This window comes from Coloeus monedula, assembly GCF_965178545.1.
Source record: "Coloeus monedula genome assembly, chromosome: 1".
NCBI classification, from domain to species: domain Eukaryota; kingdom Metazoa; phylum Chordata; class Aves; order Passeriformes; family Corvidae; genus Coloeus; species Coloeus monedula.
The window spans coordinates 62,665,830-62,781,885 of record NC_138781.1 but is presented as its reverse complement, the minus strand read 5'-3'; the positions used below and the strand labels follow the sequence as shown (position 1 = coordinate 62,781,885).

The following is a 116,056-nucleotide window of genomic DNA, read 5'->3' as shown; positions in this document are numbered from 1 at the left end:
CAGCAGTTTGCTAAAGTAATAAAAATCTGTAGGTTGGCCATTATTTAAAGGATTCATGTTTGAAAAATCAAATAAAGAGTAAAACTGTGAAAAGCATTCGGTGCTGTTATTAAAAAAATGTAGGAAAGAGGGGGAGAGGAGAGAGGAGAGGAGAGGAGAGGAGAGGAGAGGAGAGGAGAGGAGAGGAGAGGAGAGGAGAGGAGAGGAGAGGAGAGGAGAGGAGAGGAGAGGAGAGGAGAGGAGAGGAGAGGAGAGGAGAGGAGAGGAGAGGAGAGGAGAGGAGAGGAGAGGAGAGGAGAGGAGAGGAGAGGAGAGGAGAGGAGAGGAGAGGAGAGGAGAGGAGAGAGGAGAGAGGGGAGAAAAAAAGTAAGTATTTTGGTAAAGTAACAGTGAGCAGTCACCCTTTTCTGCCATGCTGTGCAAAGGCAGAACTGAAATTATTTTATTGGAATTTGCATTTTGACACTTGCAAGTGAAATGGTAATTCCTCAAATTTGCTTGAGATCATGAGGATAATTATATTTCCTCAGACATGTTTGGACCTTTACTTTTAGGGTGTGTGCCTTTTGCTGCATATTGTACAGTTAGCCAACCTGAGTGGGCACCACAGAGTGTAGAGAAAGCGGGTTCCAGGTTTCTAGGCCACCTGTTTGTCAGTTTGGTTAATCCAGGTAAATGGCCCCAAAGTTAAATATCCACACCCTCAATTGGGAATACAAAGAGTTGCATTTTTAAATCTCTGGACAACAAACACTGCACTCTGTTTATCAGGCACAAACAAGCTCTACCTTTTGAAAGTAGTGGCAGATCTTCCAAATAATACTTTTCCATACCTTTATATACTAAATGAAGCTCTAACAAAGGTTCTTTCGTGCTTTGAGAACAATCAATCTGAAGACTGTAATATTTTTGAAGGGTTTTGGGTAGTTGTTCTTTTCCATTATCTTGTTCTTTTACTGCAGCCTCAGAGCCAGAGTTCTGAGGGTTTTGTTCTCTTATCTTCTGGTCATTAAACTACAGTGTGAAACCTGTCCCGTTGAGCTCACACAATACGGGTTAAAGTGCTTCTGATATAAGACACATAGAAAACTTGTAACACTGTTCTTGATGAATGAAATTACTGAATAATGTTTGGAGGACTAACATTTCACTTCTGCTTTTAAAACAAAGTCAAAATCCTCTGCATGATGACAATGAATGAATGAACAGTGTATGTGTGCACAGGCTTTCTTAAGCAGTAATACGGACCTTCTGTTTCAAATTATTTGCATCTCTAGGCCCTCTGTTTTAAGGCGCTTCCTTTGTCTTAGGGCTTGGCCAATGTTAATAAAATATAAATATTTATACTGGCCTTTGAATTGTTAACTGACTCAAGCAATAGCTTAGCAACTGAGATAATGGAGGTTATCTCTAGCATTCTGTTCTTACCATGCTACTTTGCTGCCAGAAATGCTATGAAAGGCTCCAGAAAAAATCATCTCCTGGCCAATGGTGCATGGGGACTAGTGTTTTGTAGGCTATTAGCTGTGAATCCCCCTTAAACATTAAACACCACCTGCACTAACTTAAAATAGTTTTGCACTGTTACACAATCAAGCAATATCTAGTGCACTAAAAAATCTGTAGAAAACTGTACCAGTTGCAAAAAAAATACATGGTTATGGTTAACCAGAGATTTATTTCATTTGCAATAACCAGTTCTGAAAGATAATTTGTGACTTCTTGTGATTTCTTTCTGAATAGTATGATGGGTTGTAGTTTGCTGCTAAAGATTTCATAGGATAATTCTGACAGGGAGCCAGCACAGCAATGTGCTTGCAGTCTAGTAAGATTATAAGTAAGGTAGAGTTTTGATTAATACTACTCTTAGAGGAAATCTTTTTTCTTTATTCCTCTCAAGCAGTGGGTTGGCACTTCTGTAGTCAGACTGTAGCACTGATTAAGTTGACTGCTCTATCCATTTATAAAGTGGAGGAAAGGATGGGAATGGTAACAACACAAGCCTCCTAGTGTTGGACATTTTTACACCTAGTAGTATTTAATTTCCAGAGGCTCAACTACTTTGGGCTTTGCAAATTGCCAAGCAGCCTCATGTTACTGCCCTTGGCTGGTACTGCTGGTACTCTGAATAACAAGGCTAGTGCAGGTTCTGAACGAAATTTCAGTTTATGCTTTGCAGCTCCAATTTAGGAACTCTATCAGTGTCCTGGTAAATATAACAATTTTTTTTCTCTTGTTGCCATGTCTAATGTTTTCTGGCCCTACACATTATATCAGTTAGTGTCTCTTAAGAGTATGACCTCTACAATGCAGGTCATCGTGGTTGCAGTAAAGCAAACAGACAAATGTTCAGTCTTCTACCTGCAGACCAGAGCCCCTAAAATGATAATTAAAAAATCAAGAAAGGCTTTTGTGTCCTTCAAAGGTATTTACTCACTCTTGGGCTGCGATGTCATAAATGAATTGCCTGTGCAAATAATGTATTTATTACTCTCCTGGGACCACTCCTCGCTCAAAAAATAATCCTACAGTGCTTTCTATGTAAAAATATTTTCCACCTAGAAATGCAATCTTGTAGCCTTAAGCAGAAAGCTAAGGGAAACCAATGTGCCTTTAGGGGTGTTGTATGAAATCAGGCTGAAATGTCATGTTTCTTGAAAATTTCTAATGTTCAAACATCAAGACAGTTCCAAATAAAAGATCAAGTGTCACCTGTACCAAAACTTAACAAATGTCATTGGTTGCTTAACCAGTTTCTCTCCAAGTCCTCAGGTAATTCACTCAGGTAATATTTATGTGCAGAATTGGTGCATTTTATTAAAAATTACTTACTAGATGAAACAAAAGTCCTTCAGCTCTGAGCTTTATTAAGCTAAGAACAAGCCTGCACTACAAGTAAGTTTCTGGCTTTCAATTAAAATTGCTAATTTTCTACTATAATTCAGGACACCTCTGCTCACCTTCTCTTTCAAATAGTATCACATGATATCCTGGTAGATGAACTGATGAGGTCTGGACAAAGGAAGTGGACAGCAAGATCCTGAAGGGCTGGGCCCACACAGAGGGTTGTGGTCAGTGCCACAAAGTCCAGCTGGAGGCATGTTGCTAGTGGTGCAGCCCAGGGATCAGTACTGGGTCCAGTCCTGTTTAGTATCCCCATTAAAGATAAGGATGGTGGGGCAGAGTGAGAAGCTCAGCAATGTTGCAGATGAAACAAACTCTGAGGAGTGGGTTATGTACCAGATGGACGTGCTGCAATTCAGAGGGAAACTAGTAGGCAGGAGAACTGGGCAGAGAAACGTCGTGAGGTTCAGCAAGGGGAAATGCGAAGTCCTGGAACCTGGGGAGGAAGGACCCCATGCACATGCTGGAAGCCCACCGGCTGGAAAGCAGCTCTGCAGAGATGGACTCTGGCATCCTGGGTGGCCTACAAGTTGCCCACAAGCCAGCAATATGCCTAAGGCAGCCATCCATGTTCTGGGCTGCATAAAACATACTAGTCTGTACTGGTGAGACACATCTGGAATGCTGTGTCCAGTTCTGGTCTCCCCTAGTTCAAGTGAGATACAGACTTCCGGGAGCAATTCTAACACAGGCTGACAAGGATGATGAGGGGATTGGAGCACCTCTCATACAAGAAGAGGTTGGGAGAGATGGGACTCTTTGGTCTGGAGAAGTTTAATCAATGTGCGCAAATATCTGTCAGGAGGGAGTTAAGAAGAGGGAGCCCGATCCTTCTCACCCTACTGACAGGACAAGAGAAAATGGGCATAAATTTAAACATGTTTTATCAGTTGCTCAGGTTTCATACTCCCTGTTGGGCTGAACCATGTACCCACTTCCCTGATGCTGGTCTGGCTGCCACAGGAAGGCTTTTCTCTCCACTAGTCACCTCAAGGCATATAACCCAATGACCCACTTTTACACTCCTATGTCCACACAAAGAATATCCTTCAGCACCCTTTGTGTAAAGATAAGATTTTGGTTTATTACAATAATTGGTGATCATTATTTATATACTCCCTGACATAATTATTCTCTCGGTCATCTCCTCTGATCCTTCTTCTGTTGCCACAGGGTTTGGGTCATTTTCAGTGGTTGAAGATCGGAGTAACTAAATAGCAAGGAAGAATAGTCGGAGACTGAGTAAAATGTCAGGGCTCGAAGACAGATTAGATAATTTTCATTCAGATTCAAGTGAAGTAATATGCTTCAACCTGCAGATATGTATCTTGAAAGCTGCAGCTGCAGAATGTCATATATTGGTTACCTTTCCTGCATCATTTTGTTGCTTTACTACCAGATTTCTATTACTACCAGATTTCATATTCTGAGCAATTTACTCTCCTCAGTAGTTTATTTCATTTTTTTATCCTAATTTATTAACTTCTAAGATGTCTTAATGAGCTCTGAATTCTAATGATCTTGTATATTCCAAATTGGGAAAAGTATTCTATTTGAAAATATGCAACAAATGTATTTTAGACAGGATATGGGGATGTTTGAAACTAACTAAGCATCGCTACTATTTTCCCCAAATGGACAGTTTCACTGGCTGACTATTAGACTATGTAAGTAGATACCAATTTCCATTTTATAGCTGACAGAATCAAATCATTTAAATTTGTTAAATTCCTGATTTATGAACATGAAGAAAGAAGTTTCAGTTTAGACAATGCTTATTTTTTTAAGGAAGTGGGGTGTTAGTGGGTGTGGGTGAGAGAGTAAGAGGAAGATATAAAATAAGTCATTTAACATGAAATTTATATATGTCCCACAGACTTGTATGAAAACTCAGAAGAAAGTAAGATTTTTTTTTTACATTTCTAACCCAGATCAGAACTAAAAAAGAACTTTTTGTAGTAAAATGTTCAGTTGAGAACATGAAGAAAACAAACCATGAAACTGTAAAGACATGACCTTTTTAACTGTAAGAATTTGTTTTCCAAGCTTAACATATTAATATTAAATGATCTTTTTTAACCTAGTTGTTACGACTTTCTCTGTGTTGTAAGGATTTCAAGTCATCAGTTCAAGATTTTTCTTGTCATTAAATAGTAATTTTAAAAATCCCATTATCTTGCGTTTCCTTCTAGGAATCAGAGTTTTAGAGCTCTTGAGTGCCGATGGAGATCATCAGCACATTCTAATTTTTGTTGATTTTGAAGTACAGGAGCACTGGAGACTCTCTAAGGCCTTCTTGCTGAACTGCTAGCTATATCTGGGGCTGGTAAAGACAAATTCTCAGGAGAATCCTCAGCTGCAGTATGGCAAAACACTAAAACTCAACACTCAAACTTGGCAGGAAAAGTCAAGATGTAAGCTAAGAATTCCATATAAATGTGTGGCTAAAATAGCATATAAATATGTGTTTTAAAATGGAATTTTTTAATAAAAAGAGATATAGCTGGCAATATATTAACACAGGATTCTTTTTAAATTTATTAGTGTTTCATTAATGTTCATTAATTAGAAGAAGGAGATATTTTGAAATTTCAAGCTGAAAAGGAATGGAGTTTAGGGAGTTTTTATTTTATTTTGTTAATTTTTATTTTTTATGGAAAGTAGAAAAAACAAGATCTTAGATTAGCCATAAACTGACCTTGCTATGTTATTTGAGGTAAACAAAAAGTATTTACTTCTAATTTAGATTACATTAAAGTCTGATGTTGATATTTAAATAGAAATGTAAATTTAGAGCGAAATTCAAATTCTATTAATTGATCTGGTATTCTCTTTTCCATTAAACAGAATGAATGAAATTTCACTCTTAAAAGTAAATATACTCCCTTACATCCCTTTCAATTTTCAGTTTTCCAAAGGTTTAACTTTGATAGAACCTGAAGGCAGAGATGGGGAAAATACTGCTTTTCCTGACAGGGATGGTAGGATTTTTTTGGAAGTTGTGATTTTCATAATTTCCAGAGTCTAACACTCTGTTTTTGTAAATAAGGTTTATGGTAGGCTTGAGGAAGAAAACGACTATTTTCAACACTTGACAAGATTCATGAAGCTTAGCTTTTTTTTTTTTTTTCAACCATGTGCTGCATGAAAAGCTTGCATAGCATAGAAAAATAACCAATCTGTATTTCCTTTCCTTAAACTGATGCAGCATTTTGAAATGAAACTAGTAGGAAACATGTGCATGATTTCATTATAACTTCGTGATCATTGCACAAAACAATAATGCAATGAATATTTTTAATAAGACCAGAAACCTTAATTGCTTTAAGATTTTTTTTCCGTTGCTATAGTGATCCTGAGAAAACTCTAATGCAACAACTGAAGCAACTTCCTGCCATGGAAGCAATCCAAAAATCAGAACAAAAGCCTCCTACAGACTGGACATGACGTCCTGGATTGTTATCATTCAGCATACATGTCTTAGTAAATTAGCAAACTCTCTTAGTCCTAGTCCTAGAATGCTGCAGCTTCTTGTCTAGGGGGGAGAGATCAGGTAAGTGTATTGTGGGGGAAAAGTGTCCAGATCTTCCATCGAAACTTCCAGTTTTACAATAGATTTAGTGGGCAACTGGTTTTGACATGAGGCATGAGACAATTACACTCTTCTTCAACAGTTTAATCTTTAAGAAAAATGCAGTGTACCTCTCTGAATATCTTCTTGTAATGAACATTACTGACCTTATTTTCATTCCTTCTCTTTTCTGGTCTTTGGGGATGCGTCCTTTTGCCTGCTGATGAGAGAACAGCTGAGGTGAGTGGCACAGGAATACAACATGGCAAGGAAAGGGTAAGGGAAAAGCAAGTTGTTGCCACATGTCCTAGTCTCCTTGACTCCCAAACAGCATGAGGAAAACTAAGCCAAGCCTTCCAGGTCTTAGCCACATATTTGTCTCATATTTGGCCATCTCCTTTTGCTGTTTGCAGGAGCAATTTAGACCCATTGTGCTCATCCTTAGAACAGCTGCATTCAATCTTGCCTGTGCCATTGAGAAATCTCAAGCTAGTTTGAAGGCAATTTAATGAGGATGCAGTTAGAATTGACATCATGGATAGGCAGTTTTTATGTTACTGGTTCTCTGATAAACTGAGAATTTTTTTTTTTTTTTTATGAGAGACATACCCATACTTTGGTTAAAAGAACAGATTGCTTTTGAAAGGGTTAGATGTTGTCTGGGAAATAATTCTTAGAAGTCTACAGCTACAAAGGAAGCCTGCAGACATAATGTCTAGTCATTTTCTGTGTTAAAAAATCAGGTTTGAAACTGTCAAACTATACTCGTACCTTTAATTAAATACCCTCTGTAAAGGGTAAGAGAAACACGGAAATTAATCTGGGTATTAACAGAAGCGTTAGAAAGGTGATAAATTCATCTTCAGAGAGCTCGAAGCTAAACATATTGGTCACAAAATTAAGTGACACAAGGCTGCTAGGGCTTTTTCGCCCCTTTACCTACAGTACCAAAATGGTTTGAAACAGGCATAAATATTCTTTTCTTGGCTGCCTTGATGCAGAACACTGGCCTTGTGGGCAGCAATGCTTAGAAAGATGCTTGTGTCAATAACTGCAGTGCAGGAGGATGAGGACAAAACCTGAAAGCATTCTTGCACTCTGGCAAAAGAGAGTGGGCACAAAATTCAGTAAGTGTGTTCAAAATTTAAATTAAGTTTTATGTTATTCTTACTAGAAAAAAACAGTAGCAGCACTGCAGGGAAAATAACAGGTGTATTTTGTGGTTTTACAGAAAAGATTCAGAAAATCCTTGAGTTCAGCACAGCCTGGAAATATTTTTTTAGCCTATGCAAGAGATTTCAGTGGGCCTTTAGCCTAAAGAAATCCCTTTATACCACAGAATATGAAAAATGTTGATGAACTATAGCAAGAAATTTAATTACAGTGGTATTTTCCAAACACTGTTCTTAGATCTGTAATGACTGTTTCATGACAAAGGTATTCCAACAAAACAAAATCTTTCTTATCTCAGAAGACCTATTTTTGTTTGTTAGTTCTTTATTCTGCTTCTGGTTATTGGCAAGTGTTTGAAATTTCCTTTGTTAAATTGAAGGAATGTTTCACAATTTTTTTTTCAGAAAGAGAAATGGTAAGTTCTACATAAATTTTTTCCTACCTTGCCTAGTCCAAGGCCTAGAGAGTTGAATAATTGCTTTAAAATGAGAAGTAAACAACCACAAAGACAGTTTCCATATAAAGAGTGTCAAAACATTGGCATATGAGAACCTGAGCTCTATACTTTCATGTTAGTATTTAAAAATACATATTTTACATCCATGGAACTATAACAGAGTCTGCATATTCTTCCTACAAAGCAACAAGTAGACTTTCTTCTTTCCAGATCTTTGATTCAAGATTACAATCTTAATGTGGGAAATAGTCTTCATTCTGGAAACCCCACACATAAGGTTTCGTAAATGCCCTTTCAATCTAGACCATGTTCTTTTAACTTTGAAGTTGCATCAAGTGCTTGCATAGGTATTTTCTGTAGTGCAAACAGAATTCTGAGAGGAAAAGGCTGTAGCCTGCAATCTGATTCAGCATTGCTTTGTTCACCTATAAATTCCATGTGGCTTGTGGGGAGTGGGGCATTGTTCCCCCAGGAGATGAGAGATTACAAATGTCTGTGTAAAGAAGTGGCCAAACTTGTTTCTTGTAACCTGGGTTGCTGTAAAAGATAACAAATGTCTTGGCTGTCTCCAGTTTTGGCTGGAGGGTGTTGAGATACACTGTGGGTGTGTTTGTGCACACTCATCTAAACTGAATGTATTTTAGCCCACACTGAAATGAAAGTGCACTTCGATGATTGATATTTCTAATAAGTAAGAGCTTTGAGCAGGTACAAATGCACTTTTAAATTCATGTGCTTCATTAGTCAACAATTTGAATAGTAGGAAGGCTGGCCAGGGAGCAACTGGTCCACTTCCCTGAGTCCTGATTCTGGCTGCTACATCCTGTTCTGCTGACGAACAAGAACCATATGATTTGTTGATTTTTAGATCACAGTCTTGAGTAGAAATTAAGAGTTAACCGGAGTAAGCGTAAACTACTTTAGAAGACTGTAAAAGTACTGAAAACTTGCAATTAGAAAATTCTTACAGAGGCATCAGGCACCTTTGAGAGTATCCTGTAGTTTGGTCTGCCTTTTTTTCCTGCTACTTTTTATACTCGTATTTATGGTGATGGAATCAAGGAAATCAATTTTCTACGGTATGAACATACATATTGGGTTTCTCTGCTTGACTTTAAGTACCAGAAGAGCTATTTCAACCTCACCTGAGTCTCATTAAAACTTCATGTAAAAAACAGAGAGGCTGACCATGCAGCCACGTAAGCTTTGTTGCCTTAATAAGAAGTGAGGTGCTCTTTCCATGATGAAAAATTGGTGGGATCAGAGACAGATATTTTTGTTTGCTTGTTTTTAACAGGGACCCATGTGTGATCTGTTCCAGTATCCTAAGTTTGGGAAGTAACTGCTGTGGGAATGAAAGAATGGATTTGTACCTCTGTCTCCCACATTAAAGGCTGTTGTCTGCAGCCAGACCACCATCAAATGAATGGCAGAGTTTGCTGCGTTAAATATGCCTAAAATATCCAGAGTTGTTCGTGGTCATTGTGTTGAGGAGTACATTTAGTGCTCATGTATGGAGCACAGCTCCGTGTGCAGCTGCAGCTGGAGCTGCAGGTTGGGCTCCGGGTGTGGGAGCCCAAGCCCCAGGCAAAGACCATGACCTGCCCAGGGACCTGTGGCCCAGCCAGGTGACTGGACACTCAAAGAAACTTCAGGAGCCAATGACTCCAGACTTGCCCACACTTAGACTGTGAGGGTATAAAAGCCCAGTGGTTCCTTTGTTCAGGGTCCCTCCTTGGAGGCACTAAGCTGGAGCTGTTACTTTGATATTGCACCATGATTAAATTATTTTAAGGATCTGGATACCAGAGACTCTGCTAAGAGAAACCTGGGGTTAAGCCCATAAGGAAATCTGGTGTGACTGTGAGTATGGGGGGTATAGCTGCAAAGGGGCCTCAGTCCCGGCTTAGGTGATGTCAGAGTGGCATGGATGTCCTGGATGGTCAGACAGGGAAGTACCCTTAATAATTGTCCTCCTTTGACCACTCAACTGTTGACTGAAATTATCTTGTAGCATTAAAACTTTTAGTGGGTTCTGCAACATTTTACTTGTCATCAGTCACTTTTGCCATGTACACAGGCAAGAACTGCTGGCTGAGTGGAATGGGGTGGAGCAAGTGGATATTAACAATGAGAAGGATCTGGAGGTACTGAACTAAGAACAAGGTAGTAACAGGTTACATTGCAGGGTCTTTTCTTCACATTTCATTCTTTGATGTTCAACTGCTTTTCCAAAGCTGATAAGATTTGCAAGGGGCTGAAAGTCCTGATTAACCCCAGTTAAATGCTATTTTGAGGAAAAAAAGTGCATACATAGTGCATAAGACTACTTTGAGTATTCTCAGTTCAAGCCACTTTCATTGGATAAGGGTCTGGAGTTTAATTATTTGTTTAATTGTATTTGTTGTAAGTGCCAGTGATGACTGGTGAACTGTACCACTTCATGCAGGATCTGCTGAGATTAAGGACAGAGTTTACACTGAAAAGAAGTTTTTTAAAAAAAATTAACAACAACAACAAAAGAACAAACCAGATTAATTTCCTTTGTTTTCTGTGGGGTATGCCCAGCCTCTGCCCTGGAGGGAGGTCTGCTGAGATAAGGAGAGTGCCTAAACCTCCCAGCAGAACTCCCCTGGAAAGGGAGCTACTCTTCAGTTACGGTGAGAAGAAGACACAACCAGAATCCTCTGGGAGACCCTATGCAGATCCTTTGTAACCCACTGGCCCTTACCTTCTGATACCCACCCCCTGTATCCCTGCCCCTGCGAGAGGGAGAGATGTTCGTCCCTGGCTCCCCTTCCCTGGACTAATAAAGCTACCTCATGCGGAACAGCTCCATGGGACTCTCGTGTCTCTCTCTCTTTCTGGTCTGGCCTGGAGGCTGCCCTGCAGAGCTGAGCTGAAATCACGAGCTGACAATCACTGAAGAGCTGACAGCCTCTGCACGGACCCTCCTAGCCAGCAGCTGAGGGAAGACACCAGGCTTCAGGAAGACGATCTCTTTTGGGACCATCTCTCTGGACCGGTCACAGCTTCCTCGGTCAGAGCTACTGACCCCTCACCAGCTGTCATAGTTTTCTACTGCTTTTTCCCTTTAATTACTCTTATAGAAATTACTAATATCTTTGTTTTCAACATCTAGAATGAAATTTTATTTGATAATTTTTTTCATGCGTTCGTATTTTTTGTTTCTTTTTTTTTTCCCCCACGTACTCTGTGAGTCAGATGTGTTAGTGCAAGGTGTGGATTTCTGGCAGTATCTCAAGTAAATACATCATGGAATCATCTGTTTGTTGTTCAACTGATAGCACTTATGTTTTCTACGACCCAAGAAATAAATGAGCACCTTTAAAGAATTTAGATGAAAAATCCTGAGATGGAGTAGATATTGGTTTTAAAGGCTGTTTTTTGGTTTTAGCTGGTTCTCAGGATTCTTGTTATAGTATACTTACTTATGCTTCAGAAATATTGCCTGAAAACTAGATAAAAGCAGAACGGCTTGTAAAAAAACACGGAGGCACCGAAGTGTACATTTATCATTCCAGAAGGAGTTTAAACTACAGCCACCCAACAAACAGCTGAATTAAGGTGTGTTCAGCAGTTTGAGGTTCTGTATCATAGGGATGTCAAAATATCTTTGTGTGGCAGCTGTTAGAGGTTGTTTTTTCTTTATAGGGAAAGACACCTGGCAAGTGCAGTACTGTACAGTCAAATTGACAAAGCCCTTAAAAACGACAGAGTTAAATCTGAAAATGAAGATGTCTTATTTTCACTTGTGACATTTGCTGATACTTGTAGAAATAGAGACTTGTCCGGCTGTTTGCTATGAACAGTTTGCATAGCCTTCAGATGCAATCCGTAATGCAGAGCAGTAACGAGGAGCCCTGACATTTTTCTTAGTGTTGTTCTTAAAAGCAGCCTTTGCCCTGTACCCTCTGGGAACATACATAGTTTCAATGTGCATAGAAGAAAGAATGACTTACCAAGAGCATGAAGTAAAATTTGCAAGCCAACAAATTTTTTCACAAATTTTTCAAGGCAGATCTGAAAACAAACAATTGCTTGCAAATTTTGTTGGATTTTTTAATGAACTGTTTATTGGTGCATTGTATTGTGACTTATTTAGGTCGTGGTATGTTTCTACATAGCTGCCCTTCTTTACTGGTTCAGTAGAAATGCTAATTTTCTCTTGTGTATGCACACACTATCTCTCACAAAATGCTGCTGGGGATATTATACTTCCAAGAGACCAGTTTGACAGTCTTTTTGACTGAAGGGTTGGGGTTTTCTACTGAGCAGTGTTTGGAAGGAGGTTGCTGTGGAATGTATGAAAAGATAATGAAAAATTCTCTATAATAATTAATAAAAAGAGTCCAGCTGTCTGTCTTTGCTTTGTGTGTTCCTGATACAAATAAATGAGAATTTTTTTTAAAGGCTGTGTAAAAGCACTAGCCTCTCTTCTGCACCAGCCCCTGATGGTTTACCCTTCACTTACTCAATTGTTTGGGTTATGTTTACTAGTCATTATTGACCTCTTTGTTAACATAGCTACTGTTGACATCACTCCCTATCCAAGAGAGATAAGGCCTTGTGTTCTGTTGCATCGTTACAGGGCAGCTCTCCAAGTGCAAAATGTTCATCTATATTTGAAATATTTGTCTTTAGAGCTTTGTAATGAGACTTGTTTACATGGGGGATGGGAGAAGAAAAATACCTCCAAATGAACGCAGTAGTCTCAGTATAAAACCCCACAATAATTTAGTGAAATAGCAAGGAGAATGTGTTTTCCAGCTGCTGTTTGTAGATCCCTGTTGCTAGGGTGCTTGATATCACAGAGTATAACCCTGTCCCATGGTTACCGTCTGCCTATCTTTGCTTTTCTTGACAACAAGGTTAAAGACTATGCCCTCATTACTTATCTGATTAGAACCAGCTCAGAAAACTAGAGCTAAGAAAAAAAAATCTTATAAAGCTCATGTAATCATCAGGATATTGGATTTCATTAATGAACTGCTAAACCCGTGAATGACTCACTGGAGAGGTGGACATGAAAACCTGTCCTGCTTGCATTCATTTTATTCACTTTAATTAGGGGAAACGTCCTTCAGTGTGATAACTTGCTGCTGTAAGAACAATGTCTTTGCAGAAAAGGGAAGCTTTTGCTCTTTAGAACAAGGCTGGCTGTTTGCTTCTTGCATTAAAAGCATGAGCCATTTAATCATGTGGTCACTGGACAACTGGATCATACATCTCATTGCCTTTATCTGTACTAGTAGGCTGTAGAAGACTGCTCCTTCTCGGTTCACTCAAACACCTTTTTGGTACTAATTAGCCAGTGTCAAAATGTGCTGTAGAACTGCAGAAAGCAAGCAAGCAAGAGCTTTTTTCTGGAAAAATCCTGATGTTCTGTGCTTGAAACAAATAAAACAACAAAAAGGAAGAAAATAACACATTAACACCTGTTTCTGGAGGAAAAGAAAGCAGAGGTCAGAGAAAATGTCACAAGTTTATTCACAAGTTACCAAAATACTCCTTCTGTTTTTCCCTACTTGGTAATTATGTCCCATTGTCTTCAATGGTAAACCTTGTTTACCATTCATGAGCTGAATCAATCCTCCCCTGACCTCATTAGTCCAGCTGTTGGCTGTATTCTAAGCTATGTGGCTGCTTAGTTGCATCTGACATGCTGTTTTCTTTTTCTACCAGCAGTCAGGACCAGAACAGCTCACAGGACTTTAAACTCCCAAAGAAATCCAACTGCTGTTATTCTGGGCTGTAAATCCCCTGGCTTGTTATAATCCCTCAGTGTAGTGACATGCACAGTACTTGAAACTTTGAAGTGCCAAGACTGGGGCTGTTATAAAGCTGAGAAATACACATGCAATCAGCCTTATTTTGATTAAAAATGCCTCAGTGAGTTTCTCAATTTTTTGTTGCATTTTGATGCCTTGACATAAAGAATTTTCATCAATAAATTAGTCTTCTTTGAAATATGCTGTCTTAAAAGAATATTCTGAACAACATCTTCCAGTTACTTTGCCATGGCTCCTCTGTTCTGGGAGCTTATAGGCCCCAAATTCATGGTTTGTGATAAAACAATCTCAAGGTTATTCTTGTGTTTTCATTTGAGTGGAATGTGTTCTAGAAATGGCTAAGAATTATTTGTTTGTTATGCCTCTTTGGCTGTGCTTTCTCTTTTTTCTGTTTATGTCCAAGCATGGGGGCAGGAATGAAAAACTAAGATGCAGCTAGTCATCCGCTGGTCACCTTCCAAGAAATTACTTTCTTCACTTGAGTTAAGGTAGTTAATTGGCTCCATATGACAGATAATATCAGACTCTTAACAGAATTTGTAGCTCAGCTGCCATACTGAGCACATTTTGGTTACAGGGCATCATTGATCCTTTTGATTTTCCATTTGTTTGGGCAACTAAAACCTATTTGAAGGGATGAATAACAGGCTACAATCATAATGTGACCTACATACAAATGACCAAACGGCATGGTCCCAATTGCAGTGGTGATTTGAAAGAAGAACTCTTTAATGGATAAATACAGGGTCCAACTTCCACCACTATCTGTAGCTTATCAATCTCCTGTTGTAGAGAAATATGAAATGCTGTAAATGAGCTTCAAACGTTCTCTTAGCTGTATGTGAATTATAACCATGTTGCAATATGAAGATAAATTTAAATGACTGGTTTTGAGAAGGCAGAATATTAGTCCAGGAGGATCATTCTCTGGTTTGACAGGAATTACTTCAAGAGTGTCAAGAACACCAAACTGAGTATTCCACCGGAAGGATACTCTAACCACTCTTAGTACTCCAGTATTCAGGGGCTTTTTAAAAATACTCCTCTGAAAAAGCCGAGTTTAAAGAACCACTGCCGTGGTGCCACTGCCAGCTAGCACGCTGCCTCAAGCACCAGGCAATCCTCTGCCTGCCCTGAAGGGGAGGATGGGGGCCGATCACAGCGCGGGAGGGCAGGCGAAGCTCCTCGTTGGGTTCGCCTTGCCCACCCATGGCGAGGGTACGCGAAGGAGGCAGGAAAGAAGCGGAGGAACTTCTTCATGGGGAAGACCGTTCATTAAAGAACACAGGAAAACCACAGAGGAGCCGAGAAAAGGGGACTGATATGGAGTTTTATACCCCTGATGCCATGAAGACAAGAAAAGGCATCACCCCTATGGAGTGGGCATGGAAAACACACGGTAACCAATAACACTTCAGTTAGGGGGTGTTACAAAGGCAGGGAAAAGGAATTGTAGCAAATGGGAGAAGGAGTAGGCGGGGGGGAGTAGCAAGGGCCAATCAACTACCGAGGAACATAGAACTCTCTGGAAAGACAACCAAATATGAGAAATAAGGGGCGGGGAGGGCACCGGCCAATGGTAAGGCACAGATCTACATATTTTTCCCAGCCTTTTGCGTGCTGTCTGTGACTTCAAGGCTTTTGGGCTGTGGAGGTGTCAAACCAATGGACCTTTTGGTCCACTTGATTTGGCTGACCCTGGTATCGGCCATGGTTCACCACAACAGACCACCATTGAAAACTAAGCAGTTCTCCAAGAAGTCTACTGAAGTTTTGAATTCCTATAATTTCCATAAAATCCTTATCTTTAAAATGGTTCAGTTGCTTACAACCAGTCCTGTGTCAAATCATATGGTAACAGAGGGGTTGAATTACCAAATTCAATTCCAAAAGAGTTTCTGTCTGTACAGGTGTGTCTAGAAATAGCCGACATTACCAGTTCTTAGTCTTACCTGGAATTGTTTGTCAACCCTAGATGTGAGAGAATTCATAGGTGTTCCTGTATGCCTGTGGTGCAACATGATAATTCTGTGAAATTCCCTGGTTTATCAGTTGAATTTTCTCTTCCCATGCTTGTACCATAATTTTCTTCCTTGTTTAACTGCTGCTTGTAATGTTCTGTTTTCAAAAGGTCATAAATATACTGGATCTCTAGATGATCCAGTATATTTACCATGTTGGTCAGCTGCAGCTTTGCCTAGCTGAGTCTTGAAAACTTTCAGGGCTGGAGAGATCAAATATCTCTGGCAATCTGGCTACACAACCCATCCTATGGCAAGCTTGTTCTGATATTTTTCCTGACTTCCAGCATGAAAATGATAAAGCAGGAGCTCTGTACTTCATCTTGGAACAAGTTCACAGCTCTAAAAAAGCAAGACATCTTTCCTCAAATGATGTCTAAAACTTTAGCTATCCATATTTTAAAGGGGAAGAAGTGGGTCTTATTTCACACCAATATTTATCCAACTAAACAAGGTAAGAACTTGGACCAGGTTGAAAAGTGAGCACATCACATTATTCTCTCTAATTTCTTGTGGTGAAAATCCAGCAATCCTGAAAGTAGTAATTTACTTTCTTTTCTCCTACTCTCCACACCCACTGCCTTTTCCCCCCAAGGTTTTCCAGACACATTCATGGGCATTCCTCTAGGACTGGTTGAAAAGATTATGCAGACTTCCATAAGAACATTATTATAATAATGTCCACTGATAAAGGGTTGTTCTATAAAGAACTGTGTAAATCATGTACAAGAGTCTGAAGCCCTTAAGTGGGTTCAACTGAAGAGATATTGTTGTGGTAAAGCACACTCTATTTTTTTCCATGTGAGATGCTTCTTCACTTCCCAGCTCCACTTTTTACTTAAAATTCTTGTTCACACTACCTTTGACAAAAGTATCATGATTTGTGCCACGCTGCATGTTCTTTGTTCTTAGAAATGACAGAAAAACTTTATTGAGTTCTGTCAACCCCCTTCAAGTCAATGTGTGAGAGAGAAATGTTGCCTTCTATTTGCAGTCAGTGTTGTCTTTGTGGGTTTAGTGGGTGTTTTTTCATGAGGTCGGTGGGGAAGTAATAGACATGGGTTTGTATGTTTATTTTATTACTGAACATTAGTATGCTGAGAGCATGATGAAGCAGATGATATTCTTTGCTTTGTTGCCCTTGGGAAGGACTCAGACTGTCACAGACTGGCAGCCAAACAATTTGTTGGAACAGCAGCTTTGGAGTATGACATAATGTGCTTTTGAATCGCTTCTGAGTTGGGTCAAAGGAAAAAAAAAACCTGAAGGATTGACCACAAAGAGAGGATTTGCCTGCTGTCAGGTTGCTGAGGGGCTCTGACCTAGATATAAGTGGGACTGTGGCTATTTCTTTCCAGTAGTACAAAACCATTTAAAGATAATTCCACTTCCAATTTAAAGTGCACTTTGGCAATGGTTCTAGAACAGGCTCCATAACCCTGTCTGTTCTCACCTAAAACTTAATTCTACTTTATTTGTAAGCTTAGTCTTGTGAATAATTTTAGTGTAGGAGCGCAACTGAGAAACTCTACTAGATATTACTTAATTCCTTTGCAAATAATGCAGCAACTATTAACACAATATCTGAAAATGGATTCTTGTGACTTTAAAAGTGAAAAAGTTGTGGAAATCAAGCTCCTTTGAGAAATGCCGAGGTGGTGCTTTGCATTTTGCAGATTCCTCTAGAAAACAGCTTTTGACTTTATTGCTAAGCTTTGACTGTAAATCACAACTTTTATTAGCATAATTATGCTAAATTAGTTTAATTAGCTAAATATACCAGGAGCTGGACTCCCTGATCTTTGTGTGTCCCTTTCAACTCAGCATGCTTGCTGATATAGTCTCCTAGGAGAAAGTAGCACAGATTTTTCCAGTGGCAGATAATATGGCACTGGGAGGCAGTGTTTTCAAGAACAGAGCTTTTTGCCATTCTGTATTCTCACATGAAGCTAAAAAGCTCTTGTAAAAGTGCTATTTCCATGGCATTTTTCATTCTCATTTCAGGTCAGGATTTCTGGTACTCTATTGCCTTGGTGTACTGTTTGGAGCTTTGCTTTCCCTCTGAAGTTCAATTCAGAGGTCTGATACTCCTTTGTACCCTAATGTATTCCCATTTGATCCTAAGGAGGGAACTGCTGGGAGATGATGGGGAAGCTGACCAGTGTACTAGGAACGAAATTCAGTAGTAAATTAAATGAGAGAATGAATTTGGTCATACATACCAGGCAGACTGTAGCCTCTTGTAAATGCAGCTTTCCAATGTTGATATCAAGGGATATTTAAAAGAGAAGTGAATTTGAAATAGCTTGAGATATTTATATTTCGTGTTCAAGCAGATCTGGGAAGGCACTGTGGGTGGTGTCATGCAATAATTTTTGCATGGAATTTCCAATCTATTCCTGTTCACTTGAATCACCAGACATATTCCTGGCCAGCAGAGAATGGTGTAGCCATTATTGCTGTATGTGAGTCCATGACTTGAAACTGGTTTGGTTTTTTTTTTAACTGTGATGCTCCCTCATGTATAGCACAGTTAGATCTGTTCTCCTTTCCTATCTCCATGGCTGGAGATATTTGCTTCTTTTTTATTTTATCCTGTTGTGTCTAAATTGGCAAATTTCAGTGGAGGACCAATTAATGAGGCATATAATGTAAGAAATCTCTGCGTGAGACCATGCAGAAAGGGATGGTGATTTTTATTTTAAAGCTCATCTCACTTAGCTCACTCACTTATATTTCACTCATTCTGTCAGAAGAAGCAAGGTGTGTACATTCAAGTGATGTGGCCAGGAGTACTTCTGGCAACATATCCTGGTTTCCACTGGGAGAGAGTTAATTCTTTTCCTAGTAGCTGGTACAGTGCTGTGTTATGGATTCAATATGAGACTGATGTTCGTAACACACTGATGGCTCAGTTGGTGCTCAGCAGTGCTTACGCTGAGCCAGGGGCTTTTCAGGTTCCTGTGCTCTGCCAGTGAGGAGCTCCACAAGGACCTGGGAGGGAGCATGGCCAGGACAGCTGACTCAAACTGGCCAAACATGTCCAGGAAACTGGGATGAGTTGGCTGGGAGGGGCCGATCACTGCTGGGAGATGGGCTGGGCATCAGTCAGTGGGTGGAGAGGAATGGTATTGTGCATCACTTGTTTCTCTTGGATTTTCTTTTCTCTCTTTTTGTTATCTCACTTTGCATTGTTATTATTAATTACTATTACACTTAAATTTATTTTGATTATTAAACTGTTCTTATCTCAGCCCATGGGTTTTACCATTTTTTGATTTTCTTCCCCATTGTGGTGTGGGGGTAAGGGGAGGGGGAGTGAGTGAATGGCTACTTGGTGCTTAATTGGCAGCTGGGGTTACACCACAACATAGCAGAACAATGGGCACTGCTTACTAAGTCCTTGGCATGTCCTGGATTATTCAAGATCAGTAACTACAATCTGGTTCTCCTGGACATACTTTTTGTACCTTTATAAGTTCACAATGATTGTTATCTTTTGTTTTTTCATCATGTCCTACCTGAGTGTTATTTGACAGCATCACTATCTTATGAATTATCCTTTTGCCTCCTTTTCTGAAAATAGTCTGTCCTTTGTTTGCCTAATTAGAAATCTCGATAAGGCGCATGTTTATGTGCTGAGACTGTGACGACCTGCTGTTCTGCACCAAGGTCTGGAGTGTGGGTGAGGTGAGACAGAAGGTGCAGGGCACTTTCTGCAGCTCAGAAGGAAACACCTGATAATAAATGGCTTAATAAAATAGCTGGTTTAAGAAGACACAATAAATAAGACAGAATTAAAAGAGGAATAGAGGTCAGGAGAAAACCTTTTATCCCTTCAGATGCTGAGAAGCACACTTGCATGCAGCATCAGGTGGGCCCTGGGCAGACTTTGGCACAGTATGCTATGCAGAAACCATCTGAGGAGACAAGTTCCTCCTCTTTGGTCCTTCAAGATACTAAATAATGTTCTTAAAAGTAAGCAACTCTACTCCTGAAGGTTGTTGAGGTGAGAGTTTCTGGCTGTGTTGTTGGACATGGGCAAGGATGTGCAGGTGGAGCAGGAGCTGCTTGTGGGCTCCTCTGCTGCAGCCAACTGCTGAGGTGACCCTGCAGACACAGGACATGCACAGCACAGCTCAGTGTGAGGGCCATGCTGGGTGTGCAGCACAGCACAGCACAGCACAGTGTGAGGGCCATGCTGGGTGTGCAGCACAGCACAGCACAGCACAGCACAGCACAGCACAGTGTGAGGGCCATGCTGGGTGTACAGCACAGCACAGCACAGCACAGCACAGCTCAGTGTGAGAGCCATGCTGGGTGTGCAGCACAGCACAGCACAGCACAGCACAGCACAGCTCAGTGTGAGGGCCATGCTGGGTGTACAGCACAGCACAGCACAGCACAGCACAGCACAGCACAGCACAGCACAGCTCAGTGTGAGAGCCATGCTGGGTGTACAGCACAGCACAGCACAGCACAGCACAGCACAGCACAGCTCAGTGTGAGGGCCACGCTGGGTGTGCAGCACAGCACAGCACAGCACAGCACAGCACAGCTCAGTGTGAGGGCCATGCTGGGTGTGCAGCACAGCACAGCACAGCACAGCACAGCACAGCACAGTGTGAGGGCCACGCTGGGTGTACAGCACAGCACAGCACAGCACAGCACAGTGTGAGGGCCATGCTGGGTGTACAGCACAGCACAGCACAGCACAGCACAGCACAGCTCAGTGTGAGAGCCATGCTGGGTGTACAGCACAGCACAGCACAGCACAGCTCAGTGTGAGAGCCATGCTGGGTGTACAGCACAGCACAGCACAGCACAGCACAGCACAGCACAGCTCAGTGTGAGGGCCACGCTGGGTGTGCAGCACAGCACAGCACAGCACAGCACAGCACAGCACAGCTCAGTGTGAGGGCCATGCTGGGTGTACAGCACAGCACAGCACAGCACAGCTCAGTGTGAGGGCCACGCTGGGTGTGCAGCACAGCACAGTGCAGCTCTGTGGCTGTTCACGCAAGCTGTGATGTGGATCACCAGCTCATCTAGCTAAGCGAAGTGTTTTCCCAGCAGAATAAACACTCCCACTGATCTAGCGTTACCAGCACTTGTTGTTTGTTTTTTCCCCCTCTGCGTTCACTCATGTATTTGCATTCATACTTGATTCATACCAGTGCCAATATTTCTATTTCTCTGCAATGCTACTTTTGTATGCTGCTCCAGGAAGTATAGTGGAGAATTCTGTCTCTTTCACTCAGTGCTGTTTTCCTTTGACTCAAAAAAGGTAAGAGATCATGAGTTTAGCCTCTGAAGTGTTTTACTTGAAAAAATACCTGTTTGTGAAACTAGTTCTACTTTAAAACACACTAGAATCAAAAGTACAGAGCTGCATCAGTCAGCGTGTTCATCTTTCCTTCTTGCTATCAGAGGAAGCACAAGACTGGGTTATCAGACTGGTGGCCATGAAACACAGTGCTCTGATTTATTTTAAAAATACTATTTTGGACATGAACTGACAGTCTGTTCTGAGACAGTCATTATGTAACCTGAGATTTTTTTAGTTGCTTCTTGGTGTAGTTCAATATATGAAGAGTGGCAGGGCAAAATTTAGTGGCTTTACTGCTGACTTATTTTGTTGGGAAAAAAGGTAGACCATGTTACATACTGTAAAACTTTGCCAAATAATTTCCACAGAGATTTCTCTCTATCATGCATGATGCTTTTTTTTTAACACTTATATTTCATTTTGGGTTTTTGCTTAGCACTTTTCTGTTTTACCCAACTGGTAGACTAATAGTACTTCTAAAAAATATTTTCCATTTGTACTTAATAAACCAAATCAATATTATTTTTAAGCCAATTATTTAGGAATCATTATCTTACCGGGGAATGTAACAATTCCCAGAACCAGAGCTTTGGAAACTGAGCTATAGAGCTCAGTTGAGATGGTAGCTGCTAAATCACAGCTTTGAGTACATTGTAGTCAACTGCCTTAGGGACTTTGATGTCCTTAGAAACCTGAAGAAGTTGCTCCTTTGATTCCAGTTATTTTCACATCTCTCTGCCTTATGAGACAAATTAATTCTTCTGGTTTATATTAGAAGCTCTTCTGCTGTAACTAAAGAGTGTAGGAACATATTAAACAAATTTCCAATGTTGAAAGGCTTTTTGTTTGATAATTTAGTACTAATGGGTAGGTTTCTGTTGATGGTTGTGGGGTTTTTTTTCCCTTGTGGCATATCAAGTATTTTCCTTCTGCATCTCTGTGATGCAATCAGAGAACTAGTTATTGTTCTTCTCCTAAATAGGATATACATCCAATATAAAAGTACAAAGCTGACAAAATATGTCATCTTTGCTCTGAGTAGCTCAACTGACATAATTTTAGTGATCATTCAACTATGAGCACTTAAATGTGATCTGAGACAACTCTGATCCCCAGAGTAGTTTTGTTTTTTGTCTGACGTGACTTGTATGGCTGCTCCACGTGCACACACACACAAAACACAAACAAAACCATAGCAGCCTGCCTCCCCCCTCTCCCCCCCGCAAAAAGCAAAGACATACTATACCTCAAGATTTGAGGCTTTGAATGTCCTCTAGCAATTCATGCCTGATTTAACCCCATTTTAATGCCTGAGTTCTTTTTCTCCTTATACTTACTTGCTCTTGTTCACCACAAGAGTTTTACATTCCTATAGCAGAAGTACCAGAGCACATTTTCCTCTCTCAGGTATTCCCATCCATAGCCTGACACAAAATAATCTACCTGTAGCAGTACTTTGACACATCAAAATATAAAATTTCCTGTTTGACATGTGGACAAATACTCTATTCAGACATTCTGTTACAGAGGTGATAAAAGTGGAAGAAGTCTAATTTAAACACCTGAATACAAGAATAACATGATAGCTTCAGCAAAATTTGACAGAGCATGTGCCTGTGCCTTTTAGTGTGGAAAGAACAGTCTCCAACTCCATTGATTAAAAGAAAATGTTGTATTAATTGCAATTATTGACCAGAAAATATTCTGATTTGACTCTAGTTGACTGTTTACTTCATATTTTGTAGTTGCTTGGCTTTTATTTGCAATAGATGAAGACCTGAATTAAGAGTGGGACTCATCTATTCAAACACATCTAAGGAATAAACACTAAGTGGCCAAATTCAACATTAGACCTAAATCAAAAGCAGCACAGAATTTGAAAACCTTTTCTGTATTTGACCCTTTGCTTCATGTTGAACCACGTGCTTCCTAAGCAGTACTGAACAGATTATGTTTTGATGTGGTTTGGTTTGGTTTCATTTATTTGGCTTTTAATCTGAGTTTTCTATTTTTTCTATTTTATTTAGTAACAGTAACTGAGAAAGTAAGGGATTTGCAAATGAAATGCTACCTCCTTTAATGTTAATGATAAAGGTCTTAAATTTAGTGGGGCTAGAACTTCAAGTGTTGATTTTAGGTTGAACTACAATAAATCCATGTATGGTGCCAGTACACATTCACACTGATCAGATGAGCTCTGACAAAGAGCTGTTTGTCTTAACATCATTAGAAAAAATGAAGTAGAACAACTAAGTCTGCTGGATAGGCTCATGTTATTGTCTCTAGACAAGAAATAAGATGACATGGTAGCTGCTCAGATAACAGTCACTTAGTTTTACCACAGATCTACATCTCTTATCAATTCATTTCCTAATCAATGAACACTTGTTAATAGTTGTCTGTTAAAAAATGTCCCAGTAAAAGAACTCTTACTTTTGCACAAAGAAAATAGTTGTGAAATTTAGTGCCAGGGGCAGTCAGCAACATATGAGATGAACAAAGGTGACTTTGAGCAATGCTTCATATATTTTCTTATTTGCTGACATAAAGTTAAACTGAACAAAAAAATACCCAGTGCCTCAGATTCCAGCAGCCAATTGCTGCGAGTACCTCTTCAGGAAGCTTCTATTCTGTGGTCAGTCTTGCTAAAGTTTTCCTCTTTCATTTTGACTTTCCCAGCTCTCCCTGAAGCATTTGAGAATCTAGGTCACCTAAGGGAAAGCAGTGCTGAAAAAGCCTTGTGCTAAGGAAACAGCAAGGCATGGCCATTTACATATAAATTCCATCAAGATTTTTTACTGTCGTAACTGCAGTGCTGAATCTTAGGTATTGAACTTCACCGCTGCTCATCCTCTCTGCAGTTCTGAGGTCCATCTCCTGGCCATTTCCCCTCCTGTCAAAAAGAGAAGAGTGATTTACATCTCCTCCTAAGAGTATTTTAGGGCTCTGAAAAAATGCTGAGCTAACAAAGATAGAGTGAAATTGGGACTATACATGATAAATTGAATAAACTACCCAAAAAGGGACAACGAAATGTTTTTCAATGAATAGCTGAGAAAGAAAGAAATCAGAGAATTAATAAGGCTGCAGCAACTACTTTAGTCTTTGTCCATTATATGAAATTATATTGAATACAGATATTTAGAAATGGCTCAGTGGTACAGGCTTTTGAATGTGTTGTCTTAACTACAAAGTCAGTAGCTTTAACTACAGAGTCACTTCACATAGAGTTAAGATATTCAGTGGATGAAGGACCTGTCTCTTGTCATAACCTTCACATCCCTGAATGCTTTCCTAATAAGACATTTTTTCCTTTTAAGGAATGACTTTGTGCTACAGTATTTCTATGTTGCTCAGATTCCTTACCGCAAAATGGACTATCCCCAATTTATGTGCATGAAACAGGTGCAGAGGGAAACTGAGAACGTTGATAGCTTCTCCATGGAAAGCCTGTACAACATACACTCCTGGAATGCATGTGTCTGAAATCTTGATCCAAAGCACTGGATGTCCTGCAAAGTTTATCCTTTTGTACAGCTGTTCTCCATTGTCCTACTTTTTGTTAGTTTTCACTTTTTGGAAGGGCATTGGGGAAGAGAATGTAATAGAAATTGGAACAGCATTCCATCTGAAAGAAAGATCATGTGATGAGTTCTCCCAAAACGGGTTTGTGTGCAACAGAGAAGACTGAGTGAGAAAGGGTGTTTTAAACTTTACAGCTTCTGAAGCTCTGATTGAAGCTTAACTTTTCATTACAATTTTTGATGGAAGGTTTGGCAATGAAAATTTTATCATGGTCAGTCATTTGCAGGACTATACTCTGTACTGATAGAGTGACCAAGTTATTTCATTAATACATCTGCACATCTTCTGCAGTCTGGCTTCCATATTGGCATGATTTTGTCAATAATTTATATTTCAGTAAAATTGATGAGCAGACCTAATTCCTTAACTATAATCAGATTAGCTTCTATACAAAGTTACAGGACTGCATATTGCAAAATACAGAATGTCCTAAGTCAAACTTTCTGTGCATGAGAATGGCCCTTTATGCTTGGCTACTGATTTGAACTTCTGCCACACTGTTCATGCAATTAAATATTCCTTGCAATTTTGTATATTTAGAAATACATTTGTACTGCCAGTGGGTATCTGGCAGGTAGCTAGTTTTGCCCTCCTGTAAGTGACTACGACTATACACGTAGCTGTACATAAATTGACTGTGTGTAACATAGTATGACATATTGACAATATGTATGTTGCACTTAGATATACAAATGAAAATATTTATGACTGTTGGTATAACTTGGAAAGCTGTACTTAATTTTCACAAGATGGAGTAGGCTTAATTGATTTTTAGTTTTTGTAATTATTCCAAGAAGTGGTTAAAACAAGGAAAAAACCGAACAACCCCTATTTTCCTAAATGAAGTGACTACTAGGCATTTAAGAATTATTCCATAGTTTTGATGGAAGTTTCAACCAAATTAATGCTCTTTGATTCACACAAATTTCTGATTCAGACTTACCATATCTGAAATTTACAAGTGAACTAAAGTGACCTTTCATAATAATTATGTGATCTTGGTGATACATTTCCCTGCCCAGGCCTGATGGCTCAAGAAATCCTTTTATTTGCTCTTCTCTAGTTCTGGCTGAAGACAGGATGTGTCTTCTGATTCACTGAGTAACATAAGATTTATGTAATCTACCATTTTGTCAGCATTACATCTCATGCCTCTCAATCTGGGACCAAATGTTGGCCACAAAGTTTCCCAACTCTGGTGGAACTGGCTTAATGTTAGCAAAGGAGATGTCTAAGCAGGAAAGAATTCTCTGTCTTATGGAGAACCAGGGAAGGAAGGACGAAATAGCAAAAAAAAAAAAATTTAAAATAAAAAACCCTTTGAACAGAATTCATATGAGGATAGATATAGAAATAACAGAAATGGCACTAAGTATAGAAGCTTGAAAAGAAGCTGTGTCAAATGCAGGAAAGAGATCTGCATTCCTCCCACAAAACTTTGTCTTGAAGCAGAAGAAGTGGCATGTTAGTTGATGGAGAGAATGAAGTGGGAAATATGTACAGTTTTATTTTGAATAGATTTGTGTGTTTCTTGTAGTCTTAATTAAAATCAGTAATATTCTTGAATTCAACATGAAGTCTGGTTGTGCTTTTCTTACTGTGTAACTCTGGAAAGGGAAAATGTAGAGCAAGTTTTCTACTCTCTGTAGAAAGACATCTGTTGCCATCAGACCAGAGGCAAGAAAGTTCATCCTTTAACTGCAGCTTGTAGGAATTTTGCATTCTGAAAGTCCCAGTGAGACCCAGGGTATAGGCAGTGCCTGCACTCTGCTCCATTCCTGGGTCCTAAGGATATGTACTCCTGCTGCAGTAGCTTGGGAGTGTTTAACAAGAGTGTGTCTGAGACAATGACATTTGATCAATCATTTAGTCTGTTTAGAAGAGCAAAAGAGAATTTAAAATGCTAGGTCACACTAAAAAATCATCAGGTCAGGTCTCATGGGAACCCACACAATCAGCCTGTGCCTAGAAGAAAAGATGGTATCCTTCATCCACAGCAACAGCCTACAAACACAGCTGTACTAACCTCCTGGGGAAATGCAGCTAATCTTAGGATAAGATAGTGAGATCTCCAGGTTGTGGTCAAGGGTCTTTTCTCTTGTGAGAGAATAGACTTCCTGAGGAGACCAAGATAATCAAGGGTTGGACTACTCTTGGGATTTTCTGCAAGGCCTTGTTCTGTGGCAGAGCGCTACTGTCTCATCAGTGTACAACTGAATAGATTCTTTTCTGGACTGAGAAAAATCACTCTTTGTGCAAGGATGAGAGAGGGCTTCTGGGAACTCTCAGGAATTAATCATAACAGTGTAATTGTATTATGTAACACAAGTGTACTGTAGAAATCCACAACATACATGTTGGCATTCACATTATTTCATTTTTTGAAAAAATGTCCAAGGCACACATAGCACCCAATGACAGTATTATTGAGCTAAAAATGAAAATAAATGCAAAGAACTGCCAAATTTGCTTTAAAATACAGAAGACGTTAATTTCCACACAGGATTACAATGAACCCGAAGTTACATTACTTTTATTAAGATAATGTGATAATATGTTGGGTTGACCTTGGCTAGCCTGCAAAGGTGCCCACCAATCCCACTATCACTTCCCTGCCTCAACAGGAGATGTGTCAAAAGGCTCATGGTCAAGACACGGGCAAGGATATGACACAGTAATAACCGTCATGGGCAAAAGAGACTCAGTGTGGGGAAATCAGTTTAATTAATTGCCAACCAGAAGTACAATAATATGAAATAAAAACAAATCTTAAAACACATTCCTCCCACTGGTCCTTCCTTCTGAGGCTCAGCTTCACTCTTGACTTCTTTATCTCCTCCTCCTGAACAGTGCAGGGGGATGGGGAACAGGGGTTCAGGTCAGTTCATAATGCTTTGTCTCTGACACTCCTTCCTCCTCAAACTCTTCCCCCAGCATGGGGCACCTCCCATGGGAGACAGTCTTTCACAAAATTATACAACACATGTCCTTCCCATGGGCTGCAGTTCTTCATACACTGCTCCAGTGTGGGTCTTTTCTACAGGGTGCAGTCCTTCAGGAATAGACTGCTCCAGTATGTGTCCCCAGATGACCCCCAGATGGGGTCACAGGTCCTGCCAGAAAACATGCTCTATCATGGACTCCTCTCCATGGGGTCACACAGGCCAGATCCAGCATGGACTTTTTCTTCTTCAGTTCACAGGTTCCTTCAGGGAGTATCCACCTGCTTGAACATAGGGTCCTCCACAGGCTGCGGGGTGGATGTCTGCTCCATGGGCTGCAGGGGCACAGCTGCCTCACCATGGGCTGCACCACAGGCTGCAGGGAAATCTCTCCTCTGGTGCCTGGAGCACCTCCTCCTGCTCCTTCTTCCCCTCCAGACCTTGGGGTCTGAATAGTTGTCTGTACCATTCTCTTGCCCATCTGCTGCTGTTGTGCAGCATTTTTTCCCCCTAGTTAAATACGCTATTACTGCGTGCTGCCACCAGGCTCAGCTTTGGCCAGCAGCGGGTCCGTCAGCCAGCTGGAGCTGACTCTTTCTAACACGGGGGCAGCTTCTGGTGTCTTCTCACGGCAAACACCCCTGTAGCCTGCTTGCTACCAAAACCTTGTCATGTAACCGAAATACAGATAATCCAAAAATGGGCTTTTGTGATTTTATACTAGAATTTTCTAAAAATTACTTTGGGAGGTGTAAAAGAAAAGCATCTTGAACAACAAACAACAGTTGAAAGAATAGGAACCTTTACTGAAATAAAGGAACCAACATTTTATCTCATCTCTATCATGGCCACTGGAGAGGAAGGTACCTGGTAGACTGTGAACTGAAGAGTGGAAATGAGGCTGATGTGGATTAGGTTGGCAGCCCATATATGCCCTGAGGTATCACTGATTTATTTTTGTGACTCATTTGTCTTTGCCAAACCTTCATGATGCCACATTTTCATTAGTATGACTTTGGGACTAGGAACTAAATTACTAAATTCAGTTAAATTAAATTGCTAAATTTAACCTCTAATACTCTCTCCATCTGAGAACATAGGGTCTTCAAAGTGTGACCAGAAATAATGTGTTGTTAGGTTCTTTGATAAAAAGCTTGTCTCCACACTCTAAGTTTGCCACAGGACAACACTATCAGGCAGGGGAACCTTCATCCTTATGGGGAACTCAGAAAAAAAGATTCCCTGCCCCAGTCTCAGGATTGTCACAAAAGAGAACTGACAGTCATCATCCAGGTCTGAAACACACCACATGAGTCTGGAAAGGCTCTCCAGACAAACTTAAGGGTTGAAGTCAGGGCTACTGTCCAGAGGGTGTAACACACACTGTGGGATGCAGGGGAATAGAATAGAATAGAATAGAATAGAATAGAATAGAATAGAATAGAATGTTCATCAAGTCCAACTGCCTGATTGCTACAGGGCTGATCCAAAGTTAAACCTTGTTTTTAAGGACATTGTCCAAATGCCTCACACACTGACAGGCATGGGGCATCAGCAACCTCTACAGAAGACCTGTTCCAGGGTATGACCATCCTCTTGGTAAAGAAATGTTTCCAGGTATCAAGTCTGAACCTCCACTGACATTCAGGGAATCTTAGGATTGCACACAACATCTTTTGACTGGTGTAGGGGACAAAACCAAAGGCAGAGGAAGGGAGGGCTCATCATGGCTTGGAGAAAGTGGGTCATAGAAGGCTAAGGGGACAAAAGCAGTTGCCCATGTGTAAACAGGTTGCTGGGCAGAATGTTTGTCTGGCCATGACCCACACCCGATCATCACCTGCTGTCCTGCCTTCTTCCTAAATTACATTTCTAACTATTTTTGTGAATGAGTGGACTGTGTTCTGCGTGGATGTGATTGTATGGATGTCTGTCAGAAACTGAAATCAGACAAGGGATTATAGGGCTTACAAATCAGCAAAGTCATCAACTGAAGAGACTGGAGTGAGTAAAAACAAGTACCAACAACTGCGCTGTGGATCAAGGGTTGTATGTGTCTGTGGTGCAAGCAGTTGGACCAAGTGAGAGTGCAAATACCAAATCAAACTATGTGGAGAAGAGATTAAGAGGCTTGGGAAGGAAGTATGTCTCTGGGAGTAAGGCAGTTGGAGAAGGTGACTTCCAAAGGGACCAAGAAGTTTCTGCCAGCTGATGGAAAGGATGTAAAATCTGAGGATCAGCGGAGAGACTGCATGTATGTGTGTATTTGTGTGGGAGGAAGCTGGGGACAACAGTGATCCGGGCTGGAAGGAGGGCCTGTGTAAGATACTGGGTGGTGCTTGCCCAGGAGAGATCCACAGTGTGCATATTTATGTGCTGCTGTGTGCAAGGAAATCTGTACCAGCAGCTGGAATGGGAGTGTGGCATTTGGGGAATAGTGTTCAGATGCCAGCAACTGGGGAGACCTGGGATCCACGGCTGGTTACTGGATGGACTGCGTGTCTAAGCCCAGCTACTGAGAGAACCCTGGTGCATGTGAGTGAGGAGGTCTCTACCAGCCCTTGGAGAGGGGCTCATTTGTGAGCGTACAGCAGATGAGAAGATTGGGGATCCAGGTAGCAGCAGATCCATGGTGTGTGTCTGTGGGTGACAAGTGAAAAGCAACCACTGTGGGATTGCAAGTCTTAGGAGCTCATATGTCCAGGGTAGAGCAGTGGGGTACATTGTGAATCCAGGGATAGACTGAGTATTTATGGTCAGCAACTGAAGGAATCCACATTATACATATGGATACATTTCCTAATAATGGACTTTCATCCTGATTAGCCAAAGGGCCACAAGATGAAGCCATTGGTGCTGTTTGTGCTTGTGTGAGTGCTGAGTGTTTCTGGCTGTATTGATCTGTGTAGCTGCCCACGTGTGTATATGCACACATGTACTGCAGAAATGAGTTTGTATATCTGTGCCTACCAAGAACACATGTTTAGTTTCACTACTGAGTACCCGTACAGGCTGGGGGATGGAGGGATTTGGAGGAGCCCTGTGGAGAAGGACTTGGAGGTGTTTGTGGATGACTTTGATTTGTGCTCTTATGAGAGATTACAACCACATTTGCCTTACATTACCACAAAACCTTCATTCGTAGTACAGCCAAACTCAATCCTAACATGAAGGGTCCTTTAAAGCCCTTTAAATGATATTCTGGGTCATTTCAATAATTGCCTTAAGTTACTGAAATCAGAGATTATAAGATAATTGTATAATAGTTTGTAAACTACTTTGCATCCTGAGGCAAGTATAGGTATATGACCAATTAAAAAATTAGCCACATATCTCTTGTATTTGAAAAATTTAGAATCCATTGCACATTAGCATTTTGCTCTCCTCCCTCACGACTGCAGGCAGATCGTTTTAACTTCATTCCACTACAGCAGTAATCAAGTTACAGTCCACCAGGCTCTGCGGGGTCATTGGACTCAGGCTGTAAATTCACAAATGAGGGTGCACAACGGCTCACTAGATTCCTGCGGACTCCTGGACTGTGTCTGTGCTCTAGGATTTTGGATGGGATTGCTCTAGACTAGGTTGGTGGCTGCCCCTCTCCGCTGTGCCGGCCTCAGGCTGCTTCCAGGCGAGAGGCAAGCTGAGGCTTTGACGGAATGCCCGCTGCACCACACAGCCCCGTCTTTCACACGGTTTTCATCTGCGTCGACAACCCCAGCTTCAAGCACAGCCGAGCGGCCATCCAGACCCAAACCTGCCATAGCGCGGCAGGACACAGAGGACATTGGCACCCCTGGGTGTATCGGAAAGGGGAGGCACAGGATGCGCGAGCCAGGCGAGGCTCTACCAGCCGCCGCGCACCTGCCGCTGCGCGCCGGGGCAAACGGGGATAACGGGAATAACGGGGGAAACGGCGCCGGCGGGAGCGCGCCGCACCAGCGGGCCATGTAAGGCAGCGGCGGCCGCCCCGCCGCCCCTCAGCCAGCGCGCGGGGGGCGGGCGCGGCCCCGGAAGGACGGCGCGCGCCGCCTATGGGCGCTCGCGGCGGGCGGGCGGTGCCGCGAGCCCGCCAATGGCCGGGCGGGGGGGGCGGTGCCGCTGCAACGGCCGCGCCGGCTGCGGACACCCGCGGCTGCTCCCGAGCGCGCCGGACGGAGCGCGGCCAGCGCAGCCAGACCTGCCGTCCTCCACAGCCGGCGGTGAGTGCGCGGACGCCGCTCCCGGGCCGGGCGAGCACCGCTCCGCCGGGGGTGGGTGGGGTGCGTGTCGTGTGCCGTGCCTGCTACCTCCTTCCCATCGCGCCGCTAATCGATCGCCGGTCGGTTATCGAAGGCGCGAGAGGAGGGGACGCTGGCGGCGCTGCCGGGGGTCTGCCGGCCCCGGTGCCACCTCCCGGTGCCCGCCCCCACCGGAGGGACGCCCGAGCCCAGCCCGGCGCGGTCGCCGTCGTCGTTATGTAACTCCCGCGGGGCGCTGCGGGCGGCGGCTCCGCATCCCTCCTTGGGGTTCACCTCCGTGCTGTCCTCCCGATGTTTTGCGCTTCTCCTTCGTCCCTCCGCGAACCGGGGGCAAGGGGCCGGCGGGGAGCGGGGCTCAGTGCAGAACTGCGCACCTTTGCCTGCCATGGGGATGGGCTCCGAAGCCGCATCCCCTGGTCGCCATCGAGGGGGAACGCGCGGCCGCAGCCAGCGTGGGACCCGGGGCGGCTTCCCGGCTCCCGGTGGCATCAGGTCTGTGGCTGGGCGATGCTGGAGGCTGGCTACGAGCGGCTGGTGAGCCCCGCGCTGCCCCCGCGGGCGTCTCCCGGAGGCGCTGGGAAGGAGCCACCTTGCGCGCACACACCGACTGCTCCGCACTCAACAACAAAGCCTCGGCCGCCCCAGCTACTGCTGCTTCATGCGCTCACGTAGAGGCAGCTGTCCCCTTTTATGGAGACCCATGGGGAGAGGCGATTTGCCGTTTCCTTTTCTTTTTTTTTTTTTCCCTTTAAATCCCGGAGTGGTAGCTGGAGGGGCTTCGTCTTCGAGAGCCGCTCCTGTATAGCGTCCTCCACTAAACCAGCATCAGGTGTGGGAGCCTATTTAGCGCCTGCAGGGTAATACCCGTAGGTAAACAGCCAAGTGCTCTGGGGTGGAAAACAAGGACGAGACAAATCATGTGAATTAATTTGTGACCCCGGCAAGCTCGTTTGAAAATAAATACATCCCCTGCCTGCGCGCCTCCCCTGCCTCTCCTTCGTCAGATTACCAGCGGTTGCAAATATTTCTGCGGTCCTGGGTAAAAGCTGTTGTACGCTGGTGAAATTTTTCCAAGGGGAAGTTGAGTACAAGGTGCTGAACACACATGTGAATAGCATCTTAAACGCTGACAGCTTCGAATCATGTAGGAGATGCTGCTGACAACCAGATTCCCTGTTTATGTTTTGCAGGCTCTTCATGGGCAGGTTTGGGAGGAGACAAATTTTTTCGGATTTTACAGAGGGTTGCATAACTGCTCATGTTTATTTGAAAAGAAGAGGAGGAGCAAACCCAAGCCCTAGCCTGAAATGAAACACATGATGTGAGGCTGTCTTTTATTGAGCCTTCCCACTGTTTTTTCAGCTAGCATCATTAAATAGCATGCTTTAGACGGCTGGAAAGGGTTAGCATGATAATAAAACATTAAGGTTTGTTTTTTTTTTTTTCTTCTAGTGCTGTGAAAATTTTGAGGAAAACCAAAGAGATGCCGATATACTTTTATAGTCCTAGGCTTAAAATAGCATCACTGTTTATCAAAACTGGACAATTTATTTTTAAAATGGCAATGACCATTTTTCTAATCCTTTAGTGATGAGCCACTTCTTTATGTTTTTAGAGACCCTTTCCCAACTCAACCTTTCATCTCCCCAGTCCAAACTAAAATGCTGTTTTGAATACCTTTGTACATCTCTGTGTCACAGTTACATGCATTTAAATAGTCTGTCATTTGTAACTGCTGAAGTGTATGTCCAGTATTAAATTATAGTACAGTGTAATGCTTAGAGGGCATGCCATGCAAGGATCAAATTGCAGATAAAGTTCACATAGGAATCTCCTGCAGTGCTTGCAGTTGACCCTTGTAAATCTAAGAAAAGATATTTATAAATGGAAATATACATCCACCAAGTAGTCGTTTCTGTGTCATTTGTAATCTGTGGCTTGACTGTGGTGAGAAATAATGTCTTTTAATTTAATTTTTATGGTAGATGTATTTATTCCAGTTACTTTCTGGAGGCATCTGTGTGGTAGAAGCTATTTTTACTTCTTGTATATTAAGCATAATTTGAAAAAATAAAATAAGGCTCTTTGAAGGAGTGAGGCAGTCAGTTATGTCAATTTATGTTAAGGGTATTCTCATTATAGATAGAAACAATTAATTGTACTCAATATATCTCATAGGGCTTCAGAGAATAAGCCATGCAGTATTTAACCTTGGTAACTTGCTCTCAGATGATAAGCTAAGATACGAATGAAGACAGTATCAGATAATTTTCTTGCTTTACATACTTAAATTATGTAAGTCTCCAGTGTGAGGATGTGACCATACTCACAAGCCTCTATCTCTCTATATTTATATATTATTATATATATATTTCATATATTACAACAAGAACAGTCATTCTGTGGCATAGTCAGTCACTCAGTGATCTCATGTCCTTTTTATTTGTACATGGATACTGCTTGCAGGCTTGCATAAATGGAATGGAGTCTCTTCAGCAAGCAACAAAGTTTGTTTTTGCCTCCCCCTGAAACCATTTTTATGCTGTGTGTAACTGAAATTAAGTGCAGGGGTATAATTTCCACACCTCCTGTTTCTCTGCTGTACTGGCATGACTACTGTGGGCATAAGAGCTTTTAGAAGCCTCTGCCAGTAAGTTGAAAGGAAGTATTTGCTTACTGTTTGTATTGCCGTAGTGTCTGGGAGCTGTGGTCAGGGACCTTTACTAATGTATTGTGTCCAATATAATGGAACAAAAACTTGGGCATGGCCCCCTAAATATTATGGTCCAAAATAAGGAACAAGGAACTGTAAGTGGTGGAGAAGAGTGGTGCAGAAGGGGAATCAAGCTGATGTTAAGAAGGATGCATTGGTATGTGTGTGCATTATCCCGCTGTGTACTTTCTTGTTCTCATGTGTAAGAGCAAAGGGGATTGTAGAACTTTATGTAAGACTCCCGCTTTTCTCTGAGGGTTATCCTTGGGACATACGGATGGTTTGGGTTTGGGGGATTTTGAAATGTATCTAACTTGACTAAATGCTGAAGATTAAGGTAAAAAAAATCGACATCAACCCAATATGAAAAATTTTTTCTTCAGACTACCTAATTTTTACAGTTTTTAAAATTTAAGGTAATTTAGAATTTTGAAATGGAGTTTCATTTCAGATTCCGGTTGTACAGGAAAAAATAATGTTTTTCCTTTTCCTCAGTGTTTTCTATAAGCTGTTCTAGTTCTTTCTTCATCTCATCCCACTCATGTGCCTAGACCCCCTGAAATACATAATAACAACTACACCTTCAGCTGAGAGACATTTCTGAATGAATGCATCACTCTGCTGATCCCAAATTGCCCATACATAGGAGTGCTGCAAGAACTTCCCATTTCATTGTAACCTGGTTGTTGGGATACTTTGGAATAGTGCTGAAGAGAACTGTGCATTGAAAGGATGTTACTGGTAAAATACCCCTATATAAGTATGGTCTTTAAGTACCCAGGGACTGTACATGTGTTACAGGACAAGTATGCATATCCTGCTCAGGTTTCAGGACACTCTTCCTGAGTGGGTGTTTATCTCAAGTGCTGACAGAGCAGAACAGACGGATTCTGTGCTACTCTCAGTTTTCTTGGCTTGCAGTGGTATGTCCCATCAAAACAGATGGGAAGTTTTTCTTTATTGTTAGTTATGTGTGGTGGGTGGCCAATTCACTTTGCTGCTGCTAAGAGGGATTCTTAACTCTGTCAGGACTCTGAGGCAGCTGTAGAGAAGCTTAGACTCTTACTTTTGCTAGTTGTCTTAAGGTTCCCTCTTTTCCTCCTCACCCTTCTCCTGCCTCAGTGTCCTGAGTTTGTGGTATGAGTTTACCTTGTCCTGGATAGAAACCCAAGAGTTGGGAACCAAGAATGTACAGCTCAAAGGTTCAATGCATTATGTGGCTGATGAAAAGATAATAAAGAATCTGCAGTGTAACTGTTCTAAATAATCATATGAAGTTAATTCTTGCTCAGTTTGGGTAATCTCAGGAATACGCTTCTGTGTCAATGTTCATGTATTGGGAGCATTTGACAAAACGAGCACAGAGAAACTTGAAATAAAAAAAATCAATGATATAACAGTTTTTGCTTGAATCTCTGAGGGTTGCAGTCCTAGTTCAGATTCTTAAATGGAGTTTTATTGGATCAATGCTAAGAAAATTCTTGCAGTAGTAGTGAAAGTGCTAAGAGTTCTTGCTCACAAAATTATTTTTTCATTGTTGATGACACTGTTTATTTTAAAAACAGACCTGTTTTGGCCTGTCTCTTCTGATTTGAGTCTTGAAAGGACTCGTACCCAAATATTTCATCTTAGAGGAGCTTATAGATGTGAAAGAACTTACTGATTTAGCAAACGATGTATTTCCCTTCTTATTTTGTACCAGGCTGTGGGTGGTTGCCAAAAATCTGTACTTAAAGGTTGGTTTATTTTCGGGGATTCAGATAACAGTGAAGTAGCAGATTTTAAGAACAGAAGGGATCTTTAGACCACCTAATCTGATTCATGTATTAGTTATATTGAGTTAGGTACCCAAGAGCAGTAAGCTACGTTTGGTAAAAGTCTGTGTTTCAGAGATTCTTGACTAAATTTATCTTCTGTATTTAAGGCAGCCTAATATGCAGACATGAGGAAGTAAAGAATTTTCAGCTATTCTTGGAAGTTACCTTTAGTACCTGGCATGGTTGATTGTCTCTTCATAAGAAAGTCATGTTTCTGATTTGCACTGGTGTAGCCTGAATTTTCAACTGTTGAGTTTTTTGATATCTTTGACAGTAAAGAGCCATTTAGTAGGTGATTCAGTTTCTCCTACAGAGCTATTTGGATCTCTCAAGAATTCCGCCAATGTACTTTGTAACATGTCTTATGATAAAACTTTTTGTCTCATGATTTTGCATCTCTTATATCATCTTCATTTCTTTGATCAGAGGTGGTGCTTTGTGACTACTAAATCTTACAGTGCTTTCAAGTCTCTGTTAGCTCAGTTTTTCTTAGATCTAATTCTGTCCCTGTCAGTAACATCAGTATGGTTCTCTAGATACTTTTACTTATGGGTGGAACTCAAAGTGCCCCATCTTACTGGAGTTTGAAGTGATCTTTCTGTACAGTCTCTGATCCTGTTTCATGGAGTGGATCTTCATTACTTATGGCTTTTCCAGAAATATTTTTAAAGGATTCTGTGAAGTTCAGGGTAGAGTCCGGGCTGGGTGGAGGTGGTGGGAGGATACAATGTACAGTGTGTGAAGAAATGAGGCTAAGCAAGCTCTACAGTTGTAGTGGAACCTGTAGTCAACTAATCCTAAAGTGATGACAGGCCCAGCATGTTATTTGGAGCTGTAAATTAATTGTATGACTAACTACTGTGAAGAGCAGCTGTTGTCTTCCACTCTTTTAGGATCTGTGATTCCCAAGTCTTTTTTTGATACACCATGAAAAAAAATACCTCATCTAAACAGTTGAGTCTCCTCTTTTGTTGTGCCTTAGTTGGTGTCATATTCTCTTTCTCCTGTGAAGGCGGTTCTAGACACTGGCTTGTATCCTTGCCTGTGTGTGAAATTGCAGAATGTTTGTGTCCAGATTATTCATCTACCACTGACAGCAGCCCGGCAGAGCTTTAGGATACGTACTTAGAAAGTGGAACTCCCGAGTGGAGTAGTGGCATAATGAAGAAAACCCAACATAATAAGAGTTCACCAGTACATGTATATGTTGTGGATGTCTTATTTATGCTTTTACCTTCATAGTTAAAACCTTGTGTAAGTGACATGGTGGTATTACAGGATATTGTAGAGCTAGTTAAGAGTTAGCTAGATAGAGAATTTTTGTATACTTTAAAGTCAGGAGAACATGTTTTTTAAAAGAAATAAGTTGTATTAAAACCGTTACTGATAAAAGTTTGTGTGTCTGTGTACAAGTGCTTTGTTTATATAAAGAGGTGATATTTATGAAGTGGTTCTTTAAAATGGAGGAATGTAATTTACTAAGAACTAAACTTAGTTTTGTGTGTAAGTGATACTGTAGAAGTAACTAGCTGAATAGCAATAGTTTTTAGAAATACAACAGTAACAATAATTTGTCAGGAGTCAAAGTAATCTCTGTGCTTGATAATGTGTTTTCTAAGTTAGAGCCTTTAATGGCATATGTGATGGCATATGTTCACAGTCTGAAATACTGTTTTGCTGAGAAGAAACATTGAACAGTTTAAGTAGGCACCTTTTCTGTTACTCTGTGTGTGTCCTGCTGAAAGTCTGAATGTATCTGCATGATCTGGCCAGCCTTGCCCTTGTCCATAGTGCTAAATTCACATATATTGTTAAGAGAGCTTGAGGTTCAGCCATGCAGTTCCTCATAAAGCCTGCAAAAGGATTTAATTTTCTTTAGGTAAAGATGGGTTTAACTGTAGATAAAGTTGTTAGCTTTGCTTGTTTTGCAGTGGTCTCTGCTCATTTGTCTTCTCTGCTAGGGAAAATGGATGGCTGTCATTCACTTCCGCATCACGTGTGGAGAAATATAACCAGAGCAGATCTCTGAAGAGAAATGCTTTAACTCTTGTTCCTACACGTAGCTGTGAAGGAAGCTTGAGGGAAGCTTTAAGAGCAGTCTAAGGCATTGCTTTTTATTAGGAAGATGTTGCATTTCTCCATGTGTTTATCCTTCCCTAAGCTTGAATATTTATGCAAAAATGTGGGAAAAAGATTCCATCTGCTGTACTTTGTCTCTCCTGTTTTTATTTGGCATAAATGATTACAGACAAAATAAATGAGACTTCCCTTTCATTGCAATTTTGTGAAGTTTTTGTAACAAGGGGAAGATGGATCAAGTGCTAAAACAAACCAGAGGCAGTCAGAGAAATTCAAATGCCTTGCACTGCTTCATAATTCATTATGAATTAAATTAACTCATAAAAATAACACCTCCTGTGCTCATTGAGAAGTTGCTTTCTTTTTTGCTTGGATTGGCTAGAAGGTCTTAAGAAATTTTGGATGACAGCTATTTGTGGTGCACTGAGTAAGTTTTACCAACAGTGCAGAAACAGATTCTGATAGAAGTTGCATCCTAAGCACTTGCATGCTTACGAACACTTGATGGGCAGGAAAAATGAGCAGAATGGAAGGTAAAACACAGGTAACACTTAACGTATAAAACTAGTCATCTGGAGCATATGGTAGAAAGGATTAAGAAATTAGGGAGGTATCAGGGCTGAGATTGAGAGCCTGAGCAGATAGTGCATTTTAGGTTGTAGGAGCCAGAGGAATTTACACTGCAGACTTTGGTTGTTAGCTAGATGGTAGCCTTGATGCTCCGTGTAAACATAACTTTGGGGTCTTCTGTTGTCGTGTTGGGGGTTGCATGGGAGCAAGGTATTACACCTGCGAAATAAGGCTGGCCTGTGCAAAGGTGAGTGTTACAGGAAAGAGGAGACACTAGTGGTACCATTATTGCATCGCAACTGTGCCATTGTGCTGTTGAATCTTTTCTGCAAATTCATCAATCTTAGCAGTCAGAGGTCCGCTTGATCCTTGAATGATTCTGCTGTTAAAATGTGAATTGGAAGTTTCCCTTGGTTCACACTAGGCTTTTGACCTCATTTTAGTGAATTCTTGGTTGATAAGTATTCTAAAGAATGAAGAGTTTTAAAATACACTGTCTTTTCCATTAACATGGATGTATCTGAGGCTGTAATAATGCTGTAGTGTTCTAGTCTGTTGTTCTGTCTTAGACAGTTGCACTCATATTCATCCACGGCAGTTAATGTTGTGAGGTGACTTCCATTAAAACTGTTTTTTAACACTGTTTAAAACTTGCTGGAAATGAAAGCAATTAGAGGTTATACAAAGCAGATGAAAAAGTATGTGGTATAGCCCAAAAAAATAGGCATTCAGATTTTTGTATCCTGCTGATATATATACAGATATAGATACAGATTTTTTTTTTTTTTTTCCCCAGAAAACACTTTTTTGGTGTGGAGATCCTAAAGTGGCTTAAATAGATTTGTAGTTGGTGAGAATATGTTTCCTTTATCGAGCCAGAGAACGCTGGTTCTTAGAGTAGTCATTACACTCATGTATCTGTTTTATGTGACCTTAATAATTAAAGTAGTGTAGAATATGGGTCCCAGGGTCCTCATGATGTTATGAATACTGGCAGCAGAGGAGACATGTTTCCTCATCCCTCTCCTTTGGTTTCTCTATCTGTGGTATGGCAGCAATGGTAACTGTGTTAGAAATACTAAGCTTTCTGCTGAGCAAATAAGCCATGAATTAGTTGTCAGGGACAGGGCAGGCAAGGTACTGTGATGAATTCTGACCTGGTAGGATACGTGCATATTCAAAGAGTTGCATAAGCTTCTGAAATTGTTGGAAAAAATACTCTGGATTTTAGTAAGTCTTCCTAGCTGCTGAGAGATGGATTACTTCTAGGAGCAATTCCCACAAATCTAAATCAAAGCTGTACCAGAATTCCTGCAATTTGTTGACACCTGGAGAGGGTGTTGATAAGTTAAAGAGTGTAAATTAATGTAAATATTCAGTAGAGTTGGCAGTTGGTCAGTACTGAGGCTTTGGGTATTCACACAGCTTTAGAAAATTGACAAGTGAAATTCACAGAAACAGTAACTTCTTGTCCCATCTTTTATGGAAGAATCCAGGTTAATAAATGGCTTTATCTAGTGGAGGTCACCCAGCTGTCTGTCTGCAGTCTGTCTGCAGATGAGTATATATTCTAGTCTGGCTAAAAGGAAGTTCGATGATACTAGAAAACTTTTTCTAATGGGTTAGTCATGTGCTGAGAACACAGATCTGCACTTTCAGTCTATTTAGCGTAAGATAGTTGTGATGTCAGTGATTAACATCAGTTAACATGAGTTAGTTTGATCCCGGGCTTAATCTCTATATAATGTGCTGTATTATTTACCTACTGCAGAGTGAGGGGAGGGACAAGAACTGGTTTTTTTTTGTGTTGCTAAAGGACACAGACTGTAGCAGTTCGTAACACAACACCTAACAAGTATTCTGTGGGTTTCTGAAACTTCATCTTTTGTGGGGGACAGTTGTTCCTTCACAAACTTCCTATACTCTAGCATCTGCTTATACCTCTTTCTTATCTGGCTGCTTTTGGTGGTGTGGACCTGCTTGGTTGGAGCATGCAGTATTTGGAGAGGGTGGTATTGGTGTCTAGTCCCACCTTACTTCTTTCTGCTGGTTCTGGAAATTGGTGTTATCTGATTGTGTACACATTAAACTTCTTGGATGGTGATGAAAGGCATTTCTTTGGTCAGCTGTAATTGCGGTAGTCAGCATCTACACAGCTCGTGCTTTTAAACAGCAGCTTAATTTTGTTTTACTGAGTTTTAGATTTGGTATTCTAGAGTAATCACTTTCTTTTGTCTCTTTCATCTATCATCTTGCTATGCCCCAAATTACTGCTAATCTTTACTTCTAGCAGAATCTACCAAGCACCTTTTGATCTCTTTGTCCAGGGAAAAAGAGTAAGGAAGACTCAAAACAGCATTTGGTCTTGAATTTTTGTCAAACACGTTGTTCTTCATTTCTGTTTGAGAGGTCATTTCTTCCACATGACACGATCTGCTTCCTTATCTCGAATCACTAAAAAAAGTTAAAGGAGCTGACCCCATTAAAAGTCTTGATTTCATATCCTGTGTGGTGCAGTTCTTTGCCTTCTAATTATAGTATGTTAATACGGTTCTCTTCACACTGTGTTGTTTGTAGTGTTAAGAAAGAAAAGTTTAAATTGAGACTAGGTAATTTTTTCATAAATCCAGGTAGCTTCTTTTTAATACATTTCATGCTATTACATAGGATTTTAACAGGTAAACTGTAATTATGATTCAACAAGGAGTGTCCATGATAATATTTGGCAACCACCACAGAGCCCTGGTTTTAATCTCTCCTTGACTTTCTGCTTTAGATGGCGAGGATTTATTTGAAATAAGTCTTCTTTGCGTACCAGATTTCACCATTCAAAACTAAATCCTTTTCTGTAGTGTCTGTTCTGCCTGATCCAGAAGTACTCAAAACATCCCAATACAAAGTTCATTTATTAATGAGTGAGAGAAATAAGTCTGGAACTATCTTTCTGAAGGCCAAATACGTTCCTTTGAGCATTTTTCTTATAGCAAATTTATAAAGTCTTAATTTATTAGCTACTGAAAGCAAGTTAAAAATACTTCCAATTGATACAGCTATCATACTAAAGACTCTACAAGACAGTAAAACACTATTCTGCTGTGCTGTGCAAAGTTGGGTTATGGTTATAGGCAACAAAGCATTAAGCAAAATTGGCCAGCAAGGCACTGACACTGGCTAAGGAAGATTTTGTTCAGGAGATACTTAAAAATGTAGGCACGTGGTTATATTTTCCAATTTCAGATGAGACAGAGTGGCACAGATGTTTTCTTGTTTATAGCTTGTAAACTGTGCTATTGTTGTATCTTTTAAAGATATTCACCCTGAGTATAGCTTCTTAAGAGAATTGCTAAGAGCAAGAAGGAGCTATCCCTGAAAATTTCTTGGAAAGTTTATTTGCCGCAAGATAAAATTACAAAATGACGCAAACCGTACATACCTTACCATGGCAAATTTCCATGCTTTTCTGTCCTGTTGCATGTATACAAAGGTAACTTCGGTTTTTAATATCCTACACAGACTTTGTTTTTCGCTGATCTGTACTCTTTCTCTAGCCAGTTAGTATTATCTTGGAAAATTTCTGGATCTATATTCCAGCTTCAGTTGATTTGAAATGGAACAAGCTTGGAAGAGACTTCTGTTTTTGGAAGTCAAGCTTCCTTGAATGTAGAGGTACATCATAGATCTTCATGATCTGATTTTTAATGAAATACTCTTTTATATATGTTGTGTCTATAGTATTTTTTGGTTTTTTCTTATGTTCTTTTACTACTGTTTTGGTAGCAAAAGAATGTAGCCTGATGAAACAGAAGATTTGATCTAGACATACTTTGGTAAAAATGTATGCATCTGTAATGTGTGTAGTAGCTTACAATTTACTGTGCATGCTTTTTGTTTTGGAGTTTCAGTGTTGGGATGCTTTCAGATAAGTTTTTTGAGGTAAAATTCCTCTTCTTTAGATAGTAGGCAGGATGCAAAGGAAATAAAAATGGGAATTGGTTACTTTTTAAACTTATTTATGAACTTGACATTTTCAAACTCTTTTTTCCCCTCTCTGCTTCTCTTTTTATTTCATAGGGGCACATACAGTTCTCAGGCTACAGTTAGTACATTTCTGCCGTATTAATTTTAATTTAGCATTTTGGTTTGTTGGCCAAAACTTCTGCTGACTGTGTAAACAAAATGGAAGGACCCCCAGGCTTAAGATATAACAAGGGATTTAAGCATTTACTTAAATGTTTCCAGAATAGGCAGAAGTGCTTTGGCCATGCTGTGTTTGCTCAAGTGTGAAGGACAAAAGTCCTTTTAGTATGTTTTTAATTAAAATATTCTTTCTAATCAAAAAGCTTAACAATAACTGCTGCATAGCAAGTAGCTATAGGTTATTTCTGTTACAGTGTGCAGGAAATGGTATGTCATGGTTGGTTGAGTGACAGCATTTAAGCAATATAGGAAGAGGTAGAATTTTAGAACCCATTCCCTTCCTGAGGTGTTTGTACTGATGTACAGTATATAAGGCCAAAGAACTTCCTATCTGATGAGGAAATAAAACCTTAACTAGAAATACCTACCAATATCTGCGTATGTTAATCACATCCCACATACAGCTGGGACTTTAGAAGAAAGGCCAGGTAAGTATGATGGGCTTTCCAGAACTTATCTAGCACTTGCCAGATTTCTGATACCTGAAGCATCTCTTTATGGGTTAAAATCTGTAGTAGCACCACTGATGTGACTGTGGCAACAGTCTTTATGCAGATGTTGGGGCAGGCAGACAGCGTACCCTGTGCCTAGGCTTTCTAGTGCCTCTTGCTTCTGCCACGCCAGGAGTGTGTGGGCAGAAGGCAAAGGTTTCTGTGACATCTTCTGGCACTTTAGGGGTTTTTTTGGTTTTTTTTTTTATGAAGACACCTGAAAATAGTATTCTGTTGCTCAGTTTAAGGTTTCATTTGAAAGGCGAACGTACACTATATGTACTTGGAGTAGTCTGAAAGTTCTTGTCTGCAGTAATGACATCCCTTCTCAGTATTCCTACATCATGGATGTGTTCATTCCAAATGAATTCCACAGCTACAATTCTTTGCACATAAACTTGAGAAATAAATGGTCTTGATAATGAGACTTGTCTTGTACTTGCCAGCCCTAACATTAATATTTTTACTGCATTTCAAAAATACTTAGCTTTTCAGTAAAATAAAAATAATTAAAAAGCCAAAGTCCAGAAAATAAAGGAATGTTTATTTTTTCTTCAGAAATACAAGTACGTAGTAATGCCTACAGTGTAAAGGACTTAATTCTATTCAAATCAACAGAGTGACTGTGGTGATTGCATTTAAGAAAAAAAGAAAGGAAGCAAATACTAAGTGTTCTTTTGATGGCTGATGTATGATGGTGAAACTAGTTTTGTGTCGTTGTGTCCCTAGTTTCTTGGCCTACCTTTTTCTTTTTTTTTTTAATGTACTAGAATTTTTTCCTAGATGGGCAGAGTTATATAGTTCTGTGTTTAGACTGATGTTTGATGGTGGAGGCCAGTGAGTTCTCACTAACTTTATAGACCATTTGTTCTTCATAAGTTGTGACATGAACTATAGCATGTAGATGAACAGAAAGTAATCTAGTGCACATTAATGTAATAAGTTTGCCCTCCTTTTCTTTGTAGCACAATGGCTGACAAATCGGCCAAACCAACAAACTCCCATGAGGGAGCTGCGGCAGGAGAAATAAGTGCACTGGAAGAGGCCTTTAGAAAATTTGCCGTCCATGGTGATACAAGAGCCACAGGAAAAGAAATGCATGGGAAGAACTGGTCAAAGCTGTGTAAGGACTGTCATATCATAGATGGGAAGAATGTGACAACCACAGATGTTGACATTGTCTTCAGTAAAATCAAGTAAGTTCATTTTAGCCATAATTTCATTGTTCCCCCCACCATGTTTTGTAGACACTATATAAATTTACCTTCTGTTGCTTACAGATGTTGTGTGACACTCTTTGTCAAAATCGATCTCTTTCTTGTTCCTTTACAAAATTTTGTTCCTTGGTCTGAAGATACAGCTTTCAGCTTCTGACCTGCTATCTTAAATTGACTTCGGTTTCACAGGTGTTATACTGTAAAAAGAGGTATAGTGTGATCAGGACAAATGCAGGCTATTCCAATAAACTGCAGTAAGTGCTGTCACTGTTTCCTGAAAGATACCTGAATGAAGTCAGGAAGATCTTGCCAAAGTTTGGCCTCAGAGGACTGAGGCTAAGGTGGGATACGTACTAAAAGTCAGTATTCTAACAACAGTCACGATATTCATCACAACACCAGCTCAGGTTCGAAGTGTAGGGCCATGCCAAACTGCTGGTGAATATGGCATGGTGACCCATGGCTGTGATGAATTAGAATTGTCTTGGTGGTCTGATCTTATTTTTGTGACCAGACTGGAGCTTTAGTGAAACTTCCTCCACAGTTGAAAACATAGGCAGGCTTAGAAACTCGTCAAATCTAAGAGAAGATATTAAAGGAAAGATGTTAACAAGGAATTAATCTGTTACGGCATATTTTGTATGAAGCCCCAAATAATTTTTTTTTATTTTGCTTTATGTGTAGAATTGGATTATTTTCACCTTTCCTATTCCCCTGGCATCTGATATGATAATCTTGGTTTTTTCTGCTTTTTATTACCACTGTAACTGTTTAAATTGTTTCCCACCTCATTGTGTTGAGAAACATTATTTTTAAAGGAGTCCCTTAATTGTAGCTTGTAGGAACACTTATTTGGCTTGTGCAGTCAACTGTTGTGGTGTTATGCTGGGAGAAGATGCAAGCTGCATTGCTTACAAGGTAATTGGAAAATCTTGCTACAAGCACTGACCCTTTAGACTGCATCAAAGTGGAGAAAGGCAGAGAAGTAAAGACCTTTAATCTTGAAACTGTCCAGTGTGACATACATAGTTAGAATGACCTTACTTGATTGATTTCTTTGTTTTTTTGTTCCTTGGGGATCTTATCTAGATAAATGAAAACACTACATATGCACACTCCCACCCTCTTGTCCTTGTATCAGTCCCTACTTGTGTTTTCTTGAAAGTTGTGTTGATGGAGTTAGATATACCATCAGAGAACTGGCTTATTTGAAATGGATGTTTAGGCTGTGGGGTTTTGTTTCTTTCTTGATCTGTTATATTTTCAAATTTTCTTTGACTTTCATCAGCTTAAAATTTTGTTTTATTATTTCCTGTAGATAAATACAATCTTAGTGCTACTTTTTCATATCAGTTTCTGGGCTCTTTAGTGATAGGACAATCCCATGATATGACATAAACAGATGTGCAGTGTTAGCAGATATAAAGAAGTATCACGTTTGGTGACTGTTGGGGCAGAAGGAATCTAGTCCTGTTCCGCAGGAGTGAATTGTGAGGTGGTGGGTACCTGAGGCTCCCGGGGAATGTCAGCATATCCCCTTGCTGCTGTTGAGCACTCCCAGCTTGGGGGTTCTTGTCTTTGTCTCTGGTGGGGGAGGGCTAGCTCAGTAGTTCCTCAGACCTTGCTCCTGTAACCTCTGTTAAGTGTTGTCATTTCTCTCAGAAGAGGCATGCCATCTTTTCCTCTATCCAGTTGTCCTGGTTTAACCCCAGCCAGCAGCCAAGCCCCACGCAGCCACTCATTCACTCCCCCATCAGCAGCACTGGGGAGAGAATTTAGAGTAAAAGCTGGAAACCTCATGGTTTGAGATGTATACAGTTTAATAGGAAAAGCAAAAGCCATGCACACAAGCAAAGCAAAACAATGAATTAATTCACTTCTTCCCATGGGCAGGTAGGTGTTCAGCCATCCCCAGGAGAGCAGGGCCCCATCACGTGTAACAAGTTGGGAACACGAACACCATCACTCCAAATGTTCCCCCCTTCCTCCTTCTTCCCCACACTTTATACCCTGAGCATGATGTCCTGTGGTCTGGAATATCCCTCTGGTCAGCTGGGATCACCTGTCCTGGCTGTGTCTCCTCCCAGCCTTCCAAGCACCCCCACATTCCTTGCCAGTGTGGCAGTATGGAAAGCAGAAAAGGCCTTGGCTCTGTGCAAGTCCTGCTCAGCAATAACAAAAACATCTCTTAATTATCAACCCTGTGCTCAGCAGAAATCCAAAACAGCCCCATACCAGCCACTGTGAAGAAAATGAACTCTACCCCAGCCAAAACCAGCACAATAGTGTTTAATAGCTTAGTAGTAACTGCATCAAATGCAAAAGTATCTTAGTTTTAATTGTTTATTAACTTTTTGTTCATTTCTCACCTCTACATGTACATATAACATGTATTTTATATATTCTTCCCTTTTAAAATGATTTTATTTTTAAATTGTATTGCTTAAATGGCATATGGGACAACCTACAATAGCTGAGATCTGCTATCTTTATTAGGAGGATCTGTATTTTTCAAGTGTATGCTTTCAGTAGGTATACTTCCACATTTTCTTAACTGTTGGGGTTTTGTGGTTTTTTTACATTTTTATTCTTGAGTGCATGTGTCAGCAATTCTTTTTAGTCTAGATCACATTCATTTCACATACAGTATTTTAGGTTTTAAAAAGGAAAGATCTAATGGCTGTAGGAACTTGTGTTAGTAATATGCTTTAACTTAGGAGGGTTAAGCATAAGCTGAGTATACAGGCATTCTCAAGCATGTTCAGACAGCTGTTTTTCCTTGCTTTCTCTTTTACTTCATATTTAACCCTAAGCTCAAGGATAATGATAGTTTTGGTAGTGCATCAAAGCAGGCATGCTCACATAATAAACTCATTTTTATTTTACAAGCAGCTTTTTCCAAGCAGAGCTTTACGATTTTTTGAGAGACCAGGTTTTTCCCCCTCTGTGTTAAATGTAAAACCTTAAACACTATGAAAGAATCTCCAACTCCCCCCAAAAGTGCAAAGTGCAGTTTCCATGCCTCAAAAAGAATTCTGCTTATGGTTACCAGGAGGCTCTGTGCTTCACTCTTGGTTTTGGGCTCTTAAGCTGAAGTGTGTCTCAAAGGATTACCCTCAGCCGGGATTCTGATGGTGAGCCGCAGTGATGGTTCAATGGGATGGGGCTGGTGGATTTTAGCAGTTGTAGGCTAGCCAGGGAACAACAAACATAAGAAAAAGTGTTTGTCATTCTCAACTCCAATTGCCATCTAGCATTGTGTTAGAATTTCCAAACGTATTTTCTGTTGATTCTGTTACTGGGAAGCCACTGTACTTAGCAGGGTTGTTTTCCAGCAAGCTATACTTAGAGTTTATGACAATGGCACATGTTGTTCAGACACTAGAAAATAATTAATCTAGTAGAAATGCTCTTTGGATTTATGAGTTACTATGTATAAAGCCCACATTTGTTGTCTTGCTAACTTTCCCAGGCTTCATTTATTATTCTGCTACAGATACTGGCAAAATAAGTAGGAACTAAACGTTGCTGATAGGGTAAAGTAACAAGGAAAATTAATAAGAGATATGTTTATCTAAGAGCTACTGAAAGATAATGTTCTATTCACCGATTGGCAACTTTCTCTGCTCCAGGAGAGATTTTATCTCTAAAGTAATGAACATTTTTGTAGACTTAACATTCCCTCTCCACCTCTGCCAAACCATCTGAAAGTTTTAAATAGTCTGTGATACTTCTTCAAAGCTGGGACCCATGTGTCTGTCTTTCAGAGTTAGTTCTGTCTTTCAGTTCATTAGTTCATTTAAAGTTAAGTTTAATGTTGTTACAAAGGTTGAAGAAATTCCATTGAGCCTTTGTTACAAATAAGAAAAAAAGTGCAGAATGCGTGAGGATGTCAGGTCAGACATAAACGTAATTTGTCTGTTTATCTTGCATAAAAGTTCTACTGAAGGCCTTCTTGTGAGCACAGCATTTATATGTGCTTGAGGATAAGAAGAAGGAATAGTCTAATGCAAAGAATCTGCAGTAGTAGACATGAAAGAATTATTGCTATAATTGTGTTCTTTGGTAAGAAAATATGTAAATTGGGTGATCTTCCCCCCCTCCCCGCCCCCCCCCCCCCCCCAGTATTCCTGTTTAACAGTAATTTATAGGGTCCCACAAGTCCTTCCAGTTTGGTGGACTGTAATATAAGTTTATGTTTTTTAAAATTGTCAGCTCAGAAAATACAAGAAATGAGACAGCAAAGAATTTCACAGTGGAATTACTTGAAATGAAAAGCTAAAGCCTGCTTATGAGAGTAGCTGCATGTATGAATATTTATGATTTGCATCCCTAGAGAGCAAAGTAAAAACACCTGCATTTTTGCCAAATATTTGGATTGTTCTAATACAGCTGGAATAGACTGCAGTTTCTATAATAAGTAGAAGAGTAAACTTTCCTTATTTTTAGGTTATCAGGCATGCAATAAAGCCATCTCTTAAAATGTCATTAACTTTCCATGCATCCTGCACCTGGAAGAGCAGAAGAAATTGTGAAGAGTGAATTACAAAGTTCTACCATATCTTATGGGATGACATCTGTTAAAAAAATGCAGCAAAGCCAACAGAGGTGTACATAACTGTAAAGGTATTATGCAGTAAGCTTTCTTTTTTGTAGTTTCATGGTCAACACCTGAGATGATGTACTCCTTTCTTTGTATGCTTTTTGGACTACATAAAACAGTAACACTGGTTGTAGGGTAAATTTTAATTTCAAAGCTAGCTTAAAGTTATATAAAAATCCCTTCTGCTAACTGGTACCAGGAAAACTTTTTCTCTGTAAATGGCGAAAATGGAGCAACCTCTTCTCAGAAAAAATGGCTCATATGATTGTTAAAAACAAGCCTGAAAATACTTCATGGGAAGTAATTTTTTTAACTGGTCCATAAATTCGCTGCCATACTTGAAGACAAAGAAAAGTCACAGTCATGTTCTATGGCAATAGAAGGCTTCTTAATTACTTTGTCTGAAGTATTTGTGACAGGACCAAAACTAGTACTCCAACTTTTTTTGTTATGATATTTCCCTGTAGCTCAGGTTTCTGCAAAAATATAGGGGTTTAATATAAATATCTTAGTAATACTAGATCATTCAAAGCATTAATTTTTCACATACTATCTGAACCTTATATAGATATCTTTCTTTTATATTTTTTTAATGAAAAGTGATAATGCAATGCCGGGCCTACTGAATTTAGGGACATACAATATGCAGACATGCAATAGCATTTGAAGATGGATGTTCTTCATGACAGTGGGAATTCCATGGGTATCTTTTCAGTAGCTGAAACACTTGCCTGCTTTCTTGGAAAATTTCTTCATTAACTGTTTCTTTTCTGGTACTCTTCTGGAGTTCCAAAAGTTTGTCAGCTGTGTGTCTTGTATTGTGCTTGCAGAGTGCAAGTATGGATTTAGTGAATCTTGTTGCCTTGGAGAAAGCAAGGTCATTGGTGACAGAGGAGAAGGGCACTGAAAGGTTCTGCACTTGGTATGAAAAGTAACATGTGGCTGCATTCTTATTCCAGCAAGATGGTGAGACACAACAGTCTAAGAACTTCAGGATTTTTGTATTAAGGAAAGCAGAACACCCAAGAATAATAGATGCTACTGAGCTCTGACCAGCATTCCAGCATGTTGCCTTAGGAACTCTAAATTTCTTTGTTTATTGGGGGTCAACAACTGCTCTGGGAAATTTGATATGTTAGCTATGCCATACACATACTCCACTTGTTGTATGTAGTTAACATGGTAATAGTAATAGCCCTGATATAAATACCTCTGCTCTTATTTTAGAAGTGTTACCACTGAGCATTGCAAGAATATGTTTTAAGCACTGCCATAAAACTGCTAATTCTATGACACTATTAGATAGAAAAATAAAAATATTTCTGTTTACACTGGCATGTTACTATGGTTGCAGGCAGGCCTGGGTGACGTCAGCCCTTGGATCCGTTGTGAGCATTTATTTAGGTAGTCATCTCCATGGAAACATTTGTTTGTTTTGATGTTACTATGTGTTAAATTTTAAACAAATTTTTGCAGTTCTATACTGGATTGTTATTGAAGATGAGTTTAGCTACAGAAGCTTTGTAAATATACCTTACTCCCCACCCTCTAAAATATTCTTGGTAAAAGATATAGTGACAGAATAATTGTCTTCTGAAATTCCGTTAGTAGTTCTTGATGTTGCTTTGACATGTTTTCTTGTTGCTGAGGAAGCCATGTATTATAAAGGCCAGAAAACTCTCCTCCATCTTTTTGAGAAAGGAAGGTTTTGTTCCCATGGAGAATATTCACAACACACTTTATTGTTCCCTGACTTTTGAGCAGACCCACCCGTTCTCTGTCCTTGCTGTCTTGCATGCTTGGCTGTTTAGCCTAATTCCCACAGCCTGGATCAGTCAGGTCTCTGCAGGAGTGCTTCCACCTGAGAACAGCTGGGCCTTAATGCAGCAGTACTTCACCATGGCTGCAAGACTTGAAATAGGTAATGTTTGCTCTGAGAAGCTGACAAGAAAACTCTCGGCAAGAATGAGTACATGCTTTCCTCATTTGTCAACTGTAATATAATTGTTGTCTTTTCTTTGTATTGAACAAGTATGATGCTTCTTGCTTTCTTATTGTTTTGAAAGGACTAGTACTTTGACATCTGAGCTCATTCAAAACAAATACCTATCCACGAGGTTTCTCTTGATGCCTTTTCTTGGTCTTAAAATCAAGAGGCATACACGGTTAGAAGGGGAAAAGGGATTTTACCTTGGTATTTATTCTTAAGGATCCTTAGGTGTACACGTCCAGGTCATATGCACAGAGATGCACCCCACTGAGTCTTTCCCTGTGTCTCTGTGTCTCTCTTCTTCCGTGTGTCTCCCCCAACATTGGGTATAACATTATAGGCTTTACTAATTAGTATATCTATCAAAGATTCCCCAATGAGAGGTTCAAGTGAGCCCCCCCTCCCCAAGGAACCTTCCCCTGGATGGTTCTATCTTGGTTTACAGAATGTGTTCTGGAGAGGACCTTGGGGTCTGGGGCACACTGATCCCTAGCTACGAAGCTTCTAAAATGTTTAGTCTCTTAGCTTAAGAAACAAGTCCAAGAATGTAGGCAAAAAGCACTAGGAATACAGAAGCTGTAAAAAGGTATAACGGGTATAAAAGAAAAGGCAAAAATCTTCATGGCATCACTCTGAAGCAAATAGTCTTCAACAGCGATTTTTACTGAAGCCTCTCTTAAATTTTTGAAGTACGTAAATAGGTATGAAGTGGTCTTTATATATAAAGGAAGCACACAGTAGTTGCAAGCTATGTTTTACATCCCTGCTGGAGACATTCTTTTGATAATGACATAGAAAAGGATTTTTGTAATCCTACTTTATGCATGAAGTAGGCATAACAGTTAACTTTTGTACTTTGTCTGCATCAGGAAATACATTTTAAGTAGATATAGAACAATATGCAGAGCAAAATCTGTTCTGATAAGTCTCAGACAAATTGTGAAGTTGTGTGTTTTTAGGTAGAAGTGTAGGTAAGTTTCAACAGAAAGTGTTCTTTTTTGCCACATCTATATTGTAATTGAAATTAAGATCTGCCTTTCTTGCCTAAAGAGCCAAATGTAATGTTGCCATTTGCACTTTATACTTCAAAAGCTTTTTATTTAAAAAGACAAAACAGCTCTTCTCCCTCTTCTGCCAAGAGGCATAAATTCTAAAAGTAAAACAGTGATTGCATATGAGAAGGAAGATGATTTTAAATTCACTTGTTGTAACACAGGCTTGTTTTATGCATGTATAATGGCTAAACTTTATACCCATATTGATGTTTGCTAATGAGGATTTTAAAAACACCATTTTGCATGAGCAGACATCACATGAAAACCTATAGGTACAGTGGTGTGATTCATTTCCCAGCTGATACGGAATGCTGCATGATGTCATACATGGTACTATATATAGCAGCTTACTTGGTATTTGCCACACTTTGTGGCATATTCCACTTGTGTGCTACAGGAACTTCTACTGGCTTAGAGTAGCAGTCGGTTGTTGTTTTTGGTTTTGGTTTTTTTTTTTGGCAGGTCAGCCTATTGTGCCATCATTTAAAACTACCTATTTTTCATTTATAAAAGCAGCTATGTGAAATCTGCCTTAGTTTTACTGACTAAATAAACTAAGTAACAAGCAAGTATTTTCCGTACTGTTAAATACCAATGTAGACTTTGATTTCATGGATTGAAGTGGAAGATGATTAAGATGTAGAGGACAACTGCAGCGTTGTCTGCAGCAACCAGGTGGTTGTAAAGTTTAAGATCCTGAAAGGAATGATCAAGATTAACAACAGAATTACAAGCCTTAACTTCAGAAGGGCAGATCTTGGCCTCTTCATCTTCTCTCTGGAAACTGCCCTGGAGAGTAGAAGTGCCCAGGAGAGCTGGTTGATCTTCAAGGCAGCTTCATCAGAGCACGAGAACGTTTCATTCTCATGTGCAGGAAGTCGGGCAAGCGTGGCAGCAGGCTAGCAAGAGTATACATGGAGCTTCTGACTGGGCTGGACCATGAGGAGGAGGTACACAAGAGACGGAAGCAGGGAGAAGGTTTGTGGGAAAAATACAGCCCATGCTCGAAGAAACAGAGAGAGAAAGTTAAAGTTCAGGCTGGTCTGCATAACCTCAGTCCCCAGGGAGGTTGTGAAGTAAATCCTTCTGGAAGTCCTTTCTCTACACACGAAGGACAACAAGGTGATTTGGAGCAACCAGCATGGATTTGCCAAGGACAAGTTGTGCCTGATTGACCTCATTGCTTGAGGTTAATCATTCACCTCCCATGAAATGACTGACACTGTGGGTAAAGGGGTGTAGTTAGTATCCATTGATTATGGCAAGGACTTGACCCCAGTCACATCATCACCAAATTGTTGAGGTATGGGCTGGAGAGTGGGCCAGCAGTCTAGGAGGCAGCTCTGGAGGTGGTGGTGGTGTCAGTGTTGTGGTTTAACCTGAGCTGGAAAATAAGTCCCATGCAGCCACTCTGTTTCCCCCACCAGTGGGATGGGGAAGAGAATCAGAGGAGTGAGAAAACTCATGAGTTGAGTAAAGACAGTTCAATAGGAAAAGCAAAAACTGCTCACACAAGCAAAACACACCAAGGAAGTCATTCATCCCTTCCCATGGGCAGGCAGGTGTTCAGCCGTCCCCAAAAAAGCAGGGCTCCATCATGCAGAGTAGTAAAAGACCATCCCTCTGAATATCCCCCACTTCCTCCTTCCCGAAGCTTCTGTGCTGAGCATGATGCCGTACGGTATGGAATATACCATAGGTCAGTTGGGGTCAGCTGTCCTGCCTGTGTCCCTTCCCAGCTCCTTGCACACCCCCAACCTCTTCGCTGGAGGAGCAGTAGGAGAAGCAGAAAAGGCCTTGAAACTGTGTAAGTGCTGCTCAGCAATAACAAAAACATCTCTATGTTATCAACACTGTTTTCCACAAATCCAAACTACCACTTCATACTAGTCACTGTGAAGGAAATTAACTCTACTCCAGCCCAAACTAGCACAGATGGGAAACTTCTGAAGGTGAGGTGACAGCAGTCCTTGCAGTGAGAGTGAGTTGTGGCAGCAAGGAAGGGTAGCGACATCCTGGGCTGCGTGAGTCAGTGTGTGGTCAGCAGGTCTGGGGAGGTGATCCTTCCCTTCAGCTTGGGCTCCTGAGACTGTGTCTCAGTGCCCAGTCTGGGGCTCCCCTGTGTAAGAAAGAGATTGATATGCTGGAACAGGCCTGGTGCAGGGCCACCAGGATGGTCACAGGGCTGATTGTGGTATATGGTGACCTGTGGGATAAAAATAAATTTCTTTGTGCTCCTATATTGTTCTGAAATTAGAGTGGAAATTTTATAGGGAAAAAGTGTGTGTGTGTGTATGTTGTTTACTCCTAAAATGTCGACATGACCTTGAAATCCCTCATCTCATAATTAATATACTATATATATTGCAATTAGATATATTTAATCTGCCTGTGTGCATAAAACTACCAAAAATTTAGATGTGGTCTGCTTGAGATGTGATGTTTATGAATGGAAGTGTGCTCCATCTGATGTGGTTTTTATCTTTCTTCAATCTTTTTGTTTGTCTTTCCTTAAAAAAACAACAATGGGTTGACTTGGGAGAGCCTACTTGATGTGTCCTTCCCATTATCTAGAAGTTGAGGAGGACTTTTTTACAACTGAATTGGAACAAGTCTCATTAAAGACTGGACATTAAATCCTCACCAGGATTAGTTAAAATGGTATCACTTTCTGGCATTATTGAAGTGAAGTTGCTTATTGGGTTTTTTTGTGTGTGCCTGTGCACACACTAAACTGAAGGAACACAAACAAAATCCAAATTTTATTTGAAGCTTGATCTCGGTTTCTGACTTTGTGCAGACTTTTAATGAATGTGCATGTATTCCCATGAATGTAAAAACCAAGTAAATACAATTTGGTAGGGAGTTCTGGTACAATTTCCCCCCCAAAAAAAGGGCAAACTTTCCCTTTGAAATTTTTTTTCCATGTTACAGTCATTTTTTGTTTCTCATTTTTACGAAGGTTGTGGATATTACCAGCAGACCAATAATTTTCTAAGCCTTGCTGAGACTGTGAATGTTGGTGCTGATTCTGCAGGCTCCCAGAACATTTTAATTCCATAAAGAAATCTCCATGGCAACTTTTTCTAGGAAGATGTGGTGTTAGATACTGAATTGTTATGGTTGAAGGAGCAGATGTAGGAAAGCACTCAGTTTCAGTGAGGAAAGCTGACTGCGGGTGACAGTGTAGCCAGAAGTGCTGTGGCTAAGATGTTGTGGTGAGGAGTAATGAGCAGCTCACCTACTGCCTGTCACCATCCTTCTTGGCAGTGCACGCAGTCCCAGCACTGATTGTTGAAAAGGCACAGTCAGTCCCTCAGGCAGGCAGGGACTGTTTCTGTACTATCTGGGCATTTGTAATTCAGGAAAGAAAACCAACCAGAAAACCCTGCTGCAGGGTGTTGCATCATTAAGTTTCTGCCTAAGCTGTGGAACAGCTTTAAATCGAACCTGCATCTTTGTCAGTGGTGGCAAGCGGTGGAAAACATCTTCAGGCAAAGTTGTTTCAGTGGAGCCAAGAGTTCGTTGTGAAAGCGAGGGCACTCGGTGTCTGTTTTGAATATGTGATATTCCTGAAGTCCAGTAGGTTTTCTTGGTGCTTTTCCTTCCCAGGAATTGGTTGTGGAGAGCCTTTTGGGAATGGTGCCATGCTGTGTGCAGAGCCGCCTGGCACAGAGTTCCCGCGAGCTTGCCAGGGGTGTGGTGCTGCAGAAGTGAGCCCCGTGCAGCTGCAAGTGCGTGGTGCTGCACTGCACTGCCCTGCTCGTGGAGCCCACTGCACTGTGCCAGGTGCAAAGCTTTTGTGGCATTTGCTTGGGATGAGAACTGTGAGCTTTTTAGAAGGGATGGTAATGTGTGCTGACAGAAAATGAGGAACCCTACCTTGGCAGCACTGAATCGTCTTTCTTCTTCTTTGCCTCAACTTTGTTCTGGAAGGAAAAGTCCTGAAAGTGCGGGAAATCTTTCAGATTGTGGCACTAGGATGCTCAGAAAAGCAAAAAGATTTCTAGAGTGCTCGTTTTCTAGGCAGAAACGTAGAAGACTCTAAAGAAAAGAATAAGCCACCACCGTCATCTGGTGAGCAGGAGCTAGTTCATCTGTTTGTCTCTGCTGGTACAGCAGAGCATTGTACTGCTTAGTGCCATTTGTTGTCATGGGCATCAGCAGCTGCAGAACACTGGTGATCTTTGGCACCAGGCTGTGACTCTCATGACTCATGACAGCACTTGCTTCATTGCCCAGATGTCTTGGATCTTTAGTATATGCTCTTCAGTTGCAAATATTGTTTAAAAGTGAAAATAAGCTAACAAGTAGTTATTGTACTCTCAATATGACATTTTTAATGGTTTTAAAAGATGCAGCTGATAGCTTTTATATCATTATAATTGTGTACAAGGTAAGTTGTTTTTCTGAACAATAGATAATACAGTGATACTGTAATGCAATAGTAGTTCATTACAGCAGTATGAGAAAACAAAATGGGTCTGTACTTACCGTCTGGAATCTATCTCAGTTATACAGGATCTCCAGATATACTCATTACAATTCCCAGTGCAGTACGAATTAACCATGGATTTAGCTGCTTTGTGATATTTGAGGTGTTTGTTACTCATTGTGGGGTGGTGTTTGTTAAACTTCTGAATGAAACTGATCGTGCTGAGAATGGAGGGTTTATGTGACCCAGACCAGTGTGGGAGTAATATGAGAAGCTACTGATGAGAGGATCATGGAGTAGAGGGTGGGCAGTTCTTACTCATCATCATATGCAGTCTGTATTTCACAAAAAGGTGTTGTGTGTTTGCTTCTGCTAGAACAAGCCTCTGTGGTATGGGCTGCCTTAAAAGTGATGACTGCAGTATTTACCATCAGCTCTCCCGTCACGTCCTGTGCACAGCAGCTACTGCTGCTGCACACTAAGAGAGTTCGTGTCACTAGGGGAATACAAGGAGCCCTATTTTGATACTCCTTGTGGGCTCTCTTCCTGTGTTGCAATTTGAAACAGGTAGTAAGCAACCTTTCTTCCAAATTTAGGCTGTTTACATTTTCTTCCTGTCATGGATGCTGTAAGAAAATAGATGCCTGGGGCATTTGTAATCCAAGTGAAGATGAGCATGTGTCAGAGTGTTCTCATTTAGCATGGTGCCAATGGAAGGTTTTGTAGGTTTCTAAGCAGTATGCATTGGTAAGTGTTTTCAGCTCTACAAGAGCGTTTCTAGGGAGGATGTTTTATTTGGATTTTTTTGGCACCTTTTTGTTTTCAGCAAAAAAATTTAACAGGTGAGCTGGCATTCTTAAAAGAGCCTATAAATAGGAAAAATAAGAAAAAGGGAATAATTTGGCATTTATAGGTTCTGCCTTTTTTTAGTCTAAAGAGATTTGTAGGTTGAGACATAGGTTTCAAATCTAACAGAACAATATGAGAAGGTACTGAAAGGTAGTTGCAGTAAAAGAAAATATATACCTCATATGGTAACTGATAGCCACTCTTTTAGGTGATTGTCCTATGTATATGCAGAAATAAAGAATTTTAATTTTAGATGTCAGATGAAAATGGTAGTGAACTGAATGTCTGAGATTTGAGTTCAGGATATTTTTAGTGCTAATAATTAGAATTAATGAATGGTGTGAATGCAAATCTAAAATTAATGACTATAATCTGATTAAATGTTTCTTGTTCCCAGTAAGTCCTGGTACTAGTTTAAAAAGAACAATGAAGAGTATTCAGTTTAGTAGATCCTTGAGAGAGCCAGTGCATTTGCCATGTGTTTCAGCAGTTCATCCTTTATTAAAAATACATAAATAGCATGACTTTTTTTTCCAAGACTTTGTTGTGAAATCAAATAGAAATAATTTCCTTACCTTTACAGAAAAGATGGAACTGTGCTGTCTTCTTCCAGACAGGTTGCTTTTTTTTCATCACTTCCTCAGATGAGAGTAATGGGAGAGCTTTACATTATGCTGAAGTGAATGTCATGGCTGGGAAATCTCTTGATCTAAAATGCACAGAACTAGCTTGATTTTTTTTTTTTTTTCCCCCCAAGACAAAAGACTGTGGCCTATTGGGACTCCTCTAACCAGATGGAGAAAGCTATAGAGAGGGTACTAGGCAGTTAAGTAAGCTGCTTGGTTTTCCGATTTCTGTACTGAATAGGATGACCTCTGTGTGCTGATTAAACATTCTGGTTTTGAGTTTGACCTGAAAATCCAGCTGCCTGCAGCTTCAGTCAACATTGGCCATTTTGGACAATTTTGGTAATTCCTTTCCTGATACAGTTTTGTGTTCTTTGCCCAACAATACAGTATCTCATCCATGCTTGGAAGATGGTTCCTTTTATTTCCCTTTTAGATGCTATACTGTGTCACCCAGTCATTGTCTTTGAGTACTAATCTGTGAAAGCCATAGTCCAGGTGGACAGTGAAGTGATGGTAACCTGTGGTAAACAGGAGAGGTGTAAAAGAGCAGTCAGACTTAAGGACTACCCTTAGAGAACTGGACTTCTTTAATGTTAGGGGCACTGACTTGATGTTACCTAACACGACATTTGCTCTTTTTGGTGGTTGTTCAACTCCATTTGTCAAAGCTTTGAGATAAAGAAGGTGACAAGACATACTTTCTGACCAGTTACCCAAATAACTTAGGCCAAGTGTTGATTAGATTCCTATATGTGCTTGCCCCAGGTGTGATCTCTTAATCTTAGAGGAAGTAATTTGCTGAAGAGCACAGCTTCTGCAACATATATAGTGGTTTTTAAAGGAGTTACATTATTGACTAACCTCTCAACAGCATTATTAATTGTCATATGCTCTTATCTAAGAAAATGAAGCATAGAGTGTACCTGATTTGCATGTACTCAGAAGATTTCTGGCTAGAATTTCTGCTTGTCATCTTTGTTGAGCTCCATTTGAAAACCTGGAGGGTTTTTTGAGCTTTGAAGTGTGAGAGGATTTGGCTTCTAATGCCTCTAAAGGGGTGGACATCCTGTAAGTGCTGCGGATTAGAAAGATATAGAGACATATAGTAGTTTTTGTTGCTGCGATCTCAGGGCTTTGTTGGCGTGTAGGTATAGGGTACTCTGTAGGTGTAGGATAAGATGTTCAGGAGTGAATAAAGCTTGCTTTGGTTGTGTTCTGCCCTGTCAAACTTTGCTAAGTAATTGAAGGAGAGCATTAGCCTGAAACATTTGCTGTTGAATTCCTACTGGCTTTGCTGTCCTTACTATGAGACATTAAATAACCATAAATACATTCATCAAGTACTTAAAGTAGTTTAAATTGACTACTTGTATAAACATTCTTAATGTAGAAGTTCTGTAATAAAAATTACCAATATGTAACCCTGCAAAGATGTTTGTCACTTGTGTGTTTTGGGAGGTCTCAGAGTAGACCTGCACAGGCTGGTATATGCAACACAAAACATAGAGCTGAACTGTGTATATATACACAACAGTATATATATATACACAACTGTGTATATATAACACAACAGATTGTGTTAATCTGTTGGTTTCGTACCATCCTATTTTCTCTCAAGAACCAGTTTGCAGTTGTGCTTTATAGGTTGTGAGGATATACTTGATTTGCTTATGAACAGCATCTACCCTATTGGCACTGCTGGTGGAGGGTGAGACCCCATATGTTGAGTTAGATCCCCTGGAAATTCATCACTGGTCCTCATTCAGAAGATTTTGTACCACAGATAAGTTAGTATATACCTGGAAAGTAAGACAGTTTTCTGACATTCATTGGAATAAGAGCACAGAAGTCTAATACTAGTTGCACCATTAAATGCCCACTATTTAGAAAACTTGCCCTTCTATACAAAACATTGTGCAAATAGATACATTAAATATTCTTCCACCAACATGCCAGTGGATGACAGTTTGGAGTAATACTTTGTTGCTTCTGCTGGTGAAATCAGAGGCTTTGAAGAAAATACTAGTTTCAGAATAATACTAGTTTCAGAATTGATATAGTAATCCAAGAAAAATGGATGTGAAGCCGCATTTTCTGAATGTAAGTAACTGAGAGCTGCTGGAGATTGCTGGTGTAAGAATGTACTGATGTTTGTAAGATGAACAGAAAGTACCCTTTTGTACATAGCAAAAATCAAGAGGGCAGCACATCTTACCCAGCTCTGGCTTGACACTTCCTTCAGTAGCTGTTGGTCTAAATAAGTCACAGTTTTCCAAAAGCTTGCTCTTTTATAGTCTCCTCTCTGCTTCCACAATTAATTCCAACGTCCTGGAGTTTTCCCAATTGTTCCTATCATTTTGGTTTGTGATGATGATGTCTGCAACTATGTGGGTAAACCTCCATTTATTGTGAACTTTTGCATGTTTTGAATAGAGAAGTGTGATGTAAATGAGAGAATATCTGTATGGGTATCAACCGTCATAATTTTCTGCCTTTCTTTTGGATTGGTTTCAAATGCACACGAGTCAGCGCTGTAAAGACCGATATATTGATCTTTAATCCAGGGGAGGTGATAGATCCCCATAGAGAATTTGGTCACTCTCTGTTTATAGCTTTCACAAAGTGCCAAGGCATTATTGGCATGGACTGTTCTACAGATTCTGTGGCACAACTGAGTGTTCCATCTGGAAAATGTGTTCCCTGCTTTGGACACAGAGAGGGAGGATCAGTCTCTCTCATCCAAGGAATCAAAATGGCTTCTTTCTGAAGCTGAATGTAGCTTTATTGTAACTACTTGTTTGGCAGGCTTTCTCTTTCTCTGGAGTTGGGGGTTTTTTTTGTCAGGAGATGGATAAAACTCTGTGCTTTGCAAAATCTGTATTTTTTTCTCTTCAATCAGTGCTTTGCCTATGTTGAATTATTTAGGTCTCTGAGCTCACAGGCATGCCTTTATTACTTGTGAGGTATGTTTGGGCTTCCTACAGTTGTTCTTGGTTTTGATTAGTAGGGGGATCTTCATTCAGATTGAGGGTTGCATTGTCAGTTGCAGCAACCTTGTGTTGAGATGGAAAATGCCTAGAGATGGCTCTTGAGGTATTCAAGATAAGTGGTCAGATGCATTAGCTATTTTTTCCCTAAGCTGTGCAAGAGTAGATGTCTGTCTCCACAAGATCTGGTAAGGAGAAATGATAAAGGCATAGCAGAGGAACTTACTAAAGAATATTCTCTGCATTGGCAATGGTAGACATATGTAATTGGCTTTAGACTTGTGGATCTGTAGAAGAAACAAGGTGCTCTCATGTGCAAGTGTTACATGGGTTTTGCTGCTCTATAATTTAGCCTTAATATTACCCATCTGCACTTTTTAAAGATAATATTGTTCTCTTCAAGAGGATACCTCTTCAAATACTCTCCTACTCTCGTTTGTAAACTGATTGGGAGACTGTTTTGGCCACAGTCTACCTATTCTTCTGTCTTGCTTTTTGTTTTGTAAAATGAGAATGCTGCCAGTGCAGACAATTACATCTCTAACTGCTGTTTCAGAAGACATGAAGATAAGAAGGACATGGGGAGCAGGACATAATTGTGGATGTTGTAGGTTTAACAAAGAGTGAAATCTCCTTTGCAAGAAACAGACATAGAATGGGAAATTCTCCAAGATTGGGGACTGTATATTTAGAGCTTTGCTGTGACAATCCAATTTTCCCTTTCATATGGGAAGGCAATCTTCCAGTAGGGGAGAAATATGCAGTTTCTTCATTATTTCCTATTATATTTCTTGTTTTCTTTGAAAGGGAAAATCTCTCTCTGTGTATCTGCAGTCTGGATTCTTCTTTCTTGAAGATCGTGATTTGGTCCTTGGCTTTTGGTTATGGCAAACAGTTTTGTGGCTTTCTCTGTATGTGACCTATGGATATGGACTAACACTGTAGTTAGTTTCTCTTTTTTCACTTGGTGTATCATTCTTGGTTTCACACCTTTCTATCTCCAACCATGGTCCATGACTCTTACAGACTGAGATCATGCTGGCATCAGTTAACGCCAGCTGTCTATTTTTAATGCTGTCACTTTCTCATATTGCCAGCAAAAAATGTTAGCAGATACACATCTGTGTTTTCTTCCTGTCATCAGAATCACTGGAACAACCTCTCCCACAAACACACACTTTTTCACTTAGAGAGTTCACTATCACTGAGCTGTCACTGGGTTCAGAAATTGCCTTTGTGGTTAGATGTGATTTGATGTGGAAAACAATCCAGCTCTGTAAAATACTTTGAAAAACTGGAATGTTGCTGTTGTAAAACCATCTGACAATGATATTTTCTTATTGAGACAATCTGATAAAACTTTTGGTTTTAAATTCTGTGTATTAAACTCTAAAGGAAAATTCCACCTTGAACTGCTGCTCTGGCTTCCATAGTAGCATTTTAGTAAGCAATGAGTTGCTTACTGCTGAGCTTGTCTGCTGAGCTGGCTGCAGTTCCCAAATAGATCAAGCTATGTTGCTTAATGTTTAAATTATGTTTCAGAAATAACTATGCAAAGCTATTTTTGAAAAATATGTATAGTATTTCTTATGCATAGTATTAAATGGTATTGTACTTTTCTCACAAAAAACTCACTGAAAACCAGTCTGCAACTGGAAATATTTATTTGGAAGGTAGGGAGGAATGTCCTGGAGCTGGGTACCTCAGCTATCAGACTGCGCTTTCTGAATTTCTTGGCCAAGAAACACAAGTAACCTTGCTGTATGCTGGCACAGTATGGTGGTTAACAAACAGCTGCCATGCCTGAACAGTAGAGTGAATATGCTCTATATGAATTCAAGGTTGTGTTATTCATCCCTTTTCCTTCATTTTTCTTGTCATCAGCCAGGGACCTCTTTTCTTTATATTGACCAGTGTAATTTCTGAATTAGGATGGGAGTTTTGTTAGAGGCCTCACTGAAACAGTGATCCAGACATCTTTCTCCATAAGAACAAGCCATAAAATGTTCAAATTGTACTTGTGGTTTTACTTGAGCTTCATAGTGATTTAAAAACTTGTCCCCACAATACTCACCCTTTGCCTTGCCACCATTTTGCATTGTACTTTGCATGCTGCTCTGATGTGGGTTGGTTCAGTGTAGGAAAAATGGCTCAAAATTTTGGTAGTTATTAAATTCCTGTCTGGAAATTAAAAATCCCTCATAATATTAGACATTGTAAGGATACACAGCTAGGCTTTTTGCTGAAGCATCACAAAATCTGGGGAGGAAAATAAGAAAGAAATTCCAGGAAAGTTAGTAACACATAAAATTAGGGTTTTTGTTTTAATGTAATTTTAAGGAAAAACTGAGAGGAGAAAAAATTTTGGGTAATATGTTGCTAGAAAGAAGCTTGGATGCTTACTTGTTCCATGATAAAGAGTTGGCTTCAGTTATTATTCTGTCCCTTGTGCAATGGTTTACTTTCAAAGTCCAATTCAGTTCTTAATGAAAGCATAATTTAAGCTCTAGTATCTTGAGACTTAAGAGTTAAGGTGTTACTATGTCCAGTCCTATTTAATAATGCCATTGTTCTTTATCCCCTTGACTTTGAATTTTGTTTAAATTGAGTAGGATGTCATACCATATAACCATTCAATATCTAGTTCTTAGATACGAAGCTTTTCTGTTCTGGGTCTCATTAATAAAACCAGCACTGTCTTATGCAACTCTGTTTTCTATTGTAAAAGTTCTGCATTTTATTCCCCTGTCAAATGTCGTATCCTGTCCTTGGTTAACTGATCTCATGAAAAAAGGTAATGTCTTCCCTGAATGTCAACTCAGTCAAAATATTGATGCTGTATGTAGAGAGAAAGCAGTAAGGTTACCAATAGCCTGAGGGTGCTAACATGGAAGTTCATTAGGTTGTGTCTCTTTTCCTATCTCTGAGTGTCATGTATTTATATAAATTCAGGTTAGTAATACAAATGAAGTCCTGAAAAATAGCTAGTAATCTGAAAGCTGTCCTTGCGAATCTTTTTCTAGTCATACTTATAAACAATTTTGTATAGTTTCTGTGGATTAACTGCTTGGGATCAAATGCATGCGCTTTGTGCTTAGAGGATGTTTGGCCATGCAGCAATGACCTTACTCTTGGTCATGGCTTGTCACAATGTTCTAGTTTTCTTTCAACAGTGTTTGTGTTGGATGTTGTTTCATTATACTTTGATTGGTCTCATTTTTAACCAAATATTTTAACACTAAGTGTGAAATCAAGAGAGAAAATCAAAATAAACCCAAATGCTGGGGTTTTTTGTGGTGTTTCTTTTTATTTTTTGTTTTGTTTTGTTTTTGTTTTTGTTTTTTTTTTTTGTTCTGGGACATGAATGAGACATGTCAGCTCACATGGGATTGCTGCCGACCTGTAGGAGGATGCCTTATCTGTGTATCCGTGTATCCTACTTTTCTTTCCCTGGGTTATCAGGGGCAGTGTGTTTATGTGCACTTCTTTAACTGGTGGAGAAAGTACAGGTGATGTTGGTTCTTCGCCCTGTCCTCTCAGCTGTTATGCCTTTGCCCTAAGCCCCTGCACTTCAACAGCAGAAAGAGCTTTTGAAACTGCAGTGGTTCTATCAGCTTTTTCAGCTCTCTGAAGATAAAATGGTAAGTATTATTATATGAAAATAGCTTCTTACCACTAGCTTGTGTGGTAAGCTGAGCCTGGGGAAGACTGACAGACGAAGTGATTGGCTGTTAAGACTGATTAGTAAATCTTCAACTGTTCTTAACTGCATTAATTTATTTTGTTTGAGGCTGACTTAATGAGCACTATGAGATCATCCTCTTGGATTTTTGTATTTTGGATGTGCTCAGCAGTGTCTCTGGCAGCTGTGCACTGTACTGGGTTATTACACTCTGCTTAGTTTCTGCTCCCTTTCCCTATGGTCTGTGTGTATGCCTAGCCTAGTGCATATCCTTAAGATCACAAGAACCAAAGAGAACAGCAAATAAATTGAGCCTTCTAGAGAAGAAACCAGCATATATGCCGGAAGCCTGATTTTGAGGCATTGTCTTTCTGCTTCAGCACTAGTTTGTCCCCTACCATATGTCGAAGACCTATCTGCTGCCTTCTTTTTTAAATTGCTCCTAATTTCCTGCATCTTTCTGTACTTTGGCTAATATTCGTGCTAGTTTCACTCACCCCTGCCATGTCCTTTACTGTCTTAACTTCCACCCAAATTGTGCTGTCAAATGCTATCAGTCCTTCATACACCCAAGGGATGGATTTCTATGTTACTGAACAACATTACCTGCAAGTTTTATGTCATTTATTGGATTCTTTCACAGGAGTAGACAGCATTCTAAGGAGTGATAAGATTATTGTCTTTTATCTGTTGTGTGTATACAGTTTTTACATGCTTTGTGTAGGGTCCACAGGATTGACAACCAGAAGATGGATGATCTCTCTTCTGTAACAAGGAAAAGCTGAAGTACTCTCAGACTACTTGGTAGCACGTTTCTCTTTCCAAACTCTGGTCCATGCCTGTCATGCCAGATACACTTGCAAACTCCTTTGATGTAAGTTGGGGTATGTGCTTTCTTCAGGCTTCACAGAGTTTTCCTAATACTGCTTTTTATCAGTAGCTAACCATTAAATGAATCTTCATTATTAAATATTCAAATGTAACATTATTTTTGTTCTCTTAAACTGAAAAAAACCTCAAACAAATGTGAAATAATTGGATTCTGCTACTCTCTTTAATCTAATTTAATCTTTTAATCTAAGCCGTATATAACTATCAGACCTGCTGTCTGCTTGGACTTTCTCTTTTCCTCATCCTCTGCAAATCCCCCTAAATCTCTTCAACCTCTTTAACTCATTTTGGGATTTGCTTTCTTTTGGAAGCTTTTACTTATTAATGTTTTTGCCAAATCATATTCTTTCTCCAGTCCCCCTTCGTTCCCTTCCCAGTACTATTTTATCTGATAGGGTCATAGCTGTTGGGCTTGTCTTTTCTTAAATTTCAGGTTTTATTTTAAAGGAAATGAATTTTCACCATGAGTGAAGCACATAGGAAGCACATAGGATAGAAAAAAAAGTCAAGAGGAGAGAAGTGTTAGCTTAAGTCTCAGGAAATTGTTTTCATAAGAGAAGCCTAAAATATTTAAGTTGCAATGAAGTCTAATAAAGGTATCAACTGCTGGTTTAGTGAGCCACTGACATCCTCTTGCTTCAGATTTTCATAGTGTAGCAGCTGTCCCAGTTTTGGATACTTAGAATAAACTGGGCATATGCTGCTTTACCCTTGCTCATTAATGAGAAAAAAGCACCTGGAGGAAAAACTGGCCATTCCAGGTTCAGTTTCTGAGTGAATGATTTGGGGTGTTCTGCCCTCGTGGCCCACTCCCAGAGAGGTTTCTGTAAATCATGACTATTTGCAGTGATACAGTGAGAGAATTCTGTACTGCATTGTGCTTGCCTTGTTTTTCTTTCTTGAAAAACTGATAATGTCATTCCCCTGTGGTCATGGTAAATGAAGCCGTCTAGTCCAACTCCTGTAGTGTGACTTGGCTGAGATGCTGTCTATCTTAGAGAGACTAATTGTGAAGGTCATCTGGATGTCTTCGTTGTCAGTTGTACTCTTCCCCTCAGAAGAATCCGCTTGTGGTAAATAGCCCTGCATTCAAAAGTGACCACTATTTCAGCTGAAGATCTGTTGTAGCTTCTTTCTAGGATGATTTTTTTGAAGGTGTCTTCTATGCCTCTTTCCTCACAATTTGCCAAATTACTCCTGCTTGAACCAACACACAGATGTCTAATTTCAGTATCCCAGTTCTACACATTAATTGGGGCAGAAGTCTGATGTGAGGTGATATCCGAAGTTTTGTTACCTTAATTTTGTTTTATTAACCACGTCTCTTTAGAGCTGTTAGTGCAGTGCAAATACCCTGACAGTATTAAAGTAGCTTTCTTCGTTTGCTCATCTGTCTTCAGCTGTATTTGTAAAATTTATACACAAGCCTGTGCCTTGGGTTAATCATACATTGTTCAGTTTAATCCAAGAAAATGTTCTCTTTTTCATTTTTAAGGGTTTTTTTTTTTGCACTATATATCTAACAGGTTTTTTATTTTATTCTTGACTGATACGTAGCAAAAACCAGACCTTCACAGGATATCTTAAATACTCCATTAGATTGCAAGGTTCTACCAGCCTGGTTAGCTACTTAAGGACCTACCTTTAGTTCAGGGCTTCTTGGCTATGAATTATCATGCTAATAGTCAGCAAAAATTCAGAGCTGTATAAGAGAGGAGAAAGTGAAAATTGTAAACCACAAAAGGAAAAAAATAAACCACCAGCACTGCAGCATAATCTGCTTCTTGGTTAAACAGCCTTGAACTTTGTGATTATGTTACAGCAGACATTTTTGGAAAAAAAATACATCTGTTAGCTGAGTGTTGTATTTTGCAGAGACCAGTACAAACCTATTTTGCTTCAAGGAATTTGAATTTGTCTGTGGTACCTTATGATTGTCAAAGTGTACAGTACAAATACCACTAGCAATTGTTATCGACATACATTATGTTTATGGACCATATCATGAAGATTTGGTGTTTTTACAAGTAGCAAGTAAGAGAAAATATCTGTTCTACTAAACAAAGAGGGGTGAATGCTCTGGGCTGTAACAGTAATAATAATAAAGTTGCTGCTGTAAAGTGGTAAATAAGAAAAATCTTTGTGTGAAAATCAGTAAGTTTCAGCTGTAGTGAGTTTTTAGTATGGCTTGTTAAGATAAAAGAGAAACAGCTGAAGTTTGAAGTCAGGGCTGAATATCATCATGAAATACGCCTTTGGTTACCCCCTTAGGATGAAACGCCTGACTAATGGTCTTGTTCTCAGTGATGATGCCTTTATATCATTAATTTGAATAATTTTCAATGATTACTTCTGATAATTTAGAAATGTTTAATACTGGTTAGCAGTTGCCTATGTAGATGTGGGAGCAATAGTGGCAAATCAGAAATAGCCTGATCAGTCTTATTGTGCCAGTAAGTCAGAAACTGTGATAAATAAGCTGCTCATGCATTCTCTTGCCAGCCTGGTCCTTCATTCTGTTTTCTGAATGAATGAGACTGCCTTGGTAAGAGAATAAATACAGGAAGTGCTCAAAGTCCTGTTCTGCTTTACAAGAAAAGATGCTGTTGAGTTTTACTTGACTGCTCAGTTGATCAAGACACCCAAGTCCCTGGTGAATTTAGAATAAATAAACCTTACAAACAAAACTCCTTCTGTTAGAGTTTATGGAAAAACATTTGTTGGGCTCCCACCTCTAGTTATGGTGTTTTTAGAGCCTTGTCAGACCAACTATACTCCTTAGACCTTTGTGAGTGGATGACAATTTCCACAGCAGAACAGTCCTGATTATTGTATCCTGCCGTAATCCTCCCTGGCATGCTAACAAAAATAGAAGCTTCTCTCAGTAGTTCTACATCTTCCTTCCTATCTTCAATGTAAGAAAATAGAAAAACGTCCTATTGTGATGGGAGTTTGGGATGACTTTGGGTAGCTTGGAGATTACATCAGGACCTATTAAGTTGTAGACTGTTGTATTAGTACTGAGCTGTTTTAGTGCTTTGGAGATGAAGGTCTCTAATACTAGCCAAGAATTTTGTGTATTGGGTGTGTGGAGTGTAATTGTGTAGCTTTTCAGCTGAAGTTGTGGACAACTGTTAATCCAAGTAGTATTCAAGTATCCATTTGCAGCAGTACACTTTCACACTTAAGAATTCAAGGCACTGTTAGTAGTAATATTTGCAAATGAAAACTGCATCACTTGCTGTTCCAATCTACTTTGGGTCAATGTTTGATACTTCGCACTTTGTTTACTCTGCTAATGTCTAGACACAGAACTGATGCTTTTGTATAGGTGAGCTTGGGCTCCCAAGAGCAAACTGAGGATTTCAAACTTCAGAATCTCCCAATATGTAGTGGCCACATGTGGACAGACTTACCAAGGAAGGGGAAGTGATGGGAAGCTTCCTAAAATTCTTCTGAGTATGTTCATTCTGTTCCCAAATGTAGGCATAGATACAGGAGGTTGTCATTAGTGTGCCATGAACACCGTTTCCACCACTGAAGGATGATGCATTAGAGTAATTCTGTTTGTTGTAAGAAGCAGAGCTTAAAATAGAATGGTATGTAAGAATGTATCCTTTCTAAACATAAAGGTTTCTTTGTGTCATAATGAAGTATAGGGCTTTAAAATATTTTAGTATTACTGTCCATCATATATTTTGTTCTTTTCATTGATGTGGCCAACCTTATGACACCTAAATTTGTAAAAACCTTTTTTCCCTCCTTCCTTGTTTGTTGTTTGTTGCTATTTTCCATTTTGTTTTATTTTCTGGTCAGTTTTAATTTTCATTCCGATGTCTGATTTTTTAGTTTGTTTTTTTTTTTTTTAATGTACAGTTTTTTCTCTTGTTTCTATACTAACTCTCTGGAATGCTAAACCTAAGAGATGAGTGTTCAGAGCTGAGCGATCACCCTTGGCATACTTAATTGTCGACAAGTTGTTTGAACTTGTAACACTTGGAAAATGGAACTGAATATATTTGTTTTGCTATTCCCATGGAAACGAGGTATTTATAATGAGCTTCTAAAAAAAGTTACAAATATAGACAAAGAAGCTGATTCTTTGTAGCAGTTGCATAATAGAAAGGAATTAGTTTATTTGGGGGGTTATGGGTTGGGGTTTTTTTCTTTAGTTCATGAGGTCTGAAAAGCTGGTATAAGGAAGGGGTATCCTGAATGTGAACAGGTGAAAATTAACTGGGGACAGCCTTGTGTGTTATGCAGTGTTCATAGGATTATAATTTTTCATACAATAGTTTGAGTTGGAGGGAGCCTTTTACAGATTGTCTAGGTGAACACCACCACCTTGCCCTTCCCCCAGTGAGCAGGGACATACTGCCTGAGATCGGGTTGCTCGTAGCCCCATCCAACCTGACCAGGGATGGGCCATCTACCATTTCTCTGGACAACCTCTTCCAGTGTTTCACCACCCTCCTGAAAATGTCTTCTTTATATCTAGTGTGACTCTACCCTATTTTAGTTTACAGCCATTACCTTGTCATATCACAACAGCTCTGCTAAAAAGCCTGCCCCCATCCTTTCTTGTAAGCCCCCTAAAAGCCGCAGTAAGGTCTCCTGGATCCATGTCTCCACCAGATTGAAGAACCTCATTCTCCCAACTTTTCTTCATGGCAGAGGTGTTCCTTCTATCTGGTCAACTCTGTGGCCCTCCTCTGGACTTGCTCCAACAGGTCAATGTTCTTCCTGTGCTGGGGACCCCAGAGCTGGATGCAGTGTTCCAGGTGGGCTTTCACCAGAACAGAGTAGAGGAGCAGAATCCCCTCCCTTGCCCTGCTGCCCACGCTGCTTTTGATGCAGCCCAGGACATGGTTGTTGGCTTTCTGGGATGTGAGTGCATGTTGCTGGCTCATGTCCAATTTTCCATCCAATAGTACTCCCAAGTAATTATCCCTAGGGTGTTTTTGTGGACCTGGATTGGAGAGAGTGTAAATCAAGGTTGATTGAAAGACTTTTCCTCTGTCATTTCTACCTACTCCATCAGTGGTCTCCTATACATTCAACCCATGACTGTACAAACAGAAGCGAGGGGAGCATGCTGTAGTAGTTAGTAGTCATGATGACAGCAACTGCTCAGAGCTCTTCAAGACTGTCTCTAGAGACAGGAGGGGTGTAGGATTGCTGCTAGGTAATTTAGATGCTGGTACATGGCATACATGTACCATACCTCACATACCAAAAGTGCCAGAGCACGTTGTGTTCTTGGGGTTTTCCACAAGACTTGACATATGTTGCAACTGTAGAGTTTTGGAGTTAATTACGATGCTATACAAGTGGATTTGATAATATTGTAATAGATGGGGGAGTGAGAGGGGGTATTTTTGGAGTGTAGAAAAAGATAACACATTTCAAAATTAAAGCTGTTTTATTTAGGAAACTGGGGATACAGTTGTAAAAGTCCTTTACTCTCAATCCTATTTTTAACATCACTCCAGTTAATGTTGTTCCTGGTAGAGAATATCAGCTACAATGCCCATTTGTTTCTCTTTTAGCTGCAGTACTACATTTGTCTATATGTGTCCAGTTTGGCCTTATACCTTAAGCTGAAGGGGAAAAATCCACTCATTTCCTTGCCCCGTGTAAGTGACAGGGAAAAGACCAAATGTGAGCAGTAGGTATACCTCTATCTTAGACCAAATGTTCTTTGTTCCCTTTGACAGCCATATTTATGTATTTTTCCTTTTAATTCACACACAAAAAAAGTTATGCTGTTCTATTTAATGCATGTGAACCAAAAAAATCTTCATGTGTTACTAAAACCCTGAGATCAGTTGATTTGGTTAGAGCATGGTGCTAATAGCAACAAGGTCATGAGTTTGATCACATAAGAATTGGACTCGATGATCCTTGTGGGTCCCTTCCAGCTCAGAATATTCTGTGAAAAATAAACAAGTCAACACGAATTTCTGCTGGTTTTGTTGAAAATGTTCGTTCTCTTTCCCATTGCGATGATCCTGACTGATGATCCAAACTAAACCTATGTGCTGCAGAAAACTGCCTTTGCAAGGCCTGTGTGGCTAGACTTGGCTGTGAGTCTGTAGAGAATTTAGGGCCTTAGGGTGTTGTGCTGAAGCTTTGCAGTGATTGCCAATGCTTTCTTTTTTTATATGAGAGGCAAAACAAAATGAAGTCTTGACCTCTTGAGCTACTTAAAAGTTCTTGGACATGTTTAATCAGAAGAGGGATGTTAATCCTATTAATGAGAATCCTGGAGAAATTCCAGGTGCAGTTTATTCCACGTGTCTTTCTGATTAATGAAATGCTGGATTATATTCTTCATTTCTAGTGTCATGATGTTCTTTTGCTAGCTAATCCTGTGAGATACTCCAGCACATGCTTTACCTAAAGCAGACAAGTAGTTGCAAACAGCAATGTTTGGTCAAAAAACACATCAAGTTTATTTTGTGGGGGTTGCTGATGTTTGCTACATATGTTGGGCTGCACTGAAAATAAAGAATTATTAGTAATGAACAATTATATAAAGGGTTCCCTTTGTGTTTACAATTATGTAAAGTGTTTCCCTTAGAATTTTGTTTTGAATAGCCATTTTCTCCTTGTTTTAAAAGCCTGGGATAAAATTTCATTTTTTGTTTAGTTAATTGAGTCAGAATCCCTTTATAGTTGTTGGTTGCTAAACCAGAAATCTCACTTCCCCTTCTCATTAGTGGAGGCATCCTCCAGCTGAGAGGGATTTGACCACTGAAGGTGTGTAAGAGAAGATCAAAGATAAATCCATGACATACCACTGAAATTCCCTTCATAATGGTCTTTTTGACACTTGAATTTAAATTAGATTTCTATATACTGCTTTTCTAGCCTGAGATTTCTGTTGCAAGCACACACTATCCTAGCATCTACTGTTTATTCCTATATAAACAGCTGTCTCTGTTGAAAGGACTGGTCTGGGTTGTGTGGTGGTGCTTGGTTATTTTTTTCCCCTGATTTGCTTGAAATGTTCTCTAAATTGGCATAAAAAGAAGTGCTCAAGCAGCAAACAAAGCTTGTGTAGTAGCATGTTTCCCAGCAACGTGGACTCTCAAATATTACTTTAACTTTGAGAGTTTTGTAATGTTGTAAACATTTTCTGCTTTTGAAGATGGTACTATTTAAGATTATATCAACATAAGTATCAAAACATCTTTTTCAAAATGGTTCTGTTTTGATCTGCTAAATTTTGGGGTGTAAATTCTTGTTCAAAAGATCAGAGAATCTGTAATTTACTAATACAGGGAAAGGTGTGGTTTGTGTCTGCTGTAATTCATAAAAACTAAAATAGTTGGGTTTTTTTAAATGGTGAGTAAACTCATTAATGCTGTGAGTTTAAAATTTTAAAATGGATTTTAAAATGAGGAACACTAAAACTTGTTTAATATTAGGGAATTGAGTAGAACAGTGTATACTCCACAACGTTATCTCCTGCCTGAACTAAATATTTTAAAATGCTAGAAAACAAACATGCATTAACCTCCTTTTGGTTAAACACATCTCTGTAGTGAATGCTTTGTAAGAGTTCTATCAACTGAACCCTTTGGTGTGATGGACCAAAAAAGATCTGCAGGAATGATGGTATAAATTGGTGTTCGTAAAGTGTAAATTTCCCATTAGTCAGATTTTGCACCACACACTTGTACAGCAAAATCCTCTCAGTTAAAAGTAAATATAGGTAAGTAATCTACTAATGTGAAAATATGGTCTTCCTATTAGTGAAAACTACAGCTCCAGATTTCTGGGAGTATTCGTGAGTTTACTGGTCTACTGTATTGTATTTTCTGTGTACCTGTGAATGTTTTTTGAAGGTGCTGGTCTACGAAGGAAAACAGGTATTGAATTCAAATGTTTCATTTGAAAATTTGTCAGTCTTCAATTGAGGAGGAATTTCAAGTTTTTAAATGCTTTTCAATTGTTTGCTTTATGCAACAGTAGAATTAATTTACTTGTGAATACATGGTGACTTGTAAATAATATGATAACCAGTTATTCAAAGTGGAATAAAAAAGTAGTAAATAAAAAGACTAAGATGCTTCAGTTCTTGTCTTATACATGCAGGCTTTATAAGTGATCAACCAAATGAGACTGTATTTAATTTGATGAGCTGCAGGCATTTTGACAGTAGGCCCAGTCCCTTTATTTCCTTTTTATTTCTGAACATTCGTCAAGGGAAGTCTATGAAGTGCTGTCTACTGATGTACATATAAAAAAAGTGATATTCCTGGGATGTGTTCTATTTGACACCATAAATTGGCTGCATGGGTCTTCCTGTTCTGTTGCAGTTTTCTGTTGTTCATTGCAGTAAACTGAAACCATTCTGCTATTCTTGGAATGCTTTTTGTACTGTCTTGTAATTTCTTTCAATTGCTGTGTGTTTCAACAGGGGAAAGTCTGTAAGAACTATTACTTTTGAGCAGTTTAAGGAAGCTCTTCAAGAACTCTCCAAGAAGCGATTTAAAGGCAAAAGTGATGAGGAAGCACTTCAAGAAATATATAAACTAATTGAAGGAAAAGGCCCAGGTTTAACTGGAGTAACGGTATGTTACTGGTCTAATGGACAGATTGTTTCTACCTGTCCTTTGTTCTACTGCAGTGTTGTTATGTTCATCTGCTTCCCTTTACAATCCACAAATCCAATTTCTCCATGAGCCCGAAGGCAGCAACTGCTAAGCAGAATGGGAGCAAAGACTATGCAACAACTGAGTATTTTGCACTACTGTGTATTCTTGTGTGGCACTGTCATTGCTCCTTCTAGGAATTGTACTACCACCTAGTAGCACCTCAGGAATATCCTGAGCTCTTCTGTATGCTTAGAACAATGAAACATTAATGAAGAGTGGTGTATCCAAATCAAAAAGTGTAGAAGGACATTAAGTTTAGAGCCTTGATAAAAAAGTTTTAAGATGTTTTGTGACGTACCAAAAAGACTACAGCAAAAGCATCTTAAAATGCATTTAATTACACCATGTGAATCCCAGAACACTGGAAATCTGGGAATAATTATCATGTGGTCTGGTCTTTGTTTCTTGTTTGCTCCAAGTCTGTCAGAGCTATAATATTCTTTCTTTTTAATTTTAAAATATTGGTATTAAGCTTTGTATGTGAAAAGGAAGCTATAAAGCATGCTGTACATAAGCTTGGTTGTCCTTTTAGGTGACCAGGCTAGGCAAGCTTTTTTCCAGTATTTTAGGAGATACTCAGTACTATACTTGAATAGTTCTGTTGGTTTAGTTCTTCTGCTTAAAATTTGTGATGCTTCTGAATTTTGCCTGTAAAGCTGTGAACGAAAATATAATCTTTTCAGAAACTGGTTCTCTGCAAATGATCAGTGTAAGTATCAAGTGGAAAGATCTCTTTTGAGTTGTAAAATAGTCAGCTTTTTGCAAGATTTTATTTTATTACTCTTGTACTCTCATTTAAAACAAGTGGTAATTTTGATACAGACTTAAAATATTGAACCTTCTTTTTTTTCTTCACTTACTCTAGTAAATTTGAATAACAACTTCATCTGTTCAGGGATTCTTGGTTTGAATTGTGTACGTTATTCTAGGCCTCACTCCTGATTCCATTTTTGGTATTTCAGCAGGCAGACATTGAAATGGTTTGTGTCTACCACTAGGGGAACAGCCTCTTTCTGTGTGGGGGACATGGATGAGAGAGCTTTGCAGATGCAGAGTAGTGTCATATAGGTTCTGCAGAGGTATAAGTATGTGCAAGCAGCAGGCGGAAAAGAGTGAAGGGGGAATATGAGCCAGCAATGTGAAGCTTGACTGTTCAATATGTGCAGTTCTGGGGAGAGTTAAAGTGAAGAAAGGGGGATCAGAATATCTTCTGCTATCTGGAAAAGTAAGGGGCAGGAGGCAGAGTTTAAAAAGGAGGGAGATTGCAGGCAGGGAGCATGTGTGTGTGTGTATGTAAAACCAAGCTTCATGTTTGTTTTGTCGTGCTAATTTAGTTCCTGGATGGTAAAAGTGACCCACAAACTTGGCAATTAAAGACATTAAAGTAAGTAAATGAATAGATGGCCACTCTCCTTCTGCAACCCAGGAGTGCATATGTGAAATCTCTGTACAAGCTTTCTAATGCTTTATTTACTTTGGGAAATCGATATTGTGGAAATTTTAGTTTGTGCTGCTTTCTGTATGGTTAGACAAAGTTACATTAAGCTTTTCGTAAAAGTTCTAGGGTAATTCAGTCATGCCATGTAGTGTGTGCCCTGCTCTGTAAAACTCTGCTATAGGTCATGTAGATTTGGTTCAGGTTTCAGACAGAAAACTTTATGTGATTACTGACACATTACTCTAAACATATTAGGGAGCAGGCTGAAAGTGTGATTAAGTGAAGCTTGTGAATAAGAATACTTCAGCAGCATGTGGGGATTTTTGAGTCTTAGCTCCTTATGTTCTGTGTTGGGTATTTTGGGGAGGCAGGCGGCAGGGGCAGTATGTCTGGACTAAATGTCAGCCTGGAGAAAGCACTCCTGCAAAAGGACAGTTGGAAAATTTACCTCCACATTGGACAGTCAGGATTTTAGTGCATGTTGTTGTGATAGAAGTGATAGAAGATTTTTTATTTTTTTCTGTTTATTTTTTCTTTTCCTACAGAATGTTGTAGAATTACAAAAGTCCCTGCTTGTGGTTGATGTGGTTGAGAAGGCTCAGCAGCCAGACATTGAAACTGAGTGAATTTTAGGCCACTTTCTAATCTTGCAACAGAACATGTATGATTGACTTTGTCACACAGGAAGAAAAACAACAGAAAAGTGATAAAGTTTAATGAAGCCAGTGGCTTTATTAGCTCCCTTGGTAGTGGTCTGTCAATAGAATATACAGTGCAGGCCATGTAACTTGGACAGCTTGTAAACAGTCATGTAAATGATATCTAGGGCCTTTTAATTGGCCTCATTCCTACACAAAGGTTGCAAAGAGCAAAACTGAGGTTCTTTCTTTTCCTGTTCCTAAAGCTGTGTGCCGTAACAATGCTGAATGCATTTCTACATCTCCAGTGTAACAGATCCTTGCTTTGTTCATTGCTTGCTGTTAAAATAAAGCCAGTTGAACTTCAGTGTATATTCATCAGGGTCCTTGACATAGAAATGCAGAACAATTTCAAGTGCGAGAGATCTGGGATGATCTCACTCAAACCTTCTGTTCATAAGAGGGCTTACTTAAAGCCAGATCAGGTTGTTTAGGGCTCAGTCCAGTCAGATTCACCGTGAGAGGAGTATGGGTGGCAGGGCAGTACAGCAGCAGCAGCACTTTAAAAGCTGGGTGATGGGTACTCAGGGAGATGTTGATGTGGGCAAGATCATATTCTCGCCAAAATGTACCTGTTAGGGCAAGAGCAAGGAAGCCAGAGTGCAGCCCACAGAGTGTGGTAAATGAGACAAAACAGTTGTTGCAGCAGAAGTGCAAAGAGGCCTAGAAATTCCACTTAAGACAATGTGGATCTGCTTGAGGACTATACAGTAGTATTCTGAAAAAGCTGCAGGACATACTATCCAGCACATGGACATCCATTAAGATGTAGAAGAAGTCTGCAGGACTGCCGTTAGCACATCAGAGTCCTTGGCTCCATTAGGAAGAAGTCCTATATCCATGTTGCATGCTTCAAAGAGCTCCTCTGTCTTCATGGAGGTCAGGGCAGTGGTGGCCACTCTTGTGGGAGACGTGCTGTGGTCAACGTCCTGAGATTCCAGATGGCGGGAGAAGATGAAGAGGAGACTGATGTGGTATTTGTGGAAAACCCAAGCTACACAAGGTCAGGAGGGAGTGACAGCTGGAGACCAAGTGGACAGAGACTATTGAGATAGAGAAGGCTGAAAGCTTGTGGCGTCTGGCAGCAAAAAGTCATAGATACGCTCCACCTGCAGGTCTTCAATTTCAGAATACATACAGTATCCTGAGCACTGGTGAGGATCAACAAGACCCATCAGAGCCAGCTGAGCCTGAATTTAGTGTTCACACAAAAGAGGGAAAATGAGTGGTAGTGGTGACCAGCACGGTCTCACACTGTGGGAACAGACAGGTTCTTTTAAGGATCCTTGGTTGAATGAGAGCTGGCCACAGATTTGTGGTTACATCAGGCCTTAACATGAGCTGTGTGTTAGTGAAAATCTGGAAATGAGTTGAGTGAACAGTCACGGAAGATTTTGCCATCCCCAATATCTCATGTGTTATTACACTTCCCTGTTCCGGAATGGGTGACACTATACTCTAGCAACAGTGCTGTACCTGGAGTCAGGAGTAATGGGTACCAATCACAGATCACTGAAGATTCTTCTCATGGATGATTAAGGCATGTATTTTCTGATCTCACCCGATGTCTCAGGAGTTCTACTGCTTGGTAGGTGCTGGGATCTGGGATTGTTGCAGATGCTTGGACAATATTTGTCCAGCCTCCTAACATGGACCTCTTCTTCCTCTTCCTTGTGGGTACCAAGAGTACTGCTCTGGAGTTAACCTGGAACATATAAAGAGAAACTACAGAGGTCTGGAAGTGAGGCTGATGGGTATGGAGCTCAGATTTTGTCTTCCCAATCCAGGGAGGAGGAAAGATTGGGCAGGCATGGACTGTATGGCTTCTGTTGAAGATGGGGCTTTGGCTTCTGGGACCAGAGAAATGAGGGCTACTCAGCAGGGATGGAATAAATTTAACGAAGTGGAACAAGAGTAACTTGACAAACTAGGCTTACTGATCTGCTGAGGAGACTGTTAGACTGGGTATGGAAGGTTACCATAACCTGAAGATGAAAGATCATAAGGGGCAGAGCAGATATGTCTGGGTGACAAGCCTGACAGGGGAGGCTCTTGCCCTTCTGTAAATGCAGCAGGACATGGTCCATCTCTTACGCCTGCACACAAAAGCATATAGTATGGGGAAAGCAGGGCAAATTAGTCAGAGAGATGTGTTTCATTGGGATTGTGCAGGTGTGTTAACACAGCTCTTCTGACTGGAGGGCTGCACTGGATGAATAGAGGCTCTTCAGGAAATACATAAAAAAAAATGAGGAAGAAGGATTGTAGTCTATGAAAGGCTTATTTTGACAGCATCTAGCTTTGGAACAAGTCTCATTAAAGACTGGTTGTAAGAAGGATTCAGCAACACCCTCACTTAAAATAAAAAAGTAACTCTGTAATAATATACTTCCCTTTCTGTTTTGTCTTCAGCATCAATATGAATGAAAAACTCCTCCTCAGGGAAGTGTTGGCACACTGTTTTTAGCTTTGTGGAAGGTCATGTTAATCAGGACGAGTTGGGACCATGTAATGACTTGCACTGTTGAAATGCTGGAGAACTGGAGTTAAGGGGCTAATCTTACAGAGGAGGAAAGGAAAGGGTCTCTTGTAGGTGCCAAATGGGCAACACCTGATCTGCCCTTACGGCTGGGCATTACATGGTCTTCTCTTGGTGCTACACCTGAGTCAGGCAGATTTGAGAGATTAATGTGAGTTTGTTGGCTAGAAGTGAGTCTTACATAGAAGTGCCTATGTAAGGCACCTTTTTGATGTCTTTAGCTCTAGCTCTGGCTGGACTCCTAGTTGGTGAGAAGGTTTATGTACAGTATATAAAGTTTGGACTTGGAATATTATATCACCTGAGTGGCGTTACTGGGAACCACTCAATTGAAAGTCCTCACCAGGATTAGTTAAAATGGTATCACTTTCTGGCATTATTGGAGTTGCTTATTGGTTTTTTTTGTTTGAGTGTGTCTGTGTACACACTAAACTGAAGGAACACAAACAAAATCCAAATTTTATTTGAAGCTTGATCTCGGTTTCTGACTTTGTGCAGACTTTTAATGAATGTACATGTATTCCCATGAATGTAAAAACCAAGTAAATACAATTTTGGGTAGGGAGTTCTGGTACAATATCCCCCCCAAAAAAGGGCAAACTTTCCCTTTGAAATTTTTTTCCATGTTACAGTCATTTTCTGTTTCTCATTTTTATGAAGGTTGTGGATATTACCAGCAGACCAATAATTTTCTAAGCCTTGCTGAGACTGTGAATGTTGGTGCTGATTCTGCAGGCTCCCAGAACATTTTAATTCCATAAAGAAATCTCCATGGCAACTTTTTCTAGGAAGATGTGGTGTTAGATACTGAATTGTTATGGTTGAAGGAGCAGATGTAGGAAAGCACTCAGTTTCAGTGAGGAAAGCTGACTGTGGGTGACAGTGTAGCCAGAAGTGCTGTGGCTAAGATGTTGTGGTGAGGAGTAATGAGCAGCTCACCTACTGCCTGTCACCATCCTTCTTGGCAGTGCACGCAGTCCCAGCACTGATTGCTGAAAAGGCACAGTCAGTCCCTCAGGCAGGCAGGGACTGTTTCTGTACTATCTGGGCATTTGTAATTCAGGAAAGAAAACCAACCAGAAAACCCTGCTGCAGGGTGTTGCATCATTAAGTTTCTGCCTAAGCTGTGGAACAGCTTTAAATCGAACCTGCATCTTTGTCAGTGGTGGCAAGCGGTGGAAAACATCTTCAGGCAAAGTTGTTTCAGTGGAGCCAAGAGTTCGTTGTGAAAGCGAGGGCACTCGGTGTCTGTTTTGAATATGTGATATTCCTGAAGTCCAGTAGGTTTTCCTGGTGCTTTTCCTTCCCAGGAATTGGTTGTGGAGAGCCTTTTGGGAATGGTGCCATGCTGTGTGCAGAGCCGCCTGGCACAGAGTTCCCGCGAGCTTGCCAGGGGTGTGGTGCTGCAGAAGTGAGCCCCGTGCAGCTGCAAGTGCGTGGTGCTGCACTGCACTGCCCTGCTCGTGGAGCCCACTGCACTGTGCCAGGTGCAAAGCTTTTGTGGCATTTGCTTGGGATGAGAACTGTGAGCTTTTTAGAAGGGATGGTAATGTGTGCTGACAGAAAATGAGGAACCCTACCTTGGCAGCACTGAATTGTCTTTCTTCTTCTTTGCCTCAACTTTGTTCTGGAAGGAAAAGTCCTGAAAGTGCAGGAAATCTTTCAGTCTCACACTGTTACCCTATTTTCTTGACTGTGGCACTAGATTCATATGATGCTTCTAGCCTTTTAATACAAAAGTTGATTTTATGGGGTCTTTTGAGTCCATAAAATTCATGCAGTTTTCCTGCTGCAAACAAGCCAATCCAGTGCAGCTGCAGAACTTTCAGTGGATATATTTTCCTTCAGCAAACTGCTATATACTTCTGTACTAGTGTAGATAAAATACATGTTCTTGACTTCTGTGCTCTTATTTCCTCTTTACGGTAGTTCATTTCAGTTTCCTAAGGACTGATAATACCTTTCTGAAACTAGTTCAAATTCTCAAATTGATGAAATGGGTTGTGTTGCTTGCTCTGTAAACTGCTTCTTGATTCATTAGTTATCTTGAAGTAGAAGACAAAATCTGTGTAAGTTTACAGAGTTGTCTTTCCCAAGAAAGGGCAAGGGAGGAATGTGGTATTTGTTAAGGTTTCCAGGGTTCAAAGACTACAGCTTTCACTTCCTGTCTTTGGTATGAGGGCTGTTTACGAGAGACAGAAGTTGAAATATTGGTAATGTGTAATTTGGATGAGATGTTGGATTGTTTTGTTTTGTTTACTTACCTGCAGTGTGGTCAAACACTGGAATAAGTTGCCCATGGAGGCTGTGGAACTTTGGAGGGTTTCAGGACTCGACTGGAGAAGTTTCTGTGTAAGCCTGTTTGAGCCTTGCTGTAAGCAGGGCTTTATCTAGATAAAGACTCATATTCAAAGGTTCTTCCCAACCTAAATTGTTCTGTGACTTGGTAATTTTAAGTTCTGATACTCCTCAGGGACAGAGAATCCCCCACTCTTTCCAGGCTTGACCAACCACAGTGGTGAAAAATTCTTATGTGTCTAGTTGGAATTTCGTATCTTCCAAATCATGTCTGTTATTGTTTACTCCTGAACTGTCTCTGTTTCTAATATAATCACTCTGTTGAGGACAGGAATAAGATTTGTCTCCCCTTTTTTTTGTTCTGAGTCTTGATAAACACATTCCCGTCATCTTTTCTATGTATGTCACATGCTCCAAGCCCCTTGCTCTTTTAGCAGCACTTCTCAGTCGACACTAACACAAAGTGAGGAAATATGCTGAATTGCTAACAAAAAATGCACAAAAAAATGAATAAACTCAATTTGGAACACTAAATGATTGATTATGTTGTGCTAAGTAAAACTTCCTCCCTATGAGAAAGTTTTTCTAAAATAAAAAATTTAAGTCCATGGGCACCTTCTGTGATATGCCAACTTTATGGTTAATCATATATGCAAGAGCTGGAAAAGGAAGGCTTCTATGGTCTCAACAGAAAGAAAAGGGAGGAGGTTGGCTCCAAGGAATTTATTGCCTTTAGAATAATATAACTAGAGACATTACATAACTTACTCTAGATAGTAAACACTTCAAGCAGAATTGCTTTATAAAGGACAGAATCATTTGTATGTGATTCATTGTGAAAAAGAAAGGGGAGTAGTAACTCACTAATGTGGAAACTGTCCTCATCCAGCCCTTTGTGCTCTTCACTAGATTTCTTCCTACATTTTTCTTCACTTAAGAAGGATGGTCAGCTTTCTACCCCCACCCCCCACCTTTTTTATTTGTCTCCCAATACCCTTGTAGAATTAAAAATGAGCAGATGGGTTGTAGAGAAGAATGAGCTCACAGCTACCCTTTCAATTGTTTTTGCCTTTTGCTCAATATCCACTTTAATCTGCATAGTTGGTTTTGTTGTTCAGAAACAGAAAAAAACATTTTGATAAAAAGAGTTGGTTGCACATTCAGTTCATGAAGGCCGTTCACTAAAAATAAGTCATCAGCTCATAGAGGAATATTTATGGATAAACCTTTCACGTTAAGACACTGAAAGTAATGGTACAGCTAATCCTAGAAATCGCATCCAGGCACGTGAAGGACAAGAAAGTTGTCAGGAGTAATCAGCATGGCTGATCACCAAAGGAGAGTCATGCTTGACTGACCTGTAAATTTCTACAATTGAATTACTGCCCCAGGAGATAGGGGAAGAAGAGAGTGGTATAGTGTCTACCTGGGCTTCAGTAAGGCCTTTGATGTGGTCTGTTACAAGAGCCTCACAGCTCCTCAAGCTGTTGCTGTAGGGGCTGGATGGGGAGACACTGAAGTGGACTGAAAACAGGGTGAATGGTTGGGCCCTGAGGGTGGTGGTGAACAGTGCAAAGTCCAGTTGGAGGCTGGAAAACAGTGGTGTACCCCAGGGGTCCACTGAGTCCATTAATCATATTCATGCCAGGGTGTGGTATACTCTCAGTGAGTTTGCTGATGACATAGAGCTGGGAGGAGTGGCTTAATAGGTCATCCAGATGGGATGGTTGCCATCCAGAGGGACATGTGGGAGATACGGGCTGACAGGAACTTCTGCCAGCTCAGCAAGCAGTGCAAAGTCCTGCAATTGGCGAGGAAGAGCCCTGTGGGAAACAGAAAAGCAGAAACTTCCATGGCGACTAATGAGTTTGATTTACACCCCTGGAAAGAGCTTGGGTTGGTGTAGTGGCAAAGCTACACAGACTTTAAGCAGAAGAATTATAAACCTGTGTTTCTATAGTTATAAGTAAGAATATGTATTGGGTGATATGGTGAAGGGTTTTTAAGTATAGTAATGTGATTTTATAGTTTAAGTTAAGAATTTAGATGTTATAATAGAAGTACATGTGTGTACGTGAGCTAGCAAGTTATTGGTTGAGAAACAGACGCAATGCAGTAAAAAATACCAAAGGTGATAGGTTACAAAGTCAAAACAAAGCTTTGTGTTAATTGCTTATTGGACCAGAAAGTTATAAATTGCCATGTAACTTTGAAACTCGTGACTGTCTTCAGTTATGGCGACTTGTTTCTAAATCTATGGACTCTGAGACTGATGCCTTGTTGATTTTTCAAGTAATAAATTGTGATAACCGTGATGGTCCCATCTCTTGAATGAGGTGCCTACAGAGCCCCACACACCAGTACATGCAGGAGGCTATGCAGATAGAAAGGAGATTGGTCAAAATGGACCTGGGAGTTAACGTGGACACCAAGTTGAACATGAACCTGAGTGGTGTTCTTGCTGTATGGAATGCTGCTGGTATCTTGGCTGCAAACAGGGTCTTCCTTCCCCTCTGCTCAGCCCTGGTGAAGTCTCATCTGGAGTGCTGCATTCAGCTCTAGGCTTCCCAGGAGAAGAATGATATGGAGCTGCTGGAAGAAGTCCAGCAATGGACCATAAAGATGATGGAGGGACTGGACTGTCTCTCCTATGAGGAAAGGCTGAGGGAGCTGGGACTGTTTAACCTGGGGAAGAGAAGGCTCAAGGGTGAATCCCATCCATGTATATAAATACCTGAAGGGAGGGTGCAAAGATGATGGAGCAAGGCTTTTTTCAGTAATGCTCAGTCAGAGGACTTTTCTATGATTCTGTGATATATAGTACCACTAGCTGCTTCTGGTTGAGGAGCCCAAGGTGGATATGAAGTTGTTGTATATTCTACTCTGTATTTACAAAGGCTTTTTTGAATGAAAGCGTCTTAGCATAGCCTTAAAAATGTTTACACAACCTTAAAAAGAAAGGAGTATTTTCTTTTTAATGTATACGCATTCATCATAAGAATGATGGAAAAGAAGAAAAAAAGGAGAAATGAGGTGGCATCTCATCTCTGATCTTTTATATAAATATATCATTTCAGGGAGTGAGAGCATAATATACTAGGAATTAACATTGCTTGAATTTTGTTGGATACAAAGTGAGCCTCCCATTTCATAGAAATTTTGCCAACAGCAAATCAACAGGACTTCAGTTGTAATAGTCTGTCACGTGTTGGAAGGGGCACACCAGTGACTTTATATGCAGCTTAGGAAACGGCTGCAGTTCTTACTCAGTAGAAAGCAATTTGGAGAAAAAATGTTTGCCTTGCAGCTACTGCCTTAGTGTTCATTTCACATATTGTGACTCGTGTGATGCAGGAAGCCGCCTGATCCATCTCGGGCTGAAAGACCACAGGATGTGGGATCACTGTTCTTGCTCTGGTGTTTTATGTTCGTTGTGCTGGGGTTTTAGGTTTTGTTTGTTTTTTTGGGATAAAAAGGTCATATTTTTTAACCTACCAAGCTGTTGCCCATCCTCAGTTTTCTTGTTGGTTTGAAACATGTTGCTGTTTTCCCTACAGACTAGTAGGAAAAGGAAGGGCTTGTGTGGCATGCTGCTATCATCTTGTTGTAAAGATCCAACTTGATTTTCTGATAAGTCATCTGTGTTGTGGTCTTACCAGAATGCAGGTGTCTTGATATAAACACCAGATTTCTCAAGTTTACTGCTGGGAATAGTTTTCTGGGAATATCCTTCATTATTGACATGAGCCATTCTATTAATCCTCATTTTACTGTTTCTTCTTTCATGTTAACATGTGTGCATTTCCATCCACTCACACAAGTTTTAGTATGTATGTTACTAAATATGTTACTGTACAAAAATTCTCATGTATTTTTATTGTAGTTTATGTATTGAGGAAAATTTCATATATTTCATGCCACACCTTCGAAACAGAGGAGCAGAACCTGTAGTCTTTCTTTTTCAAATAGTGATTAAGTGTACCATTACAAATTCTCAGAATAGAAGCGTGTCCTGAGAATGAATTTGGTAAAGGAAAAGGCAGTCAGCTAGAGTTTCTGAGAGTTCTCTGTGGATGTGACAGTAGGGAATGTATGCACATCTAGATAAAACTGTTTTTCTATAAGGTAGTGGTTTTTAAGTGCAAGGAAAGTAAATATGTTTTAAGTTTAATTAATTCCATATTGAATACTGCCCTTGTCTTGCATTTGGAATTTTCCTGGTTATAAGGTGCTACCAGGTCATTTTGAACAAGTAAACTGTATATATTAGACCAATACTTCTTCCTAAGCATTGTCTTGATATCTATTTGTTCAGTATAGAAAAATAACCACTTCTTCAAATTGTATTCTTAAGTCTACAAGGCAGAAGTCCCTAAAGAGCATTTAGCAATGCTGTTTTGAGCAAAGAATGCTCCAGGGGTCGTTTTCTTTCAGACAGTGACAGGTGGTGCACATAAAAAAGATGCCCAGATTTTAGCAGTCTTTATTCAGTTTACCTCAAAAGTCTTGTGTGTTTTTTCTTCCCCTGATTTTAAAATACAGATTTAAGGATCAAAGAGGCTGCTCCTAGTCCAAGCACACAAGTTAGCATGCTTCTATGTTGTTGTGAAATACATTTTTTTTCTGTTTGTGTAGTCAAATTTTCTTTGTCTTGGTGACAACAAAACTGATTTTTGAGGAGCTTGATATAACTCAGTGGAAGGAAAGTCTTTGCTCAATGCCATTTCATAGACTGCTAATTTGCTGACATTAGAAGTCACTTTAAGTCCTTGCAGTTGGTTACTTCATTCATGAATCCTAGAGTTTAGAATAAAATTGTCTTTCAAAGAAATGAATTCTAGTTGTATTGGAATACTTTTTCTATATTGGTGGAGCCAGACTTTTATGCTTTGATGGTGACATAATGGATTTTGAACATGGTTCAAAATGTGAAATCAGGATATGACTTCTTTGTGTCTTTGGTACTTAGAACTTGATTATTAATCAGAAGTATCTCATACTGAAGGTCTCTTCCAAAAGGTTTTGACGTAATTTGTGCTATTTCCTTTTCTGCTATATTATTATTGTCACTGTATGTAATGGCAAGAAACACACATCTTTTTTATCCTGGAAATGAGTAGGTATTTGCATAGTCTTTGTCATTAGCAAAGATTTAAATCTTGGTAGCATGTAAAAGTATCTGTATTAAGAGTAACTGATTTCTGATGTGTCTTTTTGTTTTGTTTCTTTTCTTTCTTCCAATAGAAAACCGTTGCATCTCCAACTGTTTCACGCCTTACAGACACTTCAAAATTCACAGGTTCTCACAAAGAGAGGTTTGATGCCAGTGGGAAAGGAAAAGGCAGAGCGGGCCGAGAAGATCTGGTGGATAACTCAGGATATGTATCTGGTTATAAGCATGCAGGCACATACGATCATAAAGTACAAGGAAACAAGTAAGGCTGAGGGTTTACAACACAGAGGGGGATAGAGTATATATTTGTAAGGATGATGTTATGAATCCCACATGTTTCGGTTTTTGTGAATGTTGAGACTATGTTGTCAAGAAGTTGTCTTCAGGAACTGGAACTGATTTCAACATCTGCTGAGCTACATGCAGCACAATGCCACTTCATTACATTCCTCATGCATATATTGGCAAAAATAAATAAATATGTAGGTATAAAAAAAATATATCATTTTGTTGAGCTTTAGAAGAAAAAACCCAAACAAAAAAACAGCAAAGCCAAAGTCAAGAGCAGTTATACCACACTTTGTCAATTCAAGCAAAATATCTCAAACATTCCTAATGTTCAGTTGCCCTGATGATGTCAAAGAGAACCTCTTGAAAAGAGGATCTTTTGTAGCAGTCTTTCTGAAGAATATCCCATTACTTAATGCAGTTTTATTTGACTACTGTTTTGGGGTTTTTCTTTAAATGTCTTATATGGGATCTGGCACTTTTCTTAAACCATTCAACAATATACTATTGGGAAGTAAATGGTAGTAATATACTAGGTGCTAGCCTTTGATTGTCATATACCACTCATGGAAAAACTGAAAAAAAAGCTATTTCTAGGACAGTATAGGCTCCTAAAGTATTTTATATCAACAGAAAGAGTTGGAAAATACCAGCCCTTAACTTCCCTCCTGTCTATACTTTGTGCTTGTTATTGTGTGTACTGTAGCACGGTTCTGACTGGCTGGATTTGGATGGAGCTATTGTACTAACATGAGAGGTAAAGAACAAGACATTACTAAGAAAGTCTAGTAAAGGATTTTCACAGTCTGTTTTCAAGTATGCACTGCCTCGCATTGGAAGTGAAGGGAGCATTAAGCTAATAATGCTTTAAAATATTGTTTATGACTGAACACTGCCAATCAGATTGCTATTAAATGAACGTTACTTTGCACATGTGTTGGCACGTAGTCCCTTTAAGCTCTAACATACATAAGGAAAGCTTATGGCCCCTTGGAGTAAGGACATTTACAATTAATATCTATGTAATTAGGTGCAATTTACCCACAAAAAACCCTTAAACCATTATAACTGGGCTACATTTTATGTTAGATTCATTTGAAGCCAAGGGCTTTGATTCTCTGTTCACTCTTGCTGCCAGACTTGGGAGTAATAGTATTTCTAGGAATGGCTTTCCACTGTTACCAGGAGAACCAGTCCCACAGGTTTAAGGTACAGGTACAGACAGCTGAGTGTGACCTAGCTGGGGTCCAGAATGCCAAAAGAAATTAATTGGAATAAAAATAACTTTTTTTAAAATACGGGTTGAAAAGGAGAGAAAAGGCCATTCTAATTTTCTGCAAGAGCTGAACAAGTACCCTGATGTATTATTCTGATTCTCTAAAGTTATGAAAGATAGGATGTTCAGTATTCAAAACCAGCTCTTTGCAGTTCTTCCTTGCTTTCTTTTAAAAAGAGCTTGTGCACTGATTTTCACGTTCAACTCTGAATAAAGCTTAATAGATGTATTGCTCTCCCCCCACCCCTATCAGCATTCCACTCAGAGTACATAAAATGTAGGTGAGCAGTGTGTGCTGTTATGTGCCATGCAGGTGAATAGTCTCAATTTGGCGAATGTATGGAAAAGGGAGCACTGTTTTTCAGCCCTTAAACTGTCATGTTTTGTTCTACTGACATTGTGTGGTATCTTGTCTTGTAACTTTGCCCTCAGTGACCCTTTGAGCTCATACATCAGCCTAAAACCAAAACAATGCCAAACAAAAGTCAAGGGCTTCCTTGTGGACTTGGACATGCTTTTGTTTGTTTATAGTTTATTTTGGTGTTTGTTTTTAAGGGGGAGGGAAGTCTGACAAAACTCAGCACACACTCTTGTAAAGATTTAAATGGCTTTTCGCACGGATGGCTTTGGTTACCTGGGAAGATTTTAGATGTGTGTAAAGATGCTCAGGATGCAAAGTGTTCAGCTTTGTGAACCCTTTCCAAGAGTTACCCAGTGTTCTTGAAGAATGAAGGGTTATCCACTCCTGTGCAGCCAATGGGGACCTGTCACACTCCAAAGCAGAAAATAGGATACTTGACACCAACAGCGGCTAAATTATTCTGGCATGGGAGTAAACTGTCTAAATCTAAAGAACCTTCTTCATTACTGGTGCCTGTGCACCTGAAGATGGCTCCAGGATAGTCCTGGTTTTTTATGAATAAAAAAGCTGAGCCTCCAACCTTGATGAATCGTTCAGTAAGTTACAGGCAAAATCAGTGTCCCTGTTTTTCCTTTTGACTTTAAGACTTGACTAATAACTCACTGGTAATTGACAAGCCTCACTAAAAGGTGAAGTCCAGTCTACTGCAGAGTCCTGCCGGCACACTTTTGACCTGGCTGTTTATTGCTAGCTGTCTGCCTTGTCTGGCACATCAGGTCTTAGGTGCACAAAGGACAGGCTTTCTCAGGTACCCAAATACAGAGTGTCAGTAATGCCAGAATGTTTCCATACAGGAGGAGTGATTGGTTAGGAAGATTTTAAGGTGTAATTAGGTTTGAAGTTGTTCAAAGTGAGAGAGATCAGCACGCTCACGAGACAGGAGGCATGCAAGGGAATTGAGAGCGCGGACAGATCCAAGCTGGCACTGGCTAGAAATTGAGCTACTCTATTCTGTTATAAGAGGCCGATGGAATGAGCTGAGGTTCTGCCAGAGTTTACTTTGCACTGCTTGTGCAGTATAAAATCCCTGCCATGAACCAAAAGCACTTTATATGGACTTGATGCAAACTTTGAAATTCTTTCAATTTCATGGTTAAGCTTGGGATCGGAACCTGAGAAGATGGTTCAGACGGCAGTATTTTGAGGAACACACTCCTTTGTTTCTTCTTTGTTTCTACAGTCTGATAGTTTTAAACCTCAAAGTGGTGCATGAAAAGAAGTCATTCTGATATGACAGTTACAAAGGAAAGTTGTGGCTGGGAAGATAGTACTTAGTAAAGGTTTTTCTCTTTTATTATGCTTGGTGTGAAAGATAATGGCTATGAATAAAAGCATCTTATGCAGCTGTGTGTTAGGGGTTCACTACCTACTTAACTCTTACTATTCCACTAATATTGGTAGGAAATTAAAAGTCTAAATACTTGCTTGATTATTAGCTCTTAAGTTCCAGGCCTGCTCTGGAATGAGGCAAAGTACATTTTCTTATTCTGCTATTCCCTCAACTCTCAGGACAGTAAGTACAGCTTATACCTCAAAGATGACAGGAAGGGATAGCTGAGGAGGTGCAGGAGGTGCCCCATTTTCAGCCCTTAGAGTGTTGTAGAGCATATTCTCTTCCAATGCACCATGCTGCAGACTGTAACTAAATTCATGCCTGAAGTAAGGACATGGGAACCTAATAAGGTTTACTGTCCTCTCTTTTTGCAGGGGCATCTCAATTCATTCTATCTAAATTTCCAGCCTGATTTTCAGCATCTTACACTACATAGCACTGTGTTATGTGACATCTTCTGTAAAACCCTGTTGTTCCTAATTATCTTTGCTTTCATTATTACAGAAGATGCTACCAAAAGAAATGTGCTCAGAAAGTTCAGATGGCTTTTAGAAATAACCGCCTTAAAGAACAAACTCAAATTTTATTTAAATGCTGTGGCAGTACACAATCCTTACCAGTATGTCTACAGAAGTTTAACCTGACCATCAAAACCTTTACAAGAACAAGAAATAAAAATCCTTACTGAGGCAAATAAATAGTCCTTACAAATAATTTTCTAAAAATAATTTAGTTTTTAAGTAAAATACGCAGCAGTCAAAAGGGATTTTCTTACAAGTGCTTGCTTATTAATTCCCTTTAGTCACTCCATGAGCTTTAGTTGAAAGTTTTGCAACCATCATTATGGAAATATTAAAACCAAAAATGGTTGTCCTGCTCTTTGTGGTTATCAAAGCTATCACAACAGTGTTACTGAGAAGCAGACATTCAAAACACACATAGTTTCATGAGTCCTATATGAACAGTTGTCATTAATTGTAATCAAATATTTGGAATCCCAAGGGAAATGTTGAATATTAGACTGTAGCCAGAATTTAGCCCCCTTTTTTTTAAACCTATAATACTTCTTACCTCCTTTTCATTTAGGGGAGGGAAAGGGAGATTTCCAAACTACTCACATGTCACAGCTTGTGTGTTTCATCAGCACAGAGATTGTCTTTCAAAGATACTTTGAAGTATGTGTGTTACTGACCTTACCTAAATTAAAATTTCGTCTGACAATTTTTGAGCATTACAAAAAGCTTTTTTCACACATTACCATTTCAGACATCTGTATCTTCACTTCTGTTATCTCGATTAATATTCTTTATGGTAGCTGGAATTAGGCTGAACAAAAAGGCAAATGACTACTGTGGGTTGGCTTGCAAGTGATAGGTATCCCAGCCATCTGTAACCATCTGTAGAGAAAATCCTCATGTATATTCCTCCAAAACCAAAACTTTAAAGTTGTAATTGATAGGTTTTTTCTGTAAGGCTTTTCATAGTTATAAAATGAATTCCAGTTCTTTGTGCCTGCATGTATGACAGTCAAAACATAACCTTGCCTTCAGTGATGCATGTATTCTGGGGGCACATGCCTGTCATCTGTGAATAAGAATTCTCTGTTTGCACTGGCCAAGAGCAAACCTTTTACCTTCATGATAGAGCAAATGTAACATGTTGCACTGGTATGTGTCCTCTTAACTGACTGTCAGCCTTGCGTGTGTGCCAAAATAACGACACCTTTGTGTACGTTGTTTGTAGTGTGAATATTATGTTCTTGGCTTGTCACTTAGTTGGTATTAAGTAATCTAATGCACAAGACTTGTGTAGGTTTGTGTGTGTGTACACATACTCTTTGGATCCAGCTTAAGTGATTAAACTGTATAAATATTGATGAAAACCTTAAATCTTATGAAGGCCAAGCTCTAGTCCTGCAGCCAGTGCTGTTCAGCTTGGCCAGTTGGGGACACTGTCATTCTCCCTTCATAGCACAAAGGTAACGATCTAAGGAGGCCTTTACAGTTTTACCTGTCTACCCTGTTCTGAGAGAAATCACTTCAGCAATTCTAACATAGACTTGGCGTGACAAGGGAAGTTTCTCCATGGTAAGGAAGTAGGAGAGAGAGAGTTAGGGTGAAAGCAAGCTTTCCTCTGAGTGCTCTCAAGAAACCATTTAAAACTATACTCTCCATGGGCCCTATATTTTCCTTTGCCCCAGCTTCGTGAAGCAAGCTGACACTCACTGTGTAAACAGTGTAAACAATTGTTCATCATCCATTAGTAAGTATAAAGCCGTGATATAATGAGTTGGGAACAGGAAACAGGAGTGTCATACGTTGCTTATGGAGTCAAGTCTTGCTTGGACCTTTATAAAATTAAATACCAGAAGCATAATGACAGCTCTTAAACTTGTGTGAAATTCTTAAAGTCTAGAGTACCTCAAATTGATATGTGTACCTCCTGTATTTGGAGTGTTTGCCCATAAAATATCATTTAAACAGTCAGTTGCTCATTTTGTGCAACCCCAAAGTGCCCATTTGGCTTACTTAATGTGAGCTGGAAGTAATGGTCAGGGTTGTTCTTTTTAAGTCTTCAGAATCCTAGAACTACTAAGAAACCTGTAGTTGCATTTGTGCTTGCTCATTAAACTCAAAACCAGTGCTTTGAATGATGTCCCAGCTAAGAGTAATGCTTCTGGAAGTAAAAGAATATTGCAGATAGAACCTCCACGTCTTAATTGTCCGTGTAATTTATTTTTTCAGGGAGAAAAATCTGTTAATATATTCGGTATTTTTTCATGTTTTTCAGTATATTAACCTTGGTATATTGCTTCAAAAACCCTATGGAGAAGGTGGATTTCAACACAAGTTTAAGATACAGCTCTTGGCTTTGTTGTCAGAAAATATTTGAATTGGCTTATTTCATTCAAACTAATTGATCATCCACTCAAGGTAGACTTTGGCAAGAGTAAGCCTGATCATAAATAAAAAGGGGAAAAATCCAGCCTCTTTGCTGAGCATTCTTCCAGATATTTGCAGTTCTGGTAGTCTGAAACAATTTTTTAAAAAAGAAGTTATCTTTTGTATTCATGCACGGATATACATGAAGGCAAAACTACAGAAGAGGCTTTTATTTTTTTCTCTTTAAACCTTGCATTTAGAAATTGACATTGAAATGCCCAACTGACTAACCTGATTTGGAAAAAATGCTAAGCTACTATCATATTCCATTGCAGCTAAATAGCCAATGAATTAATTTTCAAATACAGTTATACAGCATCTCTTTTTTGTGAGTTACTGTAAAGCTTATGGCACTGTACAAAGTGAGTTTTGATGTCAACATTTGTAAAGGTCTTAATGCTCATGATAATTTGCCCTTACCTCCAGTTATCTTCATGCAAAATTTTTCTACTACTTTGCATATTTTTCAGAAAAGATCAGAAACATGAATAAAGTTACAGTCAAGTAAATTAAAAATGTGGCCCTAAAAGTACACTCAGTTCATCCATCTTTGCATTTTGATCAGGAGCTACATTATAGATCAGCAACAAAATAAAAAAAGATGGCAGTCTGAATCCCTACAGTGGTAAATTATTGTAAGTTCCAGTTTACATCAGATGAGTTTCTGTATGCTTACATTTGCTCAAATGCTATTTTTAAACAAAGTAATTAAATAATGTGAAATAATACAGCCTGGGCTCTGTTAAATAGGGTTCTGTTAATGCAACTGAAATGCTGTGTATGTCTGTAATATTCATGCTAAATATGTAATAGATCTTTACAAAGGCTTTGTGTAAAGTCAGTTAACCTACAAACTGATGTCCTGTGTAAAATCGTGTTGGCAAACTACTTTTGTTAGCACTGTAGTGTATGAAAAGGTAAGATCATAGACAAAAACAAGTTATAGGGTGCAAAAAAGTGTGTTTGTTTTTAATCTTTGTACTGGGTTCAGAATATATTGGCTTTGGCAAATTCTTGCAGCAGGGAAATTTTTTTGTATAATGCTTATAATACAAAGTAATATGTCTTTACATTCTGTAAAGCAGAGAAATGGTCAATGTTGGATAAGTATATTGAAGTTTATTCTTAGCAAGGTGTTATGTTTCACAGATTTAAATATTAGAGGGGAAATATATATTTATACAGAAGTATAATTTTTGAATGAGATTGATTTTCTTCAGTCATGAACAATTTATTTATCCACATTATGCTTTATTCCTTTGCTAGGTTGTTTATCAGTCCATGCTGTTCCAACATCCATTTCTAATTCAATTAGATGCTTTGATTCTTTGTTTGCACAAATCTGGATGTGCATGCTGTCAGGACCTGATCATAAAGGGTGGAGGCAAAACTGTTTTGTCTATGATTACCTAGAGCACTAGTTAAAATTTAATCGTTAAGCAGCTGGGATATGGAGATAGGTCTTGACATAGTCTTCCTTGGAGCACTGTACACCATGATAAAAACTTCCAGTGAAGCTTACTAGTTTTTGTTCTTATTTTCACTTGTCTCTCATCAACCAGGAAGGTGCTGTGTGCTAATAATTACCTGCAATATTTCTAATTGCAGGCTTTGCAAATATTAACATGCAGCTGTATTAGCCTACTGTGTTCACTGTGAAATTTTCAACATGGTAAAAATTTTACATGATCATTTAACCTTACAGTTTACTTTTTCTCATCAATTTAACACTGAATCTTCATTATTGCAAATGAACAACTTGAGCGTAGCATTTCTTAATCTTAACTATAGTAGATAAACATGTCCTAAGCAGAGATTTTTAACCACTTGATGAAGGGGGCCAGGCACCATTCAGTGCAAAGCACACTGGGCAAAATCTTATCCCCACTGCAGCCAGTTCCAAAATTCTACCTGGTGTTAGCAAAAATAGAACCACCATTACCAAGGGGTTAATAGGCTTAGTAACCATGACAAGAGGTTGTGGGGGAGCACAACAGTGATTCTCTATTTCCATGTCTTTTGTTTCTGTTAATTTAAAACTACTACTCTTCAATCTTTAAAACAAGTAAAAGAAACTTGAAGGGGGGAATCATATACTACTAGTTTGTACTAGGTTTTTTCAGGAAAAGGAAACAAATTTATATATATATATATATATATATGCAATATATTTTTACACTGTTTATTAATGCTAGAAAGTATTAAATGTATCACTTTATCTGTGTGAATGTTAAAGTAATGACAATGTTATGGATGTTTTAAGCCTTTTGAAGTTGTCTTGTTAAATTCTAAACCCACATTAATAATGGAAAAGCTACTTTGTCTGCAACATTATTGTTGATGTTTTAGGGGAAAAGTTCAAGTGCAGCAGTTGTTTTGATTAGCACTGTAAAAGCTTGGCTTGAAAAGTTATAGTGAAATCCATATTTTAAACACCATTTCTTTAAAGCATAGCTTCTCATAAAGTACGTTACTGCTGTTGACTGACTGTATAAAATTGTATTTTTAGTTGGTAAAGTGATCAATAAATGTGTTACTATGTCAGTTCTGGGATTTATTGAAGTAAATCGTATTTGCTGATAAACTTTGTAAGCAACAGTTATTTTACAGTTTATATGTTAATTTAATTGCTGACGAATTTATAAATTACATCAAAATACTCTCTGAACATCCAGCTGTCTGGTTCTGAGCAGAATATATTTCTTCTTTACCATTTATTTTCACAGTTTGAATAATGACTAAAGCTGACCATTAATATTTTGAGAATTCTAATATGATGCTTGAATAGCCATGATAATGGTGATTCACCAAATGAGATCTGACAGGGATTAAGCCATTTGTTCTTGACTAGCTACCTAAGATAGCTTGATCCTGAGTGCAAAAGCCTGAGTTACTGCTCTCACCTTCTTTAAGTGGTGTTGAAAACACTTTACTTGTAAGGAAAGTAATTTGTTACATAGAGCATTGTTTTAATGATGTTACATCCAAAAGGAAATGTGGACCTTTTGTTTATAAATAACAATATTACTCAGCTTTTCAGTAGCAAAAATACCATGATTTTATTCAAGAAGCAGAAGACTGAAGTATTTAATTTAATTCAGAACATTGTAACAGCATAATTAATAATGTGACAATAAAAAACCAAGTCACAGGGCTCCTCTAGAAAGGCAGCAGTCAATTGACAATTTGTCAATTGTTAATCGACAAAATGAGCAGTCAGTTGCTAATCCAGTGATGAGCAACTGCAAGGAAACATAACTAAACAGTTTACAGCTACCCTGTCTCTTCTCCAGTTGTTCTCAAACTGGAAATGGTATTCCTTGTTCTCACACACTAGACAGCCTTCTTTAGAACTGCCTTTTAAGTGAAATCTAATACAACTGTGTCCTGATATAGCTTTTCTTCCTGCATGGAGACCATGGACTGCCCCCTCCTGTACTCCTTTTAACTCTTAGTAGGTATGGTTACTGAAAAACTGTAAAAAACATAGTGAAGCAGACCCTGTAGAAAAATCAGTATTTTTCTTTACCATTCAAAAAGTCTTTAAGATAGGGGAAGATAGTACTCTTCTGCCCTATGAGAATGTAAGACACGAAGATCTGTATTTTCAAAAGAGTTAGGGATTTTTTATTATTTTCCTGTCGGGCCTCTAGAAATGCCCATTCACCCCTACACACCACTTACACGTCATGACTTTAAAATGAAAAATAACCCCCCTCTGCAAGGATGTGTTCTCTTTACTCCAGGAATACAATTATTTGGGCTAGTTTTCAGTCTGTGTAGCTACTGTTGCAATAACTATGCACTCCTGCTCTCATGTCCGTATGTGCTGTGCAGGCTGATGTTTCCTGCTTCTGTCAGCTGTTCTACCGCAACCAGGACTGCACAGAGGAAAGTGTGGGGGCAAAGGCTACCTCTGCCAAATCTGCGTCTTCAGGGGACTTAACCTGGTCTTCTAGTTAGCCTTTTTTTAAATTTACTCAGCTTTCTATTTAACTCACTGCACTGATTTACTAATAATGTAAACTAACACAAGCACATTGAAAGTTCACGTACTTATTGATAATTATTCATTAGATCCCCTCTCAGTGATCTCTTCTCCACAGCAATAGTGAATATATATGGAAGGAACCAAAGGCAGGGATGTAGGTGGTCTGGGGAGGAACAAGCACAGGAAAATAGAGGGATAAGGGGGTAGTCCCTGGTCCATGCAGTTATTTGGTGAAGCCCTGGACCTCCTCAGTGCCAGCTGCCCTGTCTTATTTCATTTAATTTCTAACTGTTTTCTTGGGTGAGAGGATTATCTGTTCTGTGTACGTATGTGCTTATGGAAGTCTAATTGCTACCAGATGGAGTCATACCGTGGGTCACAATAGCCAGTGTTACCTGTGGTGCCAGTAACTAGAGTGGAGGCTGTGGGTGACAGGAACCCATGTGCTTGTGGCGCCAGCAGCTGGGCCAGATGAGGGCTTGTCTAGCACCATTTGGCTGCCAGCAGATACTGAGCTGAACCTAGACTGCAAGCAGGGGCTTTAGCATCAGTTAGCAAAGCATTCATAAGACTGGGCCAGATACATGTATGTCTCTGAGACAGCTGGAAGCACATACCAAAGGGACCAGGCAGTCTGTAACAGCTGCTGGGGAGGCTACAAGGTCTGATGGTGTGTCTCTCTACGCAGGAGATGATAGAATCTGCAGGATAGTTACTCAGCTGGCTGCACATCTCATCCCAGTTAGTCAAGGGATCCAGTATGTGTTGGTCTGCATTAGGTGGGAAGGGAATGATGACATGGGACTGTCCCAGCAGATGAAGTATAGCTGTGATCTTCACAGACTTGCATGTCCAGATTCCAGCAGCAGGGGAAAATAGGGATCCAGGCACTGGACATTGGATAGGCTGTCTTGCAGGGTATCACATTAAATATATGCATGTTTCCTAATAGCAGCCCTTCATCCTGGTCAGCCATAGACAGGTTGTTGGAACTGATTTTGGTTTTGTTGGTGGTGCTGGCTTTGTTTTTTTAAATTTGGAAGATTTCTCACTGTGTCCACCAACACTACCATCATGAAACAACTTTGCCTTCTTTGCAATGGTACTAACATCTGTTGTTGTCTGTATTGTTACAAAAACGTTGATTTGCTGTGTTTCTTAACTGATAATAGCTCCCGTTAAACTGCTCGAAATGAGTCTCAAGGCATGTGCATGTCTGCTAATTCTTGATAGAAATTAAAGTTCTTTGCATTAAACAATTCAGGCAACCAATTTTGTTCATTTCCCCAGCTAATTTAAATTATTTTTTAAATGTTTCCTTTCAGTAGTATTTTGGTGGGTTTATTCTATTTTAGTACTACTAATTTGAACTTTTACTGCAAAGCAAACTCTTTAAAGGAACATTTCTTACAAGTTTCTTAATGGAAAAAATTCTTGTAGTTATACACTGACATTTATTCAGAGAGAGTAGGTTTCATGTGTTGACGTCACTGGACCAGATGGAGTATAAAATATGAAAAGTATAAATACAGTTTTTTAAATATAAGTGTAGGAACCCAGAGTGCTGAGAATATTTCTCTGCCTGTTTTTAAGGGTTCTCACCCCCCTGAACAACAGTTTTAACCTCCAACCTTGGAAAAAATTACCAACGATCAGACAGGAACTAGAAAATACAGTGGTGTGAATTAGGTGATAGACTACTATGTAAGATTATCACAGGGTGAAAAATTTAGAGGTTTTGGGCTTCTCTTTGTAGTAAATAGAAAAGAGTAAAAAATATCAAAATGGAGGATTGTTGTTGTTCTCTAAACCTTCTTCTCCTTCTTCTACTACTCCATGTTCTGCAGTAAAAGTAGTTTGGAATGATTGGATAGAGAATTCCGCAGTTCCTGTCCGTGTTACTGAATAATTGGTAGGAAAGTGAAAATAATGTACGTTTTTAGTAACCATTGTTACATTATGTTTAAAAGGCTGTGTAAATCGTGTTAATTAGAGACTTCACTCCTGCTTTCTGTGCTCTATGCTGTACCTGGGTCACGCTAGTGGCTCTGTTCCTCTGGTAAGACTTAATAAACAACTATCTGGAAGCATTGAAACTCAAGGAAAAGTCTCGGTTTATCTTTGAAACTCCTTGCAAGGACTTTTAGAAAATTCTCTCACATCAGGAGGGATTTGATTTATGGCATGGTTCAGTGTCAATAAGATTAAAATTTCTTGTATCTTTATATGTAAAACATACATATATATATATATAAATTGGTATAAAATGTTTCCCATTATTTGAAATTCCATCTCTGTTCCTAGGCACTGTCACCAGTGTGAAGTGATATTGTATGTTAATTCTGGGATCCTGCTTTAGCTAATTGCCATGACACAGACATCCTGAAGGATGTAATCTTCTTTTACTTAAGTAAATCTTGCCTGCCTTAAAGCAGCATCACATCATTTTGTCCTATGTTCAATCTTTGCTTGTTACCGCCTTCTCATTCTCATCATCCCTGTAAACAGCACTTGACAATGGCTTTCATGCTGAGCTGTGTCTCGTTCTGCTCTTCTCAGTTTCTTGTCTGTCCCACCCTATGGGGAAGGAAGCACCCAAGATTTGCAAATGGCTCATGGTCGAAAGGAATGACAAAAGTCAGAGGCCCCACGAAGTTCTATTAGTAAATTACACACTTAGCATGGAAATTGGTATGTTAGTCCCTGACCTACGCTGTAAGCCAGCAGTGGCTTTTGGGTAAAGGGGTAGGATCAGAAGGAAGAGAAGAAAGGAAGAGATGAATTAAAGAGGGGAAGAGAAAGAGAGACATCATCTGTCTGGCCGATGGGATGTGCAGAGTCCTGGGAGTGCGTCCCTGGGCTTGATGGGAGTACCTTTTTACAGATAGTTTTGCCTGCCTGAGGACAGGTTTCTTGCCTTCTATGCAAATTAGTTACCATTTGCAGTCCGTTCTTCCAGACCTGTCTGGACATGGGTTGGAGGGTCACAGGGGTCTTGGGTGGTCTCATATCCTCCTGCTGGATTGGTGCTTGGTTCACAGTTCATGCCTGTTTCTTCACTGATGCTGTCTTTTGTTTGTTGTGCCTCCAGGGACTAGAACAATGATGTTTGTCCCTGCTCTACCTCCACATGATCCTCTTCTTCAATCAAATCTTGTTCTTGGACAAACCCCCTTGGCTGGCTCCATGGCTGTCTGGTTATTGGTGTTTGAGACATACACATTAGCCCCTTACTGTCTGGGCTTCTACATACTCTTGGGCTATAGCTTGATCTCATTTAAACATTACCTGAGATAATTTTGGACCAAGTGGCGTTTCTAATTCTTTTTAGAAGTACTAAGAGATTGTCTTTAAAATTTCATTTTAACCTAAATTTTTACTTCTCTCAGAAGGTAGACCATATAACAACTCCCATTTTAATTATTAAACAAGTGGCTGTTTCCCTCAGATATTTTACGCCAAACAGAATGCCATTAATTATGATTACTGATGCCAAATGTTAAAGTAAGAACACTTTATGATGTTGCTAAATACAACTGGATGTTGAACAGAAGGCACAAATTAAGCCATATTTGTGATGAATTAAGACATATTTTTTCACCAAAGTAATGGGGTTGTGACTTTCCTTTTGGAAACAAGTAAATCCTGTATTTCATGGACCTGTGAAAGGATAAATCTTTGGCAGGATATTAAAAAGAATCCAGTAGGTGGTGCACAAGGCTTAGGGGAGACGGGCAATGCTCAGGAGATCTGCCACCTAGAAACTGTTTTCAATTAAAAAAAGAAGTCATCACAAAGAATTAAAAGTAACTTAAAAATCAAAGTTGAAAATCATTGATGAAACACCTCAATGAGAAGTCCAGGATACAAGCAAATTTAACTTTGCCAATGAAAGTCTCCTTGCACTTCTATGCAGATTCAATGACTACATCTGGAAAAAAACCAAATCTTACTGCTAAAAAGACAAAACCTTTTGTCCCAAAGCCTGCACAATATGATATTGCTAGAGTAGAGCAGGGCAACTGTGGATCATACCTAATGCATGACCTTGAGCTGAAACCCAAAGGTCACGTCCATTTCTCCTATCACACAGGAGGACGGAAGCACAAGGGCTTGTGGATCAGTCCCCTGTCATTTCCACTGCAGGATATGTGTCCATTATGTCCAGTGCTAGCTCAAGAAACTCTTCAGTACAGCCCATGTGCATGTCTTCCTCCACAGCACTACCTCCAGTTGTTAGCTGAATTCCCTTATGTTTACCTAAGCCGTTACCTCCCTGTGCCCCTGAAGCACTCTCACACACACTGCCTGCTAAGCAAGAGGCAATTTTTGGCCAGAGTACACAAAACTCAGCCAGCCACCCACCACAGGTATATACAAATGACTAAAGACTGCAGCCTTTTCTTCAGTAAAGACACTATGAGAAATTTCTATGACTTTTCTTGTGTTGGTCATCTCCTCTGTGTTCCAATTTCCATTTTATAAAATGGAGACATCAATCATAATTTTTTCTGAGTTACTGTCTGTGTCATTTTTCACCACATTTCTGCATGTGACTCCACTAATCCACATTACAGCTTCAGAACAGGGTTTCAGTGAAAGACAATTATGAATTTGAAAATTTTCCAACACCATCTTTAGAGAAGAAATCAAATTTAAAATGCTATGTTGTATGTAACTTACTTGTATCTTAATTAGAATCATAAAATCACTCAGGCTGTAAGGGACCTCTCCATGTTCTCAATTGTCCAACTTTTGCTTAACTGAGCTCTCTAACTTCAATGTCAACAAAGCTGCTGCATGGTGTTCTGTTGAGTCTTATTTCAAAAGTCATCCTAGGTGCTTGACCAGTGGAAAAAATCCTTTTACATCCAGGTGGAATTGTCTTTGTTGCCATGGAAATGTTAGCTGCCTCTTGTCATTTTACTGTATTTGTGAAAATCTGGCTTAATCTTCTCCATATGCCCCCTTGTGGAAGATAGCATTTAAGATTCTCGTCCTGCTCCCTTTTCCCCAATTTTCCTCCAGGGTAAACAAAACTGTATCTCTCAGCCTGTTCCTAGTGTATGTTCCAGCCTATACCATTTTCTCTGGACTCCTATGTTTTATAACCTCTTTTTTACGTGGGGAACCCCAAAGTGGGATACAGCACTGCCTCATAAGTGTTGAGTAGACAGAAATAATTTATTCTCTTAATCTGCTCTCATTAATAAAGCCCAACTTGCATTGCAGTCACGTTCAGCTCAGTACCTGGAAAAAACCCAAATTTTCTGCAGAGCTGGTACATAACCTGTCAGATCCTGTACCTGATGCAGGGGTTTGTTCTACCCAAGGTACCACACATTGCATTTGTCTTTGCTGAACTCAGTTACGTCTGCCAACTTCTCAAGCTTGGTTAAGTTCCTTCTTAACAGTAAGCCAAGTCCAGTTTCCTCTTTGCTATACATTCGTAAATATGCAACTTCATGTAATTTAGAAATTATCTTGTTGCTTTTGGGTGGGAATAGGAAAAGTAATGTAAGTTTACCCAGAATACATTTATCCAGAATAACTTGTTGTATTGACTCACCTTTTTAAAGATACCTATAGAATCACATGCTCATATAAAAAAAGCAGTTATAACTGAAGGTGACGGCCCAGAATACAAGTTGATGGGTCCACCTTAGACACCTAAGTTTGAGCATGCCGAGGAAGTTAGGTAAATAAAACAAGTTAAGAGGAGCAAGAATAGAGATACTAGAGCGTATGGATTCTCCATGTGAGCAAGTTCTACAGACAACACATGCTGCAGAGTCATTTCAGCTGAATAGAAACTAGACAACACAACTTCTTGTTAGAAGGTTTATATTGCTTAACCTTCTACATGCTACCCATAGCTTTACAGAAAGGAGACTTATAAAAGTATTCCAGACAGTGATAGGTCTGGTAAAAATGATGTAAAGCCTTTATTTTATTTACGAGTAAATCATTGTGAGAGCTTTTAAAATGTAGGACTAAAAGCCTGATGAGTTAACGATCTCCACAATTAAAATCAGATGGCTAAAATAAGTCTGCTAATTTAGACCAGTTAATGGTAGGGTGGTTTGCCTGAGAACAGCTCAGAAGGCCGCAATCTTCTAGGTAAGGAGGAGACAGTGGAGTACTGCTGAACTGGAAAACACTGGGCAAGCTAAAAATTATATTGTGCCTCTATTTATGTGAGCATACATATAAAAAAATAAAAAGTTATAAAAAAAATCACAGAAATATATTAAAAACAGAATACTAAAATTAATTGTAATTACTATATTCTAATACTATATCTGGGCATAACAAAATAATAGAGCCAAAGCTAGCATTCAAAACATAAATTTGTTTTTTATTGCCAGAGAGGTACTTAAAGGCACAATATGCAGTTATATAAACACAAAGTACCAACAGAATGGAAATTTAAATGCAACCAAACCACACACAAACCAGGTATTTCAAAACAGCAAACCCATTCTGAACACATCAGAAATCCTTTCTCCCCTATGCTAACTAGTGATACTCAGTTCCCAAAATGCTTGCAAACCCATTCCAGGTTTAGAAACAAGCTAGCAGGAACATAGGATGCTAGTGTTGAAAAGTAATGTCTTAATGAGTCCACAAATGATGTATGAATGTCAAGAGACTAATTGATTACATGGGATGCCAACTGAAAAGGTGCCTTCAAAAGTGAATTAATGCACAAGAAACTGACAAGACTTGTTAGATGTCTCTGCTCTATCTGTGCTTCTGAGTGTGCTGCAAGACAGCTATTTTTAAATGAGACATGTGATGTACCAGAAACATTCCAGGTGCTGAACCATGAAGCTGTATGTAACCAGTTCACCACACTGCGAGGCTGCAGTACTATATGTGTAATTATCCTTCTTAATACTTAGGCAAAATTCAAATGGTGAGTGAAGTCCTGTAGGGTTTTTTACATGTTTCCCTACATTTTTTTCCTGATCTCATCTAACTGTACTATTCACTTTCGAATGAAGCTCAAACTTGTGTGACAGCATTGCAATATCACAATTCAATTAATGCATTTGTTCCTTTGATTGTTCGATTCTGTTGCTGAGGAAGACCTAATTTTAATGCATTATCTGTACTAAATTGCACCAGAGATTTTCACTCACTTATCACTCACTGGACAATCATCTACAAAAAGAATTGATTAAATTAGGACTTGTACAAGTGTTTAAGTCAGGAAGTTTGAGCAATGCCACAAAATCTTTCAGATTTGATTGATAAACTTTTATTTCAATAATGTCATGAATCAATACTGAGGTGGGTAAAAAATGTTGTTGATAAAAGTAAGTGCACTCAAGATAGCATTGTAGGACACAAAATTGATGCCGACATAGTAACTGTACACAAAACCTTGATAAGTCATGTAAATTTAGCCATTTTTCAGAGAAAAGAATATTTTAATTTTTTTAAACTCATATGTCAGGAAAAGATTGCTTTGTGATGGTCATTTTGAAAAATCTATTTTATTATGTGAGTTGGTGAAATTCATCTCCCATTGACAGCATATGTTAGAGCTATAAAGGAAGCATTAGGAACAAACTTGCTGACTTTATTTTGATGATACTTTTAGAATATCTAGAAATATAAAGAAAGCATGACAAATATAGAGCAGCAACATGCAAGAGCAAGGCATGTAGAAAATTCAGGTTGGTATTGAACAATGAGAATTTTTGGCAATAGGTTCTAGGGCCGAAGTTGATGACTGATGTCAGTAGCATTGGGACTTCATGTACAACTAGGAAAGCTTCCGAATACTTTGTTTGAATATGTTTACTATTCTTTAACTTAGTCTTACACATGAAACTATGTAATTTCAATCACACAAAGGTAAGCATGCAAACTGTCTGCTTTGAAATTTGGTAGCAGGGAAAATTGAAAAAATAACTTTACTTGCAAAAAATAGTACAGAAATAACTCTACAGAAGTCACAGAAAACATAGGAAGGTCTCACAGTTAACTTCCACTCCCAATATACCTCTTGCTAGTTAGTTAACAGTGTTAACTAATCCGTTAATAGTGTTAGTTACACTAGTAACTATTAATAGAAGTAGCTGTCTTCACTGTGGCCTTTGTATCAGTGGTAAAGCAATAAACTACAATATGGATGACAGATGGAAGTTTACAAAGCAATAATATGGCGATTTGTTTTGCAGCTCCAAAGGCAATTAGAAACAGCACAGCTTCCCAGGGGAAACAGAATCTAGTTTTCTTCCCTGATGCTACTGTGAGCACAAGATAAGACAACATTTCCAAGGAAAAGGAAATAAAGCTATCTTGGCAAAAACATTTGTGTATACCGTCAATTTCTAAGTGGGGGTTGTGAATACCTGTGAATATCTGAAAATGAATCATGTCATATCCTGATAGGACAGTAATATAAAAGCTTAAATACAAAATACAGTACTGTTTTGTATTTCCTGGGTTTTACTTTGATCCCTACTTCAAAACAACCTTAGTCTGAAATAATTTTATATTTCCAAACTACAGTCCAGACTGATAGAAATTTGATCTTTACAGAAGCCAGAGTAGTCCAGAAGAACCTTTTAATTTAGATGAGCATAAAGTTAGAAAATAAACAAGACTGAATTACAAATTCTGCTCTTTAATCTTGGTATTCATCAACCTGGGATTGTTACATGTCAAGATGACCTGATCTAAAAGCTCACGTACCCTGAAAGAGAGGGAGATGACAGTCCTTTTCCCCTGTTTTTTTTCATTCTCCATACTTCCTATCAGAAGTTGCCAATGCACATACTTTTTACCGTGCACAAACTCTTGTGTTCTCTGGATTCCTCTGTGAGCTCATGTCATATGTCAACTTGCCAGAAACAAGTCTTTCAGGAAAAAGAAGAGTCTCTTCTTTGCTAGATTAATGAACCTGAAGAATTTTCTGATGAGTGCCAGAGGGAAAGCAAAGGAATGTGCAGGACTATGTGGCCAGGAGCCATGGACCAAGGAGCGAGGTAGGATCTCTGCCATGACAAGGAAGGATACAGGAACAAAAGCTATCCCTTGCTGCATCAGCAAGGCATTCATTCACTCAAATTTTTTTCATGAAAATACTCTCTTGGTTACAATCCTGGAAAAATAGTGATTTTATTTTTGTATTACCATTGCAAAAAGTTACAAAAAGTAAAACGCACAAATTTCATTTTAATTACCCAAAAAAAAAAAAAAAAAAAATCTTAGTGTAATGCATGACAACCAGCTTTTAAAGCAGCATGTGAAACCTAAGTGCTATTTCTCCTTTGCCACTTACAGTCACTTTTTCAAGTTCTCACACCATTTTCTACATTGTATCTTTTGAATATATCAGGTGTTAAATCTCTACAGTTAACCAAACTGGGAAGCTGATCCAGCTGAAAGATTACCAACTGGGTTATTTTTTGGTGTTCAAATATATATATAAGTGTTTTTAGATTTATTTCGACATTCGGCCATACAAACGTCTTAGTGTTTGTGATAGGAAGCAGCAGATACATTTGTTTCAGCAACACTACTGCTCAGCTTCAGTTCACATATAGACTTAATTGCTGTCCCACCTGAGTCAGAAAAACTTCAAAAGTAATAATATACTGATGCTATTTTTCAATTAAAAAAACGTAATTAGCTAAAATACTCTGGAACAGAAACAACTATTCAGGATCCCCATGTGAAGCACCTTGGATTCCCATGATGCTGCCAAGAGTTCTGCGATTTGCTGTGTTTGTGAGTTCCTGTGAAATCACAGTTGCTATTAAAGAGATGTTCCTTCAAGTGTTGTCAGTTTAACATGCAGAGACAATATGTTCTTCTACATACTGACCCACTGGTGTAATGTAATCTTTGTGAAAGACAAGAAGTTTGAAATGCTTATCCAAGCTCTAAGTCTACTTCACTCAGGTCACTGCCAAAGGTTGGTTCGTTCCGGGTGCCCACTTTGAAATAGACTAAATCCATGCATGCTTTCTAAAGTGTCTTTTGAATAGCTTCAGGAAAATATGTTTTAGATGCTGATGATCAAGTACAGAAGTAAAGTTACCACCTCTGCATGCAACCTACCCACTTCTTAGGATACATGTCTCAGGAATCACCACCGTATTTACAGTGGTATGTTGCAACTGACTTAGGCAGTGAAAGTCCCTCATTTCACAAATGTAACTGTTGCAATGTTGTTCTGCACAGCTGACACTGTTGTAACCTTGTCTTCTATAGGCTTTTAAGATTTGGTGGGTATTGGTTACATCTTTCTTAACCTTAGTTGTTAAGAAAACTCCAACCAACCAACCAACCAACCAACCAACGTTCTTACCTCCAGAATAACCACCATTATGAGAGAGATTTAGGGATTTCAGGTGACTATTTTTTTCAGAGAATTTCAAAAAGGAGTAATTTTCTCCTGTCAGAAAGGAGCAAGGATGGCACATCACCTACTTCAGAGAAAAAGGGCAGGCAGGGTGGGGGCATGACTGGGAACATCCATAACCTCAGCATATTTATAAGAAAGGCAGGTAACATCTTCTACATATTTTAATGCTTAATAGGGCTAATACAAAATGCATGATGAAACTATTCTACATAATGTCAAAAATTTGGAGAACATTTTCAGTATTAAACAAAAATAGGAGACTTTAATTTCTTGCTGCTGTTTGAGGGGCTTTTTGATGTTTTTTTAATGGTAGAGCTGGTAATACTAATTGTATGGTGACCATTGCAAAAGGATGCTAGAAAGAGCTATTATGTCTTTCAAATGCTACTTAATATAAAGCCAAGACTTGCTCAATACCCTGCATACCCACTCTCCAGGATAAAATAACCTCTATGCTTCCAACTTTTCCTTGAAAACAAGTATTTATAGCAGGTGCATATTATGCAAATCAAATCACTCTCATGTACAAGGAGAACACGCATCAGGTACATAGACCTGTGCTTGATCTTCCTTAGGAAAGAAGCTACGGAACAATAAAAACTCAGTTTCTAAATATATGAGGGTTTTGTCCACAAAGAACATGTGTCATATGAGTCATAAATACAATTTCTTTTTTTTTTTAATGTAGAGGTAGTTTATGAGAGAGAAGGTGGATTGTGTGTTCTCTGAGTTTTGTGGTAGTCTTGGGCCTATCTCTGCTGAACTCTATGACAATATTTCTGTAGGAACAACTGTGAAGAAAGGGTATTAATACAGTGCAGGAGGCATCCAGAGTAAAATCTAGCCAGGATACAAGAAACAAAGTATATATTTCTAAACTGGGAACTCCTACTCTCAGTCTGTGTATCGGGCATGGCCTTTACCCCTCCATGATTTAACTCCACATATAACATTTTCTTTTGTGAAGGATTTATAAGCCTTAATGAGCTTAGTTTCATATCTAGGAATGCTATTTCCAAGTACCCTGGGATGTTAGAGCATTACATCATTTTCGAAAATTTTTGGGTTTCAAGCACTGAATTATGAAGAACCCTTTGTATTTCACATTACTCAAAGTTCAAGAAACAATTAAAAATTGACTGAAGTATGTCCATGGCACATCTAAATTAAGTTAGCTCTTAAAGCCAGCTGCATCCTGGGCTGCATCAAAAGCAGCATGGCGAGCAGGTAAAGGGGAGTGATTCACATGCTTTTCTCTGGTGAGATCCCACCTGAAGTGCTGCATCTAGCTTTGGGGTCCCCAGCAATGAACAGACATGGACCTGTGGGAGTGATTCCAGAGAAAGGCCATAAAAATTATTAGAGGGTTGGAACATCTCTCCTCTGAAGAAATATTGAGAGTTGGGGTTGTTCAACTGGAGAAGGCTCTGGGGAGAGTTTTTTCTGGCCTTTCTGTACTTAAAGGGGGCTCATAAGAAAAATGGGGACAGGCTTTTTAGCAGGGCCTTCTGTGATAGGGAAGGGGGAACAGTTTTAAACTAAAAGAGGGTAGGTTCAGACTACATACAAGCAAGAAATTTTTTATCATGAGAGTGGCGAAACACTGGAATAGGTTGCCCAGAAAGGTGGTAGGTGTCCCATCCCTGGTAACATTCAAGGCCAGGTTGGGCAGGACTCAGAGCAACCTGCTAAAGTTGAAGATGTTCATTGTTCATTTTGGGGGGATAGGACTAGATGAGCTTTAAAGGTCATCCTTTAAAGGGCCAACGATGACGATTCTGTGATTCTGTGATCCATAATCTACTAATAGAGGTAAAGGGTTACTAATGTCAGCTCAGCCGAAACAATAACAGCTGCTGCCAGTACTTGGAAACAGATTAAAAGGGGATGGGAAACAATAGAAATTCTTATGCAGGAATTCCAAGCCTTCTGCCATATTTAAAGAAGAAAGATAAGGCAACATGAGGGTTTTTTACCCACAGCCTAAAGCTGGAAAACATTTAGGTCTCACTCCTCCCATATTGACCTTCCTTCCAGATATGTTCTCCTGATGCTTTATTCTGCATTCACTCTGGTAGTAATTTAATGAACTTTCATGGAGTAACAGATAACAAAACCAGAATTATGCAAGAACTTTTTGCTGGGTTACCAAGTTGAATTGTTGTACTGCACAACATAATAAACACCAGAGATGGTGCAAAGTAGAAAGATACAGCACTACAAATGAGGAAAAGAGAAAGAAGAGCAGTGAGGAAAGACAACAAAAACAAAACACCCCCAAAAATCAACTACTTATTAATTACTGTATTAAGAAATCAAATTTAAGAGGATGTTTCTCTCTTCCAGTACTTTTATGTGATATACAGACATCTGAATAAGAAGTTACACGTTCTGATTTTGCAGAGATTTACATCCCTTTAACACAGAAAGCAAACTACCACCTAAAATGCAAGATGGCAAGGGACTTAATGAAACAGCACACTATAGCTATTCTGGTGTATTTTGTACACAGCAACTAAAAATCAGTGTGTTCTTATGGTGTGGTTGGGTTTTTTTACTGGCGGCATTCGTAGGCAAAACACAGAACAGTGCTTATGATTACATATTCAGAGAGGACAGTTATCTGTGGCGCCAAACCCCAATCCTGGGTTAAATGGTCTGCTGACATGAACCACTGCGGTGTCATTTTATCAATGCGTGAATTGTTGGTCGGGGAAAAGCGACACCAGTTAAATTTTCCCGTATTACAGTAACTGCGGTCGCTCAGGTTTGCAGCGATGGAGAGCCGAGGGAGCACTGGGGGTAGCACGTACTCGTCTCTGACTCCGCCCGCTGCGAGGGGCTACGGGCGGGGCACGATCAGCCGCGGCCGGTCCTTCCTTCCCTACCTCCCCGTCCCGCCCACTCCCCGGGCGCTCCCGGCCGGAGACACCGCCCAGCCCTGCGCGCATCCGCCCTCCGCGGGCCCCGGGAGCCGCGGCACGGAGCGGGCTCCTCTCCTACCGCTCTCCGGGCTGGCGGCGGCGCTTCTGCTCCGTGCGGGGCGGGGGAAGCCTGTGTGCTCCGGGGGGAGTGCAGGGCCGGGGCCGGGCCGGGCGGGAGAGCGGGCGGGAAACGTCACCGATCCTGGCTGCGCCTTCGGAGCAGCGGCCTTGGGGCTGCCGGGCCCGCCAGCAACTGCGGCCGGCTGCCAGCCGGTGCGGAATCCCTGCGCCTGGCCCCCTTCGGCACATGTACGTGCAGCACTACTACCCCTCGTCAACTGTTCACTTGAAATATTTTATTCATTGGTGATGAGAAAGTAATCGTATTCTCGTGTAAAATTGCATTATGACAGAAAATAAAATACGTCTTAACATGATGGCTTTCCTGAATTTTTTAAACTGCTGTGGGGACATTCTGAGCTGTAATATGTGTATGGTCTGTGAATGCAGCCGGTCAGTTTTTACCAAGTTTCAGTTTAAAACAGCAAACTTATACTCAGGTTTAGTGAACTAGTCCTTAAAGTCCTTTGAACTGTTACCATATCGCATTTTAGTCTTCAGCCTTGAAAGTGTCTTGTCTTTTTACCTGCCTGTACTGCCAGCTTTTTAAAAAACTGATATAAAGACAAACTCTCTTGAGCACTGATTGTCTAACTGGTTTTATTTCTGTTGATCTTCCCAGAATATTTACATTATGTTTACTATGAATCTGATGTATTTCCTTTCAGTATTAATAGGGAGTCTTTTTGTTGGTTTCAAGGGAACTGGATTAATGATACAGAACAGATAAAAAGCCTGATTCTGAGTAGTGGTGAATTTCTTAAAGAGAAAAGAAACCAAATCTCCTCACAAGATCTGATCTTCTCACATTATCTCCTGCCTTAAGAGCTGGTAAGTGTAAAATCTGTGCAGGTACTGTGAATTGGGACAGAGGGCCAGGACGTATGTAGTTATGTTAATGTGCAGATGGGTTATTACTATATTCCTCTGTAACTTGAAGTGCAGGTTATATAGTGTATCTTTGGCTGTTTGTGGTTTAAGGGATGTTAGGGAGAAGGAAGAAAAGAGACTCAAAGGGCAAAGTAGTTGTGAAATTCATATCTATCATTGTGTTAAACATCTGACTTGTGTGCTTTTTTTCTCTTAATTCCTATACATTAGATAGCACCTTTATTTAGATTATACTCATGTCACTTGAAATACCTGTATAGTGAATCCAAACCCACAGAATCACTGGATATCTTGAGTTGGAAGGAACCCACAATGATCGTCAAGTCCAGCTCCCGACTCCACACAGAGCAGCCTAAAAGTTGAACAGCATGTCAGGGTGCTGTCCAAGCCCTTGTTGAGCACTGACAGGCTTGGGCCCATGACCACTTCCCTGGGGAGCCTGTGCCACTGCTCGGCCACTCTTGCAGTGACAATCTCTTTTCTAATACCCGATCTGTGTCCACTGACAGAGCTTTATGCCATTTCCTCGCATCCTATCTCAGTTTCCTAGTGTTCTTTCTGCTTAGTAGGAGATGTTTTTTAAAGGTTTTTTCCGTAATTTAATTTTTTATAGTAAACATACTTGTTCCCTATAATATTAGACTTTTTTTAGCTCAAACATCTTACCTTTTCAATTTGATCTACTTTAGGCTACCTGCCATTCTTTATGTTAGCTGTTTAGGGCCTAATTTTGTCACCATTACAATATATGGCTGATTGTCCATGTAAGCTTTTTAAAATTCTTTTTCAGTTTTTGGAAATTGGATAGTATTTTATTGCTAACAGAATACACTCGTCAATCTATTAAAGCCATTATCAGTTACTTTGAGATTAACATGTAATGTCTTTATTTACATTAGGGTGCAAGACAAAAGCTCAAAAGTGAAACTTGAAAAGCAGCAGGGTCAAATAAATATAATTGCCTTTAAAATAACTTCTAAAAGTAGAGTCAGGTTTTTTTTCATGTTACCATCTTCAAAGCAACCAATCCGACACTTTTTTGCTAGTAGGTCTGGGAAGGATTTCTTCTCTTTTCTTATGGCCAGGGAAAACTTTCAGAGATTGGATGACAGTTTTAGACCACTCTCTATCCCACCTAAGCCAGGCAGGAGGCTTTTGGCATAGATCTATCAAAGTTTTGTCCAGATTTTAGTCTAATGCTATTCTCAAGTTAAGTTCTGTAAGTATTAAAATGGATAAAATGGAGAGAGTGTATTTACTATGTACATTACCCATTCACCCTGTGAATGGTGTATTTTGTTCCCATTTTATTCTAACCATATGAATTTTGACAGGAATGAGAGGAAAAGGTTCTATAAGGTAATGACTATAAGTGAATATACCAAGTATATTGAATATGATATTCAGTACCATTTTCCTCTGCAGATCTCCTGATTTTCAGCAGTGCTTGATCATGTAATGTAGCCCATCTGGACTATTTTTCATCAGTGGAAATGCTAATCCAGTATTTATTTTTTCATGTTCAATGTTTCCATGGTTCATCGTATTAATGGATATGAAGACTAAGAAATTTGCAGATCATTAATATTTTAAAAATTAATATTGTTTAGACATAGAGAGAATACTAACTTACATCTACCATTACAGAATTTTGCAATACAAGTTTGTTGAAACAAAAACTACTCTCACAAGTTTAAAATAGTGTAGTTAGTTCCCAGAGTGCCTTTAACTGGACATTAACCAGGGGAAAATGAAATGTTACTGTCCCCAAATCTTTTTGGCATCCAAATCCTTTACATTCCTATTAAAAACAAACCCGACTCCATATAAAGCTGCCAAGAAGTCCCTGCAATAAAACAGTCAAAACAGGATTTTGAGTAGCTGTTGAAAGTTGCAGTTAGAAAAAACAAGATTCACAAGGAAAGAAAGTGGTTTTATGCAGGGTTTTTTTTTTTTTTTTATTGACTCAGAAAAATAAGTCTCCTGCATTTGTGTAGAAATTGCATTCTGCTCATACGCTGAAGGGTTAATGTGGCTAATCCCTGTTCTGTTCAGTGGATTTTTTCCATTAATCATAGTTGTACAAATAATGCAGATTTTAAAAGAAATTAATTATTGTTATTCTGTGAAGGAAACAGAGGAGAAAGTATTTTGATGTTCTGCCAGTGTTGAAAAGTTTTTCTTTAATTCTGGTTTTAAGATGATAATGTCTGGAACTGTTTATATTATCTTTAGTAGGATTTCTCCAACAAATACATACCAGCCAAGGAGAACTCATTATGTTAAAACAGATATTGTCATGTATTTCTGTGCATTGGGAAGGTTATTTTTTCATAGTGGAGATGAATATACATACACAGTTCTGAACCAGGTGCTAAATGCTGGATTTTTCAGAGCAGTATAGACAGTTTGTCTCAGAAATTTTTATTGCAGTCAACATATTATCTACTTAAAATAAAGTAAGGCAAAAAAAGGAACAGATTCATAATATTGCCAATGAAGAGACTCAAACACAGTACTAGGTACCAGAATTTTCACCATCTGAACATCTCATTCTAATGCCAGTTATCTTCACCCCAAAACAACTGGCTGTTGGTTGTGCTCACGTTCCCTCTGCTCAGGGCAGCTGCTGTTCATGAAGTGCTGATTTCCTGTGTGCTTAAGTTTTTGTTCAGCTGTCAAGAATGATGCATAACTATTAAAAATTAATCTCTGTCTGTTATTCTAACATTCATTTGCAGCTCTCATTCAAGTGTATACAAGGAGATTTCAAAAGGCATTGCTGGAAAGTGGGACCCAATGGACAATATTTTTTCTTGATGATTGATTTCTTACCTGCTGTTTTTGCCTTTGAAAAATGTGCCCCAGAGAATTTCTTCCTGTGCAAGACCTTCAAGAAAATGATTCTGAATGCAGTGATAGTAAAGCTAGAAGGATACATTGTATTCAAGATAAAAGACTAGATTTCTCTTAAGAGTCTAATTTAGGGGGAAAATTAAGAAGATCCTAACCCCAGATTTATTGGCCAGGTGAAAAAGAGAGAATTGGAAGATATTGGGTAAGTTTAAAAAGTCTACCAAATGTTTTTGAAAAAAATCTGTGGATTGAAAATACTGGCATTAAAACAGCTATAAATGTGTTACCTCGATTTCAAACTCATTAAAATATTTTTGATCAGACTTTCCATGTTCCAGTAAACAATTACCAGTATGGGTTGCAAAAAGAAAGGCAGAAAGATTAAGGACACCTAAAAATATCTGAAACTACATAATCATAAAATCATGCTACAAAGGGTAACAACTTTGAGGATTGTGTAAGTGAATGGAATTCACTCTTGTGTCTATTTCTGATGTTTGCCATACCAGACTAGGAGCCAGTTGTGGCTCTGTGTGAGGCTGTTTCTTGGATGTCATGGAAGGGATCTCTTGAGGCCATGTGCCCAATCCCCATCCCCCACCAGTTCAAGGCATGGTTGGCTAAAGCAAGTTCCTTAATACCTTGTCTGGTAATTTCTGAACATCTCCAAGGATGGAAACTCTGTAGCCTCTCTATGCGACCAGATCCAGTGTTTGACCTTACCATAACAATGGTTTTTTCTTCTTATGTTTAAATGGTATTTCCTGAATTTCAGTTTATGCCTTTTGCCTGTTGTCCATCCACTGGATACCACTGAGAAGAGTCTGACTGCATCTTTATACTTTGGGATTCTCACTCACTAGGTTTGCAGATGGCACCAAGCTGAGTGGCGCAGTTGATGCAGGAGGGAAGGGATGCCATCCAAAGGTATCCTGACAGGCTTGAGCAGTGGGCCTGTGTGAACCTCATGAAATTCAACAAGGCCAAGTCCTACGACTTGGTGTGGGCATTCCCCAGTATCCATACAGACTGGAGAATGAAGGGATTGAGAGCAGGTCTATGGAGAAGGATTTGAGGATAGATACTGGTAGATGAAAAATCAGACATGACCCAGCAATGTGCACTTGCAGGCCAGAAAGCCAACCATATCTTTGTCTGCATCAAAAGCAGCATGGCCAGCAGGTTGAGGGGTTGATTCTGCCCCTCTGCTCTGGTCTCATAAGACCGCACTTGAGTACGGCACCCACTTCTGGAGCCCTCAATACAAGAAAGACATGGATCTGTTTGAGCAGGTCCAGAAGAGGGCATGAAAATTATCAGAGTGAGGATGGAACACCTCTCCTGTGGAAAAAAAAAAGGGCTGAAAGAAGTTGCTCAGCTTGCAGAAGAAAACGCTCCAGGGAAACCTTATTGTAGTCTTTCAATATATAAAGGGGGCTAATGAGAAAGATAGAGAAAGACAAGACTTTGAGCAACCAGATCTGGTGAGAGACCCTTCCATTGGCAGGGTGGTGTTGGATCTCTGAAGGTTCCATTCAACCCAAATCATTTTATGGTTCTGTGGTTCTAAACAG

The 116,056-nt window shown here is 39.6% G+C and overlaps 1 protein-coding gene across 1 annotated transcript; it reads left to right on the top strand.

Annotated features, from left to right (window-relative positions):
* The first annotated feature begins 31,915 nt into the window (after positions 1–31,915).
* TPPP (tubulin polymerization promoting protein) lies at positions 31,916–91,619 on the top strand. The gene is made up of 4 exons (XM_082295125.1): positions 31,916–31,997; positions 44,869–45,099; positions 74,670–74,823; positions 87,125–91,619. The coding sequence occupies exons 2-4, from the start codon at positions 44,873–44,875 to the stop codon at positions 87,317–87,319; spliced, it is 576 nt and encodes a 191-aa protein (XP_082151251.1). The 5' UTR covers positions 31,916–31,997; positions 44,869–44,872; the 3' UTR covers positions 87,320–91,619.
* The last annotated feature ends 24,437 nt before the right edge of the window (positions 91,620–116,056 follow it).

Coding starts and splice junctions, on each gene's coding strand:
- TPPP (XM_082295125.1), top strand. CDS start 44,873: ATGGCTGACAAATCGGCCAAACCAACAAACTCCCATGAGGGAGCTGCG. Junction 45,100..74,669: donor ATTGTCTTCAGTAAAATCAA/GTAAGTTCATTT, acceptor GTGTTTCAACAG/GGGAAAGTCTGTAAGAACTA. Junction 74,824..87,124: donor CAGGTTTAACTGGAGTAACG/GTATGTTACTGG, acceptor TTCTTCCAATAG/AAAACCGTTGCATCTCCAAC.